Source organism: Sturnira hondurensis, unplaced genomic scaffold, assembly GCF_014824575.4.
Source record: "Sturnira hondurensis isolate 20B ecotype Veracruz unplaced genomic scaffold, ASM1482457v3 Scaffold0021143, whole genome shotgun sequence".
NCBI classification, from domain to species: Eukaryota; Metazoa; Chordata; class Mammalia; order Chiroptera; family Phyllostomidae; genus Sturnira; species Sturnira hondurensis.
In genome coordinates this window covers 5,548,688-5,692,866 of record NW_028093774.1, presented here as the reverse complement: position 1 = coordinate 5,692,866, position 144,179 = coordinate 5,548,688, and the positions used below count along the sequence as shown (strand labels likewise).

At 49.1% G+C, this 144,179-nt stretch overlaps 1 protein-coding gene across 5 annotated transcripts; it reads right to left on the bottom strand.

The window, feature by feature from the left end:
* Positions 1-76,173: 76,173 nt before the first annotated feature.
* DICER1 (dicer 1, ribonuclease III) lies at positions 76,174-143,241 on the bottom strand. 5 transcript variants are annotated; one of them, XM_037031671.1, is made up of 28 exons: positions 131,340-131,352; positions 126,644-126,647; positions 119,700-119,885; positions 118,915-119,077; positions 117,853-117,983; positions 116,791-116,925; positions 116,219-116,379; positions 114,198-114,366; positions 112,546-113,018; positions 105,730-105,862; positions 104,290-104,532; positions 103,549-103,703; positions 100,897-101,029; positions 100,028-100,103; positions 99,232-99,371; positions 98,284-98,463; positions 97,841-98,054; positions 97,493-97,646; positions 96,309-96,491; positions 95,958-96,063; positions 94,833-95,008; positions 93,254-94,031; positions 89,818-89,973; positions 85,629-86,517; positions 83,671-83,939; positions 81,243-81,405; positions 81,078-81,153; positions 76,174-80,720 (listed from the first exon to the last, which is right to left on the bottom strand). In XM_037031671.1, the coding sequence occupies exons 3-28, from the start codon at positions 119,811-119,813 to the stop codon at positions 80,555-80,557; spliced, it is 5,736 nt and encodes a 1,911-aa protein (XP_036887566.1). In that variant the 5' UTR covers positions 119,814-119,885; positions 126,644-126,647; positions 131,340-131,352; the 3' UTR covers positions 76,174-80,554. The 5 variants fall into 5 exon arrangements, with proteins under 5 accessions (XP_036887566.1, XP_036887563.1, XP_036887564.1 ...); XM_037031668.1 differs by lacking the exons at positions 126,644-126,647; positions 131,340-131,352 and adding exons at positions 123,363-123,463; positions 124,418-124,483; XM_037031669.1 differs by lacking the exons at positions 126,644-126,647; positions 131,340-131,352 and adding an exon at positions 143,157-143,241.
* Between the last annotated feature and the right edge of the window lie 938 nt (positions 143,242-144,179).

Sequence of the window (144,179 nt, the reverse complement as noted above, 5' to 3'; positions counted from 1 at the left end):
AGTTACACGCACTGTAACTGACGAACAGGTAGGACGAACAGACGATCCTTCTAACTCTGGGCTGTTATGATTCTATCTCTGATGTGTAAGTATTGACACTTAATATGCAAACATTTGTGTGTTTCTCATGGGAAAAATACCTCACTGTTTCTTAGGGAAACGGTCCCATCAATCACTGCTCCTCAAGCCAGGCATCATGCTTAGCACTTTATCTCCCTGCCTTCATGTCTCCTGCCCACCCCCAGAGATGCGTCCTACTGATGACTGCATTCTGCAGGGGAGGGGCGCGAAGTGTGCATCCATCACTCCTCCGTTACAACGTCCAGAGCCGCACTGCTTACGGCTGGTCTGTCTTCCCGTTTCCATGAACCTCCTGAGAGTGGGGTCTGAGGGCTCCTCTTGTTTCCCCCCCGTGCCCAGCACAGGCCCAGGCACACAGTAGGCACTCAACACACACCAGGGGATGGAAGGGAAAGCTGACATGAGAAGATGAGCACCCCAACATTTGTGAACAAAAAATCCAGAGTTCAAACCAGAGCTTGTGCAAAGAATGCCCTAAAGGGACCGAGGCAGCTGTCACCTAGAGGAAATGGGGTGACCTTGGTCCGGGTCCCCATTCCCACCCTGATTCTGTCTGTTCTCTCTGCACCTCCGGGTCTCCTGTGTAAAATTGCAATGACCCCTCCTGCATTAGGGGGTCTGTGACAGTTGCAGAGGTCAGACGGAAAGTGTCTGGTCAGTGCCTCCCGCATCACAGATGCCTGATAAGTTGCAGCTACAGTAATGGCATTTATTTGCCCACCGACCCACGACCATCGTCTTTGTTCCTCTGGATTTCTGTAAAATGGTGGCCACAGAGGCTTTTCAGAGGCTGGTAGAGGAAATGCTACGTGAGAAAACACAGGTGGGCCCCAGCTTGGTTCTGAGCCTGGGCTCTACCAGGGGGCCTGGAATTTGCCTGAAAAGATACGTAATGGACCGTGACTGTGAATCTCTTCATTAAGAAGAAAACCTCACAAGATACACCAAAACAACCAACAAGATGTTGGATCAAATCAAATTGGCACCTTTGGTGCCAAAAGCAACAGCTGGAAGTTCCAATTCCGCCGCAAGTGGTCAAAGGCTGGCGGAGCGGACACTGCTGCAGACCCCGAGCCGGGGCCCCTTGGCCCTTGGAACTGGACCTGGGGCCTCCCGGCCAGGACCCAAGCAGCACTGCCAGCCCCCCTCGCCTCTGCTGCTTCTGCGCTCCACCCATGGCTCAGGCAAGCCGGAACCTCTGAGAGCACAGGCTGGGGGTTCAGACAGGCCTGGTGCCTGCCCAGGATCCGCCACAGCTGTGTGGCCTTGGGCAAGTGATCAACCTCTCTGTGCTGTCCTTTTCTCGTCTGCAAAATGAGAAGAAGGTGCCCTACCCAATGCTTGATGTGGACGTGACATGAGCCAATGTGTAGGCAGAAGAAACAATCCACGTACAGCAGCTATTAACTGTTTTCACAAGTATGCCGGTGCACCGGGCCGCTGACAGGCCAAGCCTTGCATGGTAGGTGTCCACTGGAAGTTATTTTGAGTGAACACGTGCCTGCATGAACAATGCATGTATGTATGAATGAATGGGTCATGCTAAAGTCTCTGTGCTCCTTAAGGCCACCCTGCCCTTTCTCTGCCCTCTACCTCCTTTCCCTCTGGGCTGCCTGCCCCTCTGGGGGCCTTCTTGCTCGATGACCACAGCCCTCTGCCCTACCTGAGCTCACCTGTCCTCACTCCCCATCGGCTGTGGCCATGGGAGGTGGTCACGGCTGGTGGCTGGAAGCTGAGCCGTGGGCCAGTCTCCCTCTCTCACCCTGAACCCTGGCGGGCTGTGCAGTCAGAGGTCCATCGGGGTCCCTCCCCCACCCCACGCACAGCCCCTCCTCCCGGTGTGCATTTCAGAGTTGAAACAAAAGGTGAGAGGTGGGTTTGGCGAGCACCGGATAACCCTGGGAGTAGCTGCAAAGTATCATAAACAGTGTCACGTCAACCGGAGATTTAGCATCAGACCCCGACGTGAGCGCGAGGAAACGGGGCTATGACAGGGAGAGCTTCCTCCCAGACGAATGTCCGAAGGTGTCTCAGGAAGGGCGGTGATGACAGGCAGAAGGCTTATCGGGGTAGGAAGTCGCCGCTTATGTGCTGCAGGTTTCTCTAAGTGCTGCTGAGGGGGCGCCTGTGGGCAGGGGGAGGGGCGAGGGGAGAGGTGTCCTTGGTGCAGCACTGTGGGGCCGTCTGTCACCTCCACCCGCATGGAGCAGGGACATCCATCCAGAGCTCCGAGGGCCCACCAGGGACCTCAGCATCCCCCAGAAAGACCCCTTCCAGGTTTAGATATCCCCGAAGCTGTGAAGTACCTTCCCCCTCTTCCCATGCCGCCCCTGCACGCACCCCATCAGAGCCTCCTGGAAACTCTGAGCTCCCGCTGTTCCCTCGGGAAAAGCTCATGGCTTGGAGTTGAACCTTTCTGGAAACGTTTAGCTGGCAGTGATGGGTCTCAGATGAGTGAGACCGACTTCCCAGATGAGGGCAAAAATGGGAGAAATTGGGGCGACTGTACCCCTGGGGAGGCGCTCCCAGCCCGGGCTGCCTGTGCAGACACCATGAGTCTGCAGAGAGTGGCCGTGCAGCCTCGCTTGGTGCAGGCACCACGGGCCAGCACTCCAGGGGGTCGGAGGGGGGCGATGACCCAGGTGTCCAGCCTGTCATCACACACCTGGGTGGCCCGTCCCTTAGCCTCAAACCTCAAAGTCCTTGTGTGTAGAATGAGGGCCATTTCACGCAATGAACTGCTCAGCACCGTGACCCGTTTGCCCCAGGGTGCAGCCCCCCAGAACCATCCCAGGCCTTGTGGCCATCAGATGACGACTTCGCAGTCTCTTCCATGTTTTGCTTGAACATTGTGTTTTCCAAATCATTTTTAATGTGAGTGCTTTTTAACTCGTTTAAATTATTTTTTAAAGAGTAAATTAGACCATTTTGTCTGCCACATCTCATCCGCAAGGAGGATGACAGTTTTGGGGGGGCTTGCCGAGCAGACCCTCTGCACCGGGCTCCCAGGTCTGGGGGGCTCTGGGACACCATCCCCGCCATGTGGGCACCCTGGACTGAGAGGAGGGCGGGGCCCTGAGAGGTGACGGATGATCCCTGTGCTAAAAATGCTTGACAGAGATGGGGCCCCCGGCTGCGGGAACGCACGTGTCTACACACACGCAGGCACATTTCCCTGGTCCCAGGGTAAATGACGTCTGAGCCGAGCCTGCAGGGCAGGTGCTTGTAGGGGAGTGGGCCTTCCGTGACGAGCACGCAGCAGGTTCAAAACTAGCGTGCTGTCGAAAAGTCTGCACTTCATGCCGTAAAATGTTTCATTACCAGTGCTACTTATGACGATAGCACTAATACAAGCGAGAACAGCACATTAATATCTGACCTTCTGACAGAGGGCCCATCGGGATTGGGGTGAGGGTTAGGGGCTAGAGTTAGAGGGTTAGAGGCTTAAGGTCAGGGAGCTTGCACTGTGTTAACCACTAGGATCACCGCCTGTCTCCCTCGCAGGTCACGGTGAGGGTGGGACAGTCTGTTTTTCAGACGAGGAGGCTAAGGGAGGCTGTGCCCGAGGCTGGGGAGCTGGCAGGTCCCGAGCATCTGACGTCAGCGCCTACAGTGTCCTTCTGTCGCACTGTGCTGCTTGGGGAGGAGAAGGGGGTCTTCTCAGTTCGCTCTCATTTATTCGACCCAATGACCTTGGAGGCAGGCATGTCCATCTTCTATTTCTCAGGCGAGGGGTCAGTGGCTTAGAAAGGAGGGTACCTAGCCCAAGCCCCCCAGGTGGTGGGGGCTGGAAAGCGGGGTGACAACAGGCCCTGCCACGTGGTTGCTGGCTTCCCAGGCGAAAGCCGCCTCTGAATGGGAACGTTTTTAGAGCCCCTGAGAGGGCAGGCCAACACCCTCCTTGACACACGATGATGATGATTATTTATTATCCTCATCTGTAGCAGAAAGGAAGGCAATCCAAGTAGAAGGCCAGTCCCAATGCCACTTCTTGCCCCTGCAGGAGAGTGAGCCTGGAGCTCCTAGCTCGGCTCTCCTGTCAGCCCGGGACCCCACAGTCCTCACCTGCTGCTCATCCCCTGTCCCCTCCCTCCTCCAGCCCCACAACTCAGTGAGCCCATCTTCAAGGCCCTGCCAAAAAGTCACCCCCTCCAGGGGACCTCCCCGGCCCCCTGACCTGGCCTAGTCCTCCTCCATCATTGAGTTGCCCTTCCAGCTTGGTCCTTGCGTGAGGCCAGAAGGTCCAGGGGAGACCTGGGTTCACATCCTGAGCCCAGCTCCCCTGCCATTCCCCCTGACTCTTAAGCTCTCGTTCCCCATCTAATCAAGGGGTGAGAGACACTGATGGGACCAACCCCACGGGGCTGTGTGCAGGTGACCTGAGGTAAGTGCTGAGCACAGCGCTTGGCGCACAGTGGGTGTTCGACAGCTGTTGGCTGCCACTAGAAAGGCACCAGGCAGGACATGAACCTCGCGGTCGATGGCCGAGCCCCAGATATCCACAGGACTCTCCAGCCTCTGAGGCAGGAAATGTTTCTGGCTTCTCTGAATTATCCTGTGGCACATGACAAGGGAAAAACAAAACAAAAACACAACACAGCACAGACTCTGGAGTCCGGAGTCCGGTGAGGGTTCGAATCCCAGTTCCTCTGTAGTTCTCCCTGTAAATCTGCACCATTTACTGAACTTCCACAAGCCTTGGTTTCTTCAACTGAAAAATTAGGCCATTATACCTGCTCCGTGTGCCGGAATGAGAAAGAAAAAAGACCCACTCTCTCATTCCCTGATCTGAACCTCGAGTGAACCCCCGATTTGTGCACACGCTGCTGGGGCTGGGAATACGATCACAAACGAGAGCGAGGCCTGGCCTGGATGGCCCACCACCCGCCCAGCCCACCACATGGCTTCTGCACCACGGGAGGGCTGGGAACCCCTTCTGTGGCGTTTTCCTGCTTCGTGTGCAGGGACCTGAAGCCACAACACTCTGGGTTCATGGCAGACGGAGGTTCCTTTTAACTGTGCGTTTTCCGTGCCCCCTAATGGAGCTGCGATGTCTCCTGGGGTTAGACATGCCTCTTGGTGTTTGGGAAGTAGAGATAGAAAGATCTGTTTTCCAGCCATCTGGGTTTGGCAAGAACCCCAAACACACTTGGCCAATCGGTTCCCTCTTCCTCCTGGAACCAGTGGGAACTGCTAGAACCATCTTCGCTGTGTGCTTTTGTTTTGTCCACACCTAGTGCATCAAAATGCTAAATGGAGGCGCAGGAGCCTGGGCAGCTCCTCCATGAGCCATCAGGGCCCCCAAGGGTCGCTGGGCTCACGCAGAGCTCATGAGAACTCTTCTCACACCCACTTGTCACCCAGGCCCCAGGGAGCACTGCTTGTGCCCTCGGTCCCCAAAAGTCTCCCCTGGATGTGACCCCTGCATCTTTGGCTCTGATTCCTCTCTCCTTGGGGCTCAGAAAGCAGAGGAATCTCAGGGCTGGGGGAAATGGAAACCCCATCCTGGTCCTCCAGGGACCTGGCCTGCGACACAGACACAGACACACACACACACACACAGACACACACACACCTGGGGCACCCAGGAGGTGCTAAGCATCTCTTGCCAACAGAATGTCAGCTCATTGAAAGCCGGGAATTCCGCCCATCCTGTTCACTGTGGTATCTACCCCCTGTGCTTACAGCAGAACCTGGCACATAGTAGGCACTTCATAATTATTGTTGCAAAACAAATGAATGAAGGATAAGCTTTCTTAAAGCACCACCTGAGGGTAGAGACGAAAACGACTCCTTTCTATTGAACACCTACTATGTGTTAGGCTCCAAGCTTGACACTTCACACAGAAACTTTTCTTTCTGCAACCACACTGGGGCTGGGGTCACCATGCCCATTTATGAGGGGAGGGCGATGTCTCAGAGAGGGGAAGCCATGTGCCTGATGAAAGCTGTTGAGGGTTTGCACATGGGGTTGACGGACCCCAAAAGCACACAGCTTCCTGGCCATGTGACCCTCTTTTTGAGGTCGGTGAGTAGGATGACTCCCAAGGATGGGCTGTGGCATGGTGAGAAGTCAGCACCACGTCTCGGAGGGGAGGAGACTCAACGGCTCATCTGTGGTCCACACCGCGGACTGCTGTGGGTCACGCGGCTCTCCCAGGGGGCTCTTCTCAGAGAGGGGACGTAACAAGCAGCTTCTGAGGTTGCAGTAGAAGAGGCCAAAAGAGACAGAGGTTCTGTGTGAGATGTTTCTAAGGGCCAGGCCTAGAAAAAGCGCCTTCCTTCCACCTCGTTCCACCCTTCCTAGCCTCTGCCTCACCGCCCCCCCCCTCCAGAGAAGCCGGGAACAGAGTCTGCCTGTGCCCCAGGGAAAACCAGTGCTGAGCCCCGAGTGCTGGGTACCCACATACCTGCCTTCAGGGGCCCGTCCCTCCTGAGCTGTAAAGCCCCCCTCAGCTGCCCCTGCGAGGCCCTCAGTGCCCCCCAGATGAGCCAAGCCCTGAACCCTGCACCCGTACACAGGGCCTCTGCTCTGCAGCCCCAGTGTCCCAGCAACTGAACCTGGGGTGCCGCTCAGGGCAGCCCATGCCAGATTCTCCTGGAGGAAGAAAATTCTCCTGAGAGTCCAAGAAAATCAATGCAACAGCTTCCCACCCTCTCCTTCCCTCCTCAAGTCACATGCCAAATGAAGCTGCCAGATAGATAGATAGACAGACAGATAGACAACTCCCCCCATCCCCTCAGGTCTAATAAAATGAGAGGATGGTGGGGGTGGAGGCTGAGTGCCGGCTCTGCCCACGACTGTAGGATCTTCCCCGACCTTGGCTTCCTCTGCAGAGAATGGAGAGAAGAGACCTACACTCCTGGCCTCACAGCAGCAAAAACATCAAAGATCATGAACTTGAAAGTGCCACGGAAAGGTAGCGCTCATCAGAACAGAGGTATGGGCACAACACCGGGGATCCCAGAGGCAGAGGGGTTCAGGGAGGCTTCTCAGAGACTCTGGCGACCTTGCCCGAGTCTCTCAGCCTGAATTGGCATATTTTGGTTGCAGGGGAGGCCAGAAAGGAAAGTCAGGGCAGGCGGCAGAAGAGCCAGGACTTTCCCCCTCAGCCAATGGAAAGCCCACAAAGGTTCACAATCACTTTTCTAGAAAAGATTTCAGAAGCAGGAGGCCCAGGGCCGGTACAGCAGGTCCGTGGGGTCCCCAGGCACGCGGTTCTTTCTGTACCACTCACTGCTCTGTGCGGCTCCCATACCCAACATTACCACATGGCCCAAGGCTGCCTTTGGAGCTCCGGCCTTCACATTGGCCTTCCTGGCAGCCCGGCAGGTGAATGGGAGTGCAGGGCAAAACCTGCGTACAGCAGAGAGCTCCTCGCAAAGAGCCTTCCCAGAGTCTCTCACTTACACCTTATTGGCCAGAAGTCAGTCCTGTGGCCACTCCAGCTGCGAAAATGACTGGCGATGTAGTCTTAGCTCTGAGCAGCAACTTGCCCTGCTACACGCGAGAGACCTTTAACTGGAGAGGGTAGTGGGGAGCACTGACTAGAGGTCAGGAAGTCCTGCTACAGTAGCTTTCGGCTGCAAGGAACAGAATACCTGGCACCCAGACTCTAAGACTTCCTAGAAGTCTGGAGGGACATGTCCCAGGGTTGGTTTGCTGATTCAACAATGACATTTAGACCCAGGTTCTTTCTATGCTTTGTTCTGCCATCTTTGGAATATTGGACTTTAATTAAGTGAGGTATTATTAAATTAGTTCGTATCTGTGAAGTACTCATGCTATATAAACTTATGTTAAATGTATCACCTCACAATCACAAGATCACTGCCACAACTCCGGACATCTCATCCTTCCCCTATATCCTGGTGCCATGGAAAAGTAGAGCAGAGGGCAACAAGCACTCTCTTGGGCCACTCTTGTCTGTTGTCAGGAAAGATGATGCACCTTGGAAGTGACCTCCACCATCAGATCCCTCTTATGTCTTGGTAACCAGGTCAGGCCACACTGTGTCTGCACCTGTCCCTCCGACAGGGTGTGACATCGCCGTGACTGAGTGACACCCATCTGCTCCATTCTCAAACAAAACCAGCACTCAGAGAACAAGTAGAGGGGACAGGCTGGCTGGTGGACAATGAGCCAAGCTGCCCCCCCACTGCACCCCGCCCCTGCATTCAGGAGAGAGTGAAGGCTGGGGAAGCAGAGGGCGCTGCTGAGACTGTGCTGGGGAGAGGGACTGAGGGAAGGAGGGTCGCCCGGGGGACCTGGTGCAGCCTCACGGAGCGGGCCCTGCGCGGTCACCACTACCTTCTCCTTTCCAAGGAGATGGCGTGTCCCGGGCCCAGGGCCAGGCCGGCTGTGAGGCCACATGGGCCACGAGCCGGTGGGCTGCCCAGCCGGCCTGGAAACGGCATCAAGCGCTCTGCCTTTCTGCCATCAAGAACACAATGGGCTCGTTTCATCGGTCCCGAGGGCTCGGGCGCTCGCAGCACAGTGGGGCGGGAATTCCGTGTTTTCGCCTTGGCCTGAGCACCCCCATTGGCCTTGTGTAGTTTCCTTAAGTCCCTCACTGCACACCAAAGACGTATTTCTCACCGAGCGGCCTGTTGCAGGGGATCCGGGATGCTGCAGATACAGGACGTTCTTTGCCTGCTTTTCTTCTTTAAAATCAAATTATTCCCTGCTCCCTCCCTGCGTCTCGCATGGTTCACTTAGATTAATAACAGTGGAGATTCTGCCCATTAGGTGCTGAGAGCGGTGAGCCGATTCCATTTCCAGATACTACGTGATGGAAACTATTTCTCCCTGGCTCTCTCGCCAGCAGTGAGCTTTTCTCTAACAGCCTAATTAGGATTCAAGGTTATGTGCAGGAGACTGGAGTCTCTGGAGCCAAACCCACGTGTTTACAGACTTCTGTATTCCCTGCGTTTCTGGTTTTGTATTTTGCAAGAGGAGAGAAAAGGAAATGACAGAGAGAGGGGGGCGGGTTTAATAACAGCAGGAAGAGGAAGTCTCAAATAAGGTGGAAGCGGAGGCGGGGACAGTGGAAATGCGGAGAGGGGCAGGTCCCGACATCCAGAAATGGTTCAGACAAACCACAGAGACCAGAGCAACGAAAGGCCTCCACCTCGCCGTCCACGCACGGTGACATCAGGTCATGAACTTGTCCTGTTCCTCCCTCTGGGGCCTGGATATGAAGTGGAAGAATTCAAGTTGCAATTCTCTCTCTCTAGCTTCCCAGCTGTATGGCCTTGGGAAAGCTTTCTCTTCCAGGGTGAGGAGGGACAATTATGCTGATTCATGGAATTGTGAGGCTCATACAGTAGGTCTGAGAGAAGCACCTGACATTGTTGTGACATGCAGGGACCCTTGGTAAGTGTGAGTAGGTTTGAGTCGAATCTGAACCCCATGGACTTTTATGTCACCTTGGATGCAACCTTTGAACCTTACAGCTGCACAGTGGAAAACCCTCTAAGAAGCTGTGGGTACAATTTACACCCCTTGGCCTCAGTCTTCTTATCTATATGATGGGTTGATAGTTGTGCACATGAAGCCCTCAGCTCTGTACCTGGCACAAGGTAGGTAGGTAGTCAAACCTGGGAGTTGGCAGGAAGTAGTCTGGCTAAGCCCACCATTGTGCTGATGAGGGAGTGAGGCCCCAGGACAGGAGAGGCCACCCACTGACCCACAGTGAATTAACAGAAGAACTGGGTTAGAACCATGCGCCCCTTTACCATCCGCCAGTAGAAATGAGCTCCCGTGTAAGGAGCACGTACAGGGATCAAAAGAAGTCGGGAAAGGCACGGTCCCTTGACAACACTCTGGTGAGGAGGCATCCAGGGATTAAGGAGGAGCAGCTTCAGTTGGGAAGGGCAGGGGCCACAGGAGCAATCCCGCTGGGAATCCCAACCTCTATTGGCCTCTTTCTTACCAAAATTGGAACCATCACTTAGGTCAGCTTCCTAATAGCTCTTAGGTACCATCTAAGAGCATCTGACCTTGTACTTCCTCATCCGGGGGCCCTTCACACCGGAAGTACAAGCATTGACATGTGAGGACATTCGTGACGGGGATCGTAAGAGCGAGATTTTGGAAGCAGCTGCACGTTGGAGGGTTGGTGACATGGAGCTGGTAAAAGTGATATTATAAAGAATTTTTCGTGCTACAGGAAAAACACTTAGAATGCAGTGTGAGGAAAAAGATACGAAAGGGACACCACATTGCATCCGCAGTGATTTCAACGGCATCAAGCTGTGTGTGTGTGTGTGTGTGTGTGTGTGCGTGCGTGTCCAGTCTTAAAAGATGGCACAGGAGCCCCGGCAGGGTGCTTAGTTGTGTGGAGCATCTCCCCGCACACCAAAGGGTTGCAGGTTCGATCCCCAGTGCGGGGCATGTATAGAAGGCAACTGGTTTCTCTCCCACATTGATGTTTCTCTCACTTTCTCTCCTTCCCTCCATTCCTTTCTCTAAAAAAAAAAATCAATGAACATTTCCTCGAGCGAGGGTTAAAAAACAAGACGGCACAGAAAATACACCGAGCTGATAACATGGCTCCCACTTGAACAGTAGAAGTAGAGGCGATATCTGTTTACCTTTCTATCCACTTCTTTCTATTTTTCTGCATTTTACAGATGTTCTGCCATGAGTATATGTCACTGTGACGTCCAGAAAAACGCTATTCAAATGTGACGCCCTCTTGCCCCATGGGAGCTGTCCCCACTCCTCCGCAAAGCCAACCCCACAGGGCAAGTCTAAGTTCCAGGCCACCATTGCATCCCAGGGAGTGACACAGGGCGCATGCCTTCCTTGGGTGGCACTACTGATGTCAAAGGGCACCATGGAGACAGTCACACATGCACAAAAAAGGAACGAGAAAGTGCATTCTCAAAAAGCACAAGGGAGTCCAGCTCCAGGAGGGCCAGCTCCCCAAGCCTGAATCCCAGCAAGATCTCCAAAGGAGGGGGAGACGGGGCGATAGAGGTCAGAGGGCACACATTTGCACTTATAGAGGACGACGTCCTGAAGCCATGACGTACAGCAGCTGACTGAAGTTAGTGATGTGGCATCCTGCACTTGAAAGTGCCTGAGGGTAGACCTCAGGCGCCTGCGCACACAAAGTGAGTGAGTGATGGAGGTGCTCATTACCTTGACCTTGGCAGCCATTCTATCGACCTGTACGACTTAACTATATACAATTGTATTTCTTGGCTATTCCCAATGATTATTTAATAAAGTGTTTTTAAAAAGAACTTAAAAAGAAAGACGAACTGCAAAAATTAGCAACATTTTTGTTTCAATGATCAACTGCTGTGTAAAAAATCACCCCCAAAAGTGGCAATCAAAGCAACACCAATCGTTACTTCTCACCAATCAGGAATCAGAAGTCAGCAGGGCTAAGTACGGAATGGTGGAGGCAAACAAACAAAAACCACACAAGGAGACGGGATGACACAGTGCACATGTGACGTCAGAATGCACGTGCACACCCCAAGCTGATTTCCTCGGGTGGGGGGGGGCAGGGTTGGATTAGGGCGGGGAATGGACTTCAGCCTGTCTGTAATGGATTCTCATTTACAGCCCTATCATCTGGAATATAATGCATTAGTGAATTACTTGCTGTGTGTAATTATAACATTTTATTTTATTTTTATTTTTTTATTTTTATTTTATTTTCTTATTTATTTATATTTAGAGGGGAAGGAGAGAGGGAGAGAAACATCAATGTATGGTTGCCTTTCGTGCATCCCCTGCTGGGAGTTGGCCTGCAAGGAACCGGCCTGCAACCCAGGCATGTGCCCTGACTGGGAATCGAACCGCAATCCTCTGGTTCGCAGGCCCGAGCTCAATCTACTGAGCTACACCAGCCAGGGCTAATTATAACATTTTAAAAAAACGAACCTCCACGAACATAAATGAGGGTGGGTAGCAGTTTAATTTTGAGATCGTTGATTTCCACATCTTTACGTTAGACTTGAAGACCCCAAGGCTCAGAGGAGGGAAGTGACCAACCCAAGCCCACTCCGGGTGGGGAGTTTGTATGAAATCCAGTGGAGTTCCAAGCCAGTGTCTTTCTACCATATCCCACTGTTCCCTTCAAGCCAGAGCCACCGAGCTCTCTTCTTGGCGTTGGCCGACATCCGCAGAGCTGAAGAGCCTCTGCCTTTGATGTTCCCACTCCACCGCAGGTCTTCATCCACCTGCCCGGCCATCCTCCGGAGGCCAGAAGAAGGCTGGCCTGGAGGCAGGCAATCAGCCTGGCTGTTCTTTGACCTCAACCTCTGTGCGACCTTGGGTGAGCAGGCGACTGACTCAGTGGCCTTCCCGCTTCCCTCCGGGTCTCGGGTGCTACCCTCCGTGAACTCTGCCTGCGGCCAGATCCACACGTACCCTCTACACGACCCCAGATCTTTGCCTCCTGTTCATAATTAAGAGAAGAAACCACCAAATGAGCATATGCGTAAATATATGCAGCAATGGATTCCTTTTTTTCTCCCTTTATGTGAACTATTTTGGCCTAATTCTCTTTTTACAAAAAGAACGGCTAATATTTCATGGGGAGAGATAAGATCTTGCTTTAATACAGTTAGCTTTAATTGACCTTGAACTGAATCTACAAATTTCTTAGAGGTGACCTCTCCATCAGTGCTTGATACACATTCACAAATAAATGAACTGAGAAGATTCCTATTTAGATAACTGGTCTGATAGAGGACCCAAAACAAAGGCAGATGTCCAGGGCTCAGGAGGAGGGGCAGGCAATCGTGGAATCTTAGAATAATAGAGTTTTCCAGTGATGGAGTTATAAAGAATCCAGAGCCAGTGGGGACCCCTGACATGAAAAAATGAGCTAAACGGTGAACTCTTCGGGGAAGGGGTTAGGGGTTGGCCATCCCTGGGCCAGAGTCTGGCGCACAGTAGGGCAGGCTGAAGGTTTCATAACAAGTGAATGAGTGGGCAATGATGCGTTAAGGAAGTAATACAGTGAAAGAAAGCCAGAGAGGAAGTCACTCCTTCAGCAAATCTCTACTGCACACCTACTGTGTGGCAGACAGGCCCTAGGTGACAAAGCGGGCACAGAGATGAGACAACACAGACTCTTCTGTGAAGGGTGACATCACTGTGGGCCAGAGAAAATTCTGGGAAGATTTCCTCTAGTTCAGGACCTTCTCCCACACAAGCTGCTTGTTCAGGGGCCCCATCCCCTCCAGGACCTTTGACCCAGATTTCAGAGGGAGGAACCATTTTAAAAGGGAATATAGCTCCAAATTCAGTTATTCATGCTTTTTTCCAGACACAGTCATAGATCTTGATTAAAATAGGCATAAATACTTGCCATTTGGCATGTACCAGGGTGTTTTTGTTTTGTTTGCTTTGTGGTGGCGATTCTAACATAGGTCAAATTTTATAGGAATTCACAAATATGGCTTCAGAAAACATCACCCAGAAAACCTGAACCACCACAGAGCACCCTTCACTGTAGCTCATGCTCACTCAGCGGGTGAGGCCACGTGCACGACACCACGGTGTTTCTAAGGAAACCCAACAGAGGACCTGTGTGGAAGACTTCTGCCACCAAGCAGGGTGGGGAAATGCCAGTTCAAGGTAAAGCTCCCAGGTCCTTTACCACAGGGCTACTCAGAGGGTCACCCACGCGCAAGGCCACGCGGACCTCCGCAAGAGGCCCACGGGCGGCAGCTTTGCTCCAAGCACCCTGCCCACAGCACCCTGATGGAGAGCCGTGGACAGGTGAGAGAAAGCCAGTGTGGGGCACATGAGACCCACAAGCCACTCCCTCACAGTGCGACACACAGACCCGAGGGAAGTGGATGCTCTCACAACCTTCCTCCCTCTGCACCCTGTCAATCACCATGGGCTTTGTGTCCAGTCCAGCAGCCCCGACCCACCAGGGACACCTGCTTCCTTCCCCCTCCTGTGGGGGCAGAGCCTTCAGTGGGTTCACTGCAACCCCCCGAGTATGAGCAGGAGCAGACAGGGCAGACTTCACGGGGTCCCGCCAGGCTGGCGCTGGCTGTGGGGTTGGGAACAGTCAGGAAAGGAAGGCAGGGACATAAACAGGAGCAAATTGGGAGGAACATGGAACACCAAATCAAGGAATTTGTGCTTTAACAGATAAGGTCGTTGGCGCTGTGTCAGGCACACTCATGGTTTCTTTCCATGGAGAGTGGCTTTGCTCACCTGTCTCTTCACCTGAGCACCACACATCCTCCGAGCAACCTCGCCACCTAGGATTCTGCCCACACCATGCCTCACCCAGCCACTGTCTTCCTCTGAGTGCTCATCACTCCCTGACGTTGCATTCCAAGGTGGGTTTTCTTTGTCTCCTCTCTCTCTCCCCTGCCAGCAGGTGGGCCCCATGGGCCAGACACTTGGGTTTGGTCGCCCAGCACCCAGCACAATGCCCACACCCAGTAGGCTCTCCGTAAATTGAGGAATGGATAAAGGATTTTAAGAAGAGGAGGCACTTGCCTTGAGGATTCTCAGGGCATTCTTTCTAGAAGACAGGCCTCATGCAGCTGTTAAAAATGTTGGCTTTTCCCTGGAAGGAAATACAGTCTTCGCAAAGACATGCTTCCATCTAAATACTGGCATCTACAACATCGAATGAAGAACTGAAAAAGTACAAAATTTAGAGGATGTTTACTCCAAACATCTCAAACCAGAAGTCCAAGCCCCACCTCTAATGAGAAATATGCTTTGCCCTAGCTGGGTGTGGCTCAGTGGGTCAGACCACGGTCCCATAACCAAAGGGTCGGAGGCGTGATTCCAGGTCAGGGCACACGCCTGGGCTGCGTGTTGAATCCCTGGTCTGGGCTCGTACGGGAGGCAATCAGTTGATGCTTCTCTCTCTCACTGGTGCTTCTCTCAGATCTCCCCTCCTCTCTCTCTAAAAGCAACATAAATGTGTCCTGGGTGAGGATAGAAAATGTACAGATGCTTTGTCCGGCATATTCAGCTTTTTCAAAAATGCCTCAGGCCACGGTGCCACACACCCCACGCTCTCTTTTGTCTCACACTTGGTCCCCTTCACCCCTTAATGTCACCAACCTTTAGGTCGCCTGTGTACGCGGCTTTTCCCACTTGGGGAAACAGCAACTCAGAGATGGGGTGGGACCTACTCAGGGCAACAATTTACCAAGAGCCAAAGTCTGGACCACTACCCGTGCACCCAGACACCCAGCCTGCTCCAGTGTGCCCAGAGTCCCCTCTGCAAACACACCCGTCTTCCTCTCGGCCAGACCAAACCCAGGCATGTCCTCTCTCCCCCAGGAGCTAACTGCCCTTCCCCAGGACAGAGAACCAGAGACACCAGATTGACTCAAACACAGGGGACACCACAGAAAGAGAGGAAGCAGAGACAGGATGACGATGGCAAGGAGTTTCTGGTCATGGCCACACTTTCAGGTGCCTTGAGTGACTCCCTAACACCCCCCAGGCCAGACACTCTGCCTTGGTTCCAAAAGACCTTGTAAACCTGCTCATGCTCACGCAGACTCTTCCCGAGAAGCTTCTAGCGTTCTGTGGTGGCAAAACATGGGCTTTGGATGCAGACAGATCTGGGTCAGAGTCTCCCCTCTGCCCCCCTGACCAGGCACGTCCTATAACCACTCCAAGTGGTGGTTTCTTATCTGAACAGAATGGGGGTAAAGTGGCCTCCATGACTGTTTTGTTGTGAAGAGAGAAGGAACGAGTGTGTTTCCAGGGCCTGGCCCTGTTTATGGCACCGAGAAGGAGCTTAAGGATGACGGCTAGTCACCTTGGCTGGCCTTCCCACAGAAGCAGATGCTGAGGCAAGGATCCACGTGCAGGTGATCTGTCTGGGAGGTGATTCCAGGAGGCGCGGGCAGCCACCGAAGGGTGGATTAGCAAGCGTGTCCTCACCACGCGACCAGGGCTCCGTCCCACTGGGGACCTCCGGAAAACGGGGCAGAACACGTGCCTGAGTTGCCCCTCATCTATGGGGCAAGGAAGCTGGGGTACCAATCCACCGATTCCCCTTGGTTATCGGTTGAGGGCTGCTCCCAAGAAGCGTTCATTCCTCAGCACCTTCAGCTGCCTCACTGGCCTGCAGGGCTGATTCCAGCCACAGAGACAAAGTCCAGGGCAAAGAGATGTGGGGTGTGGACTGTGGGGAGTCAGGCAGGTGTGCACGCAAACAGTGAGGGTGCCGGGATGAGGGCAGAGTGGTGACGGCATCTGCTGCTACCTTTCTGTCATTGTCCTCATGAAGACTAGTCATCACCTGATGACCCGTAACCATCGTCCCGGCAAGGGACGTGTGTTTCCTTATTTCATCCTCCACAAACCCAGCAGGTGGGCCTCACTGGGATTCCAGTTTCGTAACTAAGGTCATCAAGGCCCAAGTTCATGTGGCTAGACTGAAATCCAGGCTGACTCGAGGGCCCCTACTTTCACACACACCGCGCCTCCTGAAGGAACGCACAACATGGCCAGTTAGTGGGCGGCCTGATTCGGAGCCCGACCTGCAGACAGTCCACCACTGCTCAGTGCGTCTGCACCCCGGGGGGACCGCCTTCCCAGGCGCGCTGCGTGACCTCTTCGGGTCACGGTTTCTCTAGCTAGAAGGCGAATACTAAACACACTTACTTTACAAGGCCATCACCAAGGTGAGCAAGAAATTCTGATCAACAATGGGCATGCAAGGTAGTCTCAGGAAATGAAAGCTATTATTTTCCCTGTGAAACCTGAGTATTCTCATCTCTAATTAAAAAAAAATACACAAACCTATATCTAAGATTCTCTTGATTATCAAGTAAGAAATTATATGTAGATACTACTATTTCCACAAATATAAAAAAAGTGGAAGTTGAGAAAGCGTCTACAATATTGCATGAGATTTGGGAAGGACCTTGCTGCTGACCACTAACCCTGTCTGCTCTCTTTCTAAGTAAGGCCATTCATTACATGTCACCTACAGAACTTCAGTTATTGCACTTTTTCAGGTTTTCTTGGGTGGGTTGTCTTTGCTTTGGGAAGGGTTTTCATTTTGCTGCTGGTATTTCCTTCTTCAGTCATTAAGAGCATATTTTTTTCTTATATCATTGAGCATACGTACAATAACCACCTTAAAATCTTTGCCTGCTGATTTTAATATCTGTGCTGTTGGAGTCAGTCTCCATGAATTTTCGTCCCTGAAGCATGGGTCCTCGTTCCCATTTCTTTGTGCGTCAACTACTTTTGGATTGTAGCCTGGACATTGTGATTGCCATATTGCAAAGACTCTGAGTTCTGCTCTTTCTCCAAAGAAGGCTGACTTTTTTTGTTTTGCAGGCGACTGAAATACAGTGAGACTCAGGCCTCAAACTCTGTCCCTTGGACAGCAGCTCACATTTCAGTTCTTTTCTGTGTAGCTGACCTATGTGGGGGGTCTGCCACGCTCATCCATGGTTCAACATCCCCCCAGAGATGTGAGTTTATACACAGGCTGTGCTCCCCAACTCCAGCTCCCCTTATTCTGAGATTCATCCCCACCCTCCTCTGTATACCCTACCCTGCAGTGCACCGGGGAGAAGTTAAAGGTGCCTTACCGCTTCCAGTATAGGAGGGAATCAGACACATTTTAGTCCTTTCTAAAGCCCCCCGTGCTCTGCTCACAACACAAGTACCCATTCAGTATCTGTTCAACAAATATTGGCTGTAACCACCTCTCTCAAAACCAAAGCACAGCTGGGTCCCTGGGACAAGGAGAACCAAGGCTGTGGGATGGAGGAAGGTCCAGAGGGAATACGGGCTGCAGGTGGGAGGGGTGTGTAGGTGGGACACGAGAAAGTGGGTGGAAGCTTCCAGTGGACCCTTTCTGTGTCTTGGGCTTAGACCCGGAGAGACCCACTAGGTCCCTCCACCTCTTCCCATGCCTCCCAGAGTACCCCAGGGGATCAAAGTCCCCTGGATTCCCAGAGGGTGTCCAGAAAGCAGGCCTGTCCCTCTGTAGGTCAGCATTCCTCACTTGTAGTAACAAAATTCGTGTCTCTTAAGCTTCATTTCGATCTCAGGGAGAAGTTCACGGACAGACTATACAAGCCCACGGGTCCTCTTTCACCCCAGCTCCTCTGCATGGTGCCTCGTGAGACTTCAGGTGGTTGCCCCTGGAAGGAGGGGAAGACCCACACCCCTTAATTAACAGCCTGAGACAAATTGGAAACAGCTGTGAATAATTAGACACTTTAAGTGCTGTGAAGGAGGAATAATTTCTATAGCCTTTGTAATAAATCTTATGCTGTCTCATTCCCTATGCTGGACTTGAACTTTTTTTTTTTCCAGGGGTGAGTTAGCACATTACTCATAAAAGAAACAGTATCCCTTTTGTTTTGGCTGGGTCTGTTTAATAACAAAAGAGCCCATTGCAATTACAGGGGCAGCGCGGTGACAAAGCAAGAGCCCCCGTGACGGGGCTCGCTGACTTCGCGGGGAGGCCAGTGGCGGTCTCCTGACCTGGCCGTCCTGTCCAGTGTGGCTCGATTTCCACTCCAAAGGACCCTCGCTTTCAACCGGCTCCCGATTTTGGAGATTGCAGTGGAAAAGACAGGGTGTCCCAGATGTGTGCGAGTCACACTAAAGGACGGAGAGTCCGGGCAGGGTGGCACTTCTGCAGGGTTCCGAGGGTTTGTTCATTTATCCCACCGCACTCCCGAGAGAGAGAGGTAAACAAAAATAGTCCTATAATTAAAGAGCAGGAGAGGAATGGATGTGGCCCCTAGACCGATTCCCTCATTTGGGGGTGGAAAATCAAGGTCCATGGAAAGGAATTTATGTGGCCCAAGCTACCAGTGAGCTTGTATCAGAATCAGACCTAGAATCCAAGAGTCTGCTTTGGATTCTGCGTGGCAGTTTCCAGGTGATTAAATCACTCGGAGCTGCCTTAAAAGGTACGGAGAGCATAGAATACTTCATGAGCACACACTACGAAGATAAGTGAGGGCCCTGGTGCCTGTCCTGGTTCCCAGTCGATCTCAGGTAAGTCACTTCTCCCCTCTAGGTCTCAGTTTCCTCATCTGTGAAAAGGGTATGAGAGAGCTTTGAAGGTCCTTTGTGAGGATTGATGAGACAATGCATATTAAAATATCATGAAATGTAATGGCCCGCTCCACACTGGTGCTCGTGAAACCGAGCATGGCTGGGGAAAGGCACACCAAAGGACTGCCTTGACCTCCTGACCCAACTCGCAGGTGGTCTGTCAGGGTCACCTGGAAGTTCGTTCCTGTTTGTCCTAACCAGTCCTCTCCCAGATCACCCTAAGCCTCCCTCTCCTCAAACTGCCAAGCCCCTCCCCCCTCAGCTTGCTCTTGACTGAGGACCAGGCATTTATTTTATTTCGCGAAAACAAATTTGAAGCAATCAGAAGAGAACTTTCAAATGACCCTCTCTGAAATTAACCCATCTACTCACCGTATTGCTGTGTATAATGTGTACCCACGTTTTGCACGTGGTAGGTAATCATTACCTTTTCCTCTCGAAAATTAGGGTAAAAAAGTGGGTGTTCTACACACCATAATATGGTATATCTATACAGGGGCTTTTCTTCCAGTTAAGAAATGAGTACTCACTCCCTGATCTGAGCCTTTTCCTCACTCCAGACTTGATACAGAGTTCCAAGGTGCTAAGTGATTTGCCCAAAATTAATAGCTAGTCAATAGCAGAGCCCAGATTTTAATCCTGGACCAACCTGGTGGAAAATAAGTTCTGGGAAGTCTTTTTTCTCAGCACCCAGCAGAAAGCCCAGTATATGGCAGGCACTCACTCCACGAAGCCTGTGAAGGGTGAGTGAGTGAAGCAATGAGTGACCAGCCCATGGACCTCAGCAGACTTTTCCCAACTCCCCATCTCTCCGCACCATCATCCCCGAGTGGAGGTCTCAGGTGTGTGTAAGGGGCTGGAGAATGGGGACTCTTGCATGAAGCCCCCAGCAGAAAGTGGCAATGTCCACATGTCCACATGTGCCCTGAGAAGGGGAAAAAACCCACATTCTAGAGTTTGGTAACCCAAGTCAACCTTTATGTTCCACATCAGAGGACCATTTGAACCCTAAACTGACACATTAACGCAAACCTACTCTATGACAAGTGAAAGTCGAAGAGGTTGTTCTGTAAAGATAACTTGTATTTCAAGGAATGTAGAATTCCCACAGGAGACAATGCCTTGAGAGATGACATTGCAATAGCAAATTACAAGCCAGCCCTGACTGGTGCGCCTCATCTGGTTGAGCATCGCTCCGTAAGGTGAAACGTTGCCAGCTTGATCCCCGGTCAGGGAACACGCGTGAGTTGAGGGTTTGGTCCCTGCTCAGGGCACATACGAAAGGTGGCTGATCGATGTTTCCCTCTCTCCTTCTATTCCCCTCTCTCTCAACAAAAATAAATAAAATGTTTTAAAAAAAATCATAAGCCACCTGAACAAGTAAATCATTTCCACAGTAGACAAGGGAGACAGCATCCAAGAACCAGAGGGGAGAGTAATCCTAAACCAGCAGTTTAAAGATACTTCACTGTATTATAATGATGGACAAGGGCCAAGCTGGGTTCATTTCCCTAAAGGGGAGCCAGTAGGATTAGAGGTTCGATCAGCCCCAGGTGGTCAGACACAAATGAAAAAACAACAACACTCCATAGTCCCCCGAACTTCAGCCATTAGCAACCACCTTTACATTTTTGCTCTAGCCACAAAATTTACATTATCTACCTATTTTTTCTTTAAATTAACTTCTTTTAAAATTTTTCATTAACTTGAAGGGAAATCACAGTGATGCATAAGACCCGCACAATCATGGCTTGGCTCTGCTCATTACGTTGTTTAATTAGACATTGATGTAAACACATGATTATTATGATACTAAAATTATTTGTCCATGGACTAAAAATGTCTCATGTATCACCAGTGCCACAGGAACCAAACATTGGCAAATACTGGCCTAGAGCAACCCTCTGGTTTCAAAGATTAGAAAGTAAGTCATTGCCAGAGGTCAGTGAGCCCGCTCAGGACGAGGCCAGGTCTTGAACTCACACTCCCGCCTCTCAGCCCCGGGATGGAGTCCCAGGTTCCATATCATGTCACCTCCATTCACAGGATTTTCTTACATAACTTTTAAACCTGTTTGCACAACTCAGAAATTCTTTATGCATTCTCCTAAATGAATATATAAATGGCCTTAAAGGGGGGAGAAGTTCTCTCCCTCAACATTTCTTACATCTTTGTCAATCACACCCACATTTATGGAGACGGGACATGCATGACAATCCTTCCCAAGGAGGGCAGAGCAAGAACGTGCACAGAATGTGTTAAAGTGATAACATTGCCCAAGTCCTGATTAATGGGATCTCCTAGGGCTTTACTAATGTGAAGTCATTCATAAAATGCTGGGACGGAAACTGAATTAAAGGGAGAGAGGACTTCTTTAGTACTAAAATACTACTCATCTGTGGCGGGGCTGGGGCCTGCCTCTTCTGAAGAACCACATAGCAAAAGAGTTTACAGCATGCTTTTCTATTAAGCTACAATTAAAATGAACTTTGAGCCTTGACTGGTGTGGTTCAGTATTGGACACTGTCCTGCAAAGCAAAATATCACTGGTTTGATTCTTAGCCAGGGCACATGCCTGGGTTGTGGGGTTTGGTCCCCGGTTGGGGCACGTGTGAGAAACAACCGATTGATGTTGGCCCCCCCTCTCTTTCTCCCTCCTTTCCCCCTCTCTGAAAATAAAGAAAATCTTTAAAAAAACCTTCCAGCTATCTTTGGGGGCAAAGTTTCCAACCCCATTTACATACTTCAACTCTGTCTCCCCCACCCCCCTGCAGCTTGGTTTATCAACTTTCCAAGTTCAACATCTCCAGGTAAAAATTCAAACTCCACAAAGCACCATTCAAAGCTCCTCTCAGATCTCACTGGCCACTCTGGGCTGACGGGCCACCATGTTCCCACACACTGGATTTACACGTATGCTTGTAGAAGTCCTGGAGGTGCTGTATAAGTCCAGCTGCTATAACAAGTAAGTCCCGAAAGTTCAATGGCATCGCACTCTAAAACGTTACTTCTCACTTCCTCAATAGTTCAATGTGCGTATCTCTGGTGAGCAGTTTTCCTCCATCTGACTCAGGCCCTTTCCACCTTGTGGCTCTGCCACCCCTTGGAGTCCAGAGTCCTCTAAACCCGGCCATCACCAGACAGGGGACGAGTTCAAGGACTCCATGTACCCCATTCTTAGTCATGTCAGCTCAGGGATGGCAGACATCACTTGTGCTAGCAGTCCACTGGCAAGAACAGCCTTCCACACAGGAGGGAGGCCGGGCCATGCGGTCACTGTGCAGATGAGCCACCGCGCCCTTTCTCCGGCTGGTCTTTCTCTACCTCCTAGAGTCCTGATCACCTTTCAGAACCACCTCTTCTGCCAAGCCATGACTGATGTCTCAGGCAGAATCAGCCCATTGCATTTCTCACTCCCAGAGCATTCTCCTCTATTGGAAAACACAGCAGGCAGCCAAGTATTTGCTCCCCTCTGATCCCAAGCCCCCAAGGAGGGGGTCTGCGTCTTATTCAGCTTCACATCACCAGTGGCACCCAGCACTGCTCCCAACGTGGGACAGTGGGCACTCACTATATCACTGAATTAAATCAACATGTGCCCGAAGAATTCATTAATAAGCAGGACCACATAAAGATCAAAGGAGTCCCAAATAAACATCCAATCATGTTTCGTTCTGAAAGTCATACTTTTCAGCAAAGTGCATAGTGAATTTGGGAAAATTTCAACAGAATGTTGGAATACCTTCAAATTTCTCGCGAAGACAAGTGGAACTAGGTGGGGGGTTACCCCCATTTCTCCCGCCTCCACATGACCAACTGTCCTCCTCATGAAAGATGAGAAGTAAGACCTGCTTTCACAACCGAGTGGCATAAGGAGGGGAGGGAAGGAGAAGGGAGAGGGTTGCGGAGGGAGACTGCATTGCACTCAGGTAAAGCACGTTCCTTTTCTCACGTTCTACTTTGAATTAATTCCAGACTTACAGACTATCTGCAAAAATCATGGCGTCCATACATCCCTCACCCAGCTTCCCTTGAAGCGAACATCTTACAAAACGGGTGCAATTGCGAAATCCCGGGAGGTTAACATTTGTTCAGTCTTATCAGGCGATCTAAAGACTGTATTCGAATGTCCCCCGTTTTCCCACCACACCCTGCTTCTCTTCCCGAATCCTGTCTGGCCACCCACACAGCATTTACTCTTTCTCCTGAGTCTCCTGCAGCCTCGAACCGTTTCTCTGTCTTTCCTCATCTTTCATGACCTTGACACCTCTGAGGAGTAGGGGTGTGGAGTTTTGTCTAATGGACACGGCGAACGTTTTGAGAGCCGATGCTCTAAAAGGATACGAAACCGAGTCCGCGGAGCACAGTTTACAGGTGCAGAGAAGGACACATCTCTGCCTCCCAGGGTCAGGGCTCAGGCACAGGGATCCCCACTGGCGCCCTCACCCTCCCCGCAATGTCAGGGAGCCTCCCTGACCTGTCCCTCCATCCCACTGTGGGCAGAAGCCACCTAGATGGGAGTCCCACAGACACATTCCCTAAAGGTGGCACCCTCGTGACACCTTGGGAGGTAACGTGTTTAGATGGTGGTTGCTAAGACGATGAAAAGACGGCCAAGGAAGCAGCCAGGCAGTCCCAGGCTGCTCTTCGCTGGGCTGTTTCTGCGAAACCAGAAATACAGCCTGGCCCCCTGGCGTTGCCCCCAGGACCCTCCTCCCTCCACTCCTTTCAACGTGAGAAGCACGTGGACCCCAATTTCTCCCTTTTCCTCTTCAACTCCATGCCCACATCCCAGTGGCTCTGGGACCCAAGAGCTGCCCCTGCTCCAGCCCCCACCTCCAGATCCCTTCCAATCAGAGGGTGTTGCCTGCACACTAAAATCACGGGGGCGCCTTAAGGGAATCCACACCTGGAACTCTTCCCCAGGGATTCTGATTTTTAAAATCAGCATTTGAAGACTCTCCCCAGGTGATTCTAATGTGCCCCTAAGTGTTCAGAACCGCTGTGTGGAGGTAACCGACATGCGCCTTCTGGGTTTTCTCTGTCTGCAGATATTTCCTCCAAAACCCTGTTTCTTCCTCCGAGTCTATAAATGATTCTATTCTAGAGCACTTTGCAGTTGCTGGTCAGTTTTTTCCATGATGTCAATAATCTGATTTCTTGGGAACGGCACCAACACTTCCTGGTAATCCTCTGACGATGGGGTCATCCAGGCCAAGAGCAGGAATAACTGTAGAAAACTCTGAATGTTGGGGCCACAGGCCGTCCTGCAGTTGGGGCAATGCAGTCAGCTGCTCTGGGGGTGGGAGAGGCCATCACACCCCATCACGTGTGACGGGGAAGGTGCTCCAGCCCTCATTGGGCCACTAGTGAAATTCCAGAAGAGATTGTCTCAGCGTCAAGCTGCAGCTTTGGGTGTAGCAAATGCAGGCCTAGGACCTAGTTGTCCTTAACAGGTTCCCCAGGGTGGCCGTAACATGTTGCCGCAAACTCAGCCTCTGAAAACAGCGGACATTTGCTCTCTCCCTCTGGAGAGAGCCGGAGCTCTGGAGGCCCGAAGCGCAACATCGAGGTGTCAGCTGGACCTACTCTCTCTACACGCTCTAGGGAAGACTCTTGCCTTGCCTCTTCCAGCGTTTGGAGGCTCCAGGTGTCCTTGGCTTGTGGCGGCTTCGCTTCAATCTCTGCCTCTGTGCTCACACGGCCTTCTTCTCTGTCCCCGTGTCTTTTCCTCTTCTGCCTGTTACAACAGCAGTTACTGACTTTAGGGCCCACCAGGGTCATCTGGAATGATCTCATCCGAAGATCCTTAACTTAATCCCATCTGCAAAGACACTTCTTCCAAAGGGTCCAGGTGTGAGTACGCAGACATGGGAGACCACTGTTCAACAAAGCAGACTGTCTACCCACAGCCTTTGCAGACAGAGGGTCTGGTCCAAGTTCCCCTCATGCTTCCTCACGCACAGCCAGGGAGGGAAGAGAACTTTCGTGGCCCAGATTTCAGAGTTAGCAACTTCCTTGGTTTAGGGGGAAAGAGAAAGAAAGGTGAAAGCTGGAGAGGAGAGGAAGACAGATGGGGGACTGGACAAGAAAGTCGTGGCGCTCCAGCCCAGAATTAACTCCCAAAGAGCCCAAGGTGGCCAGTCAACACGAAGGGCACTGCGTCCCTATCACGCGGGGGCATGTCGCCTGTGGCCCTGCCGTCCCTCTCCCTGCACTGCCACAGCCTCTCCATCCTGAGCACTGGGTGTCCGCACTGCCTGCCCTCCAGGCTTCCCCTCCAGGGGCTGAGTCGATTGCCCTGACCCTGACCGCTTCCCCAGAGACCCGGATGTGAGGAAGGATGGGGAAGTGGGAACCACGGGAAAGCGGGGGGTCCAGAAACTGCGCTCTGCCGAAAGGCTGAGTGTGAAACTTGTCAAGTCATTTGACAGAAACGTTCCAGGAGGTTCTACAAGATGCCAGCAGAGGGATGGGCCTCCCCCGTGCTTCCTCCTGGAAGCATCCAGTCAATTTGGGGAAACGTGAGATTTAACCCATTTACGTTTATTGTCATAACTGGTATTTTGTTCTCGTGATCATCACCTTGTTTTGCAAGTTTTAAAATTTGATCGGCCCTTCTTTCTTTTGCTTTGGTTTCTCCCCCCAGTGATCGAGAAGGTGCATGTGCCATTTAAAAATCTTCTGGACACACTGACTCCCACCTGCAGTGTCGGGAAGCCATCTCTTCACCGTCACTTCCAGCTTCATCTGGGGGCAGCCTCCCCTCTGTTTCTTTATTCGACGAATGTTTAATGACTACATGCTGTGGGATATGTACATATATATACACACACACTATATGTATGTATGTAGTACACACACATATGTTATGCTCTGTGTGTGTGTGTATGTGTATATATATATATTACAATGTCCCATGAATTAGAATGAGCAAGGATGGTTATGGTAGGGAGGGTGAGACCCTAAGCAAGTAAACATCAATAACTACATGAGTAATTAGCCCATCAATAACTTTGTAAGTATAATTGTGATAACCATGTAGCTACCTTCCAGTCCTAATGATGTGCAGCCGCTGAAAGGAAATACGAACTTGACTCGCTGGCAAACTCATCCCCGTGAGGAAAGGGCCTCCCCGAGGCCCGATCTCTTCTCACAAGCCGTGCTGCTCTTTGAGAAGGGTGAGCCGCACACAGGTGCTCAGTGTCATTTTGGAACATGTTCTCCCTGCTGGACCCCCTTTCTGACCCATGCCTGGCACCCTCCTCCAGCTATTGAGATCGTGGAATTAACCAGAATCCTTTGCCCCTAGCTGTCTCCACCTTCTGGGAATAAGAGAGGACACAATACCTAATACAGCATTGAGTCTGTAACCACCTGGGTGAGGCTGGGTGAGCTCTTCACCTTCCCCACCCTGACATGGAGGGGCAGATGCGGTCAATGGGTTCCGATGGAAGTCTGGGGCCTTGGATTTTGCTCCTGGTCTAGGAGGACCAGAAGAGGAGAGATTGGGGACAGAAAGTGACATTCACTGTTCACTGGGAGAAAGAGTGAAGGCTGGTCAGGAGGAATCCTGAAATCACAGCCAGAACTCGANATAAGAGAGGACACAATACCTAATACAGCATTGAGTCTGTAACCACCTGGGTGAGGCTGGGTGAGCTCTTCACCTTCCCCACCCTGACATGGAGGGGCAGATGCGGTCAATGGGTTCCGATGGAAGTCTGGGGCCTTGGATTTTGCTCCTGGTCTAGGAGGACCAGAAAAGAAGAGATTGGGGACAGAAAGTGACATTCACTGTTCACTGGGAGAAAGAGTGAAGGCTGGTCAGGAGGAATCCTGAAATCACAGCCGGAACTAGATCAGAACCAGAGGTACTTGGCAGCCTCCAAGGAGGTGAGTGGTTGGGAGGTGGAAGTCACACCCAGGAATCAGAGAGGGTGAGTGAGACTTGCAGGCTGGCGCAGGCGCTGTGGGCCTCACAACAGGCCGGCAAATGGTCTTCTGGCCACGCCCGGCTCCCCCAATCCCGATCTCGGAAACAATTCCAGGAGGAGCCCACCATGGTTTCCGTCTCAGCGTAAACTGGGATCATTCATAGTGACGAAACCTTTCCAGTGACACGCCCTGCTAGTACCCAACTGCAGTTTTCCCAGAGGCCGCCTCCAGGAAGAGTTTATGAATGTTGGGATCACACCAAAGCCACCAGGGTGGGCAACCATGTGGCTGTCTCCTGGCAGGGGTGGCAAACCCCGAGACAGGGAGTCCCAGTGAACAGGGTGGGCAGCACAGGAGGGCGCTCACGATGCTGCTCCGTGGAAATGGCTCAGCCCGCCCTCCGGTCCCTCACTGCTGCGTCCCCAGCCCGTCCCACGAGTGCCGCGAGTGCCCGCCGGTCACCCCTCCGGTCCCCCCTCTGTCAGCATCCCTTCTGTAACCAAGCGAGGTGGCTCACCGTCCAGCTGTGTCTCGCTGACAAATATATTCAGAGAACTTTAGTTTGGGGTGGGGATGTGGGGGCTGGAAGGGGGAAAACCCACTCACATGTTCTTCAGCTCGGCCTTCCCCCAAATGCAGGACCTAACAGGAGGCACCATTCATAAATAGAGTTAACCGCTGGCTAAGATTTTCTTTTTTCTTCTTTTTTCAAATCTGGTGTTTATAATTCCAATTGGTGTAAAATTTCCTGATGGTTAACACATCCCATTACTGACACTTTTGAATGAATGACTCATTCCCGAATAATTGACTAGCTTTGTAATTTGGGAAGTAAAATCACATTTACGAGTCCCCCGAGTGGAGGCTCTATATTGTCGTGCATAAAAAGTAGATAAATCATAAAAGCAAAATCTGCAAACACCCCCATTAGCCTTCGTCCTCACATTAAAGGCAGCGCCTCTTAAAAGCGCGCAGCTGCTTAGACTCAGCCGAGCGCTTTCAAATTGAGCCCTGTTTTATCTTGATGGCAAAATTGCATGTTGGTTGCCCTAATCCTGTCCGTGTCCAGCGGGCTGGCCATGCTCCGAATCCCCCTCTCCCGGCCCAGCCTCTCACTCCCGTTCCAGCCATCCAGGCCATACCGCCTCTGGGTGCTTTGTGGCCAAACGTGGAACCCCACGCGGGAGAAGCACTCCCCAATTAAGCCAGATTCGATTACAAGCAGCATCCACAAATAATAAATAAGTCCGTTGCCGATTTAGGGTTCGACAAACCCACAACGTGATCCTAATCAGACCTGACAAGAGTAGGTTTGTTTTTTTTAGTGGTTGAGAGTCAGCTCTTATTATTTGGCTTTAACTCCGTACACGCATGCATTTCTAAGCCTACCTACTTTTAAGGGCAGAAAGTCCACGTGGAACCCAAAAGGCAGACCCGAGCGCGCGCTGTCTGGTGCCGAACTCTAATTGTGTTTTTATGTGCTGGGGGTTTGAAATCTAGAAGTCCTGGGATTTTAAGCCTCAGGTTCTTTTCCCACTTTTCCAGAGTGCTGTAAATTAGTTTAGTATGCTTGAAAGAACCCCTAATTGTAACTGCTCTTGTTGACATATCAACTTGAGGCCGCACAGAGCTGGCTCCGGCCCTGTTGCCCTTGGTTTTGTAGTTACAGTGCATTTTAAGGGCCTGACAGGTCCGGTGCTAAGATGTTCTGAATTAGATTTGAATTACAACCGCTAAATGCCCTTGTCAAAGATCGTTAGCCCTGACACTAGCCATATACCTTCAGCTGACTGTTCTGATGGAAGGCCGACGGCTTAAACAAAGACATGCCCGGAGTTTCATTCCGAATTGTCAAAACGTAATTGAGTTAAAAAGAGCAACTGCAGCATAAGAATTGCAATCTTTGCTGCTTCTTTTCGCTTTGAAATAAATCCAGGGGACAATTTAGCGGCATCATAGGCGCAAAATGAGAAGAGGGTTTTCCACCAAGATGCTTGAAAAATAAAAATCCAGACCGACCCTGTCTTGCAGGAGGAGAATGGCCAAAGACCTCTGCTGGTGCCTTTCAGTTTTGGACTCAGCCCTTCTTGAGGGAAAGAAGTAAAAAGAGCCAGCTACACAAACGACCCGGCAAGGCCGGGTCCGTGGTTGTCACTCAACACATGCTGGTCACAGAAATGAATGAATGAATTTTAAGATAGACATGTCATGGGTAGAGAGATGTGGGACCTTGGAGTCAGTCGCCCCTTCGTGCTGCCAGACACGTGCCCTGAGCGGTGAGCTATCTTTGCTGAACACCCTCATTGGCAGCCCGGGGGTGAGCACGCCCACCTCCCAGAATATGAGGGGGGATCGTGGCTATGAAAGCGGTGTTGGCACATTATAGGCAGCTGAGACATTTTCTTTTCTTTCTTCAAAAGATGACGCACAACAGGGCTTCTCGGAGCTGCACTGGGGGCCTCCAGCCAGAATCCAAGGGGCGGCGAGGCCAGGGAAGGCAGGCGCCGTCTCCCACCCGGCAGCAGGGAGACCAGGTCGCATGTGCAGCCGGAGGCTCTCGGTGCCACGCAGGAGGGGTGGGGACCGTGGGGCCTGAAGAGCATCTACGCCACCTGAAAACGTCCCCAATTCCAAGTTCAAATACAGCAGCAGAAATCAACTTGGCTGCCAGTGGATTCAGCCAGGGGCCAACAGTTTACAACGGAAGGGTTCCTATCTTCACGTGTTTAAGGGAAGGTGCCTGGTGAACTGGAGAGTGGGTTTTCGGATAAAATACAGGGTGCCCAGTTAAACTTGAATTTCATATAAACAAGCAACTTTTTAGTCTATGGAAGTCCTAAATGTCATTCGGGCATATTTTTAAAGTACCCATTCTTATCTGAATTTAAATTTAGCGGGGAGTCTTACGTTCCTTCTTCTGCCAAATCTGATGATCTTCATTAGCAAGAACTTAAAGCCGAGAGTCAAAAAGGACCAGAAGTGAAGCCCTGCCCCCACACCCTGGGNCTTCATTAGCAAGAACTTAAAGCCGAGAGTCAAAAAGGACCAGAAGTGAAGCCCTGCCCCCACACCCTGCCCACCCGCCCACCCCTTAGAAACACATTTTACCCCTGGAAGCTTTGGGTCTCCCAGTAGGAAAATGGTAGCAGCAGCCCTCACGGCGGGGCGGGGATGGGGAAGGAGACAGCGGACAGGGAGGATTTCGGCTGCTGTGGGATGTTCTAATGTTCACCCTGCTCTTGCTTCCCACCTGGCGAGTGCCATCGAATGCAAATGGAAGAGGCTGGTCCTTACCAGAGAAGTCCTTTCCTCCCTGGCTGAGCAAAGGACTCATCCCCCAGCCCTTATTATACGAAGTGTTAAAGGGGCTTATCTAAGAAAGAGAAGATCAAAACTATGAACAGTAAAATCATAACAAACTCACAACTATCAACAAGTGATTCTTAAAAAAAAAAACAGTAACAGAAACAAACTAAACTAGAACAGGAACAGAGTTATGGAAATCGAGATCGCATGGAGGGTCATCGGCAAGGAGGGGGAGGAGGGAGAATGGGGGGAAAGGCACAGGGGATAAGAAGCATACACGGTAGGTACAGAATAGAGAGGGGGCGGTTAAGAACAGCATAGGAAATGGAAAAGCCAAAGGACTTATTATGTGCACGACCATGGATGTGAACTACGAAGGGGGAAGGCTGGAGGGAAGGGGGTTGCTGGGTGGAGGGGGGCAAAGGGGAAAAACTGGGGCAACTGTAATAGCATAATCAATAAAAAGTACTTTTAAAAGGTGGATTAAATAAGAAATTGGAAGACAAAAAAAAGAAAAGAAAAGTTCTCATCATCTGACCAAACATGTATTTCTTAGCAGGAATGGAAACAGCAAGTTATCAAATTGCAGTCGGATTCTTGGCCTTGGAGCAAGGAGCACAAATCTGGGCTGCTTAGCATGAAACAAGAAATCCCCGGAGAAGGCGTTCCAGGGGCTTGTTTGGGGGATCCCGCATCCAGGCATGAGGTGGGTGTGATGAAAGGGGAGGTTCTCAGCCTGCCTCTGGAAAGGCCGTTTTGTGCTTCATGAGAGAAGAGCGTGAGCCCCGTTGGCATGCGGGCCCTCTGCAGAGTGGGTGAGAAGGCAGCGAGCGAGAGCAGGCAGCGGACCGAGACAGGGCACTCGCTGCCGTGAGGGGTTTTCGCTTGGCCTAAAACTTTGACCCTGAGGGTGGGAGCAGCTGCCCTTCCTTCTGGGCGGCATGAAAGTCTCTTCCAAGCTCCAAAATACATAAATGAGAGGAAAAACAATAATTTCTGTAGGTCATACATAAAGCCAAAAGCAAAATATTCTCTTTTTAAAAAGGAGGGAAGGGGGAGGTGAAATGATAAAATACACGTCTGGCATTGCCTGGCGGCACAAACCTTGGGGGATAAACAGGCCTTTACCAAAGTAAGTTATTGCTCAGTTAGGAGCAAACTGGGAATGAAGGAGGAGAGTGAGAGCCTTGTCTCTCAGCCCATCCGCTCCAGCATTTAAGCTACAGGTTGGGGGGAATTAGCTCTAGGAGACACCCCTCCACCTGTGTGGGTGTTAGTTTCCGATTCCATTAAGGGGGAGATGGGCTCTGCGCGGCCCCCACCCCCTTCCCACCGGCCTGATTCGGATGCAAGTCCCAGCCCCCGAGTTCAAGCTGCTGCCGCTTAAGAAGGCTTATTTTGACACAGTAATTACAGGGCTCGAACGATGCTTTACATTAGAGTATAAAACACTCATTAAATTAAAATTCTTCCATGAAATCATGAAAATAAACAGTCTGTCCAAACTGGCATCAACAAATTCACAGGGCGTCTCTGCGTTTTCTCAGGCTGGGCCAGCTACAGGCTGCATTTAACCACCAAGTGTGAATGGCTCGCATTCCTTTGAAGGCCCGCATTCTGCTTCTTTTTAAGATTATTGCTTTAATTGTTTTTACAACTTGTAAGATTTTAAAGCTATTAAGCTTCAAAGTTGGGGGTGGGAGAGCTTGAAATGGGGGCCCTTTGTACCCGGGCCAGCTTTCGGGTGCAGGACAGGTTACCACTCTCAGCCCCCAGACCCTTCTGGGACAATTAAAATTCAGGGGACAAGCGGGGATGGGCAATTTTTCCATGACCCCTTAAGGGATAGAAAATAAACCTCGCATCTCAGAGACTGTAGACAGGACAGCAGGGAGCAAGGAGGTGGGGCACTGGGGCCAGCCCAGCTTCAGATGGTTCTGAGGCCCTACCTGGGCATGACCGTGGCAACTGCCTTCTCTGAGCTCTCCTCCCTTGTGTACGAAGTGAGAAGGGTAAGTAAGCACCGTGCGGTCTCATTATTCACGGTAGTTATGTTCTGTGAAGTTGCCGTGCATACTGAGTTAGCAACGACAGAGCCATTGCCCCTCAGAGAAACACCGGGTTAGGCTCCTGTGAGCCTCCGGTCACCACGCTTCCATTTACCAATTAAGACATGCGTTTCTGTTTAAAGACCCCTTATTTAATACGTATTGTTGATGCATTAATATGAAACTCGCGGCCAGCCACGCTGTAACTCCTGCCTGAATGAAACACATATTTTCTGGAAGGAACCCGTCACAGTCCTCTTTTTTATTTTTATTATTTTTAAAGATTTTATTTACTTATTCTTAGAGAGAGGGTGAGGGAGGGAGAAAGAGGGAGAGAAACATCAATCAGTTGCCCCTTGCACGCACCCCAACCGGAGGCCAGGCCTGGGTCTCAGGCGATTGGGAATCGAACCAGTGGTCTTTCACTGTGCAGGACGATACCCAGCCAACTAGCCATATGGGTCAGGACTCTTTAAAAATTATCATCGTCATCCTCATCATCACCATTGTCACCATCATCACAGCCTTCCTGCACTAGCCTAGCCAACATTATGCTTTGAGGGGCATTATAACAGGAACATCACCAGAAAAACACGCAAAAACGCAAGAAAAAAAATGCCACCAAATACCACAGGATTCTGGTTTACAGCATGCACTCGAGCAAGGACTAGGGGCACAGTGTCACCTTGTTTCACCTCAGGTGCAAATGGGCACACCTGGGGACTACATTTTCAAGGCTCTGCGCAGGTGTGTAAAATGTGAGTTACAGATACATTTCAGTGAAGAGGCGAATGCTCAAATACAGAATACAAGAACACGGAGGGTTGACTGTGCCTTATGGGCGTGAAATGGAGAATGTTTAAAAAAAAATAAAACAACCACTTTGCCTTCCAAGCAGAGGTTTCAGGGAAGGGAGTGGAGACGACAGATGACACAGTGTCATTTGTATCAGAGAAGGAAAAATCTCAGTACTGCTCCCTGCCACCTACAGAGACCAAGGAACAAACATCATGACAAAGAGTTTAAGTCACAGCAAAGAGGAACATTAAGCCACGTGCATTGCTGTGGTACCAGGGCTGGAACCCGCCCCCTGCACCCCAGCTCCCACATCGGCCTTTTGTGGGTTGTTTGGGGGAAACCCAGATGGAGGGAGGGAGTGGAATGAATGGGCCAGAACACAAGAGATGAGATGAAGGTATCATGAGGAATTCAGTGGAGGCAGGGCTTAGACTTGGTGGAGATTAGGAGAAGTGGATGTCCCTCACCAAGATTCTCCAAAGAAATTCGGTGGAGGGTGTTGATGAGGGTCTCATCACTTGTGGGTAAGGGTTCAAGTTGTTCTCCTTTAACTCTTAAAACAAAAAGTGACCCCAAAGGCAATATTAGGCTAAATACTTGGGACATACTGGATGGCCGTGAAAATTCAAAATAAGTTGTCTGAAGTGCTCACAGCGTAATGGAGCTCAAAACCAGTAAATTTTTTGTGCAACGGTCACAGATAAAATGTATTGTCTTTTACCCCCAACTCTTCCCCGCATTTCTCACTGTGTGACGACTCCTCAGAGCAGAAGCTCTCTCCGTCCTTCTGGACCCCCAGCAGTTCAAACAAGGCCTGGCACCCACAGACACTCAGGAAACACCAGCCACCAGCAACAATGTGCGTGGTTTCCACGAAGACCATCACCTGCCTCCTGAAGGGAAGGGTTGCTTTGCCGGGAAGAAATTTGCAGGGCCCACAGTCTGAAATAGATGCCCGGTACGTCCAAAGCTAGTACCATAAAACAACCTGGACTCCCTCCCGGCCCAAGACTTTGCAAGCTGGGCTGCAAGAAGCTCCAGGACACCACTTAGATTCTCGGAACCGGGGAGGGGGCGGGGGAGAGGCCAAGCCGGGGGAAGGCCAAGCAGGCCTGGTTCCAGAAGCCCCGCTCAGCATCCTGCACCAGACAAGCAGCAAAGCTTTAAGTTTATATTCATTGGGATGACAAGATAGGTATTAGTCAACAAGAAGGAGCACTTGGCTTAAAAAATAACAATAAAACATACACCGGACGCCATTGATACCCAATCGCTTGATATTGGAGATAAAACAAAGATTCAGAGGAAGTGACTTGAGTAAGGTCACAAAAGGGACAGACTTCAGTTTAGAAGCCAGGTTCTACCACACCACGGGACGGTCCTCATGGAGGACATCCACTGATGTGTGAGCTTCCTGTATGTGTCAGGGTGAGCTCGGCTAGGCTGCAGTAACAAACACTCCCCCCCACATCTCAGTCACTTAACACAGAACTTGCTTGCTCACTCACCCAAAGCTCTGACGCAGGTCTGGGGGATTGTCCAGAGCAGCCTCCCTCAGGACTCAGGATGCTTCTTTTGTGTGGCCCCACCATGGGCCCACACGGGGGCTCCTCCTAAATCACCTCAGCTGGGGGAAAGAGAGACAGGAGACTCGTTCACAAAAGAGCCCTTCCTGCTTCAGCCGGAAATAGCAGGCATCACTTACGCTCGCAGGGCAGGGCCCAGAGCTGGTCACGTGACCCCCTCACTGTGTGGGGGCTGGAAGTGCAATCTCCCTGTGTCCAGGGTGGAGAGAGGTCTGGAGAGGGTGTGCGCGCTGCTCACTCTGACCAGGTGTGGGTTGTTATTCAGTCCCTCAGAGTAGAAAATCTTCGGGAGCTGGAGTCGGAGAACAAGAGTTCAAGCCCTGCTCTGCCAATGTGTGATCACGTGATCACAGGCAAGTCAACAGAATGCCCCAAAACTCACTTTTCTCTAAAAAATGGGTATTATGGTAATACTCACCTTCTCTCAGGAATAGTTTGAGGTTCAAAGGAGCTGAGGCATGTGAAGTTGATTTGAAAATTATAATGTAGTCTACAAACATTATTTATTTTAATTGTTACCCAAAGGTTAGGCCCTTGTCAGAGCTAAGCCAGAAGAGTGTTAAGCCCAATTAAACCACATAATTAACTCTCAAATGAGTTTGCATTTGACACAAAGAACCAGTGCAGAGCAGGAAAGAAATCTACATTCCTGTGTGCGCCTGAGAAGGACCCAGGGCTGTAGTCCATGTCCACCGGGGCTGAAAAGAGCCACGAAGACCTGCTTGTTCCTGCTTCTCGCTGGCCAGAGGAGGAGACGGGGCCGTCATGAAAACGCTGGCATTTGAAGTGTAAACACCATCATGCACTCAGGAGGGTTAAACTAACCCCACTTTTGCAACAGCGATTTTGGCCCCTCCCCTTCTCGTTCATCTTGGAGCTTCGGTAAGGCTGAGCTCTCAGCAAAACACTGTTGTGGTGGGAACATGAAACCAAACCTAAGCCCGGTGGTGGGTGGTGTTCGGGGATGCTGAGCAGAAAATGAAACAGGCGTGTGTGCCTTGCTGGCCTGGACACAGATCTGGACGAAGGTGTCCAATAGACTTATTGCAACATGTCAGAAATCTTTGACCCAGTAATTTCACATTGAGGTATTTATTTAAAATATATACAGCTACACACAGAGATGATAGTCATAACATTTTATGTAATAGTGAAAATCTTAAAAATATGTAACAATAGGAGACCAGCAAAAGGTTAAGTGGTAGAATGTCATGCAGCCAATGAAAGTAATAACAATAAAAAGTTTGTAATGAAATGAGAACATGTTTCCGAGAAAAAGTTATAAAAAAAAGCACTTAATTCTTGTCTTCAATTTTAATGAGAAGCTACTATGTGCCAGGCTAGGAGCTGAGATAAAAAGTGTTCATTTATTTTCTTATTTATTCATTCAACTAAGATTTATTGATGGCCTACTATGTACCAGGCACCCTGCTGGATCTGGGATACGATATCGTCAGCGTGCTTACCCATTCATTGACTACGTGTTTGCAAAGTCTTCCTAGCCAGGCACCGTGATAAGCACTAGGCAGGAAGGGTATATAAGTACACAAATAATAGCAATGTGGAAAAAAGACTGGAAGGAAACCACACTGAAATGTTCTTAGTGATTAACTGTGGAAATGAGGTTCTGGGTGATTTTGATTTTCCCCCTTAGATTGTCTGAATTTTCTGCAATAGACACCTACTGCTCTTGAAATCAGAAAATAAAGTGGTGACTAGAAGGGAAAGGCTGAAGCCAGAAACGGGTCGCCGTTGTGAACAGGAGTGTGAAGAGAGCCCGCTGCAGGGAACAGTGAACTCAGGTGCAGGCATCGTCCCCTTTGACCCCCATGGAATTTGCTCTCTGGATGAATGGGGTTCATTCTCCTTCCCCAGGGCAGCCAGATTTCTCTTAGAAACAGAAAGATCATGGAACTTCCCGTTAAACAGATCTGGCCTGGGGTCTGAGCTCTGCCACTGGACAGTCGGACAACCCGGAAAGGTTGTTGAAGCTGCCTGGCCCTGCCCCCTGATCTGTAAAATGGGGTAAGAATATCTGTGGGCAGGCACCTGGTGCGCACCATAGAGGTGCTGAGTACCTCTCATTTCCCTCCTCCAAACACCCCCGTCCTCCACCCGCTCTGGGAAATGCAGGGGTTCTGATAGAATATTCCCAAATACTTTGAATGACAGATGGATGAGAAATACTCCAAGAGTCCAGACAGAGGGTCCATGGCTGAGGCACCATCCCCACGATGCCTGCAGTGGCTGGGGTCCTTCTGTCCATCCGCTCTACCAGCCCAAAGGGTGGCTCCCCTCCTCCCGGCCTCCAAGTTGCTCCTTTTTAAGCCAGAAGTCGATAGTTTTCCCAGTCACCTGAAGTTCGGGCTTGCACTTGCCTCTCCCAGAGGCAAAGGGCTGGGCCAGCTGCAAGGGAATCTGGGAAAGCAATTTTAATATTGAACAGGATCTGAGGCACTGTTTATAAAGATGAAGGGGTGTTGTACAGACAACCGCGTCTGCTGCGGTTTAATACCCTTCACCAGGAATGCTCCTCGGGGGCGCGGTCCTAAAGAAATCGTCCAAAAAGACCTCATGTGTCAAAGTATTTACTGCCCAATTGTTTTTAACAGTAAAAAGCTGAAGGCAGCTCAGGTATCCACAAAGAATACATTGGTTAATCAAGTCATGAGGTACATTCACTCAATAAAATATTATGCAGCAACTAAAATGATTCTTCAGGAGGCTAGGAGGCAGCATGGGAAACTGTTTATGCTATTATGCTAAGTGAAAAAGCAGAATGTAACACCCCCTCTGTTCCTAACTCAGACTATGTGAAATACATGTGCATGTGGAAAAATACGGAGAGGGGCTACAGCGAATGATAGGCGCTCTGACGGGGCGGTCGTGTGGGGTATGAACAATTTCATTCCAAAATGTTCCACAATGTTGTTATATTAGTTTTTCCAATAAAAAAAAGCGATACATAAAAACTTCCATTATCCCCAAAGCCTAGCAGAAAATACAATCAAATATTTGTCAGGCTCCTGGAGAAGCAGTTATTTTCTAAGCTTTGAAGCCAATGAGAAAATTGCAAAGGAAAAGGCACGCAAGTGTGATGAAACACAGGAGAAATATTAGGCCAAATGCAATCTTTAACCGATCCCCTTTATTTAGCAGAAGAAATCGTTTTAACAGGACACAGACTCCTGAAAGCGGCCGTGTGACCCAGGGCTCTCTGGCAGGCGGGGCACACGGGGGGCCCCTTTATAGGGCAGCTGTCAGCAGGACCCCAGGTCTGGCCCGGTCTGACCACCCAGGAGGCAACGTGCTGAAGACACAATTCAGTATGTCCAGCTACGTGCACATGGATGTTCCTTGCAGTGTTGTCTATAAATACGGCTCTCACAAAGCTTCTTGGGACAGGCCAGTACCCCGCACAGGACCCTTGTCAGCCTTCGGGTGTGAAGACGATGTCATGAACTGGCAATGTGTTTTGCTGTAATAATGGATGTTACAGAACAAAACTGGCAGGGCTGCAGAGGCGACTTAGTCAACAAGTATTTAGTGAGCACCTACTGTGTACTAGGTGCTGACGATGAGTGCAGGGCTCTGGGAGGGTGTTTGAGGGAAGACTGTAGAACTTAACCTTGTCTGATGTGCCAAATGGCAGTGTGTGTATGTGTGTGCAGAGTGCGAGGTGTGATGCGTGTGGCGTGGAGGGTGTATACACAGGCTACCCAAGACTGTGCAAGGTAAGGTTATGGGCGATTTTTTTCCTCTGTTCCAATTTCTCTTACAGTGGTTATATTGCTTTTAAAATGAAATTTTAAGCTTCCAAAACAAAGTCATTCCATTCGCGTTCTTCAAGCACAAGAAGCCGAGGGAGGGTAGGTGTCTGAACCATTAAAAAATGTAACTTTCTTCCCAAAGTTGGACGTTTAGACAGCTCAGAGCAAAGGCTAAGCCACCACTGCATGGAAAATGTGATCAGCGCGACTGAGGAGCTGAGTTTTTAATTGTATTGAACACATTTCAATTGAAAAGCTGAGGCAGTTTGAATATTTTTCATTAAAACTTTATTACATATGCTACATATTGTTAACATGAATTAAAACCAATTTGACCCACCTCTTTTTATTAAGGCTGCCAAAAAGCATGTCACTACACATGAACCTCCCATTACATTTCTGTTGGGTGGTGTGTTCCACATGTCGATCTCATGTCAATGGTATTTCGCAAACATCGTTCCTAGTGTGGCCTCGAGGGCTTTCGATCATCAGAACTCCTGTATCTCCGTGGCTGTTCAGGAGCGACAGGGTGCTTAGAGGTCCACCCCTGCCTGTGCTTTCCACGTCTGAAGAAGCCAGCTTCCCAAAGGCTCCTGCAGCCTGCTCCCTCTCCAACAACCTTTCTCTAGTGAAAAGGGAGAGATGTGTGTCCCTCAGTGGGTCTGGGGACGGCTTGTCCCTCAGGAGAACCAGCTAGGACACAGAAGTCCCGGGGCAGAAAGCCGAGGGCCTGGGGAGCCGAAGGAGGCTCTGGTTGTCAGGGAAAGCGGGTCCCTAACAGGACGGCTCTGCAGTCTGTTTCTGGTGTCTTGCCTCCTCTCTCTTGTCTTTCGAGGTCTGAGCAGCCCTGGGAGCCCACCTCTTGCTTCCTCGGGGACAAAACTGGACGAGGCTGGCCGCCACTGAGTGGGGCAGGGACATTGGTGTTAGGGCCAGAGGGAAGAGCTCTGGAAATCCAGCCTATTGTCTGCAGGAGAAGCAGTGCCCCGCTGTGCGGAAGCCCCGGCCTGGGCTCCCCGAGGCAGGGCTGATGCAACCTCAGTGGTTGGAGACATTCTTGGAACAGCTCTGCCCCATCAGAGTCCTCAATGATGGTCCTGGGGCTCCATGTGAAGCCGTTCCAGGCGATGGCCCGCCTCCGTAATGGCCCTGTTTTATCTCAGGGTGCAGATCTGGAGGCTGATCTCCCAGCCTCGTGAAGTTACAACCAATGCGGTGCTTTTTCCATTTGCCACGGACAAATCTGAAACATACACAGACAGGAATTTCATCTTGCCTTTGTGAACACGCACACACCCCAGCGACACCAAGGGGAGGAGCCTAAACTCCTAAGCAGTGAATCCCCCAGGTCGTGCGTCCCAGACCACCTGGGGCTGGAGGAAGGGTAGGGGTGGGGGAGTTGGGGGGCTGTTTCCATATTCTGACAGTTTCAATGGGCACATCTTTAGGGCATCAATGGGCACATGTTTAGGGTGTTTTCCCTACCTCAGCCACACACAGTGGTGGATGGTGGGCATACTGGGGACAACCACCTCTCCCAATCCATGCCACAACTATGACACACGGGTCTTGAAGTGACTTGGCACATGCACAGTGTCCCCTCAAACAGAGGACCTTAAAGGTCTTCCTTCTGTACAAGCTTGAAGGACTCACCAATGTGAGAGGTGGGACCTGAAAGCAGTCACGGAGCCCAGCATCCCCCAATCCTGGTCTCAAACTGGGGTTCAGATGAGGCTTACTAGTGAACTTCAACACCAAACCAAATGGAAGGGCTTGTTAAATGCTGGGTTACATTCTCCCAAGAGTTTTTATCCTTTTCTGCAGGATTCCTCAGGGCCTTTCATATTCCAAGGTGCCTTAGGAGTTTCTGAGAGGGAGACCTAGGCTGCAACATTTCCCAAAGAAAGACCCACAAAGCCCTTCGGTGGCAGGTGCAGTAGGCGTCCATGACCTTTGCTTGCCTGGCGCCCTCCCCTCTTCTTCCAGTAACAGATATTCCTGGTCTCCATAGTGGTTTAAAAGGGCCTGAACTGGAACCTCTCCCAGAAGTCTCATTACAAAAGTGGACAGCTGATTCAAGACTGTCCGAAAGCGTTCTTCCTGTTGGTGAGTCCTCTTTTTGTCAGGGTCACCGAGCTGATGGGATGCAGGCCTCCAAGCCTAACTAGGCGTCCCAGCAACATGGGGAGGGTCTTGGGATCCCGCCACGCCTGAGGTTGGGGTTTTGTTCCAGGGAGCCCGGAGAGCTGGCAGATACAGAGAAGAGGCCCTGGGATGGTACTGGAGCGCACTTCGGGGAATGCTTCGAGCTGCAAAGAGCAGAAACCCCTGCTCCGAATGGCCTCGGCAGGAAAGAACAGGGATTCCCTCATCCAAACAAGCGTGCCTGTCGGGTGGCACGCTTGCCTTGAACTTGCCTCGTGCATGTGTCTGCTCACTTCATCGCCAGGCTTCCTCCCGGGGGTGTCTGAAGCCTGGCCCCCTGGTTTCCCACGCATTCCCCCACATTGGAAAGAACGCACAGCTCATAGGAGGGGCTGAGCAACCAGGCGAACTCCACAATGAACTGTATGAGTTGTCTGCTCCTTTTAGGTCGTTTGATAAGCACGCTGGTTAATTTTATGGGTCAGCTTGACCAGGCTCTGGTACTTAGCTGTTTAGTAAAGCACCAGTGTTGCCGTTGCTGTGACGATATTTCTTAGATGAGATGAATGCTTAGTTGGCAGACTTGAGCCAAGGGAGGTGCCCTCTGTTATGTGGTGGGCCCCGTCCAATGGGCTGACGACCTTCAGGGCAAACATTGAGGCTTCCTGACGAGGAGGAATCCGCTTCAGTGCCAGGTCCTGCCGGAGCTCCCAGCTTGCTTGTCTGATTCACAGGTTTCAGACCTGCCCCCATGATCACATGAGCCAATGTCTTAATATAAATCTCTGGATAGATAGACATAGAGGTATAGGGATGGACATACAGATAGATAATAGATAGATAGATACACACATATATACAATGTCTGTCTGCAAAAATTCCAGCCGCTGTTCGTATAACGAGAACAGTTTGCATGACATTGACACGAACAGGCAGCCGAGGAGAGTGGACTGGCACGCACATGTGTGAACAATGATGACTTCACTGTACTAGTCCGTGGGGGTGGTAGACACTGCTGAGTGAGCCTGTGCACCGTGTGGCCATCGCCTTCAAAATGACTGAGCAAGTTGAGCAACAAATCTGCATCGAATTTTGCATTAAGCTTGAATATTCCACTGTGAAGACTGTTAAGATGATTCAGAAGGCAGCAGCTATGGATGACTGCTGCCTGGCAGCTTCATCAAAAAAACGCACCCACTTATCCATCACGTCTCATGCAGAGTTTTTTGGCCAATCTTCAAATCACCCAGGTGACTCAGCCCCCCTACAGCCCGTATTTGGTGCCCTGCCACTTCTGCCTTTTCCCAAAACTAAAATCACATTTGAAAGGGAACAGATTTCAGACTGTCAATAAGATTCAGGAAAGTACAACGGGGAAAATGATGGCTATTGAGAGAACTGTGTGAGGCCCCAACATGCCCACTTTGAAGGGGACTGAGGTGTCATTGTCCTGTGTACAATGTTTCTTGTATCATGTACCTTTGTCAGTAAATGTCTGTTTTTCATAGCACGTGGCTGGATGCTTTCTGGACAGACCTCTGCACGTACATACAGCCGTATAACTTACCCTATTTCCCTAGAGAGCCCTGACTGACACATCCAGGGTCAGTCTATTCAGCAGGAGGACTGAGATTCCTCGAAGGCAGGAACCGTAACATTCAACTCTTACCTGTTACTCCGTGTCTCCCCAGCAACCAGGAGCTCCTCCGTGGGGTCTCCATGACTCGACTAAACGCCAGTGAGGGTCTCTGAGTGCCCTTGCAGTTAGACGCCATACAGCTGCGCAAAGGTGGGGGGGGGGGCAGGAGAAAACCTCTCTGCACCCCAGGTCTCCAGTCTGTTTCCTTGAAAGCCAGTGCAGTTTAGGTTATACGGGAGCCTCTTAAAGACAGCAGGCTTTATCCCATTGAAATGGAGTCTGTAACTGCAAAACACTAAAAAAAGAACCAGTTGGTATTTGATATTCCTATATGCCAATATTCTTTTGATATTCCAATATGAAACTTAAACTGCTGGGGTTTTATGCATTCCTTGTTTTCCCTTTGATTGGGCACAGCTCTTCGCTTTGAATATGTTCGCTTTAATCACCGGACCACGGAGCAGGAGGGACGCGCATCTTGTGTGGGGAAGGGCTGGGGGGTGCGACCATCTGGGCCCAGAAACCTCCTGCCTTCTGCAAGTCACTGAGTCCTCCTGCGGGAAGCCGCTGGAGGGGATTGCCAGGCCCCCAGGGAGGGGTCGGCTCCCCTGGCCTTGCTCCAACCGGGACACTTGAGCCTCTACCTTGTAGTTCAAAGGCAGAAAAAGCAGCTGCAGCAGGGCCCCTGGCAGGTGCCAGGACCGGGGACAAGTTCTGGGGACATCTGATTATCAGCTGATCCGGAATGCAGTTGTGCGGAGAGCCTGCCGCCAGGTTGCAGGCGTGCAGGGGTCGGGGGAGGCAGGGTGGGCAGATGGGTGAATCTGTTACCTTAGGCAGCCCGGGCCAAAATGGAAACGTGACTTTGATGACCACGGTGACAGTGGCAATGCCAGTGACGGAAGAGGGTAATGACACAGCTACAGTGACCTCTGTTTGTTAAGCACTTACTTCACACCGGGCATGACGCTCATCTCTAGAGACAGATGGTCTCCTTTTATCCTCAAAATCACTGTCTCCATTTGCATTCCCCACCAGCAGACCTGGAGACCAGGCCTTGGGGACAGTTGGTGATTTGGAGGTTGTCCCAGGAGGAGCAAGTGAAGGATGGATGGCAGAGTGGGGTGGGAGAGGTGGGCTAATGGCTAGTCGCCTCTGCGGGCATTGGGGCCCCACCTGGCTGGGGGCTGCCTGGGAAATCAGGGACTGCACCCTAGAACTGTCCCACCGGGGTACAGGGGCCAGTGCAGGTATCCACTGACCCCTTCCCGCTCTGCGAAGAGGAGCGAGGGCCACAGAGTGGAGGGTCCCCACACCCGAGGGTCAGGCCCCCACAAGGCAGAGCACAGGTTACCCCCAGAGGGATAGGCCAGCATGAGGGGAGCAGGCCTGGAGCTGCCCTGAAGGGGACGGACAAAGGGAGAGCAGGAGGCGGGATACGGAGCCCTGACCTTCAGCCCTGGCTCCACCCCTTAACCAGTCACTTAACCAGTCACTTAGCAAGCTATCCAGTCCACCCCCCTTCTCACCAAGCCTGGACATTTAGCTTCCTCTTCACACCAAAGTGCCCCCAGGCCTGTCACCCTGCCAGCCCACTCTGTACTGTTCAGGGTGCCTTTGGGTGTGAGGGACAGACCCAGCCCACACCAACTGGGCACAGAAGGCAGATGAGAGCCCCTATGGAGGCCCAAGCGAGGCTCCGCCAGGGCACAGGCTGGCCAGGGAGCCAGAGGGATGGGCCTCAGTCTGGACCCTCTTCCTCCCACGTGGGTCCACTCCATGCACCTCTGGACTCTCAGTCCACCAGTGCAGTTGAGGGGACAGCCTCCTTCTGGAAAGTTCCAGCCAAGGGCTGCCTCTGGCCCAGCTGGGTGCCGTGCCCATCATTGTACTGTGGCATGCCTCGGCTCAGCCAGGTCTGGCTCACCACCTGGGCTCCCTGGTAGGGTCAGCCCAGGCTGAACCCTATATGCTGAGCCCAGAGAAGGGCAGGTCCCCAAAATGAGCTCATGCTGCTGATGCCAAGAAGAGGAAGAATGTGTGCGGGCAGAAAGGGGATGCTCATGCTCTGCAGGGGAAATGGTGGGGCTGTCGGGAGAGAACACCCTCCCCTTGCTCTTCCCTGCTGTTCGGGGGAAGGTGCACTGTGGAGGGTACCTGTGTGTGCATGGATGTGTGTGTGTGTGTGTGAGCACCTGGCTGCCCGTGGACTGTCCCTGGGACCCCGTGTGTGGGAGCAGGTACGACTGCTTGAACAGACATGTGTGCGCTCAGTGTGGGGGGGTGAGTAGCACCTGGGCAGGATGTGGTCCCGTGGGGTTGGGAGTGTGGGCTCATGGGCGTAGGGGGACTTGAGAGAGGGAGGGGTCCGCTTGTGACTGCAAGTGCCTACGCGGGGTGAGATCCGTCCCACCAGGAGGACACGAACAGGGAGACTGTGCCACTGCCCCAGCCTTCCCCAGAGGCCTTCTGAAGGCCCTGGGTGGGAGCAGCCAGCCGAACCAACATGGAGACCACAGGCCACCCAGAGCCCCCCATGACACAGGCCAGAGGGGCCGCACTCCCAAGGCTGCCTCTGCAGAGCAGCAGCTGGCTGAGGGCCTCAGGGTGAAATATGGCCCAGCTCACTTGCGTGTGTGTGTGTATATGTGTGTGTTGTGTGTGTATGTATGTGTGTGTGTGTGTGTGTGCAGTGCCCTGGGAGGGAAATGGGTCATCACATGTCCCATCCCAGAACAGGGACCCTGGAGCAGGCTGCACAGGGCTGGGTCTCAGGCTCCTGGCCCAGGCGCAGGCCCCGGGCCCTAGTGAGTTAAGGCCACCAGGTCCCTCCGCCTGAACCGCTCACCTTTCCACTGTGGGTTTCAGCCTCTGTGGGGAAGACCAGCTCAGTCTGAATCCACTGCCTGGCTGGACAGTCATCGTTCGCGTCTCTCTACACAGCCCCCGCCATGCCCACAGGCTCCTGGAGTGTTTACGGGACAGAAGAAAAATAAAACAAACACTCCAGGAGAGGAATGTGGCCAGGCTGGGGCAGGGGTCCCCAAGCCTTTGGCCTCCCGGATAGCTCAGGAACAAGGAGTGGGCATGGGGGTGGGCGGACACCATGCTTGCAGGGAGGGGTGCTGTGTGTGGTAGGAGGTGGGGGAGGGGTGCTTCGGCGTGGGTCTTGGGACCAGACGCCACCCTGCCTCTCATAGCCCTGGACCAGTCCCTAAACCTGAGAGTGACACAGAGGACGTGCCAACATCTGTCTGTCAGTCAGTTTACCCTGCCTGGCTCTGAAGCCTAAAAGGGCTGGGTCCGCATGAAACACCACGTAACATGTGACAGAAGGATGCGGAGACACCCGCCCAGAGAGACACACGACGCCCAGAGTCAGATCAGCAGTCATGTCGAGGCAGAGGGCCCAGACCCTGGGGCCGTGGTGGCCTGCAGGCTGAGCTAGCGCCTTCCAAGGAGCCCACCTTCCTCAGAAGTCATCCCGCCAAGAACCACAATATGTAAAACAGATGGGGCTGGGGCTGGGGCTGCGCTGCGGGGGAGGGGAGCATTCAGGAGCCTGCCCTCACCCCGCCCATTGCCCACGCTCACAGCTGCCCTGAGCCACCTCCTCAGAACCCCAGGCACCAGGTCCCTCCATCTGAAACCTCTGTGTGGGTCAGGTCAGTCCACATGCTCACAGCAAGCCCGGCTGGGCCCTGGGCAGGCAGTAGAGAGAGACATGTCCACCGTGGGTGCTCACGGGACATGTGGCCGTGTTCCGACTAGTGTCTTCCTAACCCCTAACCCCTGACAGCACAGGAGGAGCTCCTGGGCTGCTCTCCTGTGCTGGGGGGCCCCCTGTATCGCCACACTCCATGAGACGGGCCCTGGGGCCATTTGCATGTCACGGAGGAGGATACTCGGGGGTGTAGGTCGTTCGGAGCTCAGACCCACGCTGATACTGCCACCTCTCTGAGGGGCTGTCCTTCAGAAAAGGGAAGGGCTGGTCCACTCTTTCCCTAAACCTAAACCACAGACTGAGACCGGGGTGGGGAGATGGGGGGGTGTGTGGGGGAGGAGCAGCCTTGTATGTAGGAGTCAGAACCGCCCACAAACAAGTGGGCTCCCTCCTCACCGGGTGTCCAGCACCTCTGGCCTGCAGCAGCGTAGGGGACGGGAGGCTGTGACATCAGGGACTCCCACCCTCAGGAACTCTGTGCACCCAGAGCCCAAAGGGTGTCTCCTCCCAGCAGCCCTCTGCTTCCCCCTCCACCCTGCACAACCTGACCTGTGCAGGAACTCACGTGCTCCCGAACTGGGTGCCAGTCTTGTCCGGTCAGCAAGGGCCTCTCTCTGAGGTTGCCAGGGCCCCGCACCACTCACGAAAGCACAGCTGTGACTATTGCTACCGAGGGCCAGGGTGGAAGGAATTCGTTCCCTCTGACTGCAGGCCTTGCCACGGACATCCCGCTTTCTCTGCACTTCCTGTGTGCGGCACACACGCCGCAGACAAGACCTCTTCTCACTCGGCGGTTTGTGTTGTCAGAAGGTGAACCCTGATGCATAGCAAATGTCTCCGAGTTCACCAGTAACCACCCCCGGGAGACCGCGCTGAGGAAGTTACACACTACCAAATAATAAAGTATCTCCATCTATTTTTCAGAAGCTTTGGACAGCAAAGAAGACCGCCGGGGGCCTCGGGAAACCTTCAGACAGGCTCTGTCTGGCTTGCCCAGCCTAATTCACAGTGACTTACTACGTCGGGGGAAAGGAAGCCAAGCACAGCCAGATTTCTCCCCTATAAACGACCATCAACTGAAAGATTTAACTACAGTTCTGGGGGACAAAGCACACCCAGATGCGTCATGTATCCTGACTTCAAAAACGCTGAAAAGGAGGAGGAAAGAGAAAGAAGGTTGACTCCAGATGAAAGGAATACAGTAGACCCTTCCCCTCGGGGCCTGCTGGGTCTCCGTCTCCAGCCCTTTCCCTGGGCTGCGCTCTGAAAAGCTTGCGTGGATCGCACTTTCTGGGAATGAAGGAGAGAACGTCTCCTCGCCCAACCCGTCCAAGGGCCCCCAGCAAACTGATCTGTCCCTGGAGCCACCCAGCGCTGCCCACGTGTCTCTGGGCGAGATGACGCTCGAGGAAAGTCAAGGAAAGGGAAGAAGTAACAAGACTTTATGGAGCCCCTGCCCTGTGTTGGGCTCTGGCCAGATGCTCGCGCGACCAGGCCAAACAAGACCAGAGTCGTGTCCTCAGCGACGGGTGTGGGGAAGGTGATTACAATTTACTGAGGGCCTGTGGCATCCACCGCTGTGCTGGGAGCCATGCACCTACCATCCCATTGGGTCCTTGCAATGGCTCTGTGAGATAAGGACTATCCCCATTCCACAGATGGGGAAAGAGAGGCTGCCGGAAGGTAGGTCTCTTCAGCAGGCCCAGGCAGCCGGTAAATAGTGGAGCAGGATCTGAACTCGGCCCCTCTGTCCAGAACCGGTTCTCACCCTCTCTGTCACCTCATGCAGCACTTTGCCCCAAACCCATAGCCCAGAGTGGCGACATGGACCCAAGACACTGTCACACCCTGACTTGTCTCCACCCATTCCTTCCGTGGTTCCCATCGCCCCCTATGGTCAACCTCTCTAGTTGGTCCAGCTCTCTAAGTTTCCAATGCCAGACGCTTAGCCCAGTCCACCACGGTCACGGTCACAGGAGGCCACTGTGACCTCCCAACAAGTCTCCAGCTCCCACCCACACCCTAGGGTCCAATATCCACCCACACTGCCACCAACGTGTCTGTGTAAGACCCAGGCCAGCCAGTACCTCTCCCCTGTTTCAAACACCAGAAAGGTGTCCCCTGCCCTGGGGGTAAACGGTGCCACCTACGAGGACCCAGGTGACAACCCAGCCTTACCTCGGGCCCCTGGTTCACGCTCCAGCACTTCTGCCTTCCGTCCATTTTTCTAGCCAGTGTGCTTCTTTCTAGCCTCTGAGCCCTCGCACTCGCTGTTCCCAGGCTTGGAACCGCTTTCTCCTCCACGGGCAGTTGCCTCTCCATGCGGCTCAGGTGACCTTGCAGCCACCGCCCTCCCCAGTGGGCCACCTCCTCTCCCAGAACTCTGCTCTTCTCCTGAAAGCCCTTCCCTCGAGTTGGAGCCGTCATTTCCGTTTAATGGTTAACTGTGTGCCTCCTCCCTGAGCCCCGATCTCCCTGACATCTGGAACTGGGGCTCCTTCAGACTCCATCGCATTGGTCCTGCTGCCCAGAGGCGGTGCCAAATAAACGTGCCAAGTGAGCATGTGAATTCAGGAACAGGAACAGCGTGGCCAGTCACCTTGGTGCATCCTCTGCGAACCAGGACGAGGCTGCATCATTCCATGTCACTGTGCCCCTTGCAGCTACCACCAACCAGCCCCACTTGGCAGTGTTGATGGAGTTTGGGTTAAACAGCTTCGGTACGTACACACCATGGACAATCACTCCTCAGGAGCAAAAAGGGACACACTTGAACGACCTCAGGGGCACTGTGCAGAGTGAAAACAGCCGGGCTCCAGGAGGTCCTGGCCTACGGCTCCCTGTGTGGGACATTCCCAGTGTGACTGAGTTACAGAGATGCGGAACAGGGAAGGGGACCGGGGTGTCAGGCATGGCAGGGCGGGTGTGACTGTGCAGAGGAAGCCGGAGAGAGTCCCCGAGGGGCACAGTCTGAGTCACGATGCTGGAGTGGTGACACAAATCTACACGTGGGGCAAGTGTCACGGAACCTCACACCGAGACAAAAATAAAGCCACCGAGCACTGGCCTGAGCTAGTGACATCCACGCAAAGCCTACCGTCCAGTTCCCGTGGTGTGCCAGACAGTGTCCTGGCTTTGACACTGCACAACAGTCAGATAAGATGTCACCACTGGGGGAGACTCGGGGAGGATCCTCAGGGCCTCTCCGTACTGTTTGGGCAATGTCCCACGAGTCTGTTATCATTTCACAACAAAAAGGTTATAAAAGGAAAAATACAGAAAGATGGGATTCATGTGCTAACTCAGACTCAGACTCTCCGTGTCCTCCTCCCCTCCCCCCACCCTTGGAAGGTGGGGACACCTGACCCACGTGGCTGCTTCTCTGCCAGGAACCCTGCAGCTGACCCAGAGCCACGGGCCGGTTGTCTGTGCTCCCGTGGGCAGAAGGGACGGGAACCCACAGGCCCACACCTCCAGCTGCGCTGGCTAATGCACACACGGAAGCTGGGCTCCCCGGCCAGGGTCTCATTTTTGCCCCAGACTCCACGGGAGGACCCCGCCTGTCTCCAGTGTGATCTGAGGCGTAACTAGAGAAAATGGTCTTCTGATCAGTCACTGCTCCCACCCGAGGCCTGGCGCCCTGCCTCTGGGTCTCAAAAGAGGCATTCAGGGGCGTGGGCATATGCAAAACCCACGCTGGAAGCTTCCATGTGGGCCCATCCCTGACAACCAAGGGGTGAGGGACCTTTACTCATTTTGTCCCAAAGAGGGGGAACCTTTTAGGTGCCCCTGTGCCATGGGCTATCAGCAGAGAAGCGCTGGTTTTGTTAAGGGTGGAAACCGAGCCAGCGGTGCTGGGTTGGACCATGAGACACAAGAACAAGGAGGCCTGTTTGGGTCTGTGGCTCAGGGAGGGGATGGCAAGTCTGGTTTGAGCTCGGTCCAATTTCTGGAGACGGGGAGAGCAGAAGAAAAGTGTGTTCCCAGCTTGTGGCCACCCAGCCAGCGGAGACAGTGTCAGCACCAGCACAAGGCTGTGGGCATGTTGCTGCCTTAACCCTTGGCCGGCCCTGAGCCCTACTGTCTGCCTGTGTGTAGGGCGGGCAGAGATGGGGGCTCTCTGAGATGACCTGGTAACTGGATTGGTCTGGCATAGGAGAATGAGCACTGGACATGGAATCCCCAATTGACCGTGAGGCTCTAAGTAAAGCCCCTTCCCCTCCCCAGGCCTATTTCCTGACCTTCAACATGCCTTGACCTCTGAGGTCCTCTTCAGTCATTGACCTGCACCCAGGCTTCTTGATCACAGCGCAGAGGACGCTCTGAGGCAGATCACTCTGCTGGGGGCTGTTGTGGGCATCGTAAGATGTTCAGTAGCGGTCTTGGCCTCCACCCACGAGGGGCCAGAACGATGCCCCCCGCCCCTGGTAGCTCCAGACCCTGATGGCTGTCCCTTTGGGGGTAAGGCCACCCCTGGTGGAGAAGTGCTGCCCTAGATTCACAGGCACCAAGAGCCAGGAGGAGTGAGCAGTCGAGACCCTCGCCTGATGGAGGAAAACCACGGGGGCTCCGCCCACCCTCATGGCCTCATCTAAACCCAGTGACTCCCAGAGGCCCTGCCCCCCAATACCCTCACGCTAGGGGTCAAAGCTTCAGCGTATAGATGAGGGGGGACACAAAATTCAGTCTAGTACACCCCAACCCCCCAGCAGCCTGCCATTAGTGCCCAGGCCCCTGCCCTGGTGCCCAGCCCTGCGCTGCAGCCAGCAGGTGGGTCGCGGCTCCACCCGTGTGACCAGGCCACACACCCGTCTGGACACCTGGCCCTGTCTGCCCTTGCCTCATCTCCGTCACTGTCCCCTCACTCCCACTTCACCCCCTGCCTGCGCCTGCCTCCCAGGCTTTGTCCCTGCTGTCCCCCGCCTGGAGTCCTCTTGTCCCAAATGCCTACATGTGGTTTTTTGTGGAAAACTGGTTTGGGTTTTACTCGAACGTTAACTTCTCAGTTAAAGCTTGCTTAGCTATTCTCCCTTAAATGTCATGTCCCTGCTCTGGACAGACCATCGCTGTCCTCTGCCTTGCTTTCTTCTTGCTCCTGTCCCCAGCTGGCTTGCCATGCAGACAAACAGTGAGAGACTCCTGGCAGCCCGAGTGGGCTCTACGAAGTGGCCCACGCTGCCACGGCAGGGCCACTCTCCGAGGACGCTCGGGTCCACTCTAACAAGAAGACAATGGGATTTGGAAGGAAAAGGGAGGGACAAAGGCAAGAAAAAGTTTTATATTCCTCACCTGAGGTTATGTTTTATTGATTTTAGAGAAGGAAGAAGAAGAGAGAAACATTGATGCGAGAGGGAAACACCGATTGGCTGCCTCTAGTTTGGGCTCCGACCGGGGATCAAACTCAGAAGCAAGGAACGTTTTGAACGCCCAGCGTCTGTTCGTAGTCTCTTTCACTCCTCACAGGAGCCTACGAAATGGGGGTTGTCACCCCCACGTTTCAGACACGAAAACCGAGGCTCCGAGGGTGGAAGGTCAAGATCATGGAATCATTTGGCACACAGCCAGGATCAGCCCTGGGTCTGCCCAGCTCTGAAGCCCAAGCCCTCTCTCAGTGCAGCCCCCACAGGCAGGCAGAAACGACCCCCCCTCGGGCCAGAGCCTTCTGCTCCACTGCGCCCACCGAGCAGCCCCCGGCTGGGGTCTCGGCAACAAGGACCGGACACTCCGGAGCCAGGAGCTCGTGTCCCCCGCTCCGAGCCCCTGCCTGTCAGGGCTGTCCGCTCCCATGGGGACGGGGCCTCCAACGAACAAAAGCCAGGCCCTGCCCCGGCCGCTCTCGGGTTTCCACAACACAGAGAGTCGGCATGTTTTTATTTCTCCATCTGTAAATACGGTGACTGCCGTTTACACAGAGCTGTAAAAACAGGGGTCAGCGCACAATACGATTATAGTCTTACTTCAATACATCCAATCCATAATAAAATAAAGTCTCACAAACGATCCCAAGGACCCGCTCAGGGGTTCTGTACGAATTAATGTCTGTCGTATGTAAGGATTCTATTTGGGCATAATATTTTCCACAGCTGTCAGGGCCTATTTAAAAGGCAATACCCGTTCACTAGCATTTGATTTAGACTCTGTTTATACCACGTGGAGGATTGTTAATTCTGCGACATCTGACTCGGGTGTCCGATTGCACCAAGGCCACCGTCAGGATGCAGTGTGAGGCCGGGAGCTGGGCTGCGGCCCTGCTCACCCCCGTGGCTGATGAGGTGCGCCCGCGGGGATGGGACCCAGCCGTGGGGAGGTGACACGTTCAGCTTTCCAGGCAGCCTGGGCTGGTGGCAACAACAACTTGGGAACGTGGTAAACAGGACATGGCCCAGCCACACGCTCGTGATGGGCTTCGGGCGAGCCGTTTGCCGTTCGGTGACTCAGTCTCCCAATGAGTTGGTGGAGGCCAAGCAAGTCCCGTCCCTTTTGAGGTGGTATGGGCTGAATTATGTGTCCCCGAAATCCCTACGTTGACCCCGAGTGCCTCAGAACGTGACTATGTCCTAAGACAGGGCCTTTTGAGGGGAGATTAGTGTAAGCCGGGCACCTTTGGGCGGGCCCTACTCCAAACTGGTGTCTTATGAGAAGAGGACACAGACACGCCAGGGGAAGGGCCAGGGGAAGACACGGGGAGGACAGAGCTGTCTGCACATCCAGGAGAGAGGCCTCAGAGCCAAGCGCCCTCTATGTTTCCAAGAGAAGCCTCTACAGGGGCCGAGGGGAGATGTGAGCCTTTCAGGGGAAGGCAAGGCCAGACGCCTCAGGGCTGCCCACTCCAGGAGTTCGGCGGCAGTGGCCGGTATACTTTTTTTAACACATAGAAGGTGCCAGCCCTGCATTACCACCTACTTCACCCACAGAACAAGCCAGCTGGGTTACACCACCACCCCATTCTGGAGATGGATAAGCGGATGCGGAATCCAAGCCGGTCTGTCCAAGGCCACACAGCTTGCAGGTGCTGAAGCAGGGCAGAGCCCTTCTCCTGCTGGCTCTGTCCCCCCACGTCCCCACTGGAGGAAGGGGGCAGCGGTCCCTAGCAGGTGCCTACACCAGGCTGCCGGCAGGAAGACGTGGTCCTCCACGGGCCTCTTCATTCTGCTCTATTCCCATGGAGGTCATAGAATACCCCAGACAGGAAGGACCCCAAAGCCCATCTGGTACACAGGGTCGCCTGAACAGAGGGAAACAGCAGCATGTAGCAGGACTGTGGCTTGGCCACGGTCACAGAGAACGGACGTGGCAGAGGTGGGCTTAGCCTTGGGTGCCCTGTCTGGACGCCACGTGTTTTCCCGCTCGGCGTCTGGCTGCTCGGAAACCCACTGTGCTCCTCACAGCACCTTGGCCTCACCAGCCTTCCTGGGCCGCCCTGGGTGCCAGAAGCTTCCATTAAAGTCAATTTTGGGTTGCCCAGTCTTGGGCTCTCTCCTACTGCCATCCACACTCTTGGGCAGGTATATTAGCCAGGGTTCTCCAGAAAACCAGAGCCAGTGGGATGGATGGATAGATTTTAAGAAAGTAGCTTGCACAGTTATGGAGATTGGCAAGTCCAAAATTGGCAGGATGGTCTGGCAAGCTGGAGAACCAGGGAGAATACCAGCATTCAAGTTCAGCACCTGTCTATCGTGCAATTCCCTCTTGCTGAGGGAGGTCAGTCTTTTGTTCTATTTAGGCCTTCAACTGATTTGATGAGGCCCACCACATTAGGGAGTGCAATCTGCTTTACTCAAAGTCTGCCAATTTAAATGCCAATCTCATCCCAAAACACCCTCTGTGGAAACATCTAGAATAATGTTTGGCCACATATCTGGACACCATGGCCCCGTCAAGTCACAACCATCACAGAAGGTATGAACGTTCATGCAACAAGCAGCAACGCGGGTTCCCCCAACACAGTGGCTCAAGCTTGGGTCCGCCTGCAGCTGTACCTCTGCCCTGGGGTTGTCGGATGAGTCACCTCGTGTGTCTGGTGTCATGCCATCCACTGACGATGGCAGCGGGAGCCCTGCCTCTTGGTGCCGCAGTGCACATTGAATGGGACAGCATCCGTAGGGCTCAGCAGAGGGGCCAGCACGCCCAGGAAGTGCCACCTCGGTGTGGCAGCGGTGTCAACGTGGCCCCATTGTGGAGACGAGGACCTGCTCCCCACCCTCCACTCCCCTGTCCCCCGCCTGCCAGTCCTCTCTGCGTCTATCACACGCTGGACCTTTGCTGAGTCTTTAGCTCAGTCCCCTGCCCTCCTCTTTGGGTGCAGATCTGTGGCTTCATACCATCTCCACTCGCTTCTGGATGCCCTGGCCGCTGCCTGAGGCTGCGGCCCCTCTGACCCCTCCTCGGCATCTGTCCATGTGGCCACCAGCACAGCCCTCTCTGGAGCTGATCTCCGTTCCCCCACCACACACATGTGCACACACACACACATATACACACACACCAGCATACTCCAGGATTGGGAAGCTCTCCTGATTTGTGAAGGAGGGTGTTTGGTGTATAAAATCTTTTGTCTCCAGGCTAACATGAGAGCCAGTCATATCCAGCCCTCTCCGAGGGCCATCGTCCTGGACTAAATGGGTCTAAATATTATACAGTTCTGTTCAAACATTGTTTACACAGACCCCCCGCCCCGTGCCCGCCCTGTGCTGTGTTCTGGGCGTACAGAGACAGCAGCAGGGACGTGTGACGTCTTCTGTTTGGCACTGTGGCACTACTTGAAGGGGTTATGCAGCTGAGCAGCGGATGGGTGCCTGGTGCAGAAAAGGGGCTGACCGCCTAGAAACTTCCCTTCCCCCCAGTTTCTGAGCCCCCACGAGTGTGCCAGGGGCATGACCGACCCCTCTAAAAGCTTCCATCAGAGGATGTCATTGTCCCAGCTGTGAGCAGTCCCTGGGACACGCCCCTTGGCTCATCGTGCTCTGCTCTGCCCCCATAGTTGCCAGAAGCTCCAGGTGTGGTCTGTGACCCCGGAAATGCTTCCCTGCAGAGCAGGAGCAGGGAGCTCCCTGGCTCAAGGGCAGGAGGACCCGGACTCTGTACCATGCATTGCTGCCCAGATTCACAGACGGGGCTTGCCCTGGTCCTGGCCCTGCGGATGGAGCAGGGCAACAAACAAACCCACACGAGGCACCCGTCTCTCCTGGGCGAGAGCCCACACCCTCACATCCATGGTCCTGCTTCCCCCAGCGCCTCAGGGTGCCCTGCCGCCCGGCCTGGGGTCAGAGCCACCTCCTGGAGAGTCCACCCAGCTCTGCCTCTCCCTGCACCCCCACAGATCCGCTTCCACACCCAAGCCCCAGCCTGCTGAGCCAGAGGGTGCGGAGCCATGGTGGAGGAAGAAATGTACCTGGGAGCTCCTAGTATTATTTCCCCCAGCTGCGTCCCAGGCACCATCCATGGGTCGGGGGGTGGGGTGTGGTGGGGAGGAGGAGTCACCTGCATTATTTAAATTGGCTTTTGCACCCATTTTTTTATTGGGCACATATGGTTGAGTATAAACCAAGTGATGGTCATGTCATGTGACTTCCCCGTGAGTCCTGAAACCACAGCTTCGAGGGGCACATCTGTGAGGTGGGATGCGGCTCTCGTGGGTCTGTGACGTGTCCCGTGGTGTCGCTGTGTGTAAAGATGCCCACCAAGAGCTTCAGCCGTGCTCCAAGGCTGTGCAGGCTGCTCTCACATGACACATCCAGCTCTGAGTAGCAAGGCGACAAGTTCAGCCAGGGTGGCCAGGCGACCAGGTGTCGCTCGCTTTGTCTGCACCTGTGCCAGGAGGGGATTGGAGGAGACCCTGCTGGCTCTAAGACTCTTATGCACACAGGCTCCCAAGTCAGGCAGCCCTGCCTCCTAACCCTGCTCTGCTCCTCGCAGGCCATGTGGCCTTGGGGAAGTTCCTCTACTTCTCTGGGCCTCAATTCCTCCAGCTGCAAAGTGGAACTGATGGCCATCACACCAACCACAGGGAGGCGCTAGAGGTGAGAACACGTCACACAGGAACTGAAGGCGAGCTGTCGACAAACACCGGGTATGTCCCAGTTGTCCCTGAAACTTGTGTCTGGGTGCACACGTGTAGCCCCTGTCCCCATGGTGGACCAGCCCCATCCCCAGCAGCATTTTGCCTGTGAAAACATTTTGGTGCAATTTTCTGACCCGCAAAAATATTTTTACAGCGAAAACGCATGTCTGGTGTGGAGCTGCTCAGTCTCATGGGCTTGTTTAGCTTCTCAGGAAAATAAACAGAAGTGAGTCTGTGGACACCAGGGGATGGACTCAAATCAAACAAATGAACTTGGCACTTACCAGTGCCTGGTGTGCCCCCAACACACAGCAGAGCAGCAGAATCTTGGACCCGGTCACTCCACCAGGTCACCTGAGAGGCCACTGGGCACAGAACCCCACAGCTGCAGGGCAGCTGGGACCTTCCTCGCGGGCAGGAGCTCTGCTTCTGTCTCCCAGTCTCCGGTCCCATCCTTGGCTCCCCCGAGTGTCCGATTCCGTCATCAGTCACATGCTCAGGACTGTGCCTTCTTTGCTCCCAGGTGGTGCCTGCGCCTTCCCACTCACCTGCTCCAGGGCCCTGTGGTTTGGGATTGACAAGGACCTTGAGACCTGCCAGGCCACCCTTAGGGCATGAGCTGCTCCTGCTGCAGCAAAGCCAAGCTTGAGGGGCCCAAGGGAGTCCAGGTGAACACGCCCATGGCAGGGGGTCTGGGGATCTGAGCCCGGAGAGCCCCGGTGGGCATGCACAGTGAAGGAGTCCTGGCGGAGGGCCTGCAGGTGGGAGGCTGCGTCAGTTTCCCGGGACGGCCAGAACGAGGAACCACACACTGGGTATCTAAAAACACAGAGACCCATCCCCCAGTTCTGTAGGCTGGCAGGGTGAAATTGGGGTGTCAGCAGGGCCCTTTCCCTCTGAAGTCTCTGGGGAAGAATCCTTCCTGGCTTCTCCCAGCTTTGGGGGGCTCCCGGCAATTGTGGCTGGTGGCCGCGTCACTCCAATTCCTGTCTCCATCTTCACATGGCCTTCTCATCAGAACACTAGGCATATTTGTTTAGGGCCCTCCTCCACCCAAACTTGACTAGGTCTGCAAAAGTCCTGTTTCCAATAAGGTCCCTTTCACGGGTATCAGGGGTAGGACTTCAACCTGTCTTTTGAGGAGACGCAACTCAGCCCACAACAATGAGGGAACCGAGACAGTAGGTGAAGTGAGGCTGGAGCCAGGACCCTCCCAGGGCTGCCCGCATCCCCCCCCCCCCCCCCGGGGCCCTTCACACATGAGGACCAGCTAGACGTCTGCCCTTTCCACAGCCTCTCCGGCCGCCCAGCAAGTGAGGTCTGGGCCTGGAAACTCTGCTCCATTGGCTATAAACTGTTTGTAAGGTTTTAAATAAACACCCACAGCCCTCTGAAGTCTGGTGGCTCACCGCTCACCCAGGACTTTGGCAACTGTCAGAAAACTCCACCGCCCGGGGCTCTGAAAACTAACCAATGGGCAGAGCCACCCACACAGGCCAGCGAGGAGGTTCCCACCAGGCGCTCACACCAGGCCCCCCCCCCACCATGGTCCAACCCGGCTGTGCCAGCTGTGGGGACAGAGCCCGGGAGGCCTGGGAGACGGTGGGTTCTCCTCTGTGCAGACACTGCCTGGGGGGTAGGAATTGGTAGCCTCCCTGCCCACCTCAGCGTCCCCTGGTTGCACAGGGGGGTTCAGCTCCACCCATGTGGCGTGCGCCAGCGAAGAGATTTCATCCCCAGCCCTCCAGCCTGGCCCAGGAAGGGGTCCCCCATTCACCATAATGGAAGTCAGGGATCTGGGTTTCTCGAGGGAACAGGAGACAGAAGTCACAACCCTTGCGGCTTCTGGCTGGTGTCCCAGCACAGCCAGGGTCACTAGTGGGCAGCTGTGGACAAAATTCGGCCCCCAGATCGGGATAACTGGGCTGCCAGAGGGAGGATTTTAAATGTCTCTGAATAGCGGCCAATATCTTAAAATGGGAAGTTTCATTAAGAAATCGGGATCTTGAATTTTTTATAAAAAATCCCAGCTGACGGCATGGAGCCCGCACTTCCCTCCGGGGGCCTCGAGCCTTGATCCGGGCGGCTGAGAACCAGGGAGGCGCCCCACGCCCCATGGCTGTGTCGGGGGCATGTAGCGAGCAGGCTGTTAAAGGGCAGGGTGTCGCTGAGCGGTGACTCGTGAGGAATGCCTGGGTTCCTAGGACTCCTCAGAACCGCCTAGACGACAGTCCGCCTCGCTTTCTCCAAGTCCTGCTTCTGGAAGTTTCCACCACAGGGCACTGATCAAAATGGCTGTTAGCCTGGAGGTTAGAGGTCCCTCAAGACTCTTCAGGAGCTGGAATCCCAGTGGCCACTCACCAGCTGCGTGGCCTGGGGACACGAAGCCTCTCAGCCTCGTGCTGGGGAAGCGAGAGGAAGTGAGGACGGTGCGTGACCACGATTAGCACGCCAGTCGGCCGCTGCTGTGTCGTTGGCGTGGCTGTTTTCCTTTCTGGCTGCTGGCGGTAGACAGAGTCCTGCCTCGTCTTCACTCTCCCAGAAGCAGGCTCTCACTGCGGAGCTCGTGTGCGAGCGGAAGGGCCCCGGGACCACCAGCGGGGGCTGGGACAGGCAGGGAACTGCCCCCAATGCTGCTGGAGCCAGTGCAGCCCACACACCCTGAGCCCCCACACCTCGGAGCTATGTGCCCCACTGCGCCCACCTCCACAGGCATGGTGGCGCGGGCACACCAGTGCCAGCTGCTCATTGGTTGCGGGCTGCTGCCCGCGGGGTCTGTCTCCTGGCCCTGTCTGTGAAGGGTGAGGAGGTATGGGTGGTCCGCCAACAGTGTCTTCTAAAGCAGTCAATTCCATAATATGTCCGCGTTTTTTAATGTATTTTTTAATTTTGCTAATTCTTTTTTTTTCAAGTACAGTTATCTCCATCTCCTTCCCCCCAACCCCTCCCCACACCCCAGCCATCCCGCCTCCCACCCTCAATCCTACCACCCTCTTTGGCTTTGTCCGTGTGTCCTTTACACCCTGTTCCTTGGCAAAGCTCCCCCCTTTCCCCCACTGTCCCCTCCTGCCTCCCCTCCCACTTCCCCTCCTGTCACTGCTAGTTTGTTCTTAATTTCAGTGCCTTTGGTTGCATTTTGCTGGCTTGTTTGTTTAATCAATAGGTCCGTGTTTTAATATAAAAACACATTGCAGAACTAAATACATAACTAAACAAATATTGGGCCTCAAGAATTGAGCAAAACTGACATTTTAAGAAAGAACCTCAGGTTCCCCTGCAATTCTGCACACTCCCTGGCACACGGCTCCACACGCGTATCACAGAGCATCTGTGACCCTCACCACAGCCTGTGCATCGGGCACGTATCATCTCCATTTCACAGGTGAAGAAACTGAGGCCGAGGGTGTTAAGTGACTTGTTTAGACCCTAAGCAAGTAAGTAGGTAAAAACCACAGGAAGGTGGCCCTTTGGGGCAAGACCCCATAGAGCACAGGTACAGAGGGGCCCCTCGGGTCCCTACGTGGGGAAGGAGTTTCTGAGGACTGCAGGGCTCCGTCAGGGGGTGGCATCGGGCTTGCATTTCAGAAAGACCATTGGTGGAGGGGGGAAGACCTCTGGTGGCTGCAGAGAGGGGATCAGAAAAGACTGTGCCAGGGAAGGGAGGGCGGAAGGGAGGCTGGGAAAGACGACCAAAACCGAGAGCTCTGGCAGAAGAATGGGCAGGACCTGTGCGTCCCTGGCTGGTGGATGAGCAGTGAGGGACAGACTTCACAGTGCGCCTTCCAGGGTTCCGAGGTGGGCAATGGGATGGATGCTGGTGTCGGTCCCTGGGCACAGGAGGAGTGGCCTTGGGGGGCTGGGAGGATGCTCCCTTCCCAGTGGCTGATGTTGGGGACTGCCCAGGGGGAGAGTCCAGGAGGTGGACCGAAACACGGGTCTGGAAGTGGGTAGATTGCTCTGGACAAGAGACTGAGGCCTCGGGAGCCATTGGCACCCGGAGCAATTACGGCCGTGGGAGTCGAAGACGGAGACTCAGGAGGAAGGGAGAGGAGGACAGAGCTGAACCCAGGGCCACAGCCTAACGAGCCAGCACATCCAGAGTCGGGCAGAGGCCAAGCTGAGAAATGACCCTGCTGTGGTCTCAGGCCAAGGAAGAACTGGAGAAGGAAGAACTTGGTGGCCAAGGGCAGAAGGCGGGCTCCTGCAGCCTACCTCCCTGGGACTGGCATGCAGCGGTTGCTCTTAGACTCTCTACCAGGGCTGTGCAGCCCGTGACCCACGGGCCACATATGGCTCAGGATGGCTGTGAATATGGCCCAACACAAAATCATAAAATTACTTAACACTTTATGAGATTTTTTGTGTGATTATGTGTCGCAGTGTATTTAATGGGTGGCCCAAGATAACTCTTCTTCTTCCAGTGTGGCCCAAAGCCGCCAGAAGGTCGGACGCCCCTGCTAGTCCCTTGGAGTGAGCAGATAAATTGCATTTCCTCGGTGAGTCACAGCTTGCAAAGTTGTCCCACAGCTATGGGCCCATCTGTCCCTTGCAGAAGGCCTGCAAGACTGAGCCCGAACCTCATAAACTTCCTCCACGGGTGGAACCCTGGACTTGCAGAAGCTTCTTCACAAGGTGATTTCTCTTGCCTTGAGCCTGCTGGACAGTTGGGCCTCTCCCCGCTCCCCATGGCTCTGTCTGGCCCTGAGGGCAACTAATTAGTGCCCTGGAGTTAAGTGCTTTCCCAGAGTCCCCCTCTCCACCCCCCCACTGGCTCTCACACCCCTAAACACCAGGCCGGTTGCTTGCACCAAGAGGGGATATTTGGTGTGTGAGAGCTGATTGGTTTTTGACAAATCCAGCTTGGCCTCTTTTTAGCACCTACTCATCCCCCAGAGGCTGGAAACCTGATATTTTAATGATTCGCTCCAGACCCTTCGGGGAGGGAGGCGGGGCGGTGACTGTGTGGAGCCAAATTCCCAGAGGGGCAGGCCTGGTAGATGTGATTAGCAGGTGAGGACTTGCTGGGGGGATGTGGGGTGCTGTCAGCACCTGGTGGGCCGTGCTGGGAGCCCACTTACACCCCGCAAGCGCAGGGCTGGCCTTCCCAGCTGGGGACGACAGAGACTTTCAGGACAGGTGGCTCCACTGTCCCATGACCGCACAGGGGCTTCCTCTCTGCTCCTGCTGTGCCTGTTTTCCTCCAGCCGTTTTCTTCCTCTCCTGAAACGTTTTCCTGAATCCTCCCGGTCCTTTCCCCGGACCACAGAACCTCGGAGGACAGAGGAGGCTGATGTTCTGCCTTTTCATTTCATCGATGGAGAAACTGAGGCCCAGTGAAAGTGAAGGTCACACAAGGGAGCTGATATTATCATCATTAACACCATCATCATTGTATTGTCAGCGCCGTTATCACCGTCATCATCACCATCAACACCACCATTGTCACCCTCATTATCATTATCACCATTGTCAACATCATGTCCCTGTCGTCCTTTTATCATTATCATCACCACCAACACCATCATTGCCAGTCACTGTCATCCTCACTTATATGTTTGTTCAGACCCAACATTGTTCCAAAAAACTTCAGACTACCTTAGCCTCCTACAACATCTTGGGTCTCCAGCCTCCTTCCTCAGGGACCCGTCTGCCCCATGGTACCCCTCTCTCTTTCTGTGGGTGACCCCCTTCCACACCTCCTCCTCCTCCCCATCACCCCACAGCCCTCAGAGTGGAGCTGGCTTCCATCACCTGGGATCTTCCCTCCAGTTCTCCCAGCCCCTCCCAGTGGTTTCTCATGTACACACACTTTTTCAAAATCCCCTCAGTCTTGGCTTCGTCCCTTTACTGCGGGGATGACTGAGACAGAGATAGCCTGCAGAAAAAAAACATAAAACGTGGAGGGTGTGGTGGGGGTGGGGGAGGAAGTGAAGAAGGAGCATGTGGTATGAAGTGAAAAGGGTCCCTGGCAGGTGGCTGCTTCAGGTGCACAGCCAGGTTAGTGCCAGGTAGGCGGGAACATAGGATGAGCCACCTCCCCTCTCTGTGCCCATTCTCCCCATTAGAATACAGTCTGGGGAGGGAAGGGAGGATTCTTTTGGGAGCTCTGAATGCCCCACATAGCTCTCATATTGCACGACTGAGGAGGGAGGGGGAAGGGGGCCCCTCATTTGGGTATTCCCTGATGAGGGCGGAGGAACGTTACATCACAGTCCCCAGCCCCCCCCCCCAAAGCTGCTCGGCCCCAGAGGTGGGGCTGCAGCCCGTGACAGGCCACTTCTTTTTCTGGATGCCTGTCACGACGACCTCCTTAGATGGGGTCTAGGGTGGCTGGTTCATGTATGGGAGGCACCAGTGATCTCTGTAGGGACAGCGACACACCCTGGCACTGCCACCTTCTGGGCTGAGCCTGCCCGTGTGAGCTCCCAAGCACATAAGTCCCCAGCCTCCCCTGTCCCACCCACAACCCCACGGTGTCCTCTTCCCCACACTCCACCTCCAGGCCTGCCCTTTGCAGCCCGGCACTTTAAAATGCGGGGCCCTGTTGAGCTGAGTTCGGCCAGAAAACCTCCATCCATCATGGTCGCATCTTTGGACCCAGGATATAACTCACAAACCCTCCCATAGGTGCCTCCCATCAGAGTGGAGGGCCGGCTCCTCTCCCCACCCCGAGTGGAAGGCCATAGCTGATTTCCAGCTGCCCAAGGGCCTCGTGAGTCCGTGGGCCCGCGGCCTGGCCAAGACCCGAGTTTTTCCAGGCAGAGCGAGGACTATTCAGAAAAGGAAAGAGGCCAGAGCAGTGACAGGGGCACCAGCTCAGCAGTGACAGGGGCACCAGCTCAGCCGTGCAGCCCCCGACTTTGCCAAGCTCAGCCCAGCAAGCAACCCCAGGCTGGCCTGCAATTCTGGACCACTCCAGGGTCCATGGTCCCCAGGGGCTGGGCCCTTGGGGGAAAGGCATCCTAGGTGGCCTCAAAACAAATGGGGGACAGCCAAGAGCAGCACGTTTTCCTGTCACCTGGGGGTGGGGCCCGCTGGCAGGGGACGTGTGCCTGGCCCTGTGCCAAGCACTGGAACAACCTGATGGTGCCATCAGGGTCACCTTTTCCAGAAGCTCATACAGCTGGTAAGTGGCACAGTCTGGATTCGAACCTAGCCCTGCCTGGTTCCAAGCTAGGCTGCTCTCCATGGTGGCGTGTCACCTCCATCTCTCACCACTCACTCCAACCAACCCACTCATCTTAGCCACACAGGAATCAAGAAGGGTTGCGGGTAAGTAGCTAGTCCACGATCACCCGGCCAATGAAGGGAGCCTAGAATGTGTGGCCCCAGTGAAGATGGTGGACGGGCAGGGAAGCTGAGATGAAGGCAGGGGCCAGGTGACCGCTGGGACGGGCCCGCTGAGATGCTCAGCAAGGCAGAGCAGGCAGAGCATGGAGGAAGAGGGAGGAGGAGGAGGCGTTTGAGGCAGGCTGGGCGGGAACTGAGCAGTCTTTGTCCCAAATTTTGACAGCTGCCCAGGACAGGGCTGGCGGGGGAGGAAGACTGAAGACAGGCAGCCATTTGGGAGCTACGACAACGGTCCGGACAGGCCAGCAGGAAGGACAGAGCCTGGCGATGGTCGTGGCAGGCAAGCCATTTCTACAGCAGGGGGAGGGAGGTGGGGAGGGTGGCTGGGTGTTTCTAGAGAAAGAGGGAAGCAGGGCCAGCAGCCTGGCGGAGAAGACCAGGGGGACAATGGGTCCACCGCACTGGTTTCAGGAGAGCGAGAGGCCCTGGGGAAGTCGGGCTGGGGCTGAAACTCAGGGCTGGCGTGTAGATTTAGGGCCCACCCCGCACATTCAACATTCATTCATTCGTTCATATTGATTCACTATGTAATGGAAACCTCCTGTTTCGAGCTCTGGACTGGACCCCGAGGGAAACTGAGATAGCTTTGGACGGTCCTTGCACTGTAGGAGCTCAGACGGTCCCCACCCCAGCACCAGGAATGACGTGCACAGGGAGTCCTCACCTCCTTCCTCTCAGACAAGATCCAGGTTGGCGCCATCTCCATCGTTCCCTGCCTCCCTGGCCCGAGTGCGGGTTTCTTCTCGCCATACTGCTCTCTGTTTGCCTCTGTGCCACCTCCCCGCCTGGACCAGGGTCACCGCCCTGGCAGGAGCCACCAGCCCCCCCAGAGCCCAGGCCTCCACAGATGCTCAGCAACCAGATGGGACCACCTTAGTCCCAGCTCTGGGTTGCCTAAGAAAGATCCCCAGAGACAACTAATCACTACAGAGTCCCAAGTCGTATACTTTAACACAACAAATCAAGCAACTTCCCAAACGGGTGGATGGAGGAAGCTCTCTGGGATCAGCTCCTCCCTGGGCTTCCCCCTTCATTCAACAGCAGACAGAGGCAGGCTGCCCCCGTGACACAGAGATGAATCTGACTCCAGCCCCCAGGCAGCCCACCGTGGGGCTCCAGGAACGCAAAGAACGAGGCTGACGACACGTGATAGACCGGCGCTCGAGTAAACAAGTGACAGTTCTACCCGGACTTGGAATCCAGGAAGGCTTCCCAGAGGAGGGCTGGGTGGGGCTAGAAGGCTGTTTAGCAGATCAGAGGTGGGAGGCTAAGGCCACAACAGTGGGAGCCACGACATGTAGGGTGACTTGACTGTAGGGATTCGCTTATTTGGGGCCTTAGGGGCATCTGCCGATCCGTTCATAGCTTGTGGAACAAGCTAGGCTATTGGACTGAACGGACCCTGGGGTCTCCCGAGTCCTTGAGGACATCACTCCCACCCTTAAACTATCTGGCACTGGCCCACTGACCTCCAGAGTCCAAGTTCTACCCAGAATACCCCACTGCCACCATTGTGCAGGAGTCCTGCCCAGGATCAGGGCCTACCTCCCTTCTAAGTGTCCCCTGACTCTGCTTCTACCCACCTTCCCCAGAATTCATCTCTCCCTTCTCTCCAGGTCTGGGACTCCTCTGGTACCTTTCCTGACGTGCACCTTGTGCTCTGGCTGGTCAGCTGGATAGTCGAGTCTCCACCCCTTTGTGGGAGGTGACACAGCACAGTGGGTGGGAGTTGGGCTCCAGAGTCAGGATAGCTGGGGGAGGGTCAAGGAGGACCTGGAAGGCTTCCTGGAAGAGGTGACCAAACTGTGCTGTGAAAGGTGAACGAGACTTTGCAAGATGGAGAGGAGGGAGGAGGAAGAGAAACTTCAGCAGAGAGAGTAGCACAGGCAAAGGCTGGAAGCATGAAAATACTTGGCAAGGGGTTGGGTGAGGCAAAGTGTAGGGTGCTTGGTTAAACAGGGTGTGGAGTTTGTGGGACAGGGGTGTGATGAACTGCTCATGCAGTGTCCAAAAAGGTAGGGACAGTCCCTCTGAGCCCCTGGAATGGAGCGTGCATCAGAGGCCACCAGCAAATGTTGGCTGCACAGCCTCCTGGGTGACCCAACGCCTTCGGCTGGCCCAACCCTGCCAAACACCAAGGCGGATCCTGAGGCATTTTGTAACTGACCCCACCAGCGAATAGCTTTCTGGCCGGACCCAGCTCAGCCCTCCCTGTCCCCTCCTCTACTCCAGGTCTGCAATCCTATCAGCCGTTGTTTTTTTTTTTTTCATTCATTCACTCACTGATCATTATCCTCCACCTTCCGATGCGGCAGACAGACCATCCATTTAATTCTGTAAAACTAAACAGCACGCTCAGCCCTTTCAGGACACACTCTGAGCGTGATATGTTCTGGGGAATGTTTTTCAGAGCAGTGAAAAATTTAATTTTTTCCCCCAGCATCGAGATGTGTCAAACATAATTTATGCCTGGACATAATTTATCCCTAAAGATAAATATTGAAACCCAAGAGAGGAGAGACGGCTGCAGAATTTCCAGGGGCGGGGGTGGGGGAAGCAAGGGGGTCTCCCTTCCCGATCCCACCACTGGAGGGGTGAAAAAAGTGTAAACTGAACGAGAGGAAAGTAGCTAACTCCAGGCCTGGTCCCAGTCCCATTCGAGACTGGCTGCAGACTTTTTTTTTTTTTTTACAGGCCTCTTTTGTGTCTGTTGAACTGTTGCTCTGTCTTGCATAAAACCTCTTGCCATCGAAGTCCTCAATTAAAGTCACCTGCTGGTCTTTGTCAGCTGAGCTTGACGCTGTCAAATCAGGCAGAGCTCCTTAAGCCAATACAAGTCATTAGAGATCCGACATGGTGGACAGGAGCCATACATAATCAATTGATATCTTCCTCTGCGGGGGGTGGGGTCTTAGGGAACCCCCCCTCCCCACTCGCCTCCTCCTCAGGGGCCCCTGCCCCTGGATCTAATTAGGCTGAGCCTCAGCAGGGCCCAGGCAGCGCTGAAAGGCCATCAGTAGGCGAGCCCATTAATAACTCGCCGGTGCCCTGCGTATTGTAATTGTCAGGCCGCAATTTACAGTAATCCTCCAATGCAAAAACCTAAATCGGGGCAGCTGATTGGAAATTCATACACCCACTTGAAGGAGAAAAACACAAGATGCGTGGGTTAAAGAGTCAAGCATGCAATGTTCGTGTTGAGTGACAGACATTTTAGTACCAGCCTGGGACCATATTTTAAAAGGTCACTGAAAACTCTTGGCTTGGGCCCTCTGACAAACAATGAACATTCCATATATTTATTTGCCATCTCTTTGTTTTTACAGCGAGCAGAATAAATGAGTGAAATGACGTTGTGCGGGCCTGCATATTGTCAGCACAGGTTATAAGTCATTATTAAACGCCATCAAATCAAACCAAAACCCAGTGAAGGCAATGAGACTAAAAGTTATTTGCATTCCTTCTGTCATAAAAAATCATATCCCCTTACTCAAGACTTTCGTTTCTTTATTAAATGCAGCCACAAGAGTATTTCACGTCTGGCAATACAAGCTCAGGAAACTCTTTCTCGGTATAACTCAGTGTAACGGCTTAGACCCGATTCCACTAAAAAGTCCCAGTTGAGAGGGCCTGGGCACTCAATCAAGACATACATATTACTTTTAAATAAGATTAGCCTTTATATTTTGCTGCTTAAGTTAAAACTTTTCATGTCATTCTCTACTTTTATGTAAACTCCAACATAATTCTGTTTTAGCAAAACACTTCAAACAAATTAAAAACCTCAAGTCGAATGTGTCCTTAACAAAAGCTTTCCTAATGGCATCGCCGCGTGTTTGCTGACACTGAGCCACTTTTAAATAAGATGGATTTTCCCTCCACTTCCCTGCGTTTGTAATTACGACTGTGCCGAGGGCGCCTTTGGTTACAACGGCGAAGGCAGTTATCTGTGCTCCAGATACCACTCGGCTGATAGCCGACGGGCGACCTGCAGCAACGGCAAAAACAAACGGCCTTTTCCTCTCCGAGCCCAGCTGGGTTCTGCATGGATTGTGCAATGGAAGGCGATGAGGGGGACCGCTGGGCAGAGCGGGTACTGGGAAGGAGGGGGCGTGTCTCCCCAGCGCCACTCACTGACGCTCACAGAGATGCTGAGTTCCGCATCTTTCTGATCTCAGTCTGTGGCTGGGAGGACATCGGAGTCAAGGTAAGCACAGGACACTGCGTCCATTGCTAATCCGCCCCTCAAAAAAACATGTCCGTGGCCACTGTTCAGAGTGTGGGGATCTGAAAAGGCAACTGCTGTGAAAAGTGGACGCCAGTATGAGTGATTTCGGTCCCCGTTTGGACCAAGGATGAGAGGAAGAGAAGGGAAGGATGGTCTGCACCGTCTTCCTTTTCACGTGCACTCAGGTGCTCAGCTGGTGTCTTCCGCCTAAAGGAGACCTGCAACATTAGTCGCACTCCCCACGTCTTCGCCCACTCAGGGACTTCCCGCCTGTCCCTTGCACGCAGCGCACTGCACCGGGGCTTCCCCACAGTCCCTCGTTGAGGCTGGCAGCACCCTCGGAGACAGGCAAAAACTACCATCGCAATGTGGCAGCTGGCAAAAGGAAAGCTCCAAGATGAGAAGAGTCTTGTGTAGTAAGGTCACAGCCATGGTGTGACAGCGGAGATGGCGGCCCCAGAGGTCCCCGCCCCTTGGTGTACGTGCCCTGTCTAACACCCTCCCCTTGAGGGCGGGCAGGACCTGGGACTAGGACAGGATGTCACTGCCTGGTTATGTAGTAGGGCAAAGGGGAAAGGATTTCGCAGATGTAATTAAGATCCCTAATCAGTTACCCGGAATTAAACAAAATTGACATTATCCTAGGTGGGGCCAGCCTAATGAGGTGAACCCTTTAAAAAAGGGGACAGTCCTCCCCTGAAAAGAGAGACTGAAGTGGGAGCATGGCTGTCTTGCTGGCCTTGAAAAAGGCAAGGCTGCCAGGGGTTCCCCATCTTCGAGGAAATGAATTCGGTCGACAACCACAGGAGCTTGGAAGGCTCTGGAGCCCAGGTGAGACCTCAGTGGTAGCCTGTGAGCCCCTGGGCAGAAGGCCCTGCGGAGCTGTGCCCAGACTCCTGAGCCACAGAAGCGGTGAGGGAGGGAGTGCGTGTGGTTTTGAGCCATCAAACTTACGTGACTCTGTTCCACAGAGATTCAAAACACACACACGTGGCCAGTAACGAGTGCCTGGCCACCAACCCGGGGATGTGCCCCAACCTCCACCCTCTGGCCATGTTTCAACCCAGGCATGCCTCTCTTCCTAATAATTACAGCCTAAACGTCAAATATAAGTTTATTACTAAGTTGCTTATTCTAAAATACATTCTTAAAGATACCAAAATCTACTTCTTGATTTGGCTATCACTGTGAATATTACCAAAGAGCTTTCCTATAACACAAAAAGAAAAAAGAAAAAGCCTGCTACGAAACGGCTTCCTTTCTCCTTTCAAAGGCCCACAAACAGCAGCCGCACACTGACACCAGTATGAAATTTTCTTGTTAAGCCCATAAAAGTTAGTACCTTATGAGAAAAGTCATACCTTTAAAAACACCTGACTAAATATTTCATAAACACAACACACAGCAAATTCCTGCAGTAGATTCACCGGATTTACAACCATCAAACTACATTAAACTTACAATATCAAGATTTATCACCTATTAAATGGAGTCTCGTTTAGTAATATCTTGCGTCGGATCCCAAAGGATCTCAAATACCTTCAGCCCTTCACCAGGGCACTCGGCAGTAACTCACAGGAGGCAATCAAACCCCTCATTGTAATGCTGCGCGGCCACATTTGGGGATTAGCTCACCTAGCCAGGAAAGGCGCCCGACCTGGGAGGGGAGGCTGCAGCTGCTTTGAGTGCAGAAATGGTACCACCAACCCAGATCACGAGGGTGGGGGTGGGCGGGGGGTGGAGCCTTACCACAGGGAACCCCAGATGGGGAGTCAGGCGGGGAGCTCCTAACAGGCTTCTGTCCAGGTGATTTTCAAGTGTTAATTTTTGACAGTCGAGCCCTCTCTTCCAACACGATGTTCTAAGGAAACTCAGTAAGTAGAGCAGATAAAATCGGAAGGGCTCTCTGGCTGAGAAAGGAGGCCCAGCCCCGAAGACTGCCCTCCCTTCCCGGCCCCATCAGCCTCTACAGAGCCCCATGGGAGACCCTGTTCCCACCTCCGCATTTCCTCACCTCAGCTGCACACTAAAGTCACCTGGGCAGCTTTTAAAAACTGCAGATAGCTGGGCTCACCCGGGATGCTGATTTTGTTGTGATTCTTACTCAGATTCACTGGTCTGGTTCAGGCCCCATCTTATGCTTGAGGAACCTGAGACTCAGGGAGGAAGAGATTTGCTTAAGAAAATACAGGTTTAAAACTAAACTGCAGAAAAATATAGCCAGCTCTTAGAATGTTTGCAAGGGCGTCACTATTCACGTTGAAATTGTGTATTTGGATTAAAATGCGAGAGTTAATTTTGAAGATTTATAGTGACCGCTTACCTTCAATGATTCCTTATTCAGGACTGTAGGACGTGGGCAAACATAAGCGGAGTCTTGGGGGCTCCCTGGACCCGTCGTCCCAAGAATAACGCGGTCTATTGAAGAGACTGTGAACGTCCACGCCGCCCTAGACCGACTCTGACAGCGAGAACGTCCACTCATCCCTCAAACCTGTCAGTAAACATTCCCTTAACCCTTTAGCTTTTTCCTACTGTGCTCTGGTCAGTCCTTTATTGGAGGGGACACAGGACTGAAATTCCTTGGTTATAGGTACACAATTGTCCCCACCATAATGTGAGGCTCTGGATCTTCAGTCTCCCTGCGTATCTTTATTCATGTCTAAAATGGAAATGCCACTGATTCTCCTTTGAAATTCAGCGGATGTGACCAGAGCAGTGGGGACCCAATAAATGTTTCCTCCCATTGTCTAAACTTGGCCACACCACTCTACCAGTCGCTCGATTACACTGCCCTATCTCACTGTCTTCCTAGCAAGTACCATTCCCTAAAAGTATCAGGATTATTTAATGTTTGTTTCCCCAGCCACCCTTCCAACCCGACCTCCACCACTGGATGGTAGGACTTGTCCATCGGACTGGTTCCCGCTGACCCCACAGCGTCCCGGGGCCCAGTGGCGGGGGCAGCCACCATCACTGCTGGATCATGTTTGTGGATGAACGCACACGTATTGAGCAAAAGGTCATGAACATGACCTTGGCCTCTAGGAATTTGAAGTCTTGGCCAGCCATGATTCAAATCTACCTCTGCATTCATGAGTCAGATTTCTGTGGCTTTGATGTTACCGACTGCTAGTAGACCCCGTGAGCCCACTCCTTCACTGTGCAGACAAGGAGACTGACAGGCCAGAGGCGGTGGGCGGGTTGAGGCTACCCTCGGGCGCAGGCACCCGGCCCCAGTGGGGGGAGGGGTCCTTTCAGCATCCTTGGCACAGGAGGGTTAACCTTGGGTGGCCCTGGGGGCATGTCTGCCAGTCCAGAATTCCAGCTGCCTAAAAATGCTCACCCACTAGTTGACAGTACCTCCCCTTTGTCAACAAAGCTGGTTTCAGAGAGTTTTGGTTCTGGAAAGCCTAGATGTTCTATTTATAAACATAATCTCAAGTTAGAATTCTGGCTTGTTAAGAGGACTGATTCAGCCCTTTATTCCTAAATAGGTAAATATAAGCAAAAATAACTACCCACCCAATGAAACCCAAAGTGGCCTTACAGCTCTTAAAAGAACTTACAGCTCAAACACACTTTCCCATAAAAGCAACTTGTGTCCCACACGCAAGCCTGCGCTTTCAGCGAGACAAAACTGAGAGCACGATGCCCCCTGTCGCGCCAGGAGCCGCGCTGCCTGTCGTCTCCCTAGGCTTCTCGAAAATGGTGCATGCGCTGTGGCGGTGCCCACGTACCACAGCGGCCCAGTGGGACTTCGCAGCCAAAGCTCCCCACCTGGATCCACTCCAGGTGCGACTGCCTGTGATGAGAGTAAGAACGTCCTGTACTCCCGGCCCTGTCCACTGGACTTAGAAGGCGCTTAATAAATATGAAGTGAACAATGGACTAGCCATGTGCTAGAAATCTGGTCCGAGTTGCCTGACAGTCAAAGCAACCAAGGAATAGATCAGCTGCGAGATTCACAGTGTCCAATCCAACCCAATCTCTGGGCAACGCTCGGGCTCTGGGATCTTCCAGACATTTCTCTGCTGGGTCTTCAACTCCACCTGTAGCAATGGTGTCAGGCCAGTGGGCCATCACCTGAGACCGTGACACACATTCAGGAGGGACCAGGGTCCCATTCCCCTTGGTGGTAAAAAGCAGAGGCCCCCGTTCCTCAGCTAAAAGCCACCCTCTGCCCCGCACCCCTTCCCTCCTGACCCTTTGCTTCCGCTGTCTCCTGAACAGCCACCCATGTCTGCACACAGCAGAGAGGGCAGTGCAGCAGCACTTGGGACCTCGAACGTGGAGGGGTGTGCTGGGCACCCCAGTGGCTCGGGGACAGGCAGCTGTGGCGACAGGAAGGTGACTGTGCTGGGAGAAGGAGCTGGGCCTGTGGTGGGTAACGGGGCTGAGGGCGGGGCTGGGTACCGGAAAGAGGTTGCTGGGGCCTTCGGCATCCACCTTACTTGAGTAAAGGTGTCCCAAGGGCATTTGGGCAGAGGGGAAAGCACCCAGAAAGGCCTCCCTACAAACCGTAGACTTAGGGTGGCTGGGAAGACAATGGCCTTCAACCCTCTGAGGGAGGCTGGCTGCACAAGTCATGTTCTGCTCTGGGACTTCCAGGGTCCAGCACCTGGACTTGCACACCAAACCTATTTTGACATCAAACATACATTTTAGTGGCTTTACTTTATGAGTCCTCATTGCAAGCCAAGTTCAGCCAGGACCACAGGACCTAGACTCACTCGCCATGAATGGGGAGTCAAAGTGACCCAGGAATTAGAGAGCCTTAGTGTTCCCTTCCAGTCCACCAACTGCAGGGACCGCCGGCCAGCTTCCCATGTGACGTTGGGCTGGCTGGCTGACAGACCCTGGTGGGCCAAGTCCCTGTCACCCCCAAATGTGGCCCACCATCTGCCCAGGGCCCTTGGTGGGGCACATTCTCAGGTGTGCTACTCAGACCTGGTACAAGGCCCGCTGTGAAGGCCTGTGGTCTGATCGGTTTGGGAGACGCAGCCCTCTCTTCCAGCCCCAAGGCGCAATCAAGAGCCTGAGAAGTCCCAAGAACGGCCCCCTCTGACTTTGTTGAACCCACACTTAGGTAACCATGGACCCCCTTTGTGCCTCATCATGTGTTGAACATCCTGGAAACTGCTCCAGCGGGGGAGGGTGGAAGTCTTACAGATGAGACAATGTTCAAAGCAAAAATGGGGAAATGGGGGCGGATATCGTCCAGGATAATATGTGGCTCAACAAAACGGATTTCCAAAAAAGTTAGAAAAAACTTTCAAGGTAAACCCAGCACCCCAGTAACTTGTCACCATCTAATTTGAACTCCTGGTTAGATTCTCTGTTACACTTGTACCAACCACTGCCACCCTCCTCCCCCAGCGGAGAAAAACTGGGAGTGGTCACAAGGTCAGAAAACACCCCCTGCCCTCTGCAGGGGCCACGCTTCTGCTGTGAGGCTGTGTGTGTGTGCAAGTGTGTGTGACACACTGGAACCTAAGCCCTGGCTCTACTGCAGTCCGGTGACAATTCCAGTGACACCTTAGAGCACGACAGGAGTGGCTTTACTGAGGGCGTTTTGCACTCAAAATACCAGGAATGCAAATGCAGGTGGGAAAAAGCAGAAGTTCAAGTAGACGCTTGCTTCCCACCGCACTTGGCTGAGCGTTATTGAAAACGGGAAACCGATGGTTTTCCTTACCAAGACTGGCCTCATGCGCAGCCCTTCAGGGGCCACTGGGCAGGTGCTAGTTTCTCAGGCTACTATGAGTCGGGCAGCAGGGTAATAACAGCAGGTTCTGAACCCGGCCCTCTTTCTTGTTTGAAAAAAACGAGGTAGCGCGTCACCTTAAAAATAAAGGAACAGAAATCCCGCAACTGCTGCCTACCCTGCTCATGAGTCGCCTCCAGTTTCCTTCCCCACAGGAAATACATACAAACACATGTGTACACACAGCTGCTTATCTTAAGGCCCCTTTCGTCTTAAAAGATCCACACAAGTTAGAGAATTATTGAGTGATGGCTAACCTTGACTTAGGCAGACATGGGTTCAAGGCCCCGACTCATTACTGTGATTTCATTCAAGTCACTTCGCTTCTCTGTGCCTTACTGTTCCCCTCTGTAAAATGGGGGTTGCAGTAACAATCAGCATTAAGTGATGGGCTTACGGTATGTAGGGTACTATGCCCAGCGTTTCACGTGAACTCTCCCTGACCAGGACCGCTGCTCCTCCTGCTGCAGGACAGGGTGGGGCTGAGGGAGTAATGAACTTGCCCCACCCAATGGTGCTGGGGTCCAGGTGGTCTGCCCGCAGCTCTCGGGTTCAATCTCTATGCTTTAATTTCCCTCCAAAAGGAGCCATTTTTGCCACTGTGGTGAGGAGTAAATGGCACTAACCTGTCAAACTCCAGCAGAGCCAGGGCACCGGGCAAGTGTCCAACACCTTTGCTATCATAGGCCCAGCCACGGTAGCGGGTTTTGTAATTCACAATCTTTCAAGAGAGAATTTTCAAGGGAGTAAAAAGACAATCCACAGACTGGGAGAAAATCTAATAAGGGTTTATTATCCAGAATATATAAAGAACTCTTAAAACTCAACAACAAAAAATAACCCGATTCAAAAATGGACAAAGGACTTGAACAGATGTTTCTCTGAGCATGTATTACTAATGGCCAACAAGCACCTGGGAAAAAAACGTTCAACATCACTGTTAAGTAGGGAAATCCAGTCAAAACCACAATAAGATACCACCTCCCTCCGTTAGCACAGCTATCATCCAAAAAGCAATCAACGAGAAAACAAGTGCTGGTGAGGATGAGGCGGCACTGGACCCCTTGTGCACTGCTGGCGAGGATGTCAAATGGCGCAGCCACAGTGTTAACCAGGACGGAGGTTTCTCAAAATACGAAACGTGGAACGACCACGTGATTTAGTGACCGCACTCTGCATGCGCACCCTGAAGAACTGAGCGCTGGGATCCAGGGGTGTGCATGCCGACGTTCACAGCAGCACCATTCACACGGCCAGACGGTGGCAGCAGCCTGGCAGCAGTAGATGAATGGGCAGAGGGTGTAAAATACCACTCAGCCTTAGAAAGGAATTTGTGACAGGGTACAACAGGCGCGGGCCTTGAAGACTCACTCACTTTGCCAAGCCAGACACCAGAAGACATACACTGCCTGATTCCAAGAGAGGAGGGGCCTAGAATAGTCAGACTCAGAGACAGAAAGCAGGACGGCGGCAGCCGGGGACGGAGGGAGGGGAAGGAAGCTAGTGTTTATGGGGACAGTTTCAGTTTGAGAGAAAGAAAGAGTGCTGGAAGTTGATGGTGGTGATGGTCACGGAACAATGTTAATGAACTTAGTGCCACCAAACTATACACTAATAAATGGTTAAAATGGTATGCTTCCTGTTCTACCACAAAGAGAAACAAAAAGACGGAAGAAGGGTCATGCCACGCCTGGCAGGCACACTGGGACGCCCACTCCTGGCCCGCACACCCACCTGGGGGCACCCCCGGCTCCGAGTGTCACAGCCCGGCCCACAGCTGTGCCAGCCGAGTCGGTGTCTACCATCCCATCTAAATGTGCACTGTGGTTATGGAGCTGCACAGAGAAAAAAAGGTTCACTTCCATCTGGATTCTTTTCACGCACAACACGATCTGCAAACTGATACGCCTGGCCTGGCCATGTGCTCTCTGCTGGCCGAGGGACGCAGTCGAGAGGTGGCAGGAAGGAGCTACGGCCAAGGCTTGGCCTTCACTATCCATCGGATTCCAGGCGGTGACATGAACACACGCAGGCACGTAGCGCTCAACCCAATTCCTCAGGACTGAAATACATGCACTTTTTCTCTTTCAGTTAGAGAAGTAAGAGGGAGGGGAAAGGAAGGGATTAATTTAAAGTCTTACAAAGGAAAACGAAAATCTTTTTCTTGTTCTAAGAAACTTACGTTTACCATCTTGTTCCCACAGCCAAGTCATTCCTATTAGCGCTTAGTTTACTGCGGTTACAGAACGGCTGGGTCAAAGCTTGAAATAATAAAATTCTTTCTTAGCCAACAATTTGGAAGTGGGTCCTGCAAGCCTGGAAGCTGAACGTTCTGTCCACTTGGTTTCAGAATAACCAAATTCTCTTAAGGAATGTGTCGAATCTATCCTAAGTAACCCAGGGCTGGAACGCGTCAGTCGAAGTGGTGGAGCTGCAGAAAAACACGCTGGGGTTTTTGAAATCCTGAGAAGAAAAGGACAATTGTTCCTGTGCCACTGCTACAAGGAGATGTGGAGCAGAACTTGGGAAACAAAATTTCATCACATTACAATATGCATTTTCATATGACTGTGGAATTAAAACATTTTAAAGATCATTTCTGCTACAACTACTTGAACTATCACCCACTCGAGCTGATCAAATTGAGAAAAGAAAAAGATAAAAGGACACAGAATGAACATGAACAGACCATAGCTTTATTGGAGATTTACTCGGCTACAATTATTTAAAAAAACAACAACAAAGAGCTAGAAGTCATTGACCCATAAGGTGCGGACTGCGCATCTCTGCTGCTCGACTGCGGTACGAATGAGTTCCACCGTGTTCTTGGAACAGCTGCAGCTGTAACGGCAAATATGCTGTTGTCAATCAAATTACATGTGAGTTTTACTTGAGTTTAGTCATTTTCCTTCACTCTATTTACAGCAGAGAAGCCAGAGACGTTACTTCCTGTTCACCTTCGCAGTTCTGCTATGTGACCTGCTGCCGTGGTGAATTCTGAATACATCTACAAAATTTAAATTGTCTGTGGTTGATGTCCAAATAAAAATAGACTGGGAAAAAAGCAAATGATGAAAATATATTTACAAGTTAGTTTCGCAAGATCGTTTTCACTGCCAGTGGAAAATACAATAGCCTCAACGCAAATCCCCTGGACAGCGCTGCTGGCGTTTCCAACAACTTTTAAAATCACTTTCATATTCTTGGTCTTCAACACATCTTCAAAACTTTTCATGTACAATATAAAATAAAGCCATTTATTAGGAAATAATTAAACTCCTGAACGTAATCAGTGGTTGGAAGAACACACCTGGCTGAATGTGACTGAAGGGACCGGTCGGCTCACAGACACGACACAGACTTCCCTGCAGGGAGCAGGGAGCACGGGCGGCGAGGGACTCGACACCGTTTCAGACGCAGTTTAAATAAAAACATCACGGTGTCAGTTTGGTGGCTTAAGTTTTGTGTAGAAGAATTAGACACACTAACAGGGCAGGATACAAAGTTTTAAGTGCACTGGGCCGTAAGACTGAGCTGCGGTAGGTCTGGACGGGGACCGCCCTCCGCAGCCACTGTCCGGGCGCAGGGAACGACAGGGGCGGCCGACCCCTGGCGAGTGGCTGCATTTATGAGCTGAACCAACAGAACCAAGGCAGCCTCGGGTCCCCTGCGATTTAGGCAGGGCAGTCTGAATCTGTCTGAGGGTAAGCTATTATTAAGAAAATAAAAATATTAGTATTTTAAAAGGTAATTACAGGAGTGTTAGAGGTCATTCTAAATTTAATCACTTCATATAATGTAAAAGAAAAAAGTAACAAACATTTTTAAAACATAATTAAGGGTTCAGTTAACAAATCTTTGTCATACTTTCACAAACAGAAAAAATGCCACAGACAAAAATGATCTATTTAAGTTGTGCAAGTACATGACACATCGCAGGCATTACAATTATCTTTTTCCGATTCGGTAAATCAAAACAGCAGCGAGGCCAAACCCCATTCTTCCTCTCAGTGAAGCCCATTTTCCTTGAAATGAGGTAAAGCGTGGTACCAAGTGCAATGCTCATCTGTGCTACACAAACAGAGGGTGGGGGAGCCATCACAATACGAGACGCAGCATAGTTAGGACGGCTGAAGGGACATTACAAAAGAAACCAAAACATTTACAATGAAGGTCCAAGCCAACCAACCCCACACAACCATCATGAGGAATTTCTGTGGCTGCTTTTCAAGACAGGCTGCGCGGGCCCTTTACAGGGGTGCGGGCCGCAGGAGGACACCCCTCGGGTGGGACTTGCGTGTTACATTCAGTCGCACGTCTCGATCACAGGACAAAGGGATGACACAGTTGGAAAGTGGGGCAATACAGAGTGATTTTTTTCCCTTAATTAATGGACACAAAACATTTCAACAAGTTAAACTGGGGAAATCTGTACAGCACTAAAGTCAGCAGCACAAAAGCGTTCATAACCATTTCATAGATCTAACTCATAGCTTTTCATTTTTAACTTAGTAACCAGGGGATCACAGGGTGCTTCAAAGTATGAGCCACAAATTAAAATCAGCTACTTTTCTCCAGCAAGAAAAGAGACAGAGAGACAGAGAGAGAGAGACAGAGAAAGAGAGACAGAGAGAGAGAGAGGGGGGGGGGAGAGAGAGAGGGAGAACAGGGAGAGAGAAAGAGAAAAGAGAAAGAAATAAGTTTGCTGTTGATAAAACATTTTGAATGGTAGTGGGAAATTTGAACCCCTGAGAATGTATGACCTAATCATATCGAAGTCTGAACTTTTTAGTATTAACAAAAAATATTCTTCTTAAGGTTACAAAATATATTGAGGCATTTTCTCCCAACGGGAATTGTAACTGGAACAATCTGGTTTTGGTGCCAGGAGGCGAGAGAATCCCTCCACACCGGGATCAGTGCATGAGGCACAATGCAGAGCCCTAAGCTCCTGGCGGCAGGTAGTTTTATAGATTATTCGGATTATCTGTGATGTAACTTCATCACAAATCACCCTCATTAGTAAAATTCACATCCAGCCTTACTTAGTCATTGTACAAGCTTACAGTTATATCATTCAAGAATCGCTTGGTTTTAACTTGCCAGGAGATCTTACATTGAGATATTTTAAAAAAAAGAAAAAGAAATCTATGTTGCCAAATCAGAATTCAGTATTTTAAAAATAAGTCCACCCAAATTAATTTGCTCAAAACCTCATGTAATAATTTAGGCCCACTCCAATGTAAGCGTGAGACTGGAGATGACAAACCCCGGAGAGGCTTCGCGTCCCCTGCACTCAGGTCCCCTCGGCGGGTGAGGCTGAGTTTTTGGACGGTGGACGTGCAGAGGGCCCCCTGGGGCGGGCGGTGTGGGCAGAGCGAGGAGTGCAGTATTCGGCTGCAATCTGCAAGGCGAGTGCAGCGCTGCGTGAAGCATCGAGTTCAGGACAGTGTGCTAGAAAGTGTCAGACACCTCTGCTCAGCGTCCTTCGACTTCAAGCGTAATTAATGGGGCAAACTGCGGCAAACCTCTACTGGTGTTGGTGGGAGTGCAAGACTGACCCACAGCTTTTATAAAGGTAAATTAAGAGGTATTATAGGTACAGTGCAAAAAAAAACGAAAACTTCAAGCATAACACACAAACATAGCACCGAACGGGAAACGCGTGCCAAAGGAAATAGGACTGAGGTATTCGAGTGAAGAGTGCCTACCGGTCTAATTAGAGGAGCTCAGGCAAACGCCTGAAAATGTCTTTTTTTCCTTTTTCAAAGATGGAAACAATGAGCTAGTTTATCTAAATTAACGAGCTAAATCACAGATGTATCAAAATCACGGCAGTTTATCGCGAACATGAACTTTCACGGCATGAAGGGCACAGCTTTGGCAGGTGAAATACACATGCGACGCTGTGGAAAGTACAAGAAACTTACATGAGAAGACCAAGGGTAAAGGTGCTGGGTTTTACTTCTTTAAATAAGTAACCAATGATTATAAAATCTGCAGCATATTTTAGGTGTGATATGTCTAAGGTTTATTTTGTTAGAGAAACGGCCTACAGGGCAAAACTATTTGCCACAAACGATTTCCATCAGTGGAACTACCTAGTAGGAGGGTTTTCTTTTTTTTAGTAAAATTGGGTATTTAGCCAAAGATCATTTTTATTACGGTGTGTTAAAAAATCCATCGGCTACAGATTCTGGTTTTTAAAATGTTTTCAGTACACGTGACAGAAAGCTTAATATCCTGTTTCAACTTAAGTTACAACTATACTAGTGAGTTGTGAGTATCACGCTGCCTCAAAATCTGATGCGTAACAAAGTAAAGGGAATGTAAAATTAGTTTGTTCCAAAAAAGATCTAAAATTAAAGACTATCCATGAGGATATTACTTTTAAGGCAAGAACCTTTTTTATGCAAGACTATGTGGCATGAGAAAACGAACACTGGATTTACCAACATGCCAGCCAATGTTCACTGAACTCTGTCCCTTACCACCAAGTGCAGTAGCGCCGGGGGCGTCGCTCACACGACGGAGCACGGAGACAAAGACAACACTGGCAGGCTTCCCTCCGCGCAGCCCGCAGCCCCCTGCCGGGCTCCCCGGCGAGGTGGGGCTGGCGATGCCGCACAGACTGCGGCGGCAGCACGGGGCTCTAACACCGCTCTAGGGACTGTCTGGGGCTGCAGCTCCGTGGCCTCCTAACACTAAGCAAAAGTGACAGAAATCAAACTAAAAACAAAACAGAAAACCCCAAACTGTCAATAATTATTTTGAACACTTGCTAAACGTCATCATTAAAGCACTCTCGTGATTTAAACAAAGCAGAAGTGAGGAAAGAAGACAAGATTGTGTTTGCGCAAAAAACTAAAACTACAATTAGTTCCAAAGTTTTTATACACATGTTAAATGTTTTATTCTGTAATCTATCTTGTTATCCAACAAACTTTAAATTCTGCCTTCAATTCGTTCCACTCAGTTATCAACTTTAAAATCATCCTTTTCAACTTAAATATTTCCACCTTAATTCTGCCTTTTTAAAAAATTTTACAAAGGGGTTTCAGCTGTTGGGAACCTGAGGTTGACTAGCTTTGAGGCTTCGCAGGGCCCTCCTTGCGGCCGCAGACTTGGCGATCCTGTAGCTGCGGCCAACGCCTTTAAACTTCCCCTTGCCGACCACTTCCACAGTGACTCTGACCTTGCCGTCGTAAGTTCTCTCAGCTGGGCTGTGAAGAGGCCAGACAGCTTGGATTAGCAGTCAGAAGTATTTATTGTGACTGTCAGTCAGCACTGAGCGCACGCTCCCGGCCGAGCGCCCCGTGTGCAGGCCGACGCCACACAAAGGAGACACGCACCATGACCCACTGCACACCAGCGGCAGACGGGGGCCACCGCCCCTCCCCCTAATTCAGCATCGCTTTATGAAAACAAAGAGAGGAGTCAATCAGACTACAAGTGGAAATTGCATGAGAGCGTGCCCCAGTGTAAATATTTTTCAGAATCATTCATTCACGGCATCTTTGAGAACTCCCCCTGCTTCGTTTTTGAGTAAGTTAATTTTTTCCATGCACATTTTTGCTTACCTAAATTTGGCGGTTTCTGGTTCCATTTCAAGCAATTCTCGCACAGGGGAACGGGGCACATTTGCAGAAAATTTTTCTATAATCAAAATGAAAGAATAATGTAAATAATACCCTTGCGGTTGTTTCTAATTCTGACTTTGCTCCTTCCGAGGGAGCCGCCAGTACCTATGAGTGGCCGCATCATAGGGTGGTACACCTGCCACACCACCTCCAGCGACATCCCGCTGTCCATGTAGATGGCCCCAGCAAGCGACTCAAAAATGTCTCCCATGGCCTTTGGAACTTCAATGTCCTCTTCCTTCTCTTCGTCCTCCTCAGATCTCCTAAGCTGTCACAGAGAGAAAAGTGACTTGTGAGCACCAGGCCACTTTAAAAGGCCGTCCGCAGAGGCGTTTCTTCCCCGGCTGCGATTCCCCAGCGCATCTGTGACAGAGGTAGCGACGCCAGCCGTCTGTGGCATGCCCACTCTGCTGTACTGGGTTCTCTGCAAACACTACTTATCTGACACTGAAAAGTGTTTTCAAACTGCTCAAGAAAAAAAACAAAAGGAAAAAATCCCCTCCCATTCAATATTCTATACCCAACAAAGAAAAAAAGTATTATTTCTAAATAAAAACTAAAACAACTTTTAACACAAAATTAGAAATAGTCAACACATATATTTTTAAAACTTCTCAAATTCACTCATCACTAGAAACCTGTCCATTAGCGATTGATTCCACCTCCAGTGGCTGAGCAAGGACTGGGCAGAAGACCTCTGGCAGGGAGGTGCCACTCAGAAGACATTTTCCTCCACGCGCCTTCTTATGAAACACTAAACGCATGTCCGCTGAGAAGCGGCACCTGACCCATGGTGGGCATCCCAACTTCCGGAACAGAAACTTCTGTGTATTTCAAAAGCCTTTTTTTAAAGGTTCGTACTGCTTTGACACAGCAATTCCATGTCTGGGAATTTCTCTTAAGGAGGTAACTGGGTAAATAAGAGCATTTATCATAGGTTTATCAGAATTCCTAACAAAAACAACAGAAGTAACCGGCCACAAAGGACTGGCAAGCACATCGCATGACAGCTGTGCGCTGACCGGCGGCAGCGTGGAGTTGTCATGGCAATGAGCACCCAGACGGCACCCACAATACATGAAGTGAAAAAAGAGGGTAAATCTGGGCTACTTCTCAGGCCGTATATTTGTGTAACTTTAATTTTCTGTTTGCTTATCTGAACTTTCTAAAATAAACATAAATTACTTGTGAAAGAAGTAAAAAGCAGGGTGCCAGTAATTTCTAAACAGATTGTTTAGTGACATGGAGTTCTATGGCACATAATGCCAACTACTGGAAAAAGAAGATCGTTCTTACTCCTAAGCAATATTTTAAAACTTATGAAGTTTAATTGTCTCCTTTTACAGATGAGGAAATTGAGGCCCAGAAAGGTAGAGATTTTCTTAAAATCAAATAGTAAATTAGAAAAGTCAGACCATGGCATTTCCAATCAGTCTTTGAAACTTCTATACCTGTTTCTATAAACAAAGGGAAGAAAAAGAATGAACAAAAATGATCAGAACCAGTCACTGAAGAGAGTTTAAATCTAATTTTAGCGAATTCCTCAAACTCTAAGCCTCAAATACTCCCATGGCACAGGCCAGAAAGGACGCTACTGTGACGGTGAGGGCTCTGACCCCAGTGTCACCGTGAGCTGGGCTCACACTCACACTGCCGGCCTTGGGGGGCGTACGTGGGCGGACACTGCCGGCGGGTCTCCCCCCCACACAGACTCCCGTTACGGCCGACCGCCTTCCCGCACAGGTTCTACCCTGTACGCAGGCTGCCTGCCTGTGCTGATGCCCCTTCACTTCTCACAGGAGGTCAATAAAATGCACTCAATCCCCAGCAATGGTTTGATGCTTTAAAAAAAAAGGGAAGGTACAAATCAAAGAAAGAATAATTCAAACAGCTACCAGAGGAATTTATAAATGAATTCCTGAACCTCTTACAAGAAACCTACAAAAATAAGAAAAACAGAAGAACGAGCAGGACAAGAAGGAGCGACGAGAGCACTCTCCCGGGCACACAGGTGTGCACAGGTGCAGCGGTGAGCGATCGGGCGCCAGGGGCATCGACACAGCACCTTCCAGACAAAACCGCGTAACAGCCCACACACCAGAGTTAGCTCCGTCCCCAGAGAACCTTTGGCTGAACTTACAGTAGAGGGCTCTCAAATCCCAACAGTTAAAATGTAGAAGCTTGGTTTTTAACTGAGATCTTCCCACTTCCAGCAGAAGCAGAATACATACTTGTGCCGTCTACTTGAGACGTGAGCAAACACCCCCGACCCTCTCTGAACAGTAAGCCAGAGCGGATGAACACTGCGGAGCTTTGCCTCGGCTGCCGTGGGGGTGGGGGCCGCACTCCTCTGGAAGCCCGATGGGACCGAGAAAGGCACAGTGTCTGACTGCTCTGGTCATCTTCCCCTCCCCAGTGCAGGCAGCAGAGTTTAAAAGGTCCCCTGGAGACTCGGCACACCCTCAGTCTCCCCGGGAACCGCCCAGACACCCGACTGAACTCAGATCTGCACTCTCTCCCCAGCAGCACTGACCTCGGAGTCCATCCCCTGCATCTCGTTCTTCTCGAGCTGGAACTGCACGAAGTCATCGATCACGTGGAAGAGCTCTGGGGACACGGCTTTGAAGTACTTGTGGTAGTCGTACTTCACGGCCAAGGACGCGAAGATGGTGTTGTTGACCAGGGCAGAGCGCAGGTCAGTCAGGACCCCTGGGGAGTGCTGCCGCGGGTCTTCGTAAAGGTGCTTGGTTATGAGGTAGTCCAGAATCGCGTCTCCCAGGAATTCTAGGCGCTGGTAACAATCTGAGGGAGGAGCCGAAGTGGGGCCGTGAGCCTGGGCACAACCACCCGCCTGGTTCCACAGAGAAACTGACAGAAAGGCCTGACCCCAGGGCCATTAAAGAGACTTTTATTTGGGTTTTCATACATTTTCATATATATTCTTCATGACAAAATTACTGAACATGTCATACTTACTGAAGCCCTGGCAATTAAACTTTGTTGGCATATTAAGCACATTTCTTATATGTATGTAAGTTGCAGTCATAAAATCTTTAAGTGGCCCAAAGACAAATGGCTTATTAAAAAAAAAACCTCCCCCAGGTGACACATCACAATCGCCGAGCCCCTTTCCTCTGGCCCCGCGCTGGCCCGGCAGGTGCTGGACACTGTCCCAGCGCCCCCGCCACATACCACCACTTCTGGGAGGCCAAGCCCTGCACACACACCTCTACCCACTGTGTACTCTGCAGCCATCAGGGTACACTGGCTCACTCACACCTGAATGTGTCTAAGTGACACCGGGCCTCGCCACACCTGGGTTGTATCTGCCACACAAGATGACAACTTAGATCAGAAATGCTGAATCTGACACCAACTAAGAGACTGAGAAAGGAGAGTTGTGAGAGTGAGCCGAGACCTCAGGCACAAGCCGTTGGTTGTCAAAACATAAAAAGTTATCAGTATTAACCAGAATCTAAATGTTCTCAGTGACTAAAGAGAGCCCATCCAACTGAGGAAACTGAGGCAGGGACCGGCAAAGTGACTGGCGAAATGACTTGCCCCCGCATCCCAGTGATTCAAGAGGCAGGGGCAGAGACAGACTAGAAACCAGACCTGACCCCAGGACGGCGTAGCAGCCGACCGCGCCTCACTTCTGCTCCACCCGGAAACCAGGTTTGCGTCTCACCTGTCCGTCTAGTCCCGAGTCAGATCACTTTTCACCTTCTGGCTGCACATTTTTAGACCACCTTAATCTACATTGTTTTTCTTATACAAACTTTACACTTTGCGTTGGTACCCTGGATTCAAGCCCTTGTTACTCTGATACAGAAAAATTATACCGACTTTAGCTGTGTTTCCCAGGCTGAAGGCAGCTTCAGCTTTCAGGTGCCTCCCCCTTCCCAGCTAAGGGACAGGAGCCCACAGAAGAGAGAAGGGCAGACACGCAGAGCATGAGCCAGGGTGGACGACGACGGCCGTGGGAGCCGGGCAGTGCGCCCTTCGGTGAAGTAGGTTCTGATAATCCATAATCCATTCACCTTTAGACGTAAAAAGACCTCTAAGAGAGGGGCCTTTTTGTTCAGGAAGAATGATAAAAGGATGTGGAAGTACAACCAGAATACCCAAATAAACCAGGAGCCAAAGGCAGCCCTGAGCGGGCTGCGGAGAGACACTGGGGCAGGACGCGACAGGGAAAGCACAGGGCAACGCTGCAGCCCTCTCCCCCTAACCACGCCGCGCGCATGGTGACACGGTGACACGCGCCCGTACAGAAGAGAGCTGTCCACTCAACGGTCAAAGGAGCTGTGCATGCTCTCAAAAAGGGGAGGAGAGGAAGGCTTCCTTCATCTTTTGTTGCTTCCTCCCCTGACCGTGCGTCTTAAGCACTAAGTCTGTACATGCACAGATCATTTTTTTACAAGGCCAAACACTGCGATTAACATGCAGTCTAATTTTCAGACAAATGAGGTGGGGCCCGGGGCTCCTTACCAGTAATGGTATTGTAGTGGTAGGAGGCATGTGTAAAAGCCTGTAGAAGGTAAGCCTTATTCTTGAATCTGTAGTTGATTTTCTTTTCAAAATTTTCAAAACCGGCTATCAGGTGATTCAGTGTTTTGTCCGCGTCTGGGTGATCAAACATGCACCTCGGGGGAATCTTCAAACAGCCGTACTCCGCGTCTCTCAACCCAGAGGAGCAGGAGCTGGCCGCAGAGGCAGCAGCACGGCTTCCTGAAAGGGTCTTTTGTTGGCTGCTGGAATTCTCCCTAGCGGGGCACACGGCCTTTTCCCGATCAGTCCTTTTAATCACCGGGAGCACCTTCAGCCCCAAGGAGCAGAGGAAGAGCTGAGCAGCCCTCTCGCCACAGCTGGTTAAATAGCAGCCCAGCAGGGCTTCCACGCAGTCGGCTATGCTCTTGTCGGCGATGCACTGCTCGGTGTGCAGGTCATAGGAGATGGACTGCTTCCCCGCGTCGGCACCGCAGTTCTCCTCCGACGGGCTCCAGAACCCCACCACGAAGTCGTCCTCCTCCACAGCCTTGCTGGGGTCCAGGTAGCACATCGCATCCCAAGAGCTATAGTCAAAATCCTCAAAGTCGGATGAAAATGGCATACTGCCTAAGGAGGATTTTGGGGGCATTTTCCATTCATAGGCAGAATCAGTGGTTGAAAAAGGAGAAAGAGGAATTTTCTTTACAAAAGCTCCAGACCCCATTAACATGTTGTCTATGAACTTGATGTGTTCCTGATCATACTCCAGGAAGTCATCTTCGTAATCGGCATCTTCCTTGGGAGCCCTCCACGTCAGGCCCTCCTCCTCCTCCTCGTCCTCCTCAGAGGCCTCGCCCAGCTTGCCGTTGGCCAGCACGCAGTCCTTTGTCTGCAGGGAGGGGGGAGGAGAGGAGACATAGCTGCCGTTTTTAAAAGGGTCTGAGACTCAATAAAAGCGGGGGTTATGGATAATTTCAAATGACAACCACAAATACTAAAAGGCAACTTTAAAATCATGGCCATTTGTTTTCAATTAACATAAAATAAGTTATTTAATCACATAAACAAAGTAAAACATGTTCTTTGAATGTTCATTTTCTAAGTTATAAAATAACCTTTATCCAGTAGGAAGCTTTAGCTAAGGGTTTTGTACCCGGTACGAGGAGTTAATATGAACGTCCACGAGGCAAAGCTTCAGTTACAGAACTCTAACTCGGCGGCACTCACAAGCCGATCAGAGAGGTCTTCCGTTTTGCTGACAAAGTTTTAAAAAGATTTTCAAATTAATAAAATTAAATTCCAGATGCAGAAAAAGCATTATCTTTGCAATTCGAAGTATAGTATGAAAACAGATAAAATAACTCCTTATATCTCTGTAACACTACAAACGTGCAAGAGTTTTATTAGGAAGTTTCTGTCCCTATTTCTACACAATAAAATGTGCGACCGACTTTCACGGTAAAGTTTCTGTCCTTGTTTTACTTCTGCGCTTGCTATGATGTAAAACTAAACTGTGTTACTTGAAAACTAAAAGTGATCACTGAGCCTTTAAGCTGTGAATTGGAGAAATTACGCTCCCCCTCCACGGAGCCACAGTAACCAGGGTGACAGAGCACAGCAGAACTGACAAAAATGGAAGGGAATCTAGACTAACAAGAAACACAACAACCCAGTTTCCGTCAGAAGATCTTTGCTAATTCCAATTTCTTTGGCAAAAGCTTATTAGTGAATGACAACCTTAATAATGAGCTAGGACTTGGTAGTGATATAACTTTCTCGGCAATGCTAGAAAGATGCCAAATTTCTGTTGAGCAATAAAATGAAAAACAAACTAACAAGCCCCAAGCCTATACTTTGGGGGGATAAGCAGGAGGGTGTTCTTCAATGTGAATACTGACAACTTTCCAGAGTATTGTGAAAAAAAAGTTTTCAAACTTTCTGTCAAGTACTTTTTAGATACCACAAATATTTTCATTTTAAGCCAGACTCAAAAGAGATACAAACTATAATTGTCTGAAAAGAAATAAGAGCAGTAAGCCAAGCCTTACACCTATAACTAGCTATACTTTTTTTAACTAAAAAGTTAATAAAACTTTCTCAAGAATAAGGAAGCACGCCAAAAGAACTGCAACAGCAGACCTCTGGGAGCTGCTTCCTTCCTGCTACAAACCACCTATTTTGCAGGTAACAGCAGATGGTTCTGACTATTGTTTTGGTCCTTGAAAGAAAAGGCCAAATTACAATTTTTTAAAAAAATCAGACTGAACAGGATTTTTTAAAGATTTTATTTATTTCTTAGAGACATAGGGATGGAGGGAGAAATAGAGGGAGAGAAACGTCAGTGGGTTCTCTCTCCCACCTGCCCCAACCTAGGGCTGGCTGCAGCCCTAGCCCCGCATGTGCCCTGCCTGGAAAAGGAACCTGTGGCCTTGTGCTTTGCAGCACCATGCCCAACCCACTGAGCCTCGCCAGTCAGGGCAGAACTGAGTAAACTTTTATTTAAAAAATCCTTATATATCTTTAGTGAGATGCTAACGTAAACTATAAGTGGCAGAGCACAAAGAAAAGGACTGGATTTTATCAAAACTAAGCTGTATGATCTTGGGCAAAATTCTTAAGCCTCTGGGTTTCAGTTACTTTATCTGCAAAACCGTGGAATTCTACCTCACTAAATACTTTCCAAGAGCACTTCAGGTATTTAAAAAATAAAAAAACAGCATGGAATTCTTCTTTTACAGTTCCAGTGAGCTTTCTACCGGAGTCATCACCATCTTTGGCATCTGTGTGGAATGCCCACTGACCCTGTTAGCGGGAGGCAGGCAGGTAGAACAGGAACGGGTTCGGCCCATGCTTTTCAATATCATGCAAGAGCCTATTTCAATGACTATAAATTACTCAGTGAAAGAATGAACAGTATTTTAGTGTATTCGAAGAACCACAGTGTCAGTTCATCTGAAACGTCAAGAACTGTGTGCTGTAGCTCTATAAAAATGTCTTTAATCAAATGACATGTCGATGTCAACTTTATGCTATATTTGTTTTTTTAAAGAGTCAATTATATTATGAAACAGTATTCACAATGCAGGATACATGTTTTACTAAAATAAATTTTGTAAAAATGTAGTATTTTCTCTAAAATTCTCAGAACCTATACATTTTTTCCTAAGGTTCCACCTGTTTCTATAGTAATGACAAATTTACTCCTTATAACCCAACTTGCATTAAAACACGATTTCTTCTCCACAGAAATTTAATTTCTACAGTAATCAAATACTGCATGACTTAAAAATATTCTCAGTGAAGAGGCAGAAATCCAAATAGAGTCATAGAGCATGCAACCTGGAAACACTTAAGACAGATATCTAGGACGTGCATGTCAGAAAGAAGATAAGAACATGTACAGTCAGAAAATATAACGTGTGAAAGAAATGGTATTTTCATTGTTGGCCCCAAGTAAAAATGAAGTAACAACGAACCAGTTTATCACTAGCACAAAATAAATACCCGGGAAAGTGAAGTGCCCAAGATCGCCTCTCCCCTTGGAAGGGGCTTTGGACTCTTCCAGCCAAACCACCGGGACTCCACAGCGCAGCGCCAAGGCCCTCTGTGGTGCCCCCTGGTGGCCTTCAAGACAAGACACCATGAGCAGCTGCAGCTAACATTTGGAGTCTTCCACAGTCACTGGCAAGACTGAAACTACTCCCAGAAAACTACAACCTCTAGGTATGGGGACTTATTTATTATTATTTTTAGGTCACAAGAGGAGAAACAGTCCCCAAAACCCTGAGCTGCCAAAGCAGACTTTACTGGTATTTCACTATATCACAGACTGGAGAGAGCAGCTCATTGGAAAGTCACTTCACTGAGCAGAGCTGAGGGTCTATGACAAACCATAGAACATAACAGGAAAGTGAACTGTTGTGAGGTTTCTCTTTTTCTTCTTTATTTTGAACCAAAGCATCAGATACTCTTCGCCTCTGGCAAACAAGATAATAGAAGTTGCCTTCCATCAAAATTGCAAGAGTGGTTGTAAATTCAAGGAAAAGACCACCTATTTATAGAGTTATTAACTCAATATAGCAAATATCTACTCAATTATAAGCATAGTAGGGAAAAGAAGTAAAGAATTAATAGAACAAAATTCTCCCCATCACCAAAAAATAACTCCTTCAAGTTACCAAGAACTTACCATTTCATCTTTTTCCCATTTATCTGTGTGACTTTTGTCTTGATTCACGACATAACCAGGAGGAAGCCAGTTCACAGGGGGATCAAATATCGACACCACCATGCGGCTGGGCAGCCCCTTCTTTTTCCCGAGCCGATAGAGATTACAGTTGCTGACCTTTAGCAGAAAAATGTGTAAGGCACTTACTATAAATGATCACTCCTGAATTCATACAAGGCATATTAACATGTTTTCACCAAAATTACTTTCACTAGTCCTCAACTGTAAAGTCTGGCAGAAAATACTAAATTCTATATTCTTTAGTGTAGTTACATGACTACTTCTGAATATTAAATGCAGATCAGAACAAAACTGATACATATATACACACATGTACACACACATGCAAATTCCTTGTAAAGTCAGAAGAGTTCAATTTCAACATTTTGAAAGCACGACCTGATGATATGAGAATTAAACTGCTAATCAGGGCTATCAGAAAAAGATGTGTATAAAAAGTCCAAGATGTCACGACATTGTCAATGAAATAATGTATAAACTGGCACCGAACAGAGCTAAGATAATTTTATATTGCTAGAATCTAAGCCACAAATATGATTTCAACAACATTTTCCCAAACACTATTGTTTTGGATGGTATTTCAAGGCAGTTTTGTTCAAACATCTGAAAATAGAGCAAAAGGCAATCAGCGACCACTCCCACATTTATTCATCAATGAACACACTCCACTCTGCTTTCCCTAAGGCCTCGTCTCCTCCCTAATTTACTCAAATCAGTGCATTTGTCTCATTTCTCCATGGAAACTAGGGTCTAGAACTGTGAACCTCATTTTTGTGTTCTAAAATCTGGGTTTCCTTTAAGTACTGCATGAGCCTTTCCTCCCCACCCCCAGCCCCTGTAACACCATCCCCTGGGACGAGTATCGGCTCCAGGAGGCGCAGGGTCAGGCATCCCTTAGAGAGCAAAGTCAGCAAGGCAGCGGCACCCACCTGACACTGACCACGTGCCAAGGGACTTTCCTGTGCTGCCTGAGACGTAACAGCTCAAACAACGCTCGTTTCCTGTTCCGCACAACCAGAACGCAACATCCTAGAGGCCAAGGAGAGGATCAAGTGCAATAGGGACTCGAAAGGGATGGAATCCCAGAGTTGACAGAAATAGTTGGCAGAATAGAAAAGGAAGGAAGAACTAAGGACTTATATGAAGCTCAGTGCAGGCCAGGCAGAATTCCAGAGAGAAAGGGGGTGAGCTAGCTCTCTGAGAAGGACACAAGGGCCGGGGGAGGAACAAGGGTGTCAACCAGGTGACGAGACAGACCCGACTGGGGTTGAGCGCCCTGAAAGGCCTTACACCAGGTGGAGGGAGGGAGAGGGCTCCTTCAGGAAGCAGGAGTCAGAGCTTTCTGTGCAGGGGAGTGGATGAGTTTCCGAAAGCTACAGTAACATCTCTCTTCCCTTACGGAGCAAACAGACTGTTCTCTCTGGCCATTCAGCCCCTGACACTGCCTTCCTGCGGCCGCCCCGGAAATCTTGATCGCACTCAGATCTTCAGCTGTCACTTGTATGAGGACTCCTCCCTCAAAGTGCGTCTCAGTCCAAAATTCTCGGTTACCAGAACATTCCACTTCATATTCTATGGGGTCTAAAAACCCAACCTGAACCCTAACTCCTACATTTCTGTCTGCCTCACCCCAGCCTTCCAGTGTATATGGCTGTCATTACTGCATACTCCCCCACCCCCACCCTGGTCTCTCTGCCTCTCAACCACACTGGGAGGCAGCAAAGCAGACTGAAGGGCATGGGCTCCAACACTGGACACACTCTCCGACTATAGCAGACTAGCTAGATGACCTCGTGTGAACTACTTACACTCTCTAGGCAGTCTCTTACCTGTAAAATGGGGACATGTCATCTAAGTCTCAGGGGCTTGTTGGGAAGATTAAGGGAGAAGACCTAGGAAATGCCCAGGGCAGTGCCTGGTATTACAGGGGGACATCATGGTGCCACGGTGAAGAGCAAGGTCTCGAAAGCCAGCCTGGGCTCTGTGCCTCTTTGCAGTGGGACCCTGGGCAAGGTGACCTCTGCCGACCCAGCACCCTCATCTAACAAATGCAACAGGAAAGAGAGCAGTGTCTGGCCGGAGCAAGCACTTCCTAAGTGCTGGCTACAACCATGACCCCTGCAAGCCCCTCCCTTACTGCCAGAGCTCGGATCTATCGCAGTGTCTGCTTGAGCCTGGACTTCTTCAAAGCCTATCTGGCTGCCCAGCTTGGGTTGGTCTTGCTTTTCAACTCACACTGATTCTGCTACTAGATTGATCACTTAAAGCCACCACTTTAGTCCCTTATGCAAAAAGTGCCTTTGACACTCAACGGTGCCACAAGTTTCAAAGTGCAACCCCCCTTGCCCGGCATGGAAGATCTTCCACAGTACGGCTTTAGCCCACCTTCTTCTTCAAGTCTTTTTTCATAAATGTCCACACTTCGGCTGCTGCCACATCTGGTTCACCGAGAGCCAACACACTCTGCCACTTGTCCCTTTCACGCACGCACTGTGAACTCGCCTCTTCTGTCCCCGCCCGCCCCGAGTGCTCAGGGAGCTGGCGGCTTTCTAAGTGACCTGTTAAGCAGGTGCACGTTGCCTTGTGACATCTCTTTCACCATCATTAAATATTTTACCCTCATTACTCTTCTTCCTTAAACTCCGATTCCACTTAGATGTAAGCAGCTGCCCTTCCTTTGGGTTCTCGAGTGCTGCTCACTCAGAACCCTGGGCTCACTCTCCTCAGGCTGCACTCACAGGGCTGGGGCAAGGCCCTGCNCCCACCCCCCCCCCCCCCCCCCCCGCGCTCCCTAGAGCCTTGAAGATGAGCCACTCCATGAAAGCCCTAGGTCTTGTCCATGCTCGTACGCCTGGTACGCCAAGGCAGCATCCTCCCAAAGTGTTCGAGGGTTAGAAATAATCGAGGCACGCACACATCAGCTGGCCCCCACACCGGAGGCGTCACCGGTGAAGCACAGACCCGTGCCAATTCCCGGGTGGCTCTGCCGCAGGCTGGAGCTGCACAGGGCGGGCACGGCAAACCNCCCCGCGCTCCCTAGAGCCTTGAAGATGAGCCACTCCATGAAAGCCCTAGGTCTTGTCCATGCTCGTACGCCTGGTACGCCAAAGCAGCATCCTCCCAAAGTGTTCGAGGGTTAGAAATAATCGAGGCACACACACATCAGCTGGCCCCCACACCGGAGGCGTCACCAGTGAAGCACAGACCCGTGCCAATTCCCGGGTGGCTCTGCCGCAGGCTGGAGCTGCACAGGGCGGGCACGGCAAACCCTGAGGTTGACCCTTTCCCCATCCTCAGAAACCATCCAACCCTTTAAAGCAACTTAGGCGCCCTGGAAAATTCCTCTACCTGCTCAGAACAGGAGAACGCCGCTTACCTTTTTGCTTCTCATATAGGAAAGGCGGCCCTCGTGCGCGTCGGGGTAAGTGCAAAACAGGTACGTGGTGATGGCGTGCTTCAGAAAGGAGTCGCCGAGCATCTCCAGCCGCTCCAGGTTGAACCCATCACTGGCATTGGAAAGGGTCAGAGCCTGAAGAATGAGTCCGGGGTTTGGGCCGAGAGTCCTCGAGGAGTACCCGCAAGGACTCCGCTCAGAGCCTGCCCCGCCTCCGAGGGCCGCGACAGCGTCTGGGGTCCCAGGCACCGCGGCCGCCGCGGGACTGCCGCCTGAGGTAGATGAGTTGGCGTTGCCATCAAGGTATTTGTTACTCAGTAGAGTACATTCATCGCTGGGCTTGGGCTGGTTCTCGTAAGTGTGTAAATTGTGAGTGGGGTATGAGGTAGTTGGTTGTGCAGGTATTTCCCGCTTGTAGCATTTCAGCTGATTTCCTTGGCAAAAGTCGCTGTTAGCTAAGTCACAACTGCCATTGGCAAGACTTCCGCTGTGGGAAAGACCGTTGACTGCCGTCGGGTCTGCGGGGACGTCCCCCGGGGGCCTACCGGGTGGCTCGCCGAAGAGCGCGCCGCCGCTCACAGACATTTGGTCGGGGTCTTCCAGAGAGGGGGCTCTGTTAGCACCTTGATGCGCAGCATTTTCAGGGACCATTGTGCTGTGCCTGCAGTAACTGTCGTTTTCAGCTGGAGAGGAGCTAGCCATCGAGACGAAAGATTTGCTGTCGATAGATCTCTTCCACCCGAAGTCCAAGTTAGGGTATCTGCGAAGACATTTTTGTAAGTTTTCGTCAGATCCTTCCGAGGGGCTAGGCTGAGAGCAAGGGTGATTAGAACGAACAACACGTAAAGACCCGTATAAATACGCCCCTACTGGGGAAGAGAAGCCAGTTTCCAGAGCGGAGACCAGCGCCACTGCAAGGCTGCACCAGGAGGCCCCCGGCGGCGTGGGGCTGGGGCTGCGCAGCCAGCAGCCGCCCGAGGGGCCTGGGGTCCCAGGCCCTGTGCTTAACTGGCTGGGTGACTCTGGGCAACTCACACAACCTCTCTGTGCCCGAGCTTCCTACTTGAAAGAAAAGCTAATAACAATTCCTACCATTATAAAGTTTCTCAATCTCTAGAACCCTCTTGGTCTTGCCAATTGGATAACCAAACTAACTGGAGTGGTCAAGCTAACACATTCCTTAGAAGGCAGAGATTTTACTAGTGGAAAGAGAATACTGAGGACGAAGCGAGTTTGGGGGTGATCACTTTTCAATACACAGTGGATTTTGTAAGAGGAAGCTGTCTGAGCGTCATCACAGTGACAAAGGCCTGTTTGCACTTCCTCTCCAGCTGCCACCGCCGAGGGAGGAGTGACCAGTTTCGGTCTGAGTACCTCACCTCCCTCTGTGAGTTTACGAGACACAGGACTACGCAGATTCTCATTTAGGAATCAAAGGATGCATTTACCTTATGTGCTAGATATCCATTTTTAAGAGTCTTTTAAGCACCAATTCATTTAAAATTAAAATTTTAACTTCCTTCCATTCTTTCACTCTCTCTGGCCGACACTGCGGGCCTACCGAAAATCCACAGGAAGTGACCGGACGCCCACGCCAGCATCGCCGGCCGTCTGGGCCCGCAGCTCCTCTGCGGTGAGAAGGCAGTGAAGGCGATAGAGTATGCTGGGGAGGCAGACCGCTTTTCTCCACAGTGATGCTGGAATGGGGTGTATAGCACAGAGTTCCGGAACCAGGATCTTTGCATGAGAAAAAATGGGAATAGATAAACTTAAACTGAACACAAAAGAATGAAAAACAAATTAAAGATGAAAATCGTAAGTACTAGCAAAACTGTATTTTTAGAAACATTAAAAAAATAACTCTTGAGGGCCACATGCCATCCTAGGACTATAAGGATGATTTCACGATATAACTGTGTCAGTGGACCAAATATAAAAGCTACACTGATGGCTGCCAGGTAGGAAGGGGGTAGAGGACTGAGTGAAAAAGGTGAAGGGATGAAGAAGTACAAACTGGTGGTTACAAAATAGTCATGGGGATGTAAAGTAAAGCATAGGGAATACAGTCGATAATATTGTGATAATTGTGTATGGTGTCAAGGAGATCCTGGACTTGCCAAGGGGATTCCTCTGTAAATTAGATAAATGTCTAGCCACTATGCTGTACACCTGAAACCAATGTCAACTAAAAACTAAATTTTAGCCCTGGCTGGTATGGTTCAGTGGACTGAGTGCCAGCCTGCAAATCAAAGGGTGGTCGGTTTGACTCCCAGGTGGGGCACTCCTGAGTTGTGGGCCAGGTATCCAGTAGAGGCGTGAGAGAGACAACCACATTGTTTCTCTCTTTCTCCCTCTGTTCCTCTCTCTAAAAATAAATAAATAAAGCCTTAAAAAATAAAAAAAAATATTTCTTAAAAATAATCCTTGAAGGCCAAATGAGATTTATGCTAGGATTTATCAGGGTGATTCCATGATATAATTGTATCAATGGACTGATTATAAAAGCTGATCCACTCCTACTTGTCAAAAAGACAAGATAAGTCAACATGTAATATCAATTAAACCAAAACAAAACCCAAGAGTTGAGCAATTTCCAAAATATTTGCCAGTCTCTTAGTTCACTTGGTATTATAAAATTCAAACTTATCTTTAAAATATGTTACGGTAATGACCATCGGCTCATCACCTGTTTATTCTGCAGACTTTCCCACTTGGCTTTCCTCTTCTCAGCACTGCTCAGAGGGAGGGCTTTCCCTTTCTGATTCAAGTGGCGAGGTGTCAGAAGGTTAAGTCTGTAAAGATTCCAAACTAATTTTATCCAGCAGAGAGGAACGAGTACGTTTGCACAGCAATTCTCCAACTTTGGCGTGCCTGCAAACCCCTGCGGAGCCCAGCTAAACCACAGACCCGGACCATACCCTGGGTGATTGGGTGAGCAAAAACTCTGAATCGGAGTCTACAGGTGGGCAGTAGAGATAGCGAACCCCTCCATGTGCCTACTGACCTCTGGAAAAATGCCAGAAGGGAAGCTCCTTACCTTGAAGAGGTGTGGTCCACATCCAGCAAGGGCTGGTTGAGATTGGTCAGGTCAAGGTTGTATTTTGTTTTGTAATACTCTGCAAAAGTTTCATACTCGGGGGAAGGAAATTTACTCAGTGGAGTAAGATCAGTGTATACATCAGCTACATAAAATCGATGAGGCTGATCAAAATTTCGATACCTAAAAAGGAGAAACAGTCAGTGTCTTTCCATTTAAATCAACTGTTCTCAAAACACAACTAATTTTAACATGGAATAGCAATTATAATTTTAATGGAAGAGTTCAAAAGGTTAAAAGTAAATAATGTTAATGAAAACTTCAGTTCCAAATTCTATATTTCAAGCAGATTTGAAAAAAAGAACTACATTTTTACCAAGTGAAACCTAACTGACCATTCTGCCCTGATTCCTCCTACTCCCGTCCCGCCTGTCTGCACTCACACAGCGCGGGGACGCTGAGTGGCACCTGCAGTATCTACTCCATTGACGAGAACAGGACACAAAACTCCCAACATCCTGACTGTGTGAACACATGGTGTGTCACTAATGCTGCCCACAGCAGACACCAGCCACAAGGAACATGTCACTGCACCATTTATGACGCTGACAGTTTGACGGCAGCTGATGTTTAAAATATGGCATTGAGGTGCACCAAGAAAAAGAACCAGAGAAAAGTGTACTGTAGCCAGTACTAATTCTCTGAAAAGTGCCTATATTATTCTTACTGCCAAGTCTCCATTCCCTAAATTTTTACAAAATAAGAAAAAAACATTTTGATTTACAATGTCCTTTGCACTTAATAGCCTTATTCCTGATAAGGAATATAATATAAGGAATATAGTTATAAGAAATATAATTATAATGCTAAAATTTCCAGAGAAATATTATCTATGATCAAATTCTGGAAGACTTGGGGCATTAAAAGGATGGCAATTTTATGAAGAAAGCCTGTCACCACTCAGATTACCTGACCTTCACAAAGTAAAATCTCTTCAACTACATCGTTTAGGTTGTTTTTTTAAGGACATAATTGTAGAAAACAAGTCCACCATGAAGAGATACTTAAATCTTCTAGAAGAAACATCAACACCGAACTCCCAGCCCACTTACATTCTCTCCTGAACAAGTTAATCTTTTGAAACAAAGTATCACCAGCACTTTGATTTCCACTTAACTACTTGCCTTGGAATGATAACTGCATCCTGGTAATCTTCCAATTTAAAAACAAAGGGTGATTCTTTTGAATATTTTGTACTGGGAATGCCTATGCGAGCTTCGGATTTCTCAATATCTTCCATGAACTTGAAGTCAATGTCCAAAGTGCTGGAGTCGTTCACTGCGGGAAGACACAGACCCCAGCTTGTTAACGGGTAGTGGTACAGAGAAGATTCCTACCCCGGCTACACGTTCACACACGAGTCTAATTTAGCGCTGTCACGGTGGGAGACTGCAGTACGCGGGAGCGGGCTGCCGAGCAAGACTCCGGCGTGCAGGGAGCCGAGGCGAGCGCGCCGAGCCCGGCCTGCTTACCGACGTTCAGAGGTAGGACACAGTACGCTGAGTCGGCGTCTGTGGGTTTAAATTCTAGTGCAGGCTTTTCGAGGCGAAGAATATGTGAGAATATATACTGGTGGAGTCTTGTGATCAGCTCAAGCATTTGAAGAGACAATGTGAAGCCAGACTTCTTCAGCTCGATGGATATGGTAACCTCCCCGGAGCGGGTGTACACGGGAAAGTGCGGAATCTGAGCAAAAAGAGAAGAAAGCACCCCGAAGGTCAACGGGTGCTTTCTCCCTTGTAAATATTTCACTTCGGAAGAGGAACAGCAGGTGCTCTCTCTCCATCAGGGACTCGAAGACACACCTCAGTTTTACACATCACACACACTGAGGTAACGAAGGTGGTCATCCTTAGTTCTCCCTCGGTTACAGACACGGGGCACCTCTGACCCGGACCGCGTCGCGAAGTCCCACCTGCGGTATGGGCTTGGCTGTCAGGATGCCGAAGCACCTCGTGGTGTCCTCGGGGGGGTAGAGCTTCCGCCGCCTGAAGTTGAGCTCATCGGGCAGAGGCGTCGTGAGGACCATCCCTATGACGTACAGGTAACAGGGCTGCTCGGGCCGGGGGTAGCTGTCCCTCAGACACTCCGGAATCTGCGTGGGAAATAAGCACCAAGCTCCAGCACCGTGGCCCCTGTCCCGGATGTTGGCAAGCAAACACATTGGTTTCTGGCTTTAGTAAAGGATGATGAGGACAAGCTCAGGAAAACCGAGGCATGAGACCCCCGATGACTTAACCCACTGGGGACTGAGCATCTCTCCGGTGGGGGACGCGGGTGGTCCAGGGCCACCAACCTCGGGGCGCATCCCCGCCCCCGCGTCTCTGAGGAGGGGTCCGACTCGGGTCACTCCGGTACACGGACCCTGCCACAGACCAGCCTGGACACACGCGCTGGGACAACTGGCTCTGACGCCCAGAAGGCCACGCCCCAACTCCTTACACACGTTTGCACTCACACCCGCAGGCGCGCCCCTCATGAGTGGGCATCTCTTCCCGTGTCTGTTTTATCACACAAATCCTCTCTTGTCTTAGCCCCAGACACAGGTAAAGCAATAATCTTATTGCTACAGTGGATGCAACAGAGAATTTTTCCTGAATGAAATAAAGTTATCCTGGACAGAACCAGATGGGTGAGTCCAAGAATGCCTTGGAGAAGAGAGCAGACGCAGGGAGCGAGTGGGAAAGAGCACCAGCGCACGGGCGAGAGCAGGGGCTGAGAGCAGGGGCGCTGAGCGGGGCGCCCAGAGTAGGCCCAATCACGGGGGGTTGGGGAGCCGAGCAGAGGGAATGTGCAATTTGATGTGCAGGGAATTTAAAGTCAGAAAGGGCTAGATTTGTACTCAGTTCTAACCAATACTAACTGCTTTCGGGTAGCACTGTCTTCGTTTGGTGGAACCTGGTCTGCCTGGGACACTGGTCTCTTCTTCATCGTGTAAATCAAGCTCTTCTTCATATTTAACAGTTTCTTTCCCAACAGGCATCAAATGGTCATCCAGTTCACCTACGAAAGTTAAAGAGAATTAACATGAACAACACAAATGTTGCCCCCTACTTAATCGGGAACAACACAGGACGGCACTGCGTTAGGAAGCAACTGGAAGAGCAATGACGAAGCCTCTTTGCTCTTAGTGAAACGCAGTCGAATGTGATGCTTCAGGCAAAGTCTATGTTGACATACACATATCCAATGTGAGCAGGACTAAAACTGTTCCAAATTAAAAAACATGTAAACAGGAAAATGGCACATTATCATCATTCAACAAAAGCCATGGAAAATGTGTTTTTCCATTTTTAAAAAAAGTGAATTAATTTGTTCACTAATATAGAGTTATTTGAGAGCTACAGAAAAATACAAACATTTGTGATTCAATAGTATAATAAAACCTTTAGGTTTACTGTCTTATAAGAAGCCAGTAAGGAAACAAAAATGACAGCTGCCTGTAGTTTAGCCTCGGAGAAGCGCGGCTACACCCGTACTGGACCTCCCGTTACACCCCGGGCACGCCCTCGGTCAACACGGCTGTGCCAGGCGACGAGTCAAGTCCACCGCGCCACACTGGTCCGCGGGCCAACGGGGCCTACAAAGTCCTTGATGCGCTTTTGCTTCACAGTGTTTCTAACTCCACTTTTATTTGCATGTGCTTTTCAAACACTTACCGATTTTGTGCAGTTTTTCACAGCAAATAAGAGCTACAACTCTTTCAGCCAATCGTATACAACTCATTGGTGGACCCTGAAAGTAAATACACATATACATTTTGCTATATATGTATATAATGTAGCTACATTAACACCAAAAATAGCCATGAAACCTCTGCCCCAATACCTTTAAAGTTTAAATTTACCAGAGTAAAGTTCTTTATTTTGAAAAATGTTAAGTTTAAGATGTCCTAATCTCCATATCTAAAATAGCCATCTTTAAAAATCTTGCCCAGGAAAAGCTGAACCAATATTAATTAAGGTTTGACACTTTTGGTGCACTTAAGTTTTAATAAGACTTTAATACATTTTTTGCACTAACCTACAAATTTACAACCCTCAAAATAAAGGCACGTCAGGATGTGACTACAGCACACGCATTAACTGCACTGAACAACCTGCACCAGAGATGAGTCACCTCAGAAGAGCATCTGGAAATTGGCTTGGGGCCAAAGGCAGCAGTTACTCAAAGGCTGATCGTCAGCAACAATGTAACCAGCAGCCCAACTGTATTCCACGAACTCTGTGTCACTGTCTGTATCTAAGCCACAGCTGAATGAATGGTTCTATCGGAAATGTTTACATTAATCAGATCTTACAGGAAATTTCAGAGGTCATACATTCCAATTCTCAGAGTCTGTATGTTATACAGTCTATTAAAAAACTGAACATGTAGTTGACTACAAAAGAGATTTATGTATCTACTTTTCAAAGGCGATATAAAGCCATATTTACCTATAAACTGTATAGACATAGAGAAGCAAAAAAAGAAGTCCATTAACAGCATATGTTAAAAGCACAATAATCACTTTTTCTTCTAAACTTACAACAATGGAGGCTCGGAGAGGTGAGTTGATTGGCAGATAAAGCGTTGAGTAGAAGGTTCCATCAGGCAACTCTCGGGTCCTACATTTAGGAGCTAGGTGAGTAAACGGGTCACTTGGTAGTCTCGCACAGTACCTGGAGAAGAAGCAGCGTGGATCTAGTTGGGAGCTAGGTGAGTAAACGGGTCACTTGGTAGTCTCGCACAGTACCTGGAGAAGAAGCAGCGTGGATCTAGTTGAGAAACAACTCAACTCAACTCAACTCAACTCAAGCTGAGAAACAGATGAAAAAATTTCCGCTGACATGCACATCCTTAAGTTTGATTTCTTATGCCCCCCCCCCCGCCCCCTCTACTGGCATGGGGTTTACATGTGGAACTGCAGCTGAACCACTGGGGACTCTCTGCGAGGTGGGATGGGGCTGCCTGAGAAAACTCTCTGCAGTGATGTTCGTACGTGCACTGTCCAACAGGGTCACCACCGAGGCCCTGAAATGTGGCAAGGACAGCCAGGGAATGAAACTTGCTACGTTATTTAATTTTAACTAAAACTGAAATTTGAATTTAAATAGCCACATATGTTGAAGGACTACCATGATGGACGGTGCAGAAAATACTGCTCTGAATCCGTTAAAGCAACACACTCTCACACCTGACAGCCACTACCAGGGCCTGTGCAAGGAAGGTGTCAGCAGAGGGCAGAAGGACAGCCCACCGTGACAGAGGAGGGCCTGAGAACAAGGCCACCAGTCGGAGCACAGGAGGATGTGGCTGCAGGGTAAGCAGCCAGTTTACAGGGAGCTGAGGCAGAGCGGGGAGGCCACGGGGACAGGAAGGCACCCCAGATGGGGGCAGGGCCCGTGCAGCCAGGGCCCCCAAACATGACGCCAGCCCTGCAGTGCAGGAGACTGGCTACATACAGGGAGACTGAACACAAAATCCTCTGGAAGACAATGGGAATCCTATTTCTTACTGCTGAGGAAGCCAGGAACAAAGATGGGAAACAGGAAAACTAGAATGAACTCTCTGGTGTCACACTAAACACGGATGGCAACAGATAAACAGATACAGAAACATGGATGTAAGTGCATATGTGAATATATACATGTGCACAGGCATAAATATATTTTCTGGCTCTGTCCACTAGAGAGCCTGGTGGCGGCAGTTCTCCAGTGGCAACGAACACACCTAGCATTCAGACCTTTGTTTTTAAGCACCGCTCATTCTGCAATAAAAAGCACCAGGCCTTTTTGGAGAAATAGCCAATATGTAGTCTTGGGCAGGGAAAACAGGCATTCAGTCTAGAACATGTTCATATGCCATAAAATAAGGAAGTGTTCAGAGAATAATGGTAACACGGTAAGAAGACATGGAAGCAGGCTTGAAGGGGCTCCCACTGGCCAAAATTTTAACATCAACAAATAATGAATTAGCTTAGTAGATTATAACCCACTGAATAAAGCCAGCAGTCCATTCATTCACACTGGATGGTAAGAGAAAGCTCTCCCTTAGGACAGGAAGCCACTAATAAATGCAGAAAGAAAAAAATGGAATGAGAAAATTTCCATTCTACAGAAATCACAGTAATATTCAGGCAAGAAATACCAACAGATACTTAAGGTAATGGGTGAAATGGGGAAGAGGCATAAATTTTAGATAGTCTCTCCATGAAGCAAGTCACTACTTTGAGAGGGAAAGGCAATTTCACAGCAGCAAAGGCCGGCGGACCCCCCGTAAGTTACCCGAGTCCCCGCGGCCAGGAAGAGTGCCAATGGAGGCCGAGTGTCCCGAGGAAACCAAATGAGAAGACGCACTGACCAACATGCATAACCTGGGTCTGATCACCAAAATATCAGATGAACCCAAACTGGGAGACAGGCCACGGAGGGGCTGGCCTGTGCATCTTTGAAAGCTTCAAGGTCACCACAGTCAAGAAAAGACTGGAGAATAGTTTCAGGCCGAAGGAGACCAGGGATGATGAGAAGAACAGACATAACCCCTGATCCTGGAGGGGATTCTTTCACTACAAAGAACATGCTCGTGAAACTGGAACAGACATCCCTGGGTGAAAGGTATACAGCAGTTCTTTGTGGCATTCTTGCCACTTTTTAAAGCATGCAGTTATTTCCAAATAAAAGCTAAAAAGAAGAACTCATGCTTGCTGCTGCTGCATTTTGCCTCTACATGAAATTTATCCTGATACATAACATAGGTGTGTATCTGCTTTTCTTAGTTCTTAAAAATGTCATCGCTGGACAAAGTAAACTAGAACATACTCAAAAACACAAGTTAATTCATCATAATCTTAAATCATTGCTGATGAAAAATGCAATATCTCCCAACACCTGTGGCAAGAAACAATACAATCAGAATTCAGAAAAATATTAGTGAGCATTGTAAAATTAAATCTCCTAAAATAAGCATGCCTTCATTACGTCAACCTTGTCAATGAGAACTAAACATTTTATTGCACAATACCCTTTGTGCCTGTTGACCAAAAAGAATGAATGGGGAAAAAAACAACTTTTCTTTCTCTTATCAAAATATTACAAGCCACAAATGGAAAGACTGCTGTTTACAAAAGGTAAATAACACAATACTTACAGGTTTGACTTAAGTCTCGCAATACTCATAAGCAAGTGAGTGTGCACCATACCTGTTGATGTGCCCGATGGCTGTGTTGATCGTGACTCGCGGACCTCCATCGTCGGGCCTCAGCACATACGGCGGGAACACGTCATCGTCGTCCACAACAGGCTCCACATCAGTCTCACTGGTGTCAACTGACTTGGAACACTTGTTTCTCAAGATCTGGACATTTTATAAACAGAATCTGTGATGAGAACAAACGCCTCCTTTGCCATATGTGGGTTATCTCCCTCTGTACCTAGGGGAGAAGTTTCTTTGACACGAACCCTCTCGCTGCTAAACTCACTTCAGTACGTCCAAGTCACCTGCTGCAGAAAATTTCTCTTGGGGCAACCCTCCTAGCACCAACGGCACGACGCACTCGTCCTACAGGGTGAGTTAAAGCACCACGCCGCCTATGTGAGCGAGTGCGCATGTGCATGAAGTCGCCCGTCTTTCATCTGTACGGCAGCTGTGGCATCCCTCTGGAACCCCTCCACAACCCGATCCATCGACTGTCACCGCACTGTCCACACTGCCAGTGTGCCTTCCAGGCATTCTTCCTCAGTAATCCACATGACCATTTCTGCTACTTTATTAGAAGATTTCAAACACTTTATAAAATACTGCTGGCTCTCTGTATGTTCACTTTCTTCTAATGTACATAGTACACGCGCCTTTTGAGACCATTCTCTGTAGAGACTTGTTTTTACCTATTTCTATGTACATAAAGAATAACAGAGATACCATGTTAATTTGGGGATCATACCTTTTCAATAGCTTTGTATGTTTTCAGATCTTCTTCAAAACTTTTTATTTTGTCCGTGTCTGCTAGCATTATATAATTGGAGATCGGTGCCCTGGCTCTTCCCTTGGACTGAACGTAGGAGCGGTACTCTGTGGGCAGATCGAAGCGGACCACCAAGTTGCACTTCGGGATGTCGACGCCCTCTTCCACGATACTTGTTGCAATAAGCAGGTTGGTCTCATGAGCCCGAAATTTTCTGAGTACCTGAAAAAAATCCACCAAAGAGAGCAATTCTAAGAAATTCTCCAAAGAAACTGTTGTAAAAGGAAGTGACAACTGTCATTTCTGACACATACTCTGGGCACACTAAACTCTTAAGGCCAGGCAAAAGAAGACGACATCAAACAAAACTCAGGCTGTGTGAACACATGGGCAAACACACAGTCTTCAACTGAGTCTGACTTAAAAAATCGAAGTGCCTTTGAACTGTACAAAAGTGTCCATGTATAAATCACAGGAAGCCTTTGGGCTGAAGGGCTTGGCTTCTTCAATGGCACAAAAGAATTTAGCCAACAAAGTGAACGAGTAAAGGCACTTCCTGAGGCTTGTTGACACTCTGACTCTGCAATGATGTCTTATGTCTATGAGGTTGTGGCAACATCCCTCCAAAGATGTAAAAATTCACTAAAATCCCTAAATCAGTTGGAATTAAAATGATAAACAAGGCATTACTTACTTTTCTGGAATCTCGGGGAATTTTCAATTGCAAAAATCAAAATCAACTAGAAAATAAAATGAAAACTTCTTCCTACCAGATTTAAAGTAACATCACCCGCCAATCCAGAATAAATACTCCAGTAAAACTGGGTTTTAGACGGATCTGTCGGACTCCAGCTACTGGTCTCCCTGGACTAGGGATGTTATCAAAGAGCTATGATGCAGGGTATGACATCACCATGAATTATTCTGCCACTTTTAAGTCAAAGAACAAACTTTAAATAAAAACTTTTTTGTGAGCCAGAATACTATATTAAGTTTTCACACCTTCAAAATGCTGTTTTTGATACTAAAATCTTAAATAGCATGAAAAAAATAAAGCCAAAATGTTGATGGAAAGCAAAACAAAACCCACTCAGCAGAAATGTCCATCTGCTGCTTCAGAGTCACCTGGGGTCAAAGGAGTCAGGATCACACATGCTGTCAGTCTGTGAGACACACTCAAGTGCCACTGGGTTGACAGAGGGAAATGACACGGTCGATAGCAATTAGGACACAAAATGGATTGACTGGACCGCGGTTCCAATCCTGGACTTACGGATCACTGCAGAGCTACCTCGGAGGGGACGGCTACTCTCCGCATTAGAAGAAACGCTGAGGAATCACGAAGAAAGGGCGCTCCTCTGGGCAGAGTGCGCCTGCCTGGGTTCTGAAAACTGTCACCGCACGCTGCCTCTAACTCACCTCTTCCTGTTTTCTGAATTCTGCTTCCATCTGTTTGTTACGAGGCTGATTCTTTCCGATGCCATGTCCAGTTATAAAGTTGCTGCTGATGTAAGCCAGCTCTGGATCCTGTTTGCCAGCTTCCTTTATCAATCTAAGAAAATTACATACATTTTGAAGTTAAGCACTGGTGAGGGGAAAAAAAATTTAGACCTGGTTTGGAAGGTCTCCCTTAAAATGGAAATGCATGTATTTTTTGCCAACATACCTAACAAAATGATCTCGTATTTTTTTCCCAAGAAGCTTAAATAGAAATCACTGCCACCCTCCACTGAGCAAACTGTGAACCTAGCACTTAGAACACCAAATACAGGGGCGATTTACACCGACCAATAAAATGGTCACAGTGCCTCCGCCTTCCTAATTGGGCAGTGAGGACTCAATAGAAATGAGGCCTGGGGAGGACAGAGCCAGGCAGAGAGAAACAGGAACCCCTCCCCCTTCTTGGCTTCAGGCCTCACACACAAGTCCGCGCGCAGGCAGGACCCACGGTGGCAGTCCTGCCCTGATCTCCGCAGCCTCGCCTTCATGGGGGAAGTACCACACTGACGCCAAAGGGGGAGATTCCACAGCAAAGGCAATCTCATCGCCCTCTGTGAGCACGGAGAGGGTCCCAGCTGTGTGTGAAAAGGGGGCTGCTTAGTTCTTTTCGTCTCACGCAGCACACTGTACCCTGCGAGCAGGGCTCCAGGGAGAGGGAAGCTGCATCTATGAAAGGGATCTCCAGTCCCAACACTTTCACATCCGGGCACTGACCACAGGTCTGCACAACAGACACCGGACTTGGGCACAAGGCCAGAGCCCCATCCCACCCTCTGATGAAAGAGCAAGATTCCGCAGCTCTCTCTTCCCGCCTGCTCCTCTGCATTAATCCACAGTGCTCGTCACCTGAAGCTGGCCTTCCAGCTAAGAAATGGAAAAGAGCTACAGGAGGAGATCACGTTACACGGTACAGAAGGTTAACAGTTAGTGTTGCCATTACAGCTATTTTGGAAATACCCACGTTCAGAAACTCGGCACACAGGATAAACGGTTCCACACCTGACATAAGTGATTCCATATGGTCCTTCTGAAGTCATACAACATAGCATACATTCCTAATAGAAAATTGCATTTTTAAGTCAAACCATTCTTTTTTTCTTTTATAAATACATGAAACAGACTAATATCAAAGAGCTGGAAGAAACCTTGAGTGGCCATCTAAAATATTGTTCTGCTTCCAAACCGGCACAACCCCGGCATGTCCAGGTTAGTCTGAAAGCCTGTCTACAATTCAAGTACTTAAATGTTCAGAATCAGGAACTTCCTTAATATGTTCCAAGCTTTGTTTAATTATAATAATAAGCTTAAGACATGTGGAGCAGAAAGCAGTGCCACAGGCAAACAAAAAACATGACCCAAAATCTAAAATATGAAATTATCTTAGAAATACGTGCTTCCAAGTTTTAGCTTACGAAAGTAAGCATCAGGATGAACGCAACTGAGCCTAAAACAGTTCATTTCAGGCTACTCCAAATTAGGCACATACTGTATTTCACTTTGCCAACATGATCAGTCTGACAGACTTCAATCAGCTGAGAAATGGAAGCACTGAACGATTTCTCCTTCATGAAACTCACACCAACACTGTAGAGAACAGGGGAGACCACATGCGCAGTAATAAACAAAATCTCTTGTAAGCAGTAATTAAGGGCTGTATATGGGGGCTGGTAACATGTAGAGAGAAAACACTTACCTCTCTCTCAGATAAGTTGAAGGGATGCCAAACCCTGTGCCCCAGACAGAGTGCGGGCTCCCGGGGAAGGGGCGCCCGTCCACTGCTGCAGGGAGCTCCCAGGGAGCAGGACGTGCTGCCCGAAGAGGCCACAGCACCAGAGAACCAGAAGACAAAGTCCTACTGGCCTCTCCTGACTCTTACCCCGAGTCCACGCAGCCCATGCCACAAGCAGGCTGTGCAGCGCAGCATACTGTCCCCTGGTGCACAGAGCTTCTGAAACCATCTGTAGCAACTTAGTCATTGTTTTTTTCCTAATTTCAAATCCAGAGAGCAGTATTTTTGTAATATTCCACAAACATTACCTACTAACAACATAAAACTTACTTTCCCCCCAAAACATAAAACTTATTTCTGCAAAATACCTGACTAGTGCTCCTCAAAGACTGTCAAGGTCATCAAAAACAAGGCAAGCCCAAGAAACTGATATAATTTTGGAGTTCTGGCCAAGATGGAGGTGTGAGTAGAAACCCTTTGCCTCTTCGCACAACCAAAAGGATAACAACCAATCTAAAATCAATAAACCACCAAAATCGCCAGAAAATCAAAGTGCATGGAACTCTGACAACCAAGGAATTAAAGAAAAAATCAACGAGAACATCTGGACTGGTAAGGTGGACCACAGGCCAACTCAGAAAAACCTCGGCGAGGTGGCTGGAGGGTGGGGCTGACTGCCGAGCTCGGCAGAGCTCCCCGGGAGAGACTGACTTAAGGGGAAACTGAGACTCGGAGCTGGCTGGGGTTGCCGTGGTGGAGATACTTCCAGTCTAATGGGCGAGTCTGCTGGAAAGTGCGCTACAGAGAAGCAGGCCAGCGGCACCTTTCCCTCTCCGGCCCCTTCCACAGGCAGAGCAGCAAGGAGGGTGGCCCCACCTGAGAGAATACCTGAGCGTCTGCCTCTTACAATTTATCAGCTGCGCCAAGACAAAGAAGTATGGCCCAAATGTAAGAACACAGCAAAACCTCAGAACTAAACGATGAGGAGATTGCCAGCCAAACTGATGGAGAATTTAAAGCCCTGGTAATCAAAATGCTCACAGAACTGATTGAGCTTGGTCAAAAAATGAAAAAACAAATGAAAGACAGCCAAAACGAAATAAAGCAAAACATTCAGGGAACCAACAGTGACCAGATGGAAACCAGAATTCAAAGCAATGATTTGGAACAAAAGGAAGAAATAAACATCCAACTGGATCAGAATGAAGAAACAAGAATCCAAAAAAATGAAGAGAGGCTGAGGATTCTCTGGGACAACCTGAAATGCTCCAATATCCGAATTATAGGGGTGCCATAAGGAGAAGAACAGCAACGAGAAACTGAAAACTTATTTGAACAAATACTGAAGGAAAGTTTCCCCAGTCTGGCAAAGGAAATAGACTTCCAGGAAGTCCAGGAAGCCCAGATAGTTCCAAAAAAGTTGGACCCAAAGAGGAATACACCAAAGCACATCATCATTAAATTACCCAACATTAGAGACAATGAGAAAATCCTAAAAGCAGCAAGAAAAGGAGACAGCTACCTACAAAGGAGTTCCCATACAGCTATCAGCTGATTTCTCAAGAGATCTTACAGGCAAGGGGCTGGAAAGAAGTATTCCAAGTCATGAAAGGCAAGTGTCTACATCCAAGATTGCTCTCTCCAGCAAAGCTATCATTTAGAATGGAAGGGCAGATAAAGTGCTTCTCAGATAAGGTCAAGTTAAAGCAGTTCATCATCACCAAGCCCTTATTATGTGAAATGTTAAAGGGACTTATCTAAGAAAAAGAAGATAAAAAATGTGAACAGTAAAATGACAACAAACTCAAAACTATTAACAAATGAACCTAAAAGAAAAAAAAAACAGCCTTGGCTGGTGTAGCTCAGTGGATTGAGCACAGGCCTGTGAAGCAAAGGGTCACTGGTTCGATTCCCAGTCAGGGCACATGCCTGGGTTGCAGGCCAGGTTCCCAGTGGGGGACCCATGAGAGGCAACCACACATTGATGTTTCTCTCCCACTCTTTCTCCTTCCTGTCCCCTCTCTCTAAAAACAAATAAATTTTAAAAAAAGAAAAGAAAAATAACAAAAACAAAAACTAAGCAAACAACCCAGAATACAAACAGAATCAGAGAAATGGACATCACACAGAGGGAGTTCAGTGGGGAGGGGAAAGGAAGGAATGGGGGCGGGGGGAAGGTACAGGGAGGAAGAATCATAATTAGTAAGCATAAAATAGACAGGGAGAGATAAAAATGGTACAGGAAACAGGACTCAAAGAACTTGTATGAATAACCCATGGACATGGACTAAGGGAGGGGGGATGCTGAAGGGTTGGGGGGGGCAGGGTGGAGGGAGGATAAAGAGGGAAGAATTGGGAAAACTATAATAGCATAATCAGTAAAAAATACTTTAAAGAAAGAAAAGGAAAGCCTGAGAAACTATAACAGACCAGAGATGAGGGAGACATAACAACTAAATGCACTACGGTGCCTTGGATTAGAGAGGGCGTTAGTGCTCGTTTGGGCAGCACATACACTAAAGAAAAAGGACATTCACGGGAAAGGTGGCGAAATTCAAATGAAGTCTGGAGTCCAGTCAACAGTGACACTGCAGCGCCATTCCTGGTCGTGCCATGGTGCGTGCGCCACAGCCACAGAAGACGCCAGTAAGAGATGGGGACACCGGTGCTAAAAGGAAACCAAGTGCTATTTTGGCAATTTTCCTGTAAACGAGTATTAGGAGAATGCGGTGGGCGAGGGACAAACCCAGGCTGGTCCGACCCCAATGTCACATAACACTAATAAACTACACAGTGCAAAGAACACTAGACTGAGAGAATGGAAGCTCTTTGCTGCCACTTGGTATCAGTGTGATTTTGGGAGTCACCAATGGAGTCTTGGTTTCCTCATCTGTAACAGTGAAAATATCTACCTTCCCCCCCCATGAAGGGTTGTGAAATGGAAAAATACATATATAAAGATGAATTACAAACCATATATACATATATATATATGTAGCAAAAAAACTATAAACTTAAGACTGTACACATACACCTACACTGCACACAGAAGTAGAACTGTAATTCACTTTTTTAATTAGGAGAGGAGAAAACTGCCCATGGATTACAACAGCCCATACTCCCACGAAACTGTTCACTGAAGAAGGGGTTTTTCCTCCCATTAAGTTGATGGAAGGAAAGAATCTGGATTCTGGATTTCAGGAAGTTTTTCTAAGCTTATTAAAAAGCTAACTGGAACAAGACCTCTATTGTATATTTAATTAGCTGCCCATAAAGTCAACCCTCAAACCGCTCTTGATTCATCATCCAACACTAAATTCCAGCCACATTTTATGAGAGTTGATCACAATTCCTCCGATCCTCGGAGTCAATAGGAAGTAACTGGCTGATTTTTGATAAAACCTTCTCAGCCTAATACTCCTGCAATGAAAACTGGCCCATCTCTACATTTAAAAACCCATGTAGAGAAGAGTGGCAAGGAAGAAAATAACCCCCATCGCTCCTCTCCAAGCCCCAGAAAACGGACTGACTCCGACAGCACCCGGGGAGGCAGGGCGCACGTCTGCACGCAGGCTGAGAGCCGGGCCAACGCGAGCTCTCCTGATCCCGGCAGCCTTCCCCCCACCCCCCACCCCCCGCCCTCTGGGCAGCCTTCCCACTCCACGGCACGGGTTAGTGTCCACTGACGCCCGGGCGTTCTGATTGCAGGACTGGGGACGAGGGGGGGGCACCAGGATTCTCAAATTGTCTCTGTTACTAACTAGCAATTCAACTTGAAGCCCACCACTCTGCCCCGAGGCCCTTTCTCTTCTTTATAAAACTAAGTGGGTTGGATTAGATAGTCAGTGAGGTCCCTTTCCAACCTTAACTTCTGATTTCAGTGTAATTCGCTACCTCAAGTTATTTCACTTTGCATTCATCACGAGGATCAGGCCCAATGACTATGAAAATTACCAGACTGAAAACCACCAGATGACGACCCCAGAGTCCAATTTCTCGTTACTCAAGTAAGTTTTCAAAAATCCCAAACCAGTCAGAAGCAGTTTAGGAAAAAAAATCCCAAATTACCTCAGGAAACAAAGCTTAATTTCCCCTCAGAGATCACTACTTGCAGAAAAGGCTCTTAGGAATCAACTCTGGCCCATCAGTGGGTCTCACAGAGAAAGAGATGGCCCGAAGCACAAAATACGCACCCCACCCCCCGCCTCGGGGCCCTTACACACAACAAAGCATTTGTCCACAAACCAAAAGAACTAGACGTTAGGTGACAATCTGACCCAAGTTTCAAGTCCAGCTCCTCGGCAGGTCTGTGCTCAAGAAACATGCTCTGCTGTTGAAGAGGGTGGGGTGGGGACGCACCACCTGGTTCAGGTTCACCGTCTCCTCCGCCAACAGCTTCCAACCGCCTCCCTATTGTTTCATTCTCTCCCGATTCAGGGTGTTTCAATACACAGTCTATGAAGCAATCCAAACTGCGAAGTCAGCGGTTCTAAACTTTTTCCACTGCAAACTTGCACATGTACAAACTTGAATCAACATCTGGGGGGGGGGAAGCTAATATAAAAAAAAATTAGCCACGATAATACCCAGGATGAAATTTATCGAAAGACTACCTTCAGAAGAAAGCTTGCTGCGTGTGGCGCCTGACACAGCGTCGCAGAGCAATACACGCCTGAACCGAATTCACAACTGAACACAGAACAAGGAACGCTCTACTGCGCCTTCACGTTCCTATGCCTGCTCTCTATTTCAGATGAGTCAGACTAGGGTGCACCCTCGAAGAAAGTCTCCGCCACGTGAAACCCAGCCTTGGGGAAGCTACTGTCCACACCATCCTCGCGGTCGACCCTGTGTGGCATCCACTGAACTTGGATCGCACCACATCGGGCGGCGGAGGGCCACTCACGCGCCCTTCTGCTGGCTCGGAGGGCCGCCCCAGATCAGTCGCAGAACAAAAAGCTGCTTTGTTCCACTATGGGGAAGACATTCATCTTAGAGAGACTCACCTGTTTAAGACAACTGCTGTGTATCTTCTTTCCACAAAAATAATTCCACATAAAATATTGGTAAATGGAGAAGGAAAATTTGTCTCTGGCTTCTCCTTTTCTTCAATTTCTTCATCCTCATCATCATCCTCAGAATCACTCCAAGACACATAATTATCCTGGTTCCTATTATTGTACCACTCAACGCTTTCGAACTGCTGCCGCTCATATGGTTTATATTTGCGTAGGATTTCAAGCAGTTTTATCACTTTAGGAGTTACAAATTTCAGGTCAAGTGAGGCAGGTGAGAAGTGCTCTTCACATAGTGCATGTATTTTCCGGAGGAAAGTGTCTGTAAACAATAGAAACTTCCTGTGCAGCTCCTCCTGCTCATGTTTGATGTATTTCTGCAGCTCTCTCACCATCATCCCAGCTACTTTATCTGCACACCAGGGTCCCAGAACCACCAACACTGCACGGCAGTCTGACAGTATCTACAAAAGAACGTGCAGAGCTGAATGTAAACAACAACCAGGCAGCATTTTCCTGTAGGGTTTAACTGGGGTTTAAGTTGTCTTCAAAATGCCCCTTTGAAATAAATTTCCCCCACTAATATAAACACTGAGGTTACCTCCCTGAGGTTGGGGAGAGCAGCTGAGGTCTTTTCAAGCTCTGCTTTTTTCATTTATATTATGTCCAGAACCATTCTTTAGTTTTCCCCACCAAAAATAATTGACTAATAGGAATTAAAAGATGCAATTGTATAAGGATAATAAAATTTAATTTTTCATCTGTGACTAGTTAGAAGTACAAATGAGCCATTTACTTCCAGGTAATTATGCAAGAGTCATTTTATTTTAGGTATCAAAGAGCAAGCAATTTTCCTTTAACTTTGCACACCTTCCAACCCTAGCTCAGAGCAGAACATAAATCCACAACAAGGGACTGAGGGACCTTCTGCAACCGAGGGAAGGGCCCACTGGACCGAACACAGACTTGATGGAAATTCAAGGGCTGGGAAGAGTCTGGGCACTGCTGCTTCAGAAAAATCAGCAAGAGAAAAATTAAGATGTAGATTCAATAGTGTCAACATTCACAAACGGCTGCAAAGCCCCAGAACAAGTTCTCAAGTCTTAATGCATCAGGATAACTGGAGGGCTTGTCAAGTCTCAGCCAGTCAGAACCCCACCCCAGAGCTTCAGATTCAGTGGGTCAGGGATGGACCCGTAGTTTGCATGTCTCAGAAGTTCTGGGGGGTGGGGGCAGGGGTCCACACTCTGGGAACCACTATCCTAAGGGATCTTGTCTCGAAGCTGGATCCCACTCAGGATGATGAGCTCATGCCCAGTACATACAAGGAAACCTTAGAAGAAAGGGTTTGAATAGGAACTAACCCATCTGACCAAGGGGAAAACATGGACCCCTCTTACTTAAACAGCCATGACATGAACCTAAGTCATTTCTGAAGGCAGGGAGGTCTACACTTAACAGAAATGTCTGTCAGGTAAACTCAACCCAATACATGTTTAATAAAACAATTCATTAAACATGATACGAAGTAAGGCCCTGAATTCAAACGCACAGAAAATGGCCTCATTAGAAGCACATGTCCATTTCAATACTAAAGCAGAAGCCTTCTATTATACCCCCTGTACTTACTTGTAGATGCTTACCTGTTTAGAAATTAAAGTAGAATCTCTTTCTTTTGAATGTACAGATATGTTACAGTCATTGATAAAATTAAGTGCTTCTTCTAATTCCATCAGCAGTCTTTCGTAAAGCCCACTTCTGTCCATAAATGGTCCACAGTCTACCACAATCTCATACGGCTGCGAAGTATACCTTCAACATCAGAAACAAAAGCTGTCGGTACTACAATAAATTTGCTACTGCATCATGATCCACTACACACCTAAACCAAGAAGAAACTTCCCACATTCAGTTGGTACACCTGCTCAGGACCGCGGCGGGCTCACAGCCTTCCTGTGGCGGGGCCCGCTGGCGTCCTTGCTGCATGTGTTGGCTGCCAGGGCTCACGGGGTGACTGCAGAAAGCTGGCAGGCTAAGGGTTTTGCAGACTCATCATTATCCCAGGTTTTTCATTTTGTTTTTTAGGGTTAGACTTTCATCTTTTATCTGCTTAGGAACAATGTTGGCCGAAATACTCCAAAAACCCAGTAGTGACTACTTCTCCGAAGGAGAAATCGGTGATGGGGGCAGATCACAGGGAGAAATCGTTATCCTTAAATTGACTCATTTCTATACTATTTGGAACTTTAGCATCTGCAAGTATCAACTTTGTTTTTAATGTCTCCTGACTTAAGGAAAGCTCCCCTCCACTTTCGATCAACTCCAGTGTTGTTCCTTGGGTCTTTCATGCGTTTCACAAACTATGCAACTAGAACAGCACATATTATTCTAAAAGCATGTAAAATAATTAAGGAAAAGAAATACAGCGAAGACATATTTACTACTTCTGTTTTCATTATGCTCAACCATAATCTATACTTAACCAAAGAGCCACATTTAAAGAACTAGGTAGTGCCAAATTCAACAGATTACTTGTCAGTTTTACTGAAATGCTCTACTACTTCTACCGTTTTTTAAGATTTCTGTAGTACAGCCTACCAATCTAATTCAGGTCAAATAAAAGCAAAAGTACAGCCTTAACTGCTATATCATGGATCATGTCGGCTCAGAGGTCAAAAGTACCATGTCCTGAAGGTTATGAGATCTGTATTTCATATAGCAGTTGGATGCCTAAATTCCATAACCCGAAATAGTTCCTTTTCTTCTCATTCTACCTAGAGAACGTTGCCAAAATTCTACTACATGACAGGCACACTGAAGGTTGTTTTCTAGGTGTCAGTGTAATTAATCATCAAAAAACTCCCTGAAACCACTGTCAATGCCATTTTCTCAATTCAGGAACAGCAGATGACTCACTTTAAGTCACAGAGCTTACAATCAGTGGAGCTGGTATTCCAAACCCATGTGTGATTCGAATCCATAACCTTAGCAATCAGTCTTCTCTGTTTACTGTAACTGTCACACTTGGTAATCTTTAGCCTTGTTAAAGATTGTATCTTACAAGGATATAAAGGTATTTTAATATGAATTGAATTAATTACATTTATTTTAAAACCTAACTTATACAGGCTCCCTTCCAGGAACTTAAATCAAAAAGCACATTGTCTGTGTGTGGGTTAATGAAACTCAAAATAGCAACCTCCTCAAAGAGACAAACTTAGAAATCATAAACATCTTTCTCAGAAATTCACTCCCAGTTTCAAAGTGTTTCCAATTATTCTAAAGCACACTGTAAAATACTACATTTTCTTCCCTTCAAACCATCACACGGGACACTTGGGCCAGAAAAGCAGAGCCCACCCACTGATAGAAAAGGACAGGACTGCACTGTCCACACTCCCAGTCCTTGTCAACACCAGCGGATAGGAAGGGCCCACGGTGATGCAACTTTCTCTCGTAAGGTAGAAGGAGCTCCATCTGCTACTCTGTGGAAAAGAGGCTAAACCCAGGCCTGCAGTCCCCAGTAACTGACCCGACAAAGAACCGTTAACAGCCATCGTTCTCTCTCGAACAGGCACCACCTACAAGGCACAGTGGAAGGCACTAAAGGCTTAAAACCAGTGCTCGCTAGGCCGGCCACGCCAAGGCCAGCCCAAGTGCGTACCTGTCTAAGACCACCAAGTCAGTTGCGGTTTCAGCATTACTCTTAAGAATTTTCTCCAGTTTCTGAATCTTTTCTTCTAATTCCTCTGGATCACATTTCCCATTTAAAATGGAAGCAGTTAGTCCCAAAATACGAGGGCATGATGGGCAACTTTCACAGAGCTAACATAATAAAAGTAAGAAATTCATTTTGTAAGGCCATAACAAAAGAGATAACACCATATTAAAACATGCCAAAGAGACTGACAAATACTAAAAATACTACTTACAGAAGTATGGTAGCTTGTTTAAAAGCTCTGTTTATCAAAAAGGAACATTTAAATACGCTATGGCAGATTGTGCAATTCATTTATGTTTAAAATTTTATTACAGATTTAGGTCACAGATTTATTGTAGTTTCTTATTATAGAGTATAAATATAAGTGAACATTAATTTAATATTCATTCATTCATATACTGGAACCAAGTTCTCAAAATTGGCAACTAATATTATTGTTTTTAATATATAAAAACACTACTTATAAGCAGTAACTTGACTTGAATTATTAAGACTAATAAAATATAAAAGCTTACCTTCATAATTTCTCGGTAGGGATGGTCTAGAATTGCAAGGTGACACTCATCAAACACCAAAAGGTTAATGTCTGACAGTGATAAGTATCCATTTTTCAAAACAATCAAGGCGACATAGCAAGTCATAATGAGAACCTAAAATAAAGCAACATCAGTGTGCAAACAAACGCGCCATTCACCTGCCGGATGCACTTACATACAAGCGGACTACAGAGCTGTTATACCGCAGGTGAGAACTACGAAACCCATCAGTCACAACTAAAACCAAAATTTAAATGTATAGAAGCTCATACTTCAGAGAAAAACATGAAGACCTTTTTAAAAAACGATAGCTCTATTAAACCTACTTCCGGTTTTTAGGTTCTACAGACATATTTTGACCAGTGAGTCCTGTTAATGTAATCACATCACAAAATAATTTGCACCGTTTTTTCTTTTTTCTCCCCATTGAACGGACAAGGTTTTTTAGAAGCTGACACAAACTAAACGACCCTTTGTAGCTTGCCTCTCTGGGGACATTTCAGTGCTTTTAATTGCGACTTGGCCCACTCTGGGAGACGAGCTAGGCGGCTGTCTGCAGAGCGACAGGCCGGGTAGGGGACAGCTCCTCACCACATCAGAGCTGCCAACCCCAACACGCCAAAGGCCCTCAGCTGTGCTGGCTCCATGGAGACTGAAGTCAGAGGAAACCTTGCTAAAGACCCAAAGATCTCAACCACGAAATGTCTCCAGTTCCAAGACAGCTAACTCGAGAGTAAATTTTCTGAAAGCAGGTTATCTGCAAGTTGGAAATAGGTAGGTGGAATTTATGCTTTTTTCCAACCAAGTAAATCACATGATAAAGCTGTTTCTTTTTAAGTGAGAGCAATACAAATGAGCGGCGTATCTGGCGGGAGGATGAGACACGCGGGGAGAGAGTGCGCAGGGCTGGCTGCGGCACTGACAGGCACAGGGAACTAGAACTTTCAGGTCCTGCTCCAACAGCCAAGGATAAGGTCATCTTACAAAGCGAGGCAAGGACTTGCCAGGATTTACAGAGTGAAATTGCTCTACAAGCCTTACCTGGTGCTTAGTAAACTCTTGGTTCCATTTCTCCTTTGTCCACGATGCATTTAGTTCTAGGTTTGAGTATTCCCCAACCTTGAGATCAGAATGAGTTCTGACAGCGGACACTTGCTGAGCAACCTGGTTTGCTGATTACAAACAAAAACTCCATGTAAATATGACAAGAAGGCTCTAGTCGGTTCTCTGAACTAATGACTAAGACAGTTAAGAAAACTCTCATCATTATGTACCACACCTCACCACCGCCACATCAGGTGTTTCCCAAACGTACGGATCAGACTCACCACCCGGCCTCTGTCGCTCCCTCAGAGAACCCCTGGCACCTACTTGCTCCACAGCTGATTCTCCCAGTCTACAGAGCTTTCAGGCTAGAATGGTGAGTAGACCCACCCCTCATGTCTTCTTCAATAAAATCAGATTGTCTCACCAAGAAACAATAGAGACTAATATGTATTTAAAGCATATAAGAACATCACATACTGAGATCATCCAAAAAAACAAAAAAGAGGCATGACATAGTTATTAGTACCCAGGCAGCTCATGTTCACATTTTACACTTTTTAATTTTAATATGTGATCCCAAACACGCAAAACCAGTGTTGGAAACTTACTGAGTAACTACTGCAAAGCAGGCAGCTTTCTTCCCACAACCGGTACAGCAAAATCATAAATAAAAAGTTACCTATCTCATAATCTAGCACGTTTTGACATATTTTATGAAGCTAAAAACCCAAACACAATATAACTGTCACAACTTTGATTATGTTCCAATAGTAATCCATTCAAAAGAAATATAGAATCAAAATTAAGTGTAATTACATTTAAAAGAAAAGCTTAACACCTATGAGATAAAATGTCTAGGATTCAAGAGAAATAGCATAAAGTTAAGAAAGAGGACCAAATTATATTTCTGCTATCAGCCCTTCAACAAGCACATTACTTGTCAAACTCACTATACTTTTTAATAATTTTAAACTAGTGAGCACAGAGAAAATCTGCTTAGCCATAAAATCTCATCCAGCGTCCTCCACGCAGTCTGGTAAGATTAGGGTCCATTACCAGAGTTGACCAGGAACACCGTTCTCTTCCCATGTCTGGTGAAGTCCCCCCTGATCTGATAGGACAGCTCTTTAGTGAGCAGCACGGCGATGAACGTCTTCCCTGAGCCAGTGTTCAAACAGACGATGGTGTTGCGGTCCAGAGCTGCCTCAAGCAGTTCGACCTGGAACACAGCGGGGAAAGAGATTATATACCTCCGGGCTAAGCACAAAATTCAGAAAATTGAGTTTTGTTTTAATTCAGGAAATTCCACTGTTTTCTAAAATCTTCCTCCCATAAATTTGTGTACCTTCTGCATCTGTATATACCAATAATAATAATCGGAGGCATTAAAATGTCTGTCATATATAGCCGTGCTGCATAGACATATGTTGAAACGCACATACAATTTCTTTTAAGACTTTTGCATGGCCAGAACACTGCTCTAGAATTACAGGAATGACTACGTTTGCAACGACCATGGTTCTGCCCGCTCACAGCTGCTTGAACCAACTGCAATTCCACCCAGCTTATGAGGACAGACACATCCAAATGGACATTAAGGAACAGCGAGGTTTTCAGAGGGGGAATAAAAATGAAAAACTTCACAAATAAAACTATCACACCAATTACCCAGCAGATGTTAGAAAAGAAAAGGACTATCAAGAACAAAGGCATTTGGAACAAGAAAATTAATCAGAAGAGGGGAGCTTGAAAAGGTAAATGAGTTTATAAGTTGTGTCAACTATATGCTAATTTATTCCATTTTAGTGAAAATGCTTCAGTATTAGTGTTCTCATTAGTACCTGGTATTTTCTTGGCGTATAAATGTTATCATGAATTGCTTCTTGCTGCCATGGCAGTCCAAAGAAAGGACCCATTGGTGAGGAAGCAGGGGTCATGAGCTGCAGGCCTGCCATGCTGAGGGTGCAAAGCAGGGCTTGTCATTCATCCAGTGTTTCTTTCATTGCATTTTGTTCTAGCACAGCTTACTACAAAAGGGAAAAAGAATACCATTACACAACCATGCAGGGTTAAAAACAAAAGAAAGCATAGAAACAAGAGAAACATCAGAATATCACTCCTACGAGCCTTGCAAACTCCTCCTGTAGCTGTTTTAGCTTTTTCTTGATCAAAGAGGATCAATTTTAAAAGTCAAGCATTCTCTTCTCTCCAACCCAGCAACCTTATCCCTAGAAACTTGTCTAAAAGAATTAGACAACTGTACAAACAGGTAAGTACATGAACATTTACTCCTGAACTTCTATTAGGAACAAGAAATAACTTTAAATGTATTAACAAAAAATCAGCTAAGCAGATGACGCCATGGCTGTACTGAAATACCTGGAATCTATGGAGGTAACACACGTCTGTATTTACTGAATAGAACCATGTCTGTAGCATGTACAGTAGGATGCCTTATTAAATACATGTATATATAAAACATGTAAGTATGCACATGAATACATTCCAAGTGTTATCTGTGAGGCCTGTGGTACTCTCATTGCTAAGGTTAGGAGACATGGTGCGGAAGGCACTCAGCACCGTGTCTGAGCAGAGGGGAGCTTCGGATGCCTGCCAACACGGAGTCATTTCATCACCAGACCAAAACCACAGGCCTTTTCTCATTTAACAACCTGGCAGAGATGACCAACTATTTAAATACCTATCTTTAAAATGATACGTATCCTAGATAAATTAAAACAAACACACTGCTCTGTGAAATGACTATTTTTTATGGTATCTAAGCACTCTTGTGTCTTTGTTTTCTTTCCCAAAGATAAATCTGTTACGAAAAAACACAAAAATCGAGTCTTTCTAACAGTCCTCCAGGGGAGGCCTGCAGACAGAGGTTTGGGGTTTCAAATCTCTATGCAAAGTCCATCACCAGCCTCCCTGACGGTCAGTGGAATTTACTTGCCCCGAAGAAGGCAATTTTCCTCCTTGTGCTGCTTTGCAGTGTTCATTGTTTTCACTGTTATTACCCTATGAAACTGAAAGGAAAGAACACAGCTCTCTGTTCCTTGACAACAAGAACTTTGAATATCCTGACCCACTCAATTTACAACCTGGTACAACCTAGAAGACTTCAGTTGTGACACCTGCTCCAACAAGAAGTCTCCAGCGCGGTCCTCTCACGCGCCAACACAACACAAATTCTGATCTCAGAGATTAATTCGGTGGACCAGAACGCACCACCCAACTAACACAAGTGCAGTCTCCGGTAAGTGGAACAGGGCGCGGGGCTGCAGGAGCCACGGGCCTCAGCAAGGCAGGCGCCATCTGGGGACCAGACAGTACACTCGCTCTCATTACACTTCTGGAGGAAGACGGCAAGCAAAGTGCCCCAGAGTGCGTGAGGGAAACTACCAAGTCATTACTCTCCCTGGATCAAAGAGACAATCTGCTCATTCTCCACTGAACCAGAACCCCAACAGCCGTTCTTTCACCCCACACTAAGTGCTCACTTCTCTCAGTTCCGCAGGCCCACAAAGACCCACACCCTCAGGTTCATCATTCAAGTTTTTTACTCAACGCAGCTGCCAAGAGCCCAAAGTGAAAACCTATTTTACCTAATTTCCTGAGAGTCAACAGGTCACTCTGCAGGCCCCTCCCACCTGGCCACACCCTCAGGCCCCCCTGTAGTTGTCCTTCCTCACTACAGGCTGCTTCCTGTCTAGGATTACGTATCCCTAAGCCTGGCCCCTCACTTTTCACCCGACCCTAATCGCAGACGTGGCAGAGAGTCGGGAAACCAGTCTAAATCCCGGGGAGGCGCAGGGAACAAGGGAGAAGAGAGCAACGTGTGAATCCCAAACGCACCTTCCTCTGTCACACACAGGCAGAAACCAGCAACACCCGCCTCCTTCCACTGCCACGGGTCACTATTTCTTCTCAGACAGGTGACATCAACAGTTATAGTAATTAACAACTCCAGAAAAACTGTCCCAAAACAAATGGGAAGAATGTTCTATTTTTTTAAAGGGAGGTCTGTATTTTTCAAAAATATATCATAAAATACAAAAAAAAAAAACCACATGAAAATGTTCCAGACTAAAGAAGACTTTCAAGAGACATGACACCTAAATGCAGAAACCAATCTCAGACTGGATCCTGTGTGGCAGAGCAATGCCATAAAGGACATTTCGAGTCCACTGAGAAAAGGGCACTGTCGAGGTCACTGAGTTGTAACTGCAGTATGGCTGTGGGCTCTGTAAGGGAGTAACAGCCTTATTCTTAAGAAGGGTGCACTCAAGTATTTAGCGGTCAAGGGCCATGATACATGCAACTGACTCTCCAGTGGTTCAGAAAGAGAAACCACGTACAGACCTGTGTATGGTGTGTGCGTGCAACGGATAAAGCAAATGGGCAATGTGGGTGAAGCACATACGTATTCTTTGTCCTCTTCATGCCTTGCAACTTTTCCGTAAAGTTGAAATTTCCAAGTAAAGAGTTTCAAAAAGTAAACGAACACAGCCAACTGGACCAGGGTTTCCTGGAGTGCAGGAGCTGTGTCTCACACTCATCTGTACCACCGCTGCACCCCACCACACCCGGGACAGGACACACAGCCAACGCAGGTCTGCAGAATACAAACGATGCCCACACGCATGGCCTAAGAACCTTCGAACAGCCTCTTTCTGCCTTTTATAACAGACCACACTGCGCACACTCAGAGACACACTCACACACTTTGTTCTTTGACTGGCACACATGCTCCATAAGAACAAGAGGTACAGCCTCACTCTCCACAACTCTTAAATTTCTTGGTACAAGTATCATGTACACAGTTAAACGAGTAAATATTCAGTGAACTTCATCAGAGACTCATGAATGGCCATAAACGTGGAGAGCGGAACCCCAGACCGCTCAAAAAGATCTATTGGTTCGGAAACCCACAGCCACCCCGCTGCTCCTGGCCTTGCAGGGTGCAGGACAGAGGCTCTGTGAGGGAAGGCAGGACAGCAGCTCAGCCCTCCCAGTCAGTTCCCATGAGGTCCTACATTTACACCCATTTTGCTCTTTCAGAATACAGTGGCTGGCCCCTGAAATAGACTAAGAGTGAGAGGAAAGCAGATCCAAGATTCAAAAATTCAGCAGCTAATCCAGTAATGTAAAAACAGAACAATCTATAATTTTGCCAACTTTTCCTTCCTTTGGCATGTTGAAATCAATTATTCCTTTTTTCTTTAACTTGCCCTTTCTGAAAAGCTCTGAATCCCTGCTGGTGAGGGAAATTCTGCAGTTCACAGACGAACTGACTACAGCTCACTGCTTTCGCAGCGCCAGCAATAACTGCACAGGACTGTTTTTCAATCACAGACTTTAACTCTGGTCAAACAATTTACACTCATGAAATCAGCAAGGTCGTTTCACGCCTCCCATATATTATTCACTTAGAAACGACTCAGTGCAACATACAAAGGAACTCTTTCCCATCTTCCACGCAGGGTAAACTGCCGATTTACCGTGTTAACGTCTGAGAGCTCTGTGTTGCTGTTGTCTGAACTGCATTTTGACATTGTGATAGCGGCTTATTGGAAAATCACAGCACGCCCATGCTTCTGCTCTAAAAACAAATGCAAAAATAGCCAATTTTAAGATTCCTGTACTTAAACTGAATATAAATACATCTATAAGAGCGTCTTATTGACACGAAGAATTGAATAAAGGCCATTATTTTTGTATTAAACCTTAAACAAAAGACATTTGGGTTACTGTAGGACACTAAGTTACTCTAAAACAAAGAACAAGGAAAGGAACAATAGTAGGCCTAATTCCAAGAGATGTGGGGGAAAGAAAAAAGAGCAAGAAAAGATTCTGAAACGAATACAAGGAAATGAAACAAAGTAAATAAATCCTGAAACAAAGTAAAACTCTAAAGATAGCAACTAGGAAAGTGAAAAAAATAAAAGGGTAAGTGTGTGTTATTTCCTGGTGTGTAATAAGCGTGTGTAAATTCGCATACACAGAACAACGAAGGTCACCAGAAGAGGTAACCTGGCTAAAAAACCCCAGTCACCTAGAAATAAGTCTTTAATATATGTACAAAATACATCAGCCATTTCAATTTCTCAAAATAAGATTAAAAACAAATTCAAAGAACAGTTAAACCCACACGATAAACTCTTACAGAATTCATTTGTGAATAAAAGAATTTAGGAACATAGTTCACTAGTATTAATATTGTATAGAAATTTAAATTTGGGGTGGTTCTCCTAGTGGAGATCATAAATCAAAAACTAAGGCAGCACAACGTACCAAGATGAAAGCCGAATTTAACCGACATGGTCGACCATCAGATTTGACCCTGGCCCATCAGCGCACTGCGGCGCCCCCTGGGAGCAGAGGCTCAGGACTACCGGACCGGCAGTGGCCTCCTCTCCGTCTAAGTCCAGCCTGGTGTTTAAGGAACAGTCCTGCGGAGGGCCAGCCTTCCCATTGCACACACAAATTTATTTCCTACAGGTTAACAAAGCAGAATGGGGACACCTTAACGCTATGTAAGTATGTCCATATTTACCTCAAAATGCTGAGTCTAAGTCCTTTCAGTTCCCAAGTCTGTATTAATTCATACCCTAGGTAACCTAAAAGCAATCAGAGAGAATATTTTAGAACATGCAACTCATTTTTAAAAACCAACTTTAAGAAATTTTCTACTTAACAAAATTTCCATATTTAACTCATCAGAATAAGATCCCTGATAAGATAATTTAGTTATAGCTATTGGGAGTCAAGAAAACGGTACATGTCTGAAAGAGGTGCCCTGTAAAATTCGTATTTATTATGTTCTAATTTGAAAATTTTAAAAAGTTGTTAATACAATCTGACATAAGGGAGAATTCCTGGCAGTAAATTACATTTTCCTCCAGTAAAATCTGGCTTTAAAAACACTTAAACGCTGTGCTGAGTCAGCCTCATGCTTCACAGGAGCACGCACGCACCCCCGTCTCCTAGTTGGTCAATTCCTGCTTCCTGGAGCTGCCTCACGCTTCCACTTCCCACTCCACTCCACACTGCCACCCAGTAAGACGTGCATCCGGTAAACCGACGCCACTCCCTCTTCGCCACTTCAAATTCACCTCTTTTCTAGAAGAACCGTATCCAAAAGAGTAAGCTGATAATCCTTTAAAGTCCATTGCAGCTCCACTATTACTGCTGAATTATCCAAATTATTTCCCTAGACAATCCTGTATAGACACTTTAGAAAGTTAATAGGCCAAGTACAATGAGAACTTATTTTATGTTCACAATACATAGACAATCGGTTGTGCTTTTAATTTTAATTGACGGCCACGACTTAAACTACAAACATGCAAACTCCTATTGGACAGGCTCCTTGAACCCTGAAAAAGACATGCCACATACTGCCATCGGGCTGTAGTATAAGCCAACCCCTCAGCACACATCGACATCTGACCCAGCACAGGGCTGTACTGCTTCACACAGAGGCTCGCAACAACAGGCAGCTTACCCTCTGGTCTCAAGCTGCAAGGCACCTAGAGCTTCCTGGCAAAAGAAAACTTCCCACTCACTCATTTTCTTGTAATGTGTCACCGACTCCGATACTAGTCACTTTACACATATCAGTGTTCAGACTGCATTCCAGCTCTTGTGAAGACCAAATGCACAACTACCATGAAGTCTTACAGGGAACAAAAGTGAATAAAACAAGAAAAACAATGTGGTGACTGTTACATCAAAACAGGGGGAAAGGTACTTCTGTAAACTAACAGATAAAACTAAAAATGGTTGAACAGCTGTTAGATTAGTTCATAGTAACTGACCAGGAAAACAATTCTGAGATGTTCTAAATTAAAATTACAGCGGCTAGAGACAGAAAGAGAGAAAGACAGACAAAGAACAGCCTGTTTAAAGCCCTGAGCCCGCGCTAACAAGACAGCTCACACTCCTTGGCCTGTGCTGAAATTGTGGATTCATTTCCAGGTGGCCAATTCCCAGGTTTTTCCAAAGAGTAAACTCAGCAAGGCAACCCTGAACCCCAGCTTCTCACTCACACCCGAACTTTCCAGACTTGCGCACGGCCTGTCCAAGGGAGCGGACACTTCTGCCCTGGCCTCTGCTGTCCTGGAAGTGGCCCCGCATCACCATCTCCTGTCCTTTCTGTCTATAGCCAATGTCAATTCTTTCAGAAGGGCTTACCTCTTTCTCTCCCCTACCTGATATATAAAAACACTTGCAAAACTCCAGGACTACGAACAAGCTGTCTCTTCTACCTAGCCACTCCATGCCCCAAGACCAGTCTTTTTTTCCCCCTCCTAGTAATGCCCTAATAAGCCCTTTCTTTAAGAGACTTTCAGCCATGGAAGTTCAAAATTTTTGTTTAACATTACAAATATGCTATGGCATCCAAGGCATGATTTTAACTCCAACCAAGCCTAAATCACTTAACGGATCCCTGGCACTGGCCACAAAGTGACAACTCTATATGACTGTCTATGTGGTTGTTGGTTTAAGGGCAAAATTAAAAGTAACAGGCTAATACTCTCACTTAAAAATAAATGGAAGAAATATTCATTTCTTTCCCTATCCTTTTTTTATAAAATTCTTTCTCAGTCCTTTCCAAATATATGTGAATTTTAAATCTGAGTCCTTCTCACTTCTCAGGAATGTTTCCTTAAGGACCTGAGAACCAAATCTGAAATGTAATCAAGAAAGATAATGCCCAGTCTCCAAGTTTCCTAGGAAGAGATGGCCTGTTTTGTGATCTGACTCCAAATTGCAAAACCTGCCTCCAGTGATAAAACCGTAAGAAGTCAGCAATTTCTCCTGACAGCATGGACGTAACGGGCTGTACCAACCGAGCTGCATGAAAGAACAAGACCTCGGCCTGTTTCTGTGGTCTCTCGAGTGGCTGACCTGTGATGTACTTCACATTCTGGTTCCGTGTTTACTCAATAACAAAACTGTCTTCTTTCCTTCCACCTTTGTGGAGAGGTTTTCTGGGTTGTGAGGAGATAGTGATTCTAATCATATCTCCCCAGCACCAGCTTTAAAAAAAATTAAAAAGTCCAATTCTCAAATAGCCAAATAACAAACAACAAAATTCCATTTCGTGGAACTTAAATACTAGAAAAATCCTACAACGTGCTGCCCCACTGTACTGGGGAAAGGAGTTTAAAACAAAAAGGGGGAACTCAGAGGACACACAGCCCTATAAAAAAGAAATCCGCACACAGAAAGGATCCAGGTTACCGAATTCCTACCACCACCCTTTTCTCCATTCAACTTAGAGCAGTCCCACCCGTGTACGCTAACATCCTACGTCAAGCTGACAGGCTCGCCTCTGAACAGGTCCTCACGTACAGTCACTCCCCCAGGACAGCGGCCCTCTGATGTAGGAGGGGCACCAAGTAAGGCCACTGGAGATGTAGAAGGCAAAGTCTTTTCTGATTTTTCAAGTGTTTTTCATTTAAAATCATTTGAGTGCCAGCCAGGGGTCCAGCGTCTGGAAGACCAAGGTTTATCAGACTCCACCACCTTTCTCCGAGTTGGTTTCCTTGCCTAGGAGACAGGAGCACCGACCACTGCGAAGACCGAACGAGACCACGTGCATCATGTTTTAAGGCTGGTGGAGAACAAGGGCTTGCCGCACAGAAAACGCTGAGTGGCTGTTTTTAAAAAACTATAGGACCATCTCCACCTAGAACCACGTTTTCAAACAATTCTTAAGACTTGAAGGAATTTCTTGAAGAAAATCTACGATGTTTTATTAATCCCCAAATTCAGTATAGAAAGTGTATTCTCACAAAAATTTAGAGTATAGAAGATTTTATACAGTATTTTAACCTGATGAACACGAAAAACCCCAAACTCCAAACCACCTGGTCATGACGAATTTACAGAAGGACAAAAACCTATTTAAGTCACAAAACATAGTACATGATGTAAAATAAAGTTAAATAGCATTGTATCTACCTGTTTTCTTTGAAAGCAAAATGCAAAACGTCCCATGCTATTTCCGTTGGCTCCACAGACATCACTGAAAATACTACCTCCCTGTTTCTCAGGCATTAAAATGGTGCAAAATGGGCAAGAAGCCGTCATCACCAAATGGACAAGTTTTGAAAATATGGAAAGTTAGAAAAAACAAAAATATTGGAAACACCCAAAACTTCCATAGCACAAACAGACATCTCAAGGGTTTATCAGCCAGTGTCTGGTGAACACAGAGCAGGATAAGACCAAGGACAAACCAAGGGCTGAGACCAGAGAGAAGACAGAGGGGTGACAACTTCAAGAATGTGAACACTGGCCTCTTCAGATTCTAAGTCCACGGATATTGCCATTTGAACTTGTCGTACCTGTCATCATCAATTAGAAATCCTTGCAGATTAATCTAGCCTACAACACGAACAACAACAAAAACTCGGAGAGAAACGCTTCCCTCAACATCACCAACTATAATAGCAAAAAGTGCACCTCCCACCCCATGCCCAAATCTGAATGTCTCACAGTGAATGAGGGAGTGGCTTGGTAAACCATAGTTCATTTTATGTAACAAAGTTCAATTGAGCCATTGAAAATCATGAGTTTATAATGAACAAAAATGCTTATGTTACAGCATTCAATGAAAAAAGTAGAACATTTTTATTTACAGTAATACATGACTACATCTTCAAGTTAAAAACTTACGGGGGTGGGAGGGAAAAATGGAGAGAAAACATTCGTTCTAAAACTGAGCATGTGATTACTGCCAGGAGTAATTTCTTTTCCTGAAAACTTTTCTGCATTTTAAAATTCCCTACAATTTGATCGTTTTATTACTTTTAGAACTGGAAAACAAACTTCCAAACTGAGAATGATTTGCATAAAGACAATAGTTTAGAGATAAACGATTCTGTTTTAGGTGCTGGAGAAGAAAAATCTCTTTCTCCTGAAGCCATTAAATGCAATACATTTTACTCCAGTTTCTAGAACCTAAACCACAAATTCAATAGCCTTCTTCATCCTGCACTACTCTATGAACCACATTCCTGGGTTTCTCCAAATCTGTAACATAAACATATTATGTTTACACTGCAATGTAATTATGCCTAAAATTAGATTTGTCCAAAATTGAAGCTGAATGCAGGTCAAATGCCATTTTAACAAATCCCGTCCATCAACATTTCCATCCACAAAGTGTCCCTAGGCTGTTGGCCAATGGCACACTTACCAGGAATGCCTCCCACTCACCAAAGTTGCATGGGTACCTGTCCTTCCCCTTCAAGTTACCTACAATGCCATTCGCCTGCAGCTCTGTTTCAACAGAAGTAAATACTTCAAATACCATTAGCATTCAAGGGGAGTTTTATGGTTAATGTTTGATGCCTCGTTTCTGTACTTGACTCAATAAAAACACTATTCAACAAGTGCTAGAATTTTACTCAATTCACGACACCTTCTACCTGTCTTTTACACCACTTAAGGCCAACCACGAGGTAAAAGGGGCCACAACTTTCTATGTCAAGGGATTTTAACACCCTTATCAGAAGGACATTTTAATACTAAAGAGAAGTCCTGAGACCAAAGGAGCTTGAGAGAGGCCGACTGTGAGGTCTCGCTAGGCGATGCAGAGTGTGAGAAGCAAGCGTGGAAAGCCCCGCAGCACTGCCGTGTCAATGTGTGTTGATGTGTGTCAATGCGTGTCACTGCGCTAGGAGCACCCACTCTCGGACCTGCTTTCCCTGTGGCTCGTACACCCCACCTTCGCGGGTGAGGTTCTCCTTCTGGGTCCGACCCCTCGCCCCGCCAAGCTTCCCCTTAAAGCTCCTACCTTCTGACCCCTCACCCGGCACACACGGGCTCTCTGTACATCTGAGTCAGGCTTAATGGTATCTTCCTAAGTCCAAGCAAAGTGGGCACTATCCACAAATTTAGTTTTGTTAATTAACTCTGTTGAGAATAAACTATTTATCTAACCTTAAATTAACATGTATCTTTGCAGGTCGAAGAAAATTTCAATTTACATGCTTCTTGCTTTTTAAACAGCCCAAATTATTTCAGTCAGTTTAATGCCTCCATCTTTGCCCCCCCTCCTACAAAGAAAAGTTCAGGACTGACCTGAAAGGCCTGAAGCTGGAGAGGCATCGATGCGAACAATGACACTGCCAATGTCATCCAACTACACTCATCCTCCCATCACAGAGACCTTCCTGGCTGGCTCCCGGCCACCACACAACTGTCTTCTACAAGAACACAGTCCGATCAAACACTAACCGTGACGATGTTTCTGCAACAATTTAAAGCCCTACAGTTTCAGGTACAACTGGGAAAACCCAAAGACTCAAAAAATACTTCTAATTTTTCATTTTAGAAGCTGTATTTTTTTTTGGTTTATAATCCATACAAAACTCTATTCAGTGTCAACTAATCAGTGTAGAAGATAGACCAAAAAATCACCATTTTTAAGCATATTAGTAAAATTGAGGCCAGAATCATTAATGGATGCTAATACTACTAGGTAAGGATCATAAAAGAATATTTACAACACTTTAAAATACCTCTGCCCAGATGACTATTTGAAGTGGAAACTGAAGTTTTCCACTGGAAAACCTGACAGACACCACTTTAACTTACCCCAAGTGACAGAGCTGACATCACCAACACTGGGACCAGCTGACAGCGTGTACCTCCTAATGTGATGACCTGAGAAGTATCACTCACATAGTTTTCCTGCTAAAAGTGCAAAACCTGCATCTAACCAACTCTGAAAGGCATTCACAAAACAATCGGCGTGTGCTCTTCAACACCGTCAGTATCATAAAAGATAAAAGCCGAGAAACTACCAGAATTAAACAGCGAGAGACGCCCCGGCTGGGTGGCTCGGGTGGTCGCAGCACCGTCCCACGCTAGGACCCGAAGGCTGCAGGTTCCAACCCGGTCAGGGTGCGTGCAGAGGGCAATCAATCGCTGTCTCTCTGTCTCTCTCTCTCAAATAAGTAAATAAAATCTTTAATTAAAAAAAAAACATATCCTGGGGTGAGGATTAAAAAATAATAAAAAAATAAAAGAGTAAAGAGACATGACAACTAAATACAATGTACATTCCTGGGCTGGGCTGGCCCTTGCATTAGAGAAGGAAACTTGTAAAAAGGGCTGCATCAGAATATGCCACCTCACAACACGTCACTGCGGCCTAAGGGTTATTCTGAGCTGCAGGCAAGAGCGAAAAGCAGACCGGGGGAAGTCTGCCCTCCCTATCTCTGCCTCAGGACAGGCCACAAACTTCCCTTTGTGAAGGCAAGCCCTGTCCCTCCTTTGGTACCAGGGGGAGACCACTCATCACTGGAGGCCCTTGGAATTAGACCTGCATAAACCAACCTTATCTTCCCTTGGTTTCCCTCAGAGATTCACCTGGCCACGGTTTACCAGCCCTAGAAGCCCAGACTCCTCTCCTTGGTCTTGTCCCCGCCCCGCAGTCCATCAGCCTGTACTGAAACAGCACAGGGGCGCTCCAGCCGGCCGCTCTTTTGGGCTTTCACTTCTTCCTGCGACTCTCTTGGGTGCCTGCAAGCAAAACAAACCTCTTCTTCTCCTGTTCATCTGTCCTCTGCCACTTTAATTCATAGTCTCCATCCCCTGAACCGGAAAATGGAAAGTTTTTTCCCTCCCCTATAGTAACATTGGTAAAATTTAAATATTATCAATGTTAAATTCCCCAATTTAGTAACTGTATTGTGATTATGTAAGAGAATATTCTTGTTCTTAGAAAATATGCCTCAAGTATTTAGTAGTGAAGAGCATAATGCCTGGAATGGTAAATTCTATTCCTACAACTCTCTAAGTTTGAAATATTTTACAACATAAAGTAAAAAAAATAAAACTCTACCAAATCCTGATACAAACCAGTACTTGGCTAAGAGTAGAAAACAGAACAATGGAACTTACCCAATTTCATCTCAGAGTAGTATAAAAAGTCCTATTTAAGGTGGTTTTCCCCATTTGTAAATACTTGTTTTACCTCCTGACTCTTGAAATTATTCATTCGTTCCACAAGTATTTACTGAGCAAGACATCCCTGGTGTGACTGTGTACCATGGGGAAGGCGAGCCCTGGACTGGGGGTCAGCTTTACAGAATGGGTAGTAACAGCATTAGTTGGGAAGGGGATGATGGCACAGGGCACCCCGGGGACAAGACAGCCTGTGGGTTGGGCTGAAGCCACCATGAGCAGCAGCAGTGTGCTGGGGGGGGGGGGGGGGTGGGCACCTGTCCGCAGGAGAACGGAGAGACAATGACACTAGGAAGACAAGCAGGCACGAGACCATACACGGCCTCCTGTATGGCCCCGCAAGGATTTGAACCTCGTCCTGCCTGCTTGGAGCACGACTCGGGCGTCTGCGTTTCTATCCTCGGTACACACCAAGGGTTCTCACCTAGTTCAACCTCAGTCCAAGAACGACTGACTGTATCCAGGGCCCACAGGCAAGAACATCTAATCACAAGGAAGAGACTCCTGAACTTGGACTCTCTCCTTCAGAGCAGACATTCCTTTTCCTGGTTACAAACCCTACCTGTATTCACACTGGTTTGCCTACAACTGTCCCCATCTCTGCACCGAGAGTCCCCTGTCCCGTGAACCACCCGCCCACCGCCCCCAGCCCTGGTGGAACCGGGACGGTCTGCCGCCCATCCTGAGCTCCGAGTCTAGGTCCTTGCCTGCCTGTTGCTCATTTCCACTCGGAGAGCCACACTTAGCTGCCAAGGGAATGAGGCTGTCCCAGAAATTAAGTTAGTCTAAAAAGAAAGATAAAGACTTGCTACTTGCTAAATACAAAAGAAATTATACCACACATCATAGAAATTCAGGAACTCTGGGGGAAAAGCAGCAGTATCAGAATAAATGAAGTTTCCTCAGCTAACAACTGCTATTTTACTCAGTTATGTCACAACTAAACCCCATACACATATATTACAGAACAATTCAGATGTCACAGGGAAGGAAGCAGGCTCAACGTCAAGGTGGTGACGGAATCCATTTCCCACCTATAAGGCCTCAGTGTGGGCCTCATTTCTCTAAGGCGGACTAAAGAGGTCAGCTCCAGGGTCCTCTTCTCCCCTAAATAACCCATAATGCACACATTTAATTCATTAGCCAAGTCACATATGCAGATCACTAAAAAATACCTAAGATGTCTGTTGTGAAAAAAGAATTGCATATATTAGTGGGAGGAAGCCAAATGTATTCACTGTGCTCATCTCAAAATGTTTTAAAGATACTCCTATTTTATACTTTACATATTTTTATTACTACTTGTAAACAATCATTCAAAGAACAATAAGCATATGTTAAGTTGTAATTCATTGGTTGGATTAATCCAAAGTGAATTTTGGTCAAAAATTAAAAATTTAGCTTCCGTGCCCTGGCTGGAGTGGCTCAGCAGATTGAGCACTGAACTGCAAACCAAAGAATCGCCAGTTCGATTCCCAGTCAGGGCACATGCCTGGGTTGCAGGCCAGGTCCCAGTAGAGAGTGAGTGAAAGGAAGCCACACATTGATGTTTCTCTCCCTCTCTTTCTCCCTCCCTCCCCTCTCTAAAAATAAATAAATAAAACATTTAAAAAAAATAAAAATCTAATCACAGGTTTCACATACCAAGAGCCTTTGTACATCATTAGTTCTCAGGACACTGACTCTGTCCACAAAGACCACACCTGTGCCTGACTGAGAGCACAACAAACCCACTTCAAGCGGCATGAACCACAGTCTGTTCTTTGATACACACAACAAAGGGTATTCTTTATATCACTTACTGGTCTCCCAAAAAGTCGCAATTTTTCCAAATGGAGAAAAGTTTTATCTGGTAATTTTCAGTATCAATTATTTCCTAGTGGCCGCTCAGGGAAATACTTTAGGTGAAGTGGACGAATTGAAAAAACACAATGTTCAAAAGCTGACATCTGAAGAAACAGAAAATTTGAAGAGGCCTATACCTTTTAAGGAAAAGAGATTACTAAAAATTAATGATTAAAAACCCCAGGCCCAGATGACTTCACTAGTGGTTCTTCTAAATGTTCACAGAATGACTCCAACGCTGGAAACAAACCCTGCAGGACAGAAGCGAGAGCGAACGCTTCCCAGCTCTTACTACAAAATGAGCCTCAACTTGACACCACACGCACAGGGACAGGAGAGTCACAGTACAGTACAAGTACAGACCTAGCTCTCAAACCGAAAAGCACGAGAATCCTAAAGAAAACCATAACAAACCAAACCCAGGGACTACACAAAAAGAAAACTGTGTCGCAACCAGCTGTAGTTTGTCATGGGAATGCAAAGATGGCTCAACACCAAGAAAATAGATCGATTTATTAGGACTCACTACGAGGCTGGGTAATTAAGACAGTGTGGGCACTGGCACAAGAAAAGACAATGAAAGAATAAAACTCGGAAGCAGGCCCACACGCATAAGGTTGAAGACGGAAGCACCGCAGGGAAAAAAACAGTCTTTCCAGCTGAGAGCCAGGCTGTGTAAAAGTGACGGAAAAAATGAATCGTGACCCCTGCACCTCACATCACACACAGAAATCAACGCCAGCTACATTACATACCCAAATGTACAGAACAAACAATAAAGTTATTTAAAAAACAGACAAAAACCTTCACATCCTTGGCGTGAGCAGAAATTTCTTAGACAAGATATAAAAAGCACTAATCATAAAGGAAAAAACTGACAAACAGGACAGGATATAAAAATGGCCAACAAACTTCACAAGCAATTAGAGTAATCAAATTACTGGGTTGGCCAGGAAGCCTATCTACTGTTAAAAATAAATAAAGGGAATCAAGTCAGCGTGGGGATCGTGCCTAGGGTGGGCTTTAAGAGGGGCTGATGACACACTCCGCCCATTTGCTCCCTGGACTGGGCACTGGCTGCAGGCGCGCTTACTCTGTGCGTCCTGGTGATTTAGGCACTTGCCTGTTTATCCAGTGAAACTAATTTAATTTAAAGATTATTTTAAAACAGCCCTGGCTGGTGTGGCTCAGTGGATTGAGCACCCGCCTGTGAACCAGAGGGTTGACGGCTAGATTCCCAGTCAGGGCTCGTGCCTGCGTTGTGGGCCAGGTACCTAGTGGGGGGCATGTGAGAGGCAACCACACAATGATGTTTCTCTCCCTGTCTCCTTCCCTCCCCTGTTCTCTAAAAATAAATAAAATCACTTTTAAAAAGAGATAATTACTTTTTAAAAAGAGAAGAAAACAACCCTAACACAATAAATTCTCCTTTTACCACAGTGGGTACAAAACAGCAAAAGCTCCCAGAGTAAGAAGGGAAGGGGGAGACCTCACTGAGCTTTTAAATTCCACTATCTGGTTTGACACTGTCCTCAAAACGACACTAAGTGTCACGTCCACTTTACAGGGATTTGAAATAACTTATCAAAAGCCATTTGACTAATAAATGGGAAAGGTGGAATTCTATTTAAAATTCTGTCTGACGCCCTTATTGCCACAATGCACACTACTTGATCTCAAACCAGGCACCTATTTACAAGGACATGCCAGTCAAAATGAGCTGCAGCTGGGTAAGTTCCTTTCGCTCTCGAGGGGCTGAAAAAGAGTGGATCCAATTTCAGATACAAGGCAAAATAACTAAATATTCTATTTTTAACTGAATCTGCATAAACATATCTAAGTAAACAGTGCTTTAATTGTGAAGCCTTAACAGGAACCAGTCCTGCTCACCTGGGCCTCTCTCGGCCTCGCTGGTCTAGAAACACAGGTGCCACATAAATACCCATTAACTGACTCCACGTCTCACCACTTTTCTCGTATTTTATTCCATTCGGTCGCAGACTAAACACGGCTTACTGTCTGACACAAATGCTACACAATGACCTCTTTCCCCAGTGAAGGAAAAGTTCCATCATACGAGAGATTATCATAAAGGAAGTTCAGACAGTGAATCAAACTAGAGAAATGAATTTTATAGAAACTACAATGTCTGTGCAATTTTCTTCCTCGCTCATGACAACACAGTATGCATTTTGCCAGAGTTTGTTACTCAGGCCGGACACAGGTTTCACTGCATGTGTGTCTGTGCCACAGAGGCTTCCAAAATTATTTATTTTCCTACTCTTGGCCCAAGTACGGGCCCAACTCATATGTTAAAAAAAAACCTTCCGGAATTCCCCTTAAGTTCAGGAACAGGAAGAGCTACAGGTTGACGGAGACTGAGCGGAAAATCAGTATTCTCCTTCAGAATACCGTTCATACAGCATGGGGCAAAGGTAGGTTTACAGCTGTTTGTATGGAAAACAACACAATAACACAAGCTCTTTTTCGCGTACTGAGAGCCGTCAACCTACTCTGTCCCACCCTGTATGTCAATGGGAACTGTACAAATATTTCCAAAAAGAACACTGCCCGGCAATGGCTTACCGTGGGAGGACCTGCTGGCAACCGGAGCCGAGGGTTACATCGCAACCCAGAATTCCTCCAGGGGTGCCACCGCAGCCGCACGTGGGAACGGCAGCTTGCCTGAATTCCGGTCCCCTTGGCGTACTGCATTAAATACCTAATTTAGGCTGTTCTGTTATTTGTCCATATTTTTAACCGACAAATGTCTGCATTTTCCTTAGAATACCCAAAATAATGTTTGGTATAAGGTTAATAAATCACTTAAGTTAATTGTATGTAACAGGTATGTATAAAGATTTAGAAATTGGTTTTTTTTCCCTTTTAACGTTTAGCTATACAAAATTGTGAAAAAGGCTATGTAATCTCACTACAGTGTTATATATAAAGTAAATGCTTCTAAAATTAAAACACCAGGGTAACGATGAGACACTTGTCTCCTCATTAATCGTACCAGGGGCCTCTCCTAGGGCACTTGGGCTTGACCGTAGCGGTAGATAGAAGGCGCTGGGCAGTTTCGGTCTCGTCCACTACCGAACGTTTGCTGAGCCACACCAGATGCAGAGATGGACGACGGGAAGGCTCCGCTGTCTCAGAAAGATGCTGCCGTGCATTCAAGGCAAAAATTTGACTTTATCTACTTTTTAAAACTACTTCCCAGGGTTTTTACCTTACCTCTCCCGCTCAGAACACCTCTCAATCCCATCATGTCCTTTCTTTCCATCCCCATATACAAACCTTAATGCTCAGGAAATACAGTCTCTCTTTTCACATCTAGAATTTAGTTTAGAATCTCAGCTTGAAACAGACAGGTACCTGAATTATATGAGTGCTTCAAAGATTACCGACTGTAACATATGCTGGAGACCTGTATATGTTCTCATTTTATAGTGAGAAAATCAAAGATAAGTCTAGAAACGCCAAGGTAGCCTTCCCCTAACATACAGCTAGTTATTTAGGAACAAAACCAAACTAGAACACCACCTAGAACACAGGTTTCTTTACTACTTGTTATTTTACACTGTTTGTTCAGTTCCAACCATGTGGACCTCCTGCCTCAATTACCCAGAATTCTGTTGCTGCTCCTGAGGGAACCCATCACTCGCCATTACCTGTGCAGACATAACCTAAGTGAAGCGTCTGCGGATGGTGTCCGAGGGGATCCCTGGGCCTCCTATAATTTTATGTAAGATTGTCAGTACATACAAATCAGAAGGCTCCAAACAGTAAAAACCACTGGCCACGTCGAGTACTCGCGACACCATAAAAAGCTTATGTTGGTTCGAAATACAGATTCAAGGATGACATATTTACTCACTCTCAACCGAAGAACAGTTACTGGGGAAAGTCAGCAATACCGAAGGCACGGTGACACTTGCCATCACTAACACAGAACCGTCTGGTCCAATGCGCCTGCCCTCGACACAGCAACTATCAGAAACTATCTGTAAGGTGGGCTCTCAGCCTGCTTTCTTTTTACCTCCCATTATAAATACAGACATACACCTCAGCATTAATAATTTTAGAGAAAAACATTACCATCTAATACCTGAAGAATATAGCATGATTTTCTCTAAGTGTTTAAATTTTTAAAAAATCAACTAAATTTTATAAAATGGTAGTTATATGCTAGAAATCAGCTAAGAGTTTAAGAAACTGATTTTCTCAAAACCTCCAGAAGTAGATACTATTATTACGACCAGTTTGCCAGTGAGGAAGCCGAGACTCAGAGGCTGCCACAAGCCTCTGTTCCCCAGCCACAAACTGGAGGGATCTGGATTGAACCCTGGTTTCTCTGACACCAAAGACTTGATCCTAAACATCTCTATAATGCTGCAATAAAATGTTAATATTTAATTTTGTAAGGTGGGAACAGCTTAAGAAACCACTGACCGGAGCCCCGTGAGTGACGGCTGTGCAGCAGGTGTGTGAAAGGGGCCCTTCCAATCCGTGGGCTCGTCATGCTGACCTTGGCCCCTCGGGCTGTTGCCAGTATTGAAGGGAGATAGAAAACCTGGACTGTCAAAACATCAGGTAACTCTACTGCCTTTCCCCCCTTCAAACAGGGCTACTGATCTAACTCCTTAATCAAAGAAGCTTTATCACTTCAAGACCAGTTTTCAAATTGAGATCCTTCTTTCATTATGATTTGCTGGCATTTTTCAATCCTCAAAAGAATTCCCAAATGTATCTTTAAAATTCCGACTTTATTACATATACTGAACTGTGACCTGAAAAAGAACCACTGTAACTATGAGGCTTAGCCCACTTCAACGATGAGAAAGCCTACAATACCAGTAAAACTCCCAGTTTCTATAGTAATTTTCTTCTATGAAGTTCTTAACACTTCTCTCAGTCCACAATGTTTCTATGCAACTAATTGTCCACAGATCACTAATGCAGACAAACCAAGCAGCGTGACCTGTCCAAAATCAGAACAGTAATGATCTTTTTAAAAGCTTAATATAAAAGCAATGCTATTATCCATAAACCTTGGATATGGATAGCTTCTAAGTACTTAAAAAAGTAATACAAACTAGTTTATTCCCTAAACAAATCTGAGCACCTTCTGTATGCCGGGCACGGTTCTAGTCTGTCCTTATTCTTCCATAAACCTTAATGGACATTTAATGTCATGACAAGCATCAAAAACCAAATCAAGGACAAAATTCAGGTATTTCACGTCTTATTTCTATTAAGTCTTAACCTCAGGCAATGCTTTCTTATGGTAACTTCTTAGTCATTTATTTAACATGTATAGCAACTTCACATACTAAAGGTGAGCCAACAATCCATTGACGATTTTAGATACAAAGAGGAAAGTCATTTTGTACTCAGAATTTATCTTAAAAAGGTCTCCTTGTGTTACTGAAAGTGTCAATTTCATCAGGTAGACCTCAAAAACACAGCTGACCACACAATGAGGCTCAAGGACCACTAACACATGATTCTTATTCAATAAATGCCTGCACCGTTTCCGATCCATGGCTGCAGAGGGCCATTACATACGGGGAACTTGAGCACCCAAGGATTTTGGTATTTGCAGGGGGCGGGGGTGGGGAGGACTGGTCCAAGAACCAATTCTGGGCGATGTCAAGGAACACACAAGTTTTTAAGAAATCAAAAGTTATATGCAGATTTTCGCCCGGGGCGGGGATCGGCACCCCGTACACCCCACACTGTTCGAGGATCAACTGCAAGGCGCCCTCCGACTTGGCTCGCTGAGCTCACACCACAGCACAAGCAGCCCTCCCTCTTGGGCCAGCCCTCAGCCCTAAAGAGGGCAGAGAGCGTCCGGAAACCCGACTGCTGCACCGCCTGGCAGTGAGTGCACTGCCAACAGGCTACCACGTAGCACCCGTCAGGAGCCTGAATCAGATAACCGGTATTTCAGGGGAATCACGTGAAAGATAAATGAGCCAAATCTAATAAATCAAATCACCAGAATGACATACATCTGTATTACTAAAACTTTTTTATTATGCCCAAAGCTTCTATCTAGTTTCTCTAAAATGGCATGTGAAAATGTTTCTCTATCATTTGTGAAACATTCTGTCCTTATATTATTAATGTCATTTTTGTAAGAATTTAAACAAATGCTTATTCATCATACAAGAGAAAAGTCTTTCTCCTGGGTAACTGGTAGACTTCCTTTCATTAATCAATGCCAACTATAATTAGTAGTGTTTCCTCTTTTGCTTTGACTAATATTTAAATAAATAGAAAAACCTTCAGTTACATGCAAATACAGAGCTATCGTTGCCCTCAGCTTCTCATCTGCCCCCCTCTACACTATACCCCCAGCCTTCACCATTTTCAGTCCTTTCAAACCCCTGCTATTGTTAAGACCATCTCGAATCCTTTCTCAAAGCAGACAAATGATAAAACAGATCGGACGTCCACTGGGCTTTTAGAATGAACTAAACCCTGCATGTCTGAAAAAGCAAAGCACAAGGTAAACAAGATCAATCATTGGGCTCCAGCTCGCTGTGGACACAAGCTAAACCCAGACCCCGCTGGCACGGTCCTCGGGCACCCAAGAGCACAACCTGGCTCTGTGATGGATGAGCTGAATAAGCTGTTATTCTGAGTACCCATTTGCCAGACACTGACAGGAACTGAACTCACAAAAACCAGTCAATCCTGGGCCTCAAGGAGATTAAAGTCTTTAATCTGTAAAAGAACAAACTCCGTGTGATTCCACTCAGGTGAGGTTCCAAGAGTAGTCGCAGGCATACAGAATGCAGGACGGCTGCTGGGGCTGGGAGGAGCAGAGGGGAGCTGGTGTGTAGTGGGGACAGAGTCTTAGCCGAGGAAGATGAAAACGTTCTGGAGATGGGTGATGGTGTGGTGGCGTATGATGGTGGTCTTGTGTGTATATACGTGTATTTAATGCCACCAAACTGTACACTTAAAAACACTTAAAATGACAAATTTTGTTATGTATGTTTTACCACAAATAAAAAAAAACTGAAATAATTCAAATAACGAGAGGTCACCTGAACATTTAAAAATGGTTAGACAGCGTTTCCTTCACTCCGCAAGTACTAACTGAAGACTTACCTACAGGTTGTGTAGGTTTCCCCCAGAAATCCACACAGAGCAGCAACGCAACACAATGGAAAGAGCACGCGTGCTGGGGCCCGGAAAGGACAGTGGGACAGCCCTGCTTCTGAAAGCTCCAGACTCCTGGCTCTGGGCGATAATCTGAGTCTCGGTTTCCTTGAGACACAGTGAGGATTAGATTAGAATGCACCTGCAACATCCTGGCACAGGACAAGGAGCGGTTTCTTACCAATAAATACTCCCCTTCTCTCCTTCCCACAAGGAATGACCACAGGATGTTAAGGCCGCAAGTGAAAGAACATCTACTGAACATCTACTTTCTCGAGTGAAAGGAGCACCTTGCATGGCAGACAGCAGCAGGGAACCAGTATCCCAGTGGCGTTTATCTCGTGGTGCTGCACTATAAACGTAACGCCCCGCACGTAACACCGCAGAATCACTGCCAAAGAAGATCCTGAGCCACATCAAATAGCACGTCTTCCATAACCAAGGAGACAGACCCAGCGACGGCAAAGCCCCCTCACTGTCCAATTCGCATGTACACCACGCCACGAGCACCACACAGCAGACAATCCTTACCCTCTAAGGGCGCCACGGCAGCACCAGAAGTAAAGCAAGTCCTTACTAAAACGATTGCAGGAGAAGTCTTTTCTCCCCAAATTAAAGTTGACTAATCCGTCTCTTTTTAAAAGAGCATTTTGATGCCGTGATTAAACCTACAAATCAACATTACCATTTAAATGCTTACAGTGACCACATTAAAAACAATCTTTCATGTTTCTAATCTATAGGCAGAGCTTTATGAAACGGCTTAAAATGAAGCTTTGAAATAACTCTTGTGTGTATATACATGGCATATATTACATGTAACATATATGTGTCACATGTAGCTGTCTAGTTTTAAAGACAACACTTGGCAAAATACACTGATTATTCCAGAACCTACTTCCCGCGGAGATTAGTAATGTTAAAATTACTGTCACTAGCCACCTCACCCAGGCTTCTGCTCTATCATCCAGCCTATAATAAACTTTGGAGCTCTTGGTTAAGATGGGTATTTTTATTTAAGACATTTTAATGTTTCTATCAATACATTTTTCAAATTAGTTGACCTTTTCAAAACTCGGTCTTTATTGTATGTTTCCATGACCACTTGTCCTTTTATTAAAGCACATTAAAAAAAACATATAATTTCCATGTTACCGAACTTGCGCCCTTTTCCATTCACTGAGAGCGCAGCACTTGAAGAGCAGAAACACAAAGACTGGAAATCAGCATTGTAAAGATTCAGAAAATACAAAGAACAAGTACCTCAAGGAGCACAGACTTCAAAGTAATACCCTCATTAGCTGAATGTTGTTAAAACCCGTTCGCTCGTTGGAGAACACTCAACTTGTGTGGATCAGTAACGCATGCCTTTTCAGCAGGACTTTCTTCACACACACACACACACACACACACACACTCAACACTCCAGAGCAAGGGATCCCCCCCCCCAACTCATCTCCGTTTCCGCCAATCTTCAGGCTACTGAAGGGACACTACGTGGTTTGTCAGCTCTGTACTGCGGACAAAGCCACGGGGCAGCTCAGCTTTTCCAGACAGTCTACGCAAATCTGGTGTGCTAACTGAAATCATACACTGACTTCCCCACCAAACTTGTAAACCCTGACGAGAAGGCTTCTCTGCAAGTCCAGAAGTTCTGGCACAAAAACATCGGGGCGGGAAGATGGCCTCGGTCACCGGTCCCTTGGGACCCAGAGCTTGGTCACCTGCCAATAAACACGAACAATCCTCCCAATCCTGCCCGGGCGGGCCCCAAAAGGGCTTCCTTCCCTCCCGGCCCTTCCGAAGGTGTCCAGGGACGCCCAGAGCAGTGACCGCCACCACCGCAGGTCCCTAGGATGCTCCCGCGACGCAGCTGCTGCATCCGCACCACTCCATGCGCGTAACCGGACCTGTCAAACCCCCGCTCTCCACCCGCCGGGAAGAGCGCTGAGGACGCGCTCCACTCCGTGTGCGGAGGCGCCCGTGTCCCGATCCAGGGCCGCAGCGACCGCACAAAGTGACTCCAAAGCGGCGACTCAGGAGGCGCGCCAGGGTCCGGGGCAGGCGCAGAGCCCGGCGGGTGGGCGCCCGCCCCTCAGGCCGTGCCGCCCGAGACCAGGCGAGGCCGCACCGTCCGCCCGCGCCGTCTCCGCCCCGCAGGCCAGGCCGGAGCGCGGGCCCACGGCCCGGGGGCCCACGCGGGCCGGGAGCGGAGGCGCGCGCCGGGCCGGGCGGAGCCGCTCCCCGCCCCGGACACAAAGCGGCTCAGCAGGAGCCCGCCTCACCTGCAGCACCGGGCGCCGCGGGCCTTCGAGAACCATCGGACCCCGCTCCGGCGCGTGCGTCACAGCCCAGGCCTCTCGGTGCCGCCCGGCGCCGCCGCCGCCGCCATTTCCTCGCCGTCGCCTGGTCCCCGCTGTCAGGTTACTCCATTCACCTGGGCCTGGAGCAGCCTGCGCCGCGCCGCGCCGCGCCTCCGCCTCGATCCCTCCCGCCCGCGCCTGCGGAGACTGCGCAGCGCCCTGCACGCCCGAAGCCCGCGCACAGCCCGCGGCGACGGCGCACGGCGGCTTGGAGAATCCCACTGGCGCCCGCGCCGCCCTGCGCGCCCCCCCGCGCCCCGCTCGCCGCGCGCCGGCTTGAGAGCGGGCCTGTGATTGGGCGGGGCGCCGCGGTGAAAGGTTAATCCCGGCCCCTCGGCCACTCAGGAGCCGGGACACGGCGGCCGCGGGGGCTGAGGGGTGTTTGCGGCCCAGGGCCCGGCCGGCCTGGCTTTTCGTGGCGGCGGCCCCGCGCGGGTTCGGCTTTCGTGGGCCCGCGCGCCGAGGTTGCGGACGCTGGCCCAGCCTGGCGGCATCTGCGGGCTCTCGGAATTCGTCCGCGTCCCCCGTTGCCCTTTCCGGTGCCCACCGTTCCCTAAATGTGGCCCTGCCTCATAGCCGTTTCTCCGGCGTGGGGGGGCTCGGCTTGCTTTTGCCGCTTGTCTGACGTTTTTAAAAGACTTTCCCACTCTCCTGTCTTACCCCCGCTATAGCGGTGAAGGCGCCAACGGATTCGGGGGGACAACAGACCCCCACCTCCCACCCCTAACCCCGGAACTGGGACAACCACGTTCTGAGATGGGGACAGCGGCCTCCTCTCTTGGGTAAATGGTTCATTTGCAGAGGTTGTGACCGGTACCACACCTTGCAGCTGTGAGTTAAAATAACGGAGGCCAACTGAGTTGGCTTAAAGTAAACCCTGTTTATCCAAAAATGCAGGCCTCTCACCCAGAGGACTCCCACCACAGGTTTAGTCCAGGCGAGGGG

Bases quoted from the DNA above. Each gene is read 5' to 3' on its own strand.
- DICER1 (XM_037031669.1), bottom strand. From the start codon at position 119,813: ATGGCAGGCCTGCAGCTCATGACCCCTGCTTCCTCACCAATGGGTCCT. The intron at 101,030-103,548 runs GTATGGTGCACA...CTTCTTCTCCAG, and splicing joins GCCATCGGGCACATCAACAG to GTACTGTGCGAGACTACCAA. The intron at 83,940-85,628 runs GTAAGGAGCCCC...CTCCTCCCTCAG, and splicing joins CCACTACAATACCATTACTG to ATTGTTACCAGCGCCTAGAA.